The 144,179-nt window shown below is 40.4% G+C and overlaps 1 protein-coding gene, 1 non-coding gene and 2 pseudogenes across 11 annotated transcripts; 2 read left to right on the plus strand and 2 right to left on the minus strand.

Moving 5' to 3' along the window:
* Positions 1-9,698: 9,698 nt before the first annotated feature.
* LOC118011701 lies at positions 9,699-13,328 on the minus strand (annotated as a pseudogene).
* A 5,530-nt stretch (positions 13,329-18,858) lies between these two features.
* LOC118011702 lies at positions 18,859-23,398 on the plus strand (annotated as a pseudogene).
* An 8,412-nt stretch (positions 23,399-31,810) lies between these two features.
* Positions 31,811-116,833, minus strand: SAP130 (Sin3A associated protein 130). Of its 10 annotated transcripts, none has more exons than XM_035008291.1 (21): positions 116,699-116,833; positions 114,935-115,052; positions 105,708-105,943; positions 104,833-104,991; positions 103,543-103,654; positions 102,350-102,474; positions 100,583-100,707; positions 90,767-90,914; positions 90,266-90,356; positions 89,966-90,070; positions 86,087-86,228; positions 82,850-82,971; positions 76,705-77,007; positions 75,846-76,023; positions 68,227-68,331; positions 53,258-53,616; positions 50,501-50,749; positions 50,191-50,316; positions 34,463-34,566; positions 33,232-33,345; positions 31,811-32,750 (listed from the first exon to the last, which is right to left on the minus strand). In XM_035008291.1, exons 2-21 carry the CDS (start codon positions 115,044-115,046, stop codon positions 32,592-32,594), a joined length of 3,174 nt encoding a protein of 1,057 aa, XP_034864182.1. In that variant the 5' UTR covers positions 115,047-115,052; positions 116,699-116,833; the 3' UTR covers positions 31,811-32,591. The 10 variants fall into 10 exon arrangements, with proteins under 10 accessions (XP_034864182.1, XP_034864181.1, XP_034864179.1 ...); XM_035008290.1 differs by lacking the exon at positions 116,699-116,833 and adding an exon at positions 115,855-116,016 and having other exon boundaries at positions 104,833-104,916; XM_035008288.1 differs by lacking the exon at positions 116,699-116,833 and adding an exon at positions 115,855-116,016 and having other exon boundaries at positions 75,846-76,020.
* On the plus strand, positions 61,096-61,247 carry LOC118012749. Its single transcript, XR_004679811.1, has one exon. It is a non-coding gene; the product is annotated as a small nucleolar RNA SNORA62/SNORA6 family (small nucleolar RNA).
* Positions 116,834-144,179: the final 27,346 nt, after the last annotated feature.

Raw genomic sequence — 144,179 nt, forward strand, 5'->3', positions numbered from 1 at the left:
ACACATCTTCTTTGAACAAATGTTTATTCAGATCCTTCACCCATTTAAAAAAATTGGGTTGTCTTATTATTGAGTTGTAAGAGTTCTTTAAGTATTCTAGATACAAGTCCTAAGCAGATACAAGATTTATAAATATATTCTCCCATTCTGTGGACTGCCTTTTCATTTTTTTAGTGATGTCATTTGAAGTACAAAAGCTTTACATTTTGATAAAGTCCAACTTATTTTTTTCTATTGTCACTTACGCATGGTTTTTTAAAAAAATTTTTATTCTTATGTTAATCCCCATACATTACATCATTAGTTTTAGATGTAGTGTTTCATGATTCATTGTTTGTGCATAACACCCAGTGCTCCATGCAGAATGTGCCCTCCTCAATACCCATCACCAGGCTAACCCATCCTCCCACCCTCCTCCCCTCTAGAACCCTCAGTTTGTTACTTATGCATGGTTTTATAGCTAAGGAATTATTGCCTAACTAAATATGCTGTTTTCTTCTCAGAGTTCTATGATTTTAGCTCTTACATATAGGTTTTTTGGCCATTTGGATCCAATTTTCACATATAGTATGAGGTAAGGATCCAAAACCATCCTTTTGCATGTGGATATCCAATTGCCCTAGTATCATATGTTGAAGACTATTCTTTCCCCATGGAATTGTCTTTGAATGGAGGCTTGCTATTTACGCTGAGATGTCTGAAAAAATGTTTATCCTTACAGTTCAGAAACGTAACCAAGAGTTGCATGCTCTACCAACTGAGCCAGCCAGGCACCCCAAGTAAGGTCTTTATGGTAATTGTTCTATATCACTTTTTCTTTGTGCCTGTCTCTGTGATGTGCGATTTAAGTATGTTCATTTCAGGGAAAACCATACTATATAGGTATACCGTGGAAATATTGCAGGCTTGGTTCCAGACCACTGCAATAAAGTAAATATTGCAATAAAGAGGGCCAATGAATTTTTTGGTTTCCCAGTGCATATAAAAGTTATGTTTACACTATACTGTAGACTACTAAGTGCGAAATAGCATTATGTCTAAAAAACTATGTACATAATTTAAAAAACAGTTGATTGCTAAAAAATGCAAACCATTATTTGAGCTTTCAGTGAGTCATAATCTTTTTGCTCGTGGAGGGTTTTGTCTCAATGTTTATGGCTGCTGACCAGGGTGGTGGTTGCTGAAAGAGGGGGTTGCTGTGGTCATTTGTTAAAGTAAGACAACAATGAAATCTGTGCCATCAATGGATTCTTCCTTTCATGAATGATTTCTCTGATGATATGCGATGTTGTTTAAAAATATTTTACCCACAGTAGAACTTCTTTTAAATTGGAATCAGGGCGCCTGGGTGGCTCAGTCGTTAAGCATCTGCCTTCGGCTCAGGTCATGATCTCAGGGTCCTGGGATCGAGCCCCGCATCGGGCTCCCTGCTCGGCAAGAAGCCTGCTTCTCCCTCTCCCATTCCCTCTGCTTGTGTTCCTGCTCTCGCTATCTCTCTCTCTGTCAAATAAATAAATAAAATCTTTTAAAAAAATAAATAAATAAATTGGAATCAATCTTCTCAAACCCGGCCACTGCTTTATTGACTAAGTTTATGTGATATTCTAAATCCTTTGTTGTTATGTCAACAATCTTCACAGCATCTTCACCTGGAGCAGATTCCATCTCAGGAAACCACTTTCTTTGCTCATCCATAAGAAGCCACTCCTCATCTGTTCAAGTTTTATCATGAGATTACAGCAATTCAGTCCCATCTTCAGGCTCCATTTATTTTTTTTTAAAGATTTTATTTATTTATTTGAGAGAGAGACAGAGAGATAGCATGAAAAGGGGGAGGGGGGAGGAGCAAAGGGACAAGCAGACACTCCACTGAGTGCAGAGCCCTACGTGGGGCTCAATCCCAGGACCCCAACATCATGACCCGAGCTGAGGTCAGACACTTAACCGACTGAGCCACCCAAGTGCCCCTTCAGGCTCCACTTCTGATTCTACTTCTCTTGCTAGTTCTACCACATCTGCAGTCCCTTCTTCCACTGACGTCTGGAACCCCTCAAAGTCATCCATGAGGGTTGGAATCACCTTCTTCCAAACTCCAGTTAATGTTGATATTTTAAGCTCTTCCCATGAATCATAGATGTTTTTGATGGCATCTGGAATGGTGAATCCTTTCCAGAAGGTTTTCAATGAACTTTTCCCAGGTCCATCAGAGGAATCACTATGGCAGTTATATCCACGAAATGAAATAATAAGACTTTAAAATTAAAATTACTCCTTGATCCATGGGCTGCAAAACTGTATGTTGTGTTAGCAGACATGAAAACAACATTAATCTCATTGCACATACCCATCAGAGCTCTTGGGTGACCAGGTGCATTGTCAATGAACAGTAATACTTTTTTTAAAAGATTTTATTTATTTATTTGAGAGAGAGAGAGAGAAAGAAAACCAGTGGGGGGGGGAGGGGCAAAGGGAGAGGGAGAAACAGACTCCCCACTGAGCAGGGAGCCCGATGCAGGGCTTGATCCCAGGACCCTGAGATCATGACATGAGCTGAAGGTGCCACCTAGGTGTCTCTGAGCAGTAGTATTTTGAAAGAGATATTAATTTCTGAGCAATAGGTCTCAACAATGGGCTTAAAATAGTAAACCATGTTATAAATAGATGTACTGTCATCCAGGCTTTGTTTTTCCCTTTATAGAGCACAGGCAGATTACACTTAAACATAATTCTTAAGGGCTCTAGGATTTTCAGAATGGTTGTGAGCATTGGGGTCAACTTAAAGTCACCAGCTGCATTAGCTCCTACTAAGAGAGTCAGCCTGTCCTTTGAAGCTTTGAAGCCAGGCATTGACATCTTCTCTCCAGCTGTGGAAGTCCAGGATGGCATCCTCTTCCAATAGAAGGTTGTTTTGTCTACACTGATAATCTGTTGTTTAGTTTAGCAGCCTGCACTAATGATCTTAGGTGGATCTTTTAGAGACTTGGTGCAGCTTCTACATCAGCACGTGTTGCTTCACCTTGCAGTTTGATACTATAGATATGGCTTTTTTTCTTAAACCTCGTGAACCAACCTCTGCTAGCTTCAGACTTTTTCCCTACAGCTTCCTCACCTCTCTCACCCTTCATAGAATTGAAGAGAATTAAGGTCTTGCTTTAGACTAGGCTATGGTTAATGAAATGTTGTAGCAAGTTAGATCTATCCAGACCACTCAAACTTTCTCCATATCAGCAATAAGGCTGTTTCATTTTCTTATCATTCATGTGTTCTCTGGAGTAGCTCTTTTAATTTCCTCTAAGAACTTTTTCTTTGCACTCACATCTTGGCTGACTGTTTGGTGTAAGAGGCTTAGCTTTTGGCCTGTATTGGCTCCTGACATATCTTCCTCACTAAGCTTAATCATTTCTAGTTTCTTATTTAAAGTGAGAGATGTGCGACTCTTCCTTTCACTTGACCACTTAGACACCATTGTAGGGTTATTGTCCTAATTTCAGCATTGTTGCATCTCAGGGAATAGGGAAGCCTGAGCAGAGGGAGGGAGACAGGGGGATGGCTGGTCAGTGGGGCAGTCAGAACACACACATTTATCCATTAAGTTAATCATCTTACATGGATGTGGTTTGTGGCACTCAAAAACAATGACAATAGTAACATCAAAGATCACTGATCACAGATTGCTGTAACAAATATAATAATAATGAAAAAGTTTGAGATACTGCAAGAATTAGCAAAATGTGACACAGAGACACGAAGTGAGCAGATGCTATTGGGAAAATAATGCCAAGAGACTTGCCCAATGCAGGGTTGCAACAAATCTTCAATCTCTAAAAAATGCAGTATCCGTGAAGCACAATAAAGCTAAGGGCAATAAAACGAGGTTGGCTTGTATACTAGAAGAGTGTAGGGGAGGAAAACTTCTCCTTCTTCCCTTCCAGTTTCTTTGGCTGTCTTAATAATTAAATTGACATAGGACAGATTAACAAGAGAAAAACAAATTTAATTATACATGTACAGGAGGCTCATGTGAATATGAGGTACATAGGCAGTCAGGCAATTAAGACATACACTGTCCTGAGCAGAAGAGAAGGGGTAGGGGCCTGGGACTTCAAAGGTGGGGAAGAAGAAAATGTATGGGAAAACAGGAAGAGCAGATGTTTGGTAAACATGTTTGGCATGCTTTGTGAAGACAGTGGGACACAGAGGAATTTGATCTCCAGTGTCCCTCCCCCAGTTTACCATGCCTACTCCATATTCTTTGTAGATATTTCTGGTGATAGTTTAAATAGACCAGACCTTCTACCTAAATTCTTTCAGGCAGTTAAAGGGGAGGTAAAAAGCTTTTCCTGAGTCTTCTGGATCTTGATTGACCTCAGCTCATAATAATCCACATGCCAAAGTGGTAGATTAGCATATTCTGCTCCCCTTCAAGGGGGAGTTTCAAAAAAGAATTAACATCTCTTGTACCAAAACTCAGTAATTCCCTCTATTTCGTTTTAGTTTTTTGGTCTTTAAATTTAAGCAAAACAAAATTTAATGCTGTCATATGCAACAATATGGATAAATCTTGAGGACATTATACTAAGTGAAATAAGCCAGTCACAGAAGAAAAAATACTGTGAGTCTACTTGTATGAGGTATCTAAAATGGTCAAACTCATAGAAGCATAGAGCAGAAGAGTGGTTGCCAGGAGCAGGTGGGTAGGGGAAATGGGGAGTTGCTAATCAACAGGTATAAAGTTTTAGTAATACAAGATGAAAAAGTTCTAGAAATCTGCTGTACAACATTGTGCCTATAGTTAACACTATTGCTTCGTACAATTGAAAATCTATAAAAAGGGTAGATCTTATGTTAAGACTTACCAAATAAAATTAAAATTAAAAAGAAAAAAGTATAAGTCATGACTTCAAAAATTTACCATCTTAAATTTTTCAAACACCTTTCAAAGCAATTTCATTCCTTAATATCACTGCAATGTTGCACTTTATTTTTTTTTAAGATTTTTATTTATTTGTTTTACAGAAAGAGAGATAGCAAGAGCAGGAACACAAGCAGGGGGAGTGGGAGAGGGAGAAGCAGGCTTCCCGCGGAGCAGGGAGCCCGATGCGGGGCTCGATCCCAGGACCCTGGGATCATGTCCTGAGCAGACGCTTAATGACTGAGCCACCCAGGCGCCCCTATCACTGCAATGTTGCTCTTTAATCATCTTTTCCCCCTAGCTTTATAGAGATATGACTGAAATATAAAATTGTGTTAGTTTTGTGAATACAATGTAATGGTTTGATATATGTCTATACTGCAAAATCATGAGCACAAAAACTCTAGTTAAATCCATCATTTCACAGTTATAATTTTTTTCCTTGTGATGAGTACTTTTAAGATCTCTCTTAGCAACTTTCACATTTCAAAAAATTCAAATAATGTTGTTAACTGCAGTCACTTTGCTGCACATTACATCTCCAGGACTTTTTTTTTTCTTTTTTAAAAATTTATTTATTTGACAGAGAGATAGCACAAGTAGGCAGAGCGGCAGGCAGAGGGAGAGGGAGAAGCAGGCTCTCTGCTGAGCAGGGAGCCCGATGCGGGGCTTGATCCCAGGAGCCTGGGATCATGACCTGAGCTGAAGGCAGACGCTTAACCGACTGAGCCACCCAGGCGCCCCATCCAGGACTTATTTATCTTATAACTGGAAGTTTGTACCTTTTGGCCACCCTCACCCATTCCTCTCTCCCCACTTCAACACTTTACTCATTTCTAGAGATCCCTCACTTCTGATATTCATCACTGTCTGAATGCCGGCTCCATGGTGCTGTCTTAAAAAAGGCTTCACACAGAATATTCCATTCAACCATCTCATCAACACCTCAGAAATAGGAGCTATTATTACCCCAGTTTAACAGATGTGGCAACTGAGGCTTCGGGATATTCATGAGCTCACCCCAGGGGACTTGAATAAGTGCGGCGGAGGTGGGGGCGGGTGGTGGAATCCTAGTTGGTGCCTTTAGTGTCCTCCACTTCCTCTCCAAGCCCCTTATAGTATTCTCAGGACTCTCAAGGTTATGTCACAGTTATGTAGCAAGACATACAAGGCCCCAAGACTTGGTCTCTGACACATGTTTGTCATGATCTCTCTCTTTCGTTCTTCCTCTCACACCTTGCCTTGTCATTTCTTTTTTTTTTTTAAGATTTCATTTATTTATTTGAGAGAATGAGAGAGAGAGAGAGAGAGAGAGAGCATGAGAGGGGGGAGGGTCAGAGGGAGAAGCAGGCTCCCCGCTGAGCAGGGAACCCTACACGGGACTCGATCCCGGCACTCCAGGATCATGACCTGAGCCGAAAGCAGTCTCTCAACCAACTGAGCCACCCAGGCGCCCTGCCTTGTCATTTCTTGTCTTTCCCTTCTTCTGCAAAGATATATATATATATTTTTTAAGATTTATTTATTTGTCCGAGAGAGAGCGCACAAGCAGGGGGAGCGGCAGGCAAAGGGAGAAGCAGGCTTCCCACTGAGCAAGGAGCCCGATGCCGGACTCAATCCCAGGACCCTGGGATCATGACCTGACCTAAAGGCAGATGCTTAACTGACTGAGCCACCCAGGTGTCCCTGCAAAGATATTTTAAACCTCAGTTACCTGGCAGACTCCTATTTATCCTTTAAAATTTATGGGATTTCTCTCTTCTGTATTCTTTCTTCAATGCACCAACATTTTCCCCCAAAGATTTATTTATTTATTTGAGAGAGAGAGCACATGCATGGGTGGGGGAGGGGCAGAGGGAGAGAGAATCTCAAGCAGACTTCCTGCTGAGAATGGAGCCCCACAAGGGGCTCAATCTCATGACCCTGAGATCACAACCTGAGCCGAAATCAAGAGTAGGACACTTAACCGAGCCTCCCAGGCAACCCAGTGCACCAACTTTTTAATCTGCCCACATTTGTTTGGCTCAGGGTTGTTTCTCCCACCAGACCATACATTCCTGGAAGGCAGAGACGGTTTGATTCATCTTTCTGGCCCCATAGTGTCACATAGGGCTTAATAAATGTTTGTTCAATTCCATGATCAATTTCAAGATCCAGTTCATTTGCTAACCCCCTCTGTCACTCCTCTCTGTAATCATTTCCTTCTCTAAACCTGAAAGCACTTTTATTTTATACTTCTGGTTTACTGCTTAACACATCTGCTGTCTATTGCCACCTTTCCGTTTTATGTACACAGTCTACAATAAAACAGCCAGGAAAGTACAAACCATGCTTTGCTTGTCTGTCCTCAGACTTAGCCCTAGGCCTTGTTCACATCAGAAATTCAAGGCATGATGATGATGAAGTCAGAAGAGAAAGTGGCATGTTTTCCAATATATAATTATGTTACACACTTAAAAACAACTGCTCTTGGGGCACCTGGGTGACTCAGTCAGTTGAGTGTCTGACTCTTGATTTTGGCTCAGGTCATGACCTTGGGGATGGGAGATCGAGCCCCGTATCGGGCTCCACACTTAGTAGGGAGTCTGCTTGAGATTCTCTCTCTCCCTCTCCCCCTCATTGCCCCCTGCCACTCCCTCTCTTTCTCTCTCTCTAAAATAAGTAAATAAGTATTTTTTAAAAACCTGCTCTTAAATCCACCTATAGTAGGCAGAAGTCTAAGATGACCCTCAAGATTCCTGCCCTTGGTGTACATGGTCTCTATAATCTACACTCTGAGTGTGGGTGGGAATGTGGATACGATAGGATTTCACTTCCATGATTTGGTTTCATCATATGGCAAAGCTGAAGGGATTTTGCAGATGTGATTAAGGTCTATAATGGGTCAGCTTTAAGTTAATTAAAAGAGAGATCAGCCTGGGTGGTCCTGACCTAATCAGGCGAGCCCTTTAAAAGAGGCCTTCCCAGAAATGAGAAATGTGAAGCCAGAAAAGCACTCCTTTGGGCCTTGAAAAGGCAAACCATTAATTCAACAGGAAATGAATTCTGCCAAAAATGCGTAAGCCTAGAAGAGGACTCAGATGAGCTTCCAGCCCTGGCTGATAGCATCATTGCAGCCTTGTGAGACCCTGATCAAGGTCCCAGTGCTGACCTCCTGAATCATGGAAACAGTGTAGTAGGGTTCTCCAGAGAAATAGAACCAACAGGAGATATATTTGTATCTATTTACATTTATATTATTTATATCCCATATATATGTCTGCAATAGGATATCAATATCTATCTATCTATCTATCTATCTATCTATCTATCTATCTATCTATCATCTATCTATCTGAGATTTATTATACGACTTTGCTCATGTGGTGATGGAGGCTAAGAAGTCCCACACACTGCTGTCTGTAAGCTACAGAACCAGGAAAGCTGATGGTATAATTTGGTCTAAGCTGAAGGCCTGGGAACCAAGGGGCTGCTGATGTAAGTCCAGAGTGTGAAGGCCCAATAACCAGGCCAATGTCCAAGGGCAGGAAAAAACGGCCCAGCCCAAGCAGAGAGAATGAATTCACTCTTCTTTTGCTTTTTGTTCCATTTGGGCCCTCAATGGATTAGGTGGTATTTGACCATATTGGTGAGGGTGGATCTCTACTGAATCAAATGGTAATCTCTTCCAGAAACACTCTTATAGACACAATCAGGAATAATGTTTACCAACTTTTGGGGCATTCTTTAGCCCAGTCAAGTTGACACATAAATTAACCATAACAAGTCTACCCCTTGTCAACTATATACATCTCCTTAAGTCATACTTAATCTCCAAAGTAACACAGTAACAAGATCATAATTTCTCTTAACATGATAACTACTATCCTGCATACAACCCAAAACCCACTAACCCCTTTCCCAGAAGAGAATGTAAAGTCCTTGAATGATGTTTCCTCTTTACTTTGATATTTCATAGATCAAATACAATGATGTAAAATTAACAGTACCTAGCACCATGATATAAAGTCAGCATGTCTATGTTACATGATAAAAGGATAAGAGAGGAGAGGAAACAGGGACGCCTGGGTGGCTCAGTCGGTTAAGCGGCTGCCTTCAGCTCAGGTCATGATCCCAGGGTCCTGGGATCGAGTCCTGCATCAGGCTCCTTGCTCAGCAGGGAGCCTGCTTCTCCCTCTGCCTGCAGCTCCCCCTGCTTGTACTCTCGCTCACTCTCTCTCGCCTATGCTCTCTCTAGCAAATGAATAAATAAAATCTAAAAAAAAAAAAAAAAAAAGAGAGGAGAGGAAACAAAGATATTTTCTTAATATATATTATATATTTTTATATGTGTTTATATATAAACACAAGTGTATTCAATACAAAATAAGGAGGAAATACTCATAGCAATTACAGTCCTCATTTCTGTAACTGGCCATGTGGTCGCAGCTGGTATTTATAACCACCTTCTTTTTTTTCTTTTTGTTTTTAAAGATTTTATTTATTTATTTGAGACAGAGAGAATGAGAGAGAGAGAACACCTGAGAGGGGATAGGGTCAGAGGACGAAGCAGACTCCCTCCCGAGCAGGAAGCCCGATGCAGGACTCAATCCAGGGACTCCAGGATCATGACCTGAGCCGAAGGCAGTCGCTTAACCAACTGAGCCACCCAGGCACCCCTATAACCACCTTCTTCTACTAACCATTTTGTATTCACTTTGCCTTCAGTTGGTACCTCAGCTGGTCGTGGTTCTTTACCTGGTGGGGTGACTCAAACCTTCATTTCTGAAGGGTCTGGGTCATTACTAGTCCTGCCTAGATTACATTAGACTGCTTCCATCATGGAAGGGACAGTGTTTTGTTCTTACTGGAATAGACACTCTGGATATGGATTTGCCTTCCATGCATGCAATGCTTTTGCCAAAGCTACCATCCATAGAATTACAGAATGCCTATTCCACCATCATGGTATCAACATTAATAACAGGACATGGAAATACTAAGAGACAGCTTAAGGGTGTCCTGAATTCCAGATATGCTCTTCTTTTCCTCCATCATGGAGTACTTCAATTTCCCCTTGGTAGTCAGGACCAATCACCCCAGTAACCTCCTTCCTTGCCTGTTGATATTGAGGCATGAGGAGCCCAAAGTAGCTGGGTGGCAGTCTTCACTTCCATTTCAATGGAATCTTTGTTGTGTCTCCTGGTAGAAGCATCCCTTCCTTTGGAACTAAGATTTCTAGGCCAGGAAGAGTATAAAGTCATAGGAATAGGAAGCAAACATTTTGCTTGTGGATAACAGTGAGTGGTGTCACTCCCATTTCTACCCCTGAATCCTGGCTTGGGGAGGAATAGCTCCATATATTAGTTGCTGTTTTACAGCATATATAGCCTTTTGGAGAACCTTGCCCCAGTCCTGCAAGGTACTGCCACCAAGCTGGAGCTGTAACTGAGTTTCCAAAGCCAGCTACTTCAGGATGGTGGGGACATGGTAAGAGTGAATTCCACGAGCATGAGCCCATTGCTTCACTTCTTTTGCCGTGAAGTGAATTTCTTAAACTGTGGCAATGCTGTGCGGAATACCATGATGGAGGATAAGGCATTCTGTAGTTCTACGGGTGGTATTTTTGGCAAAAGCATTGCATGCATGGAAGGCATATCCATATCCAGAGTGTCTATTCCAGTAAGAACAAAACACTGTCCCTTCCCTGATGGAAGCTGTCTAATGTAATCAACTTGCCACCAGGTAGCTGGCTGATCACCCTGGGGAATGGTGCCATATTGGGGGCTCAGGGTCGGTCCCTGCTGCTGGCAGTTTGGGCACTCAGCAGTGGTCACAGCCAGGTCAGCCTTGATGTTGCTGAGCCCATACATAACCTCCATTTCTGCCATCATGGCCTCTTCGTTTATGAGCCAGTTAGGCGACACCAGGGGTGCCTGGGGAAAGGCTGACTGATACCCATAAAATGGGTCATCCTATCCACTTGATTATTAACATCCTCTTCTGCTAAGGTCATTCTTTGGTGAGCATTCACATACGACACAAATATATTCACGTTTTTTTTACCCAGAGATGTTCTTTTCACATACCTGTTCCCCAAATTTCTTTGTCGCCAATTTTCCAATCATATTCCAGGTCTTTGATCATTGAACCAAATCATTGGCTCAGACATGAATCAGTGTATAATGCACATCTTGCCACTTCTTCCAAGAAAAGTGAACAAGCTGGTGTACTATCTGAAGTTCTTCCCACTAGGAGGATTTCCCTTCACCACTGTTTTTGAAGGATGTCTCAGAAAGGGGCTGCAGGGCTATAACTGCCCACTTCCGGGTGGTGCTTGTATATCATGCAGAACCATGTGTAAACCCAGGCCTGAGTCTTTTCTTCCTCTGTTAGTTTATCATAGATAACTCCCCATGAGGCAACAGGTGCAGGATGGAGGCAAGAAGGCCATGTAGTAGGAGTGAGGAGCATGGGCATTGGGCCACTTCCTCATGTAATTTACTTGCATCTCAGGGCCTGCCTGGGTTTGATCACATATATACCGCTTTCATTTGATGCTGGAGTGTTGCTGTGCATGCCCAACTTTACGGCTTGGTGGGTCAAGTAACACTCAGTTCATGACGGGCAGCTGAAGTCACACATAATTTGGTGGCCCATAGTCAAGCCTTCAGTCTCTTCTAGGGCCCAGAAGCAGGCCAAGAGCTATTTCTTGAAAGGGAGTAGCTATCTGTAGAGGATGGCAGGGCCTTATTCCAAAATCCTAAAGACGTGCAATGCAATAAACCTATAGGGGCCTGGGGCGCCCGGGTGGCTCAGTTGTTAAGCGTCTGCCTTCATCTTGGGTCATGATCCCAGGGTCCTGGGATCGAGTCCCGCATCGGGCTCCCTGCTCTGCGGGGAGCCTCCTTCTCCCTCTCCCACTCCCCCTGCTTGTGTTCCTTCTCTCGCTGTGTGTCTCTGTCAAATAAATAAAATCTTAAAACAAGAACAAAAACCTGTAGGGGCCTGTGAAAGGCTCCAGGTAGCGTCCCTATCTGTTGCTGCCACTTCAAGCACCACTGGACCTGGCGGTCATATGGCCCACGTGGCAGAGCAGCTTTGCACAGCAACCTGGACTGTTGCAGAACCTTCTCTTGTTCTGGGCCCCAGGAAAAACTTGCAGCATTTTGGGTCACTTGGTAAATGGGCCAGAGTAACACACCCAAATGAGGAGTATGTTGCTTCCAAAATCCAAAGAGGTTGGAGAGTTGATATCCTCCTAAGATAGGACAGTGCAGGTGTATTGCTGGTCTTGCCAGCTGAAGGCTGGCTCTGGTGGGCTTTATGGGCAGGTATGGAGAAAAAATCATTTGCCTGATCAACAGCTGCATACCAGGCACCAGGGGATGTTAATTTGTACAATGATGAAGCCACAGCTGGTACAGGAGCTTCACCCGGAGTTACTACCTGGTTTAGCTTGTGATCATCTGATGTTATTTCCTAAGACCCATCCATCTTCTGCATAGCAGAGCACAATGGGTCCCTCCAGGAATGCCGAATGCTTTTGATATGCTATTTTCCTAGGTTTGTACAGTTATAATGGTTTCCACTTGGCCTTTCCCACCGTAATAGACCTCACTGCACAGGTTGGAGAACAAATATGGGGATTCTGTCGGCTGCAAGTTATGTCTACTCCAATTATGCATTCTGGAACTGGGGAAATAACCACAAGATGGGCTTGGGGGACCCACTGGGCTCACAAATGAGGTGGACCAGAGTTAAAACTCCATTGATCACCTGGCTCCCTTGAGCCCCTACTCTGATGAGAGGGCCACCATGACATTTTGGATCTCCTGGAGTCAATGCCTATTCACAGCCAGTGTCCAGTAGTCCCTGAGAAGTCTGATCATTTCCTTCTCCCCACTGCAGTTATCCTGGTAAATGGCAGTAGGTCCTTTTGGGGAAGGCCGGGAGAAAGATTAAGAGTATAAATTTTGGTAGAATACTGGGGTCCTTCCTCAAAGGGACCCATTTCCCCTGTTCATTCCAGGGGTTTCTGATCTGTGAACTGGCTCAAGTCTGGGAATTGATTGAGGGGCTGTGACTCTCTATTTTATGATTTCAATTAGACTTTTGTTCCCTTGACCTAGAACTTTTCTGCTTATATAGATCAAGTAAGAATTTGGTAGGCTTCTTATTGATTTCATTTCTAGGAGCACCATCATTAACCAGCTAGTGCCATAGGTCCGTGCCAGTCAGACTATTCTGCTTGCTTTGATCTGCTGTCCTTTGTGGTAACTACACCCACCTTCCCTTTGATGCTGTAAGGCCAGAAAAGCACTCCTTGGGCCTTGAAAAGGCAAGTAACCTTGCATTCAATAGGAAATGAATCCTGCCAAAAACCTGTGAGCCTGAGGGAGGACTCAGATGAGCTCCCAGCCCTGGCTGATACCATGAGTGCAACCTTGTGAGACCCTGATTAAGGCTGTAGCTATGTTATACTGGACTCCCGAAGCATGGAAACTGGAATGATAAATGTTTTAACCTAAGTTTTTTTTTTTTTTTTTTTAAGATTTATTTATTTATTTTAGAGAGGAGAGAGAGAAAAAGAGGGAAAGACAACGTACGTGAGTGGGGGGAGGGGCAAAGGGAGAGGGAGAGAATCTCAAACAGACTCCCTGCTGAGCATGGGTTCGATCCCATGACCCTGAGATCATGACCTGAGCAGAAATCAAGAGTCAGATGCTTAACCGAATGAGCCACTCAGGCACCCCTTAACCTGCTAAGTTTCTGGTAATTTGTTACACAGCTTGGAAAACGAACAATGAAAATATGGATAGATGTAATGAGAAGAAAAAGCAGGAATGATTCACATCCCAAATGCAATAATTGCAGCAACCTGCTACCCAAAAATCTGTGAGTGCTTTAAAAATACCAATCCCGTGGGCGCCTGGGTGGCTCAGTTGGTTAAGCGACTGCCTTCGGCTCAGGTCATGATCCTGGAGTCCCTGGATCGAGTCCTGCATCGGGCTCCCTGCTCAGCAGCGAGTCTGCTTCTCCCTCTGACCCTAACCCTTCTCATGTGCTCTCTCTCATTCTGTCTCTCAAATAAATAAATAAAATCTTAAAAAAAAAAAATACCAATCCCGTGCTACTGAAATGATAAAAGTTAATATATGTGAGACTTTTAAAACACTTGTGTGCCAGTTTGAATGAAAAACATATATATACAATTTTTGGGTAAAGTATCTATTTTGTTTCTTGTAAAATAAAAAGGTAAACTATATGTGAATCAAGAATTTTATTAAAGTCAGTCAAGCTGAGAGTCAACTATGAAAGGTGTGGGCAGACCATTAGTGATACACTAGAACAAAAATAATGTATCACTGAGGCCTTCTTGAGAAATCTACCAGAGAGCAAGTTCCAGACAACAAAATGACTGAGGCACTGACATAAGCACTGGTGGTGAGCATTAAATACACAGTTTTTTTCTAGAAATTAACACTAATTGAAGGTTAACAGGGAGAGTATGCTACCTACTGTCAATATGCTCTGGTATTGTAGGTATAGCACAACTATTTAAAAAATGGGGGGGCCCTTGAAGGAGGTGGAGCTTAATTCCCCACCCCCTGAATGTGAGCCATATTTTGTGATTATAGAAAGGAGGGAGGGAGGGGTGACTTTACAGTGGATAAACCTGGTATGTCTGTGTATCTATCTACTAGAGTCCTAGCAACAATTACAAACCAAAAAGCAATGACCATGCCCCACTGCCTAGATTGTGCTATTAAAATACTACTTCCCCATAAATAAAACCAGGGATTGTTGGAGAAATGACCAAAGAGCAGGAAACATATAAGATGTGTCTAGAATATTCTTGCCATACCGGATAGCAAAATCATATCAAAAAGAATCAAGAGCCAGCCTAAGGATGCTCCTACAAAAAGATACAATCAACCAATAAGTAACTCCTAATGAAAGAACACGATACCATAAGTAGTCTTCCAAAATAAAAAGTCAAATATGAGCTGACCAAGACTCTGAATCCAGAGGACAGAGAATCATGTTTGAACTATAGTATTAAGTACAATCAGCAAAAAATCAGACTGCAGGAAACTTCAAGTTAAAGGATTGAGTGTCTTTACAAATAAGTTGTAAGAAAAAAACAAGGGCCACCTACAGACGAAAGATTTTTTTTTATTTTTTATTTTTATTTATTTATTTTTATTTTTTTAAGATCTTATTTATTTGACAGAGAGAGACACAGCAAGAGAGGGAACACAAGCAGGGGGAGTGGGAGAGGGAGAAGCAGGCTTCCTGCAGAGTAGGGAGCCCGATGTGGGGCTCGATCCCAGGACCCTGGGATCATGACCTGAGCTGAAGGCGGATGCTTAATGACTGAGCCACCCAGGCGCCCCTAAAGAATTTTTTTTTAAAGATTTTTTATTATTTATTTGAGAGAGAGAGAGAGAGCATGAGAGGGGGGAGGGTCAGAGGGAGAAGCAGACTCCCTGTTGAGCAGGGAGCCCGATGTGGGACTTGATCCCGGGACTCCAGGATCATGACCTGAGCTGAAGGCAGTCACTTAACCAACTGAGCCACCCAGGTGCCCTAGACTAAAGATTTAAAAGGTGTATCAAAGACAATAAGAAAACAGGCAAGATAAATTGTAATGTTAAGAGAAATACACTTGGTTCTTAAAACTATAGAGAAATTTTAAAATGTGATTACTATAAATGTCAGGATAGGGACTTCCATTAATGGCAGAGTAGATTTACTAAGATAAATCACATTCTGGGCCATAAAATACATCTTAACAAATTTAATACTAAAGAAATTAGTAACAGAAAGATAGCTGGAAAATCCCCAAATACTTGGAGATTAAACCACACACTTTTAAATAGCATATGGGTCAAAGAAGAAGTCTTAAGAGAAGGTAACCATTTTGAACTAAATGAAAATGAAATACAAAGTTCCAAATTTGTGGAATTCAGTGAAAGCAATGTTTAGAAGGGAATTCATGGCCCTAAACATATATAGTAGAAAAAAAAAAGATCTAAGAATAAAATAAAGTAAGCTTCCACTTTAGGAAACCAGAGAAAGAATAGCAATTTCAGCCTAGAGCGAGGAGTAGAAATAATTAAAATCACAATGGAAATAAATGAAATTGACAATAGGAAATCAATGGAGAAAATCAATAAAACCAAAAGTTGATTCTTCTTTTTTTTAACAGTGCAGTTTTTTTTTTTTTTTTTAAGATTTTATTTATTTATTGGAGAGAGAGAGAGAGAGACAGCACAGTCTGGGGGAAGGACAGAGGGAAAGGGAGAGGCGGACTCCCCACTGAGCAGGGAGCCTGATGCAAAGCTAGATCCCAGAACCCCAAGATTATGACCTGAGCTGAAGGCAGATGCTTAACCAACTGAGCCACGAAGGTGCCCCCAAAAGTTGGTTCTTTATTTTTTAAAGATTTATTTATTTATTTCAGAGAGAGAGAGAGGGAGAGAAAAGGTGGGGGGGTAGAGGGAAAGAGAGAGAGAATCTCAAGCAGACTCCCTGCTGAGTGCAGAGCCTGACAATGCGCAGCTCAATCTCACAACCCTAAGATCATGACCTGATCAAACCAAGAGTCAGATGCTTAACCAACTGAGCCACCCAGGCACCCCAAAAGTTAGTTCTTTAAAAATATCAATCAAGAGGCGCCTGGGTGGCTCAGTTTTTAAGCGTCTGCCTTCAGCTCAGGTCATGATCCCAGGGTCCTGGGATTGAACCCCACATCGGGCTCCCTGCTCCACGGGAAGCCTGCTTCTCCCTCTCCCACTCCCCCTGCTTGTGTTCCCTCTCTTGCTGTCTCTCTCTCTGTCAAATAAATAAATAAAATCTTAAAAAGAAAAAATCAATCAGGTGTGCCTGGGTGGCTCCGTTGGTTAAGCAACTGCCTTCGGCTCAGGTCATGATCCTGGAGTCCTGGGATGGAGTCCCTCATTGGGTTCCTGGCTCAATGGGGAGCCTGCTTCTCCTCTGACCCTCTCCCCTCTCATTCTGTTTCTCAATCTCTCTCTCAAATAAATAAATAAATAAATAAATAAATAAATAAATAAATAAATGGATAATATCTTTAAAAAATAAAAGTATCAATCAGATTGGTAAAACTATAACTAGGCTAACAAAGGAAAAAATAGAAATCACAAATTACTATTATCAGAAATTAAAGAGGGGACATTAAACTATCAACACTACAGAACTAAAAAAGAATCATAAGGGAATACTAGAAACAACTTTAAGCTAAAAAATTAGATAACATAGATGAAATGGATGAATTCTTAGAAAGACACAAACCATCAACACTGACTCAAGAAGAAACAGATCTGAATAGATCTATAGTAATTAAACAGATTGAGATAGCAATAAAAAAAAGTTCCCACAAAGAAAATCCCAGGATCATATGACTTCACTGATGAATTCTGAGGCATTACCCTGATACCAAAATGGAGAAAGATACCACACACACACACACACACACACACACACACACACACACACGTACAGAGCAGTATCTTTCATGGCTATATACAAAAACAAACAAATAAACAAAAAAACCTAAAAACAAAAATTAGCAAATGAAATCCATTTATAAATAAAAAGGAGTATACATGATCATCAATGGGATATATCCAAAGGAATGCAATGCTGATTTAACATCTGAAAATCAATTAATATATCACATTAATAGGATAAAGAACAAAATCCACATGGTCATCTCAATAGATGAAGAAAAAGCATTTGACAAAATGCAATATCCTTACATGATAAAAACACTCAACAAAAGAGAAGGAAACTTACTGGATTCATAAAGATATCTATGAAAAACCCACATCTAACACCACACTTAATGGTGAAATACTAAAGGTCTTTCCCCTAAGTTCAGGAAAAAGACAAGGATGTCCTCAATACTTTTATTCAATATTTACTAAAAGTTATAGCTAGGATAATTAGACAAGAAAATGAAATAAAATGTGTCCAGACTGGAAAAGAAAAAGCAAAACTCTCTCTTTGTAGATGACATGGTCTTATATATAGAAAAATCCTAAGGAATCCATTAAAAAAACATTAGAATTCATAAACAAGTTTTGCAAGTTTACAGGACCCAAGATGAATATACAAAAATCCACTGTAGTGACATCAGGGAAGATGGCTAAGTAGGAAGATTGGCAGGAAATTGCCTGAAAAATTAGACACTGGTAACTCTGGAGTATGTGAAACATTTGCAGCATCCAGCAGAGAGTTGGTTGAGGAGGCTGGTAAATTTTCTCAATTGCAACTTTGGTGAGAAAGGGGATACCATTTCCCATCCTCCAGCCCTGGAGCAGGCAGCGATAGGGTCAGCAGCCCATGGTCCTGGTGTGGCTTGTTGGAGCTAGAGTGGGCAAGAACAAGTTTGTTCTCCAAAAGTCAGGGTTGTGCATTCTGATTCTGTTTTTGATCAGGGTGTGGCAGGCATGGAAGTTGGTGGTTGTTTCAACTCCCATGAGCTGAAGTGCCTCCCAGCCATGAAAGAATTTAAAGACAGGATGTATTTTTCTCTCTCTCTCGGGAGCCACATTTAAGGAAATCTTTGTCAGGTCACTGGATGACTATAGAGACAACAGAAGGGAAACGTCAATGAACACGTACAACAAAAAATACACACTTTGCAATACCATATGGAAAAGCCACAAAGGATCGTTTCAGCCATCAACAAGCAAAACCCAGCAATCCCTGATAAATGGGAGAATTAGATTTCCAGAATTACCACAACATGATGCTCAGAATGTCCACTTCTCAACAGAAAATTACAACACATACAAAGAAATAGAAAAGTATGTTCCATCCACAGAAAATAGAGTTTGACAGAAAGGATCCCTGGAGAAGCCCAGGAATTAGAATTATTAGTCGAAGATGTTACATCAACAGTCTTAAATGTGTTTGATGAGCTCAAGGAAACCATGGGTAAAGAACTAAAGGAAATCAGTAAGATGATGTCTGAACAAAATGAGAATATCAGTAAAGAAAGAGAAATTATAAAGAGCAACCAAAAACAAAAATTCTGGAGCTGAACATCACAATAACTGAAACGAAAAACTCACTAGTTGGATTCAATAGTAGATTTGAGCAAGTAGAATAAAGGATCACTGAACTTGAAGATTAGACATTAATTATCCAGAAGAGCAGAAAGAAAAACAAAATGAAGAAAGTGAATAGTCTAAGGAGCTGAGAGACACCACCAAGCATACTGACATATCCATTATAGGAATCCCAAGAGAAGGGAAAGAGAAAGGGGCAGAAAAAATATTTGAAAATATAATGGTTCCAAACCTCCCATGTCTGATGAAAGACACATCCAAGAAGCTCAACAAACTCCAAATAAGATAAATTTACAGGGATCCACACTGAGATACATGACAGTCAAGTTGCTGAAACTCAAAGACAAAGGGAGAATCTTGAAAGCAGCTAGAGAAATAACTCCTCAGGTACAGGGGCTCCTCAACAAGGTTAACAGCAGATTTCACATTAGAAGCCATGAAGGCCAGAAGGCAGTGGGATGACATTCTTTTTTTTTATTCTTATGTTAATCCCCATACATTACATCATTAGTTTTAGATGTAGTGTTCCATGATTCATTGTTTGTGCATAACACCCAGTGCTTCATGCAGAATGTGCCCTCTTCAATACCCACCACCAGGCTAACCCATCCTCCCACCCCCCTCCCCTCTAGGACTCTCAGTTTGTTTTTCAGAGTCCATCGTCTCTCATGATTCATCTAGTGGGATGACATTCTTTTTTTTTTTTTTTTTTTAAAGATTTTATTTATTTATTTGACAGAGAGAGACACAGCGAGAGAGGGAATACAAGCAGGGGGAGTGGGAGAGGGAGAAGCAGGCTTCCCGCAGAGCAGGGAGCCCGATGCGGGACTCGATCCCAGGACCCCGGGAGCATGACCTGAGCCGAAGGCAGTCGCTTAACCAACTGAGCCACCCAGGCGCCCGTGGGATGACATTCTTAAAGTGCTAACATGAAACATGCCACCCAAAAATTCTATATCTAGCAAAACTTCAAGAATGATGGAGAAATTAAGACACTTCCAGATAAACAAATGCTGAGGGAGTTCATTATAGTGTAGCAGCCCTATAAGAAATGCTAAAATGAATTCTTCAGGCTGAGATTATAGGACACTAGAAAGCAACTCAAAAACATCAGAAAATATTGAAGAACACTAGTAAAGGTAATTTCATAGGTAAATATAAAAGCCAGTTATTATTGTACTTTTGGCTTGGTTTATGTCTCCCTTTTTCCTGTATGATTTAAAAGGAAAATGCATGAAACAGTTAAAAATCTATGATAATGGTATACAATGTATAAGATGTAATCAGTGACAGTAATAGCATAAAGAGGGAAGGATGGAGATGTACAGGAGCAGAATGTTTATATACTAATGGAACTACATTGATATTATCGAAAGCATATTTTCATAAATTTAGGCTGTGAATTGTAATACCTAAGGTTACTCCTAAGAAAATAACCTAATATATACAGAAACTGAAAGAAGGTGGGAATCAAAATGGTACACTACAAAAAATCAACTAAGTACAAAAAAGGGCAGTAACCAAGCAACTAAAGAAACACAAACCATAGAACACACACAAATAAAATAGCTAACTAACAGAAGTAAATCCTTCCTTAACAGTAATCACATTAAATATAAGTGGATTAAACTCTCCTATTAAAAGATAGTGCTTGGAAAAAAAAAAAAGATAGTGCTTGGCAGATTGGATTAAAAGACAGAATCCATCTGTATGCTATCTATAAGACACTTACTTTAGATATAAAGAAACACAGGTTGAAAGTAAAAGGATAGAAAAAGATATTCCATAAAAATAGCCAGCAAGGGGTGCCTGGGTGGCTCAGTTGGTTAAGCGACTGCCTTGGGCTCAGGTCATGATCCTGGAGTCCCAGGATCGAGTCCTGCATCGGGCTCCCTGCTCAGCAGGGAGTCTGCTTCTCCCTCTGACCCTCCTCCCTCTCGTGCTCTCTCTCATTCTCTCTCTCGCAAAAAAAAAAAAAAAAAAAGCCAGCAAGAAAGCTTGGGGGGGGGGTGCTATATTATAGTCAGACAAAAATAGACTGTAAATGAAAAAGGATGAAAAGAGACAAAGGAGGAACATTTCATATTGATAAAACTTTCAATACAGCAATAAGACATAACAATTACAAATATATCCATACCTAAGGAACTCCAAAATATATGAAGCAAAAATAGACAGAATTGAAGAGGAAAATAGACAGTTCAACAATAACAGTTGGAGACTTCAATACCCACTCTCAACAATGGATAGAAACAACCAGACAGATGAATAAGAAAATAGAGAATGTGAACATCATAAACTGATTAGATCTAATAGACAGAGAACATTTAGCAACAGAATACACATTCTTCTCCAGTACATATGGAACATTCTCCAGAATAGTCCATATGTTAGATCACAAAACAAGTCTCAATATATTTAAGTAGATTGAAACCACAAACAGTATCTTTTTCTTTTCTTTTCTTTGTAAAGATTTATTCATTTTAGAGAGAGAGAGCACATAAGAGAGTGAGCACGAGTGTGGGGGAGGGGGATAGAGGCAGAGGGAGAGGGAGAATCTCAAGCACACTCCCTGCTGACTACAGACCTGAGATTATGACCTAAGCTGAAATCAAGAGTTGGATACTTAACTGATTGAGCCACCCAGGTGCCTCCACAGTATCTTTTTCAATCACAATATAATGAAACTTGAAATGAAAACAGAAAGAACACCAGACATTTTACAAATAGGTGGGAATTAAAGAAACACTCTTAACCAACCAAAAGAAGAAATAACAAGGGAAATTCAAAAGTACTTTGAGACAAATGAAAACATAACATAGCAGAACTTAAGGAATGCAGCAAAAGCAGGGCTCAGCGGGAAATTTATAGCTGTAAATGTATATGTTGAAAAAAGGAATATCTCAAATCAGTAACTTTCATTGTACATCTTAAGGAGCTAGAAAAAGAAAAGCAAACTAAACCCAAAGCTAGCAGAAAGAAGTAATAGAACAGAGATAAATAAAATAGAAAATAGTAACTCAATGAAATTAAAAGCTGGTTCTTTGAAAAGATCAACAAAATTGACAAACCTTTATCTAGATTGACTCAGAATAAAAGAAGATTCAAATTACTAAAATCAGAAATTAATGTAGGGACATTACTATCAATTTTACAGAAATAAAAAGATATTCTACCAAAAGTAATGCAAGAAGAAATGGAGATATGCAAGGGTTGCCATGAGAGCGAGAAGGTAGTGTTGAGGCCTGCTGGGGGAGAAGGCACCCTACACAATTCTATGGCTAGGTATAGACACTCCTATCCTTTTAAGGTAAAAACTTCAGTGGGAACCTTTGTCTGTAAAGATGGAAACAGTGTGGCCCTCTGAACAGACACTAAAAATAGCTCTCATCTCAAAGAACCCAGCACTTGTGTAACAATATGAGAACTTAGATGCTGGGGAACAGCATTTAGTGAATGAATCCTTCCAGCCAGAGAGAGTTCTCTCTTTGGACTCATCACCTTGCATTTGTAATCAGATTGGATCACCTCCCATCATGATGCCCCTGACAAGAGTTCTTCAATGAACCTTATAGTAAGACACCTTCCCCAAAGAAATGCAGTATCCATATACAGTCCATTGGTATATACTGGATCTTCAGGGAACACTACCATTACTAGTGAAGAATATATTAAATGGCTCAAGGGTCACTATGGAGCATTTTTCTATAGCTTCACAGTAAAACTCCTAGAACCACCTCCCGTTTCTGCAACTAGGTGTTCCTTTAGAGTCAATGATAATGTGCAAAATCCACAAATGTATGCGAGGCACATCCTGAAGGTTTAAGCAAAAAGAAACCTGAAGATGTATTCTGTTGCGGGGATAACGACAATTGATCTTTTTCTTTGGACAGGCCTCTTTGATAGATGGTGTGGAAATATTCAGCTTTACAGGTTTCACAGTGATTTTTTTATAGCTCATGATATGAAGAACAAACAAGCTCCAGAAAACATCTTCCAGTGACCATCCAATTTCTGATAACTATTCTATCCCTAAAATGACTAGTATTTTGCTGCTTCAATCTTACAAGACTTTAGCCAATGAGAATGAACACATATTAAGACTGCAACACTGCCAGGAGCTTATATGGCTAATGTGAGGCTCCAACTACTTAGAAAAAGCCAACTACTGCCTTCTAAATCTTTGCCCCATCAATTTACCCAAGTTGCAGTGCGCTGGCTTCAACATATTGTAGAAAGATGCAAAGTGCTGGTGAGGTGGATTGATGGTGAATCTACTCACATGCCTGGGTTCACTCCAAAACATAGTCATGAGGATAATGTGAATTTGCCAAAACTTGTGGAAACCTTTAAGGGATGGAAAGAGTAGGTAATAAAATGCCTTGTAGTCCTCCAAAACTAAGGACCTTCAAGTAGGAGTAATTAACCAAATACTTGCACATAAATAGAAACTCTGAATAGACTTATGCTATAGACTTGATGTTTCTGTCCCCTCAAAATTCATATGTTAAAATCCTAGCCCTTAATGTGATGATAATAGGAGGTGGGGCCTTTGGGAGGTGATTAGGTCATTAGGGTGAACCTCCTGAACAAGATTAGTGTCCTTACAAGATGAGACACCAGAGAGCTTATGTCCTCTCTCTCTCTGTTCTCCCCCATGTGAGGATACAACAAGAAGACCGTCATCTGCAAACAAGAAAGAGTGGTCTCACCAGACATCGGATATGCTAGCACCTTGATTGTACTTCTCAGCCTCCAGAACTGTGAGAAATAAATGTTTATTCTGTGGTATTCTTGTACAGCAGCCTGAACTAAGATACCTGTAAGTGGTGAGATTGAAGTGGTGATGAAAAATCTCACAACAAAGAAAATCCTAGAACCAGGTGGCTTCACTGGTGAATTCTGCTGAATGTTGACATAAGAATCATTACCACTTATTTGCAAACTCTTTCAACAAACTAAAGAGGAGGGAATACTTCCAAACTTACTCTATGAGGCCAGCATTACCCCGATACCAAAACTCTACAAAGGCACTACAAGAAACTAGACAAAAATTCTCTATGAATATAGATGCAAATATTCAAGAAGATACTAGCAAATCAAATTCAGCAGCACACAAAAAGGCCATCCCATGACCAAGTGGGATTTGTTCCTAAAATGCAAGGATGGTGTGACATATTAAAAAATAATCAATGCGGGCGCCTGGGTGGCTCAGTTGGTTAAGCGACTGCCTTCGGCTCAGGTCATGATCCTGGAGTCCCCGGGATCGAGTCCCGCATCGGGCTCCCTGCTCGGCAGGGAGTCTGCTTCTCCCTCTGACCCTCCCCCCCTCATGTGCTTGCTCTCTCTCATTCTCTCTCTCTCAAATAAATAAATAAATAAATCTTTAAAAAAAAAAATCAATGCAGTAAATCACATTAATGAATGGAATAAAAGCAACAATCTTCTTGATGCAGAAAAAGCATTTGATAAAATATATAAAAACACTCAATAATCCTGGCATAGTAGGGAAATTCTTCAACATGACAAAAGCCCTGAATGAAAACCCAGCAGTTAACATCATACTCACTGATGAAAGACTGAAAGCTTTCCCTCCAAGGTCAGGAATAAAGCAAGTGCCAGCTTTCACCACTCTTATTCAACGTAGGTCTGGAAGTTCAAAACCAGAGCAATAAAGTAAGAGAAATAGAAGGCATCCAAATTGGAAAGGAAGACGTAAAGTTATCTCTGTACATAGATGACATAGCTTTACATGTAGAAAAACCTCATGATTCCACAAAAAACTGTTGGAGCTAATAAATGAATTCAGCAAACCTGCAGCATACAAAATCAAAACACAAACATCACTTGTATTTCTGTGCCCTTGCAATGAACAAGTCAAATGCAAATTTAGAAAACAACTCCAGGGTGCCTGGGTGACTCAGTCAGTTGAGTGTCTGACTCTTGATTTGGGCTCAGGTTATGATCTCAGGGTCATAGGCTCTGTGCTCAGCAGGGAATCTCTTTGAGAGTCTCTCCTTCTCCAGACTCTGCCCCTTCCTCCACTCGCATGAGCATGCACTTTCTCTCTCTAAAATAACTTAATAAATCTTAAAAAAACCCCAAAATTCCATTTACAATAGCATCAAAAGAATAAAATACCTAGCAATGTAAAATGGTATAGTTGCTATGGAAAATAGTTTGGTTGTTCTCAGAAAGCTAAACACAGAATTATCATATGATTCAGAAAGCCCACTCCTAATATATATCCAAAATGAAGTAAGGTACTTGAACAGATACTGGTATGCCAATGTTCATTAAAACATTATTTGCAATCCAAAAGGTGGAAACAATCCAAGTATCCATCAGCAGGTAAGTGGATAAAATGTGATATATACATATAACAGAATATTACTCAGACATAAAAAGAAATGAAGTTTTGATGCATGTTACAACCTCACTGAACCCTGAAAAGCTTATGCTAAGTGAAATAATCCACACACAAAGGACAAATATTGTATGAATCCATTTACATGAGGTACCTAAAATAGGCAAATCCATAGAGAGAAATAGTTTAGAGACCACCAGGGGTTGGGGCAGGGGGAATGAGGAGTTATTGCTTAATGGTTACAAAGGGGTAATGAAAACATTTTGGAAACAGATGGTGGTGTTTATATACTGTTAATGTAATTAATGCCACTGAACTGTATATTCAAAAGGGTTAAAGTGGCAACTTTTATGTTTATATATTTACTGTAATTAAGAGATAATGTAACATATAAAAAACCACTGAATTGTATACTTTAAATGGGTCAAACTTATGGTATGTGAACTATACTTCAGTCAAGCTGTTTCAAAATAAATAAAAACCATATTTAGGGTGCCTGGGTGGCTCAGTCAGTTAAGCGTCTACCTTCAGCTCAGGTCATGATCCTGGGGTCCCGGGATCCAGCCCCACTTCGGGCTCCCTGCTCATTGGGAGTCTGCTTCTCCCTTTGCCCCTCCCCACTGCTCATGCTCTCTCTCAAATAAATAAAATCTTAAAAAAAAAAAAAAGTATCTGAGTTTAACAAATGAAAAACTTTGAATACTATAGAACACTGTTGAAATAAATTAAATTAGAACTAAATAAATGGAGGGGCGCCTGGGTGGCTTAGTCATTAAGTGTCTGCTTTCGGCTCAGGTCATGATCCCAGCGTCCTGGGATCGAGCCCCGCATTGGGCTCCCTGCTCCGCGGGAAGCCTGCTTCTCCCTCTCCCACTCCCCCTGCTTGTGTTCCCTCTCTTGCTATGTCTCTCTCTGTCAAATAAATAAATAAAATCTTAAAAAAAAAAAAAGAACTAAATAAATGGAAAGACGTCCATATTCACAGATCAGAAAATTTATTTTTTTCAGAAAATTTAATATTAAGGTGGCAAAATTTCTCAAAATTATATAGATTCAACATAATACCTATCAAAATCCCAGATGACTTATTTGCAGAAACTGACAGGCATCTTAACATTGACCTGGAAATTCAAAGGACCCAGGACAGCCGGAACAATCTTGAAAAAGAACAACAAAAGAGAACTCACACTTTCCAAATTCAAAACTTACTAAAAAGTTTAGGTAAGATAAGACAGTGTGGCCTAAGTTTAGACATATAGATCAATGGAATAGAATTGAGAATTCAGGGGCTCCTGGCTGGCTGAGTCAGTAAAGCATGTAACTCTTGATCTCGGGGTTATAAGTTCAAGTCCCACATTGGGTGTAGAGATAAGTTAAAAATAAAAACATATATATATATTTTAAATTTTATTTATTTGACAGAGAGAGGGAACACAAGCAGGGGGAGTGAGAGAGGGAGAAGAAGGCTTCCGGAAGAGCAGGGAGCCTGATGTGGGGCTCGATCCCAGGACCCTGGGATCATGACCCGAGCCGAAGGCATAAGCTCAATGACTGAGCCACCCAGGTGCCCCCAAAATAAAAATCTTACAAAAAAATTAGAGTTTAGAAGTAATTCTTCACATAGTTATATATCAGATATATATATACACCTTTGACAAATTTCCAGGACAATTCCATAGTGAAATAATAGTCTTTTTAACACTTTTTAACACATCACAGCATATAAGGTTAATAGTATATAAATTTTGCCTGCTTTCCTATATACTACCAGTGAACAATTGGAATTTGAAATTAAAAACACAGTACTATTTATTTTATTTATTTATTTTTAAAAGATTTTATTTGTCAGAGAGAGAGAGAGAACACACAAGCAGGGGGAGGGGCAGACAGAGGGTGAAGCAGTCTCCCTGCTGATCGGGAGCCGGATGCGGGACTCAATCCCAGGACCCTGAGATCATGACCTGAGCCGAAGGCAGACGCTTAACCGACTGAGCCACCCAGGTGTCCCACACGGTACCATTAACAATAGCATACACACAAAATGAAATACTTAGGTATAAATCTAATGAAATATGTACAAGATGTATATGAGGAAAATTACAAAACTCTTTTGAAAAAATAAAACACCTAAATAAATGGAGGTATCCATATCTATGGACTAGAACACTCAATATCATTAAGTCAATTCTTTCCCAATTTATTATAGATTCTATGTAATCCTAATCCAAATTCCAGGAGGGTTTTTCATAGCTATTAACAGATTCTAAAATTTATACGAAGAGTATAGCTAACACAACAGTGAAGAACAAAGTTGGAGAACCTATACTGCTCAACTTCAAGACTTCCTATAAAGCTAGTGATTGAAACGGATTGGTAGTGGTGAAAGAATAAACAAGTGTATCAACAGAACAGAATAGAGAGCCCAGACATAGTGCCACACAAATACAGTTAACTCATCTTTGACAAATGATGCAAAGGTAACTTAATGGAGATAGTCTTTTCAACAAATGGTGCTGGAATAATTGGAAATACACACACACACACAAACATGTACACAGACCTTACCACTGTCACAAAAATTACCTCAAAACCAATCACAGACCTAAATGTAAAACACAAAAGACTTCTATAACAAAACAGGAGAAAATTTAGATGATGTTGGGGTTGGCGATGAGTCTTTAGATATAATCCAAAAGCACAATCCACACACAAAAAGATATTGATGTTGTACTTTATTAAAATTGAAAACTTCTGCTCTTCAAAAGGCACTATTAAGTAAATGGAAAGATATGCCGCAGACAGCAAGAAAGCATTTGCAAAACGCTTATCTTTCTGAAAAAGGACTGGTATTCTAAATATACCAAGAACTCTTAAGCTCAGTCAGAAGGGTGCCTGGGTGGCTCAGTCGGTTAAGCATCTGGCTTTGGCTAGGGTTGTGATCCAAGGGTCCTGGGATCGAGTCCATATTGGACTCCCTGCTTCTCCTCCTCCCTCTGCCCCTCCCCCTGCTCGGGCTCTCTCTTAAATAAAATCTTAAAAAAAAAAACCCTCAATCAGAAAACAACCTAATTAACATATGAGCAAAGATCTGAATAGACACCTTACCAAAAATGATATAAAGATGTCATAGGAGCATACAAAAAGTGCTCAGCATCATGTCATTAGGGAACTGCAAATAAAAGCGAGATACCACTACCTACCTATTAGGATGGCTAAAATCCAGAATGTGAACTAAACTTTGGAGAGCATGTGGAGCAACAAGAACTGTCATTCATTGTTGGTGGGAATGTAAAATGGTACAGCCACTTTGGAAGACAGTTTGGAAGTTTTTTTGGTAGTGTTTTGTTTTTAAAGATTTTATTTATTTGACAGAGAGAGAAGACAAACAGGGGGAGCCTAAACAAAGGGAGAGGGAGAAATACTGCTGAGCAGGGAGACTGATGCAGGACTGGATCCCAGGACCCTGGGACCATGACCTGAGCCGAAGGCAGTTGCTTAACCGACTGAGCCACCCAGGGGCCCCAGTTTGGAAGTTTCTTACAAAACTAAACATAATTTTACCTTATGAGCCAGCAATCACATTCCTTGGTTTTTATACAACAGATTTGAAAATTTATTTCCACATAAAATCTGCATGCAAATGTTTATAGCAGCTTTATTCACAATGGTCAAAAACCAGAAGCAAGCAAGATGTCCTTCAATAGGGAAATGAATAATCTTGCCATTCACACAGTAGACTACCACTCAGCAGTAAAAGGGAACAATTTGATACATACAACAAATGGATGAATCTCAAATTAAGACACAAATAAGTATGTACTCTATGATTCCATTTATATGAAGTTCAAGAACAGACAAAACTAATCTGTGACAATGGACAGATCAATGTTTACCCTGGTAGGGGGCGGAGGGGTGTTGACTACAAAGGAGCACTCTTTCTAGGGTTATGGTAATGTTACATATGTCTTTATTTGGATGTCAGCTAAGGGTGTATGTATTTGTCAAAAAGTATAAAGCTATTAAGATTTGGGTATTTTGCTCCACATAATTGTATCACAATAAAACTGGTTATTTGAAAGAGAAAGTCAAGATAGTGGCTATTTTGGGGAAGGTAGAGTTGTGATTGGGATGCGGCAGTTGTGGGGCTTCTGAAGTGATTGTTTAACAAAGTTCTATTTTTCACCCTGGGTGGTAATTTCAAAGTTGTTCTTTTAAAAAGTTATGAAGCAGGCACCTGGGTGGCTCAGTTGGTTAAGCGACTGCCTTCGGCTCAGGTCATGATCCTGGAGTCCCAGGATCGAGTCCTGCATCGGGCTCCCTGCTCAGCAGGGAGTCTGCTTCTCCCTCTGACCCTCCCCCCTCTCATGTGCTCTCTCTCATTCTCTCTCTCTCAAATAAGTAAATAAAATCTTAAAAAAAAAAAAAGTTATGAAGCTATACATTTTTTCCATGTAGTTTTCTGTATCTGTGCTGTAATTTACAATAAAAGAGTACAAAAAGAATACATCCTTTCAAAGGTGTCCATTTTTTCAGATTGAACTGTATAATCTTTAACTTTTAATCTCTAAAATTGTGTGATTCTATATTATTACTGTGATAAAATCACTGAAAATGCAAATACTATAAGGTATTTCCCTATTTAATGAAGTTTTGAAATATCCAGGTTTTAAAATATATATATATGAAAGATTTTCTAGACAAAGCAGATGGGTTAAAACTGTTTTTCTTCCAGATTTATGTTTCTTTGATTTTCCACTGTAGAGAAAAGAAGCCAAATCCAAGTCTTACCTCAAATATATTTCCAATTCTTTCTAATCTTTAAGTTTATGAATGATACTTTTCTGGACCAAAAGTCAGTTGGTCTCTGGACTATCTCCTGTCTATAAATCACTGGAAAGCACAATGTAATATCAGCAATTAAAAAGTTATGTACAAATACATGTCCATATAAAGAACATAAATGTACAAAAGAGTTGTATCTGTAATAACCAAACCTACTAACAGCCTGAATGTCTTTCTACAGGTGAACGGATGAACAACTTGTGGAACATCCATGCAGTGGAGAGCTTGGTACTCAGCAACAAAAAGCAATTAACTCTAGAAACGGATAAATCTCAGGATAAATTTCCATTATGCTGAGTAAAAGAAAGCACATTCCCTTTCTCAAAGAATACATTATATGACTTCACTAAAATACAATTCCAAAAAATGCAAACTCATCTAGTGACAGAAAGCAGACCAATGTTTGTCTGAAGGTGGGGGGCAGGTAGGGGCGAGAAGGAAGAAATCAGAAGCACCAGGAGAAACTTGGTTCTGATGGCGATGTTCACTTTGACCACAGTGATGGTGAAATGGCCATGCATGTACGTCAAATCTTATCAAATTGTGTATTTTGAGATGTTTAGTTTATTGTAGGTTAGTCCTCAATAAAGCTGTTTTTAAACAACATAGTATACACAGACAAGACTCTCCCAACTTCTGACTGTATATATAAGGCAAAGAAATACTGAAAACGCTATTGTTCCAACCTGCACTGACAAGCTTCCTTTGATGAGTTGTCTAAGTTTTGTTCAAATTGTGGTGACAATACTTTTGGAGAGAACAGGTCTGTAATGTAGGATCCCAAGTACCTGAATCATAGCTAGCACACCACGAGATCACTGGGGCAGTATGTGCACGGGAGAAACTGAGGCAAAGGAACGTTCTAGCACAGTCTAGCAGACTATACTGGTGTCTAGCAAACAACCAATAATACCTTTTAAAGTTGGTTCCATGAAGCAGCGGCGATTATTCTGAGGAATTCTTAGCCTAGGCTACACAGGCCTATGTGGCCTAAGCAGAAGCCCGCTTTGCCTCTTCTCCAGTGCTATTCCAGATGAGAGCTTACCATTTCAACTGGAGGAAGCCTGCTGCAGGTGAGCCAGAGCGTTGGTCCCAAAGACCTGGTCAGAACTGGCACAGACTCCCTGTCTTAAATCTGTTCAGGTCAGGGCAAAGAGGAGAGCTCCAGGCCCACGCTGGCACTGCAGGTCCTCAGGAAAGAGAACATCCAGCTAGAAGGGACAGAGATGCTTGCTTGTATTCAAAGGAAGCAAGCCTAGCTACTATACCATTCAGGCGGCTCAGAGGAAGCAACAGTAACCTTGTGAAGAAAATCCGCCCTCCATGCCAGTTCCATCCCAACTCCTAATTATTCTAGAATTTGACAAATTTATACCTGCAATGGGACAAAATATAGTCTTGTATTTAAGATAACCAAGATCCAACAGACTTTACCATGGTGACATCTTCAAAATACCAGAATAGGTGGAACCCATTTATGTGGAGTAACAAAACTTTAGCAGAGTAGACTCTCAACATTGTGTAAGAAATTACAGTGGGACACACACTCACGTGGTGATCAGCATGGCACGGACTTACTTTATAAAAAGATGCAAACTGCTCATGTACAAAAACCTCTTTGAGTCCTTTATTAACATTTGGAGATGTGCGGTACGTACAATTAACAGCATCACACCAGCTACAGAAGTACAAATAACCGAGAACGTACTTCAGAACAAGGATCTCAGAGCAATTTCAGATGTTGCCTGCTCTGAACCTCCACAAAAACCCAACTCTGACACACGCGGGACAGACACTATAACAATTTCACTTTGAAATGGTTCTTTAAAAAAAGGACAATTAATAGTTCAAACCCTTTAGAGTGTGAGATGTGGCAAGTCTCTTGGTGCCATGGCACTGCTGTAAAAGGCCGGCTCAGGCATCTGAAGGTCAGACAGAGTAAGACCCGGCTGGGATGAGGGGAAGAGGTTTGATTTTCAGTGTAGAGCGATAACAGATGGTCCAAGTGGATACTTTCAGTCCAGGCTCAGTATGGGTCCTGCAGGAGTCCACCAGATAAATAGAGTTTATAAACCAGAAGGCTGAAAACTGGCAGCCATTCATTTGTGTCACTGATTCTAACTGGCAGACACTGATGCATCAGGAGTCATTTATGACACAGCGAGTTTAAGAGGGATACGCCTGAAAGAGAGAATGGAGTTCACTGCGTCAGAATAGCTCTGATCCATTTGTGCCACTGGGTACCATGGGTCCCTCTGCTTTCTTGTGTGAATTAAGGAACACTTCCTTTATTTCAATGTTCCACTTTGAAAATAACCAAAACCCTCCCCCCACCCCACCATCATTCTTCATAAATTCTGTTTCCAAAGTCCTGATTCTTCTGGGTCTAGACTTTTTCCTTTCGCTTCAATTTTGACACCTTCTTGACAGTCCCGTTCTTGTTTAGAAGCTTCAGGACGCGGTCTTTATGATCTAAAACCTTAAGCATGGAGTCTCTGGCCTCACTGATCTGGTCCATCACAAGTTTACACCGCTGCATATTTCCCTGCAACAGAAGACATCATCAACAATCAGTAATCGGGAAACCACCAGGCTTTCAAATAACTTTTCACCTATGGACAGGCCATTTTGAGGCTTCCACATAGAAAAAATGTTTTAGTCTTTCTTGGTAATGCACGCTAAAGTAAATAGGTTTTTCTTTTTTTAAGATTTATTAATGTATTTGAAAGAGAGCGTGTGCAAGCGGGGGTGGGGTGGGGGGCTAGGAGGAGCAGAGGGGGAGGGAGTCTTAAGCAGACTTCCTCCCGAGCACGGAGCCCAGCGTGGGGATTGATCCCATGACCCGTGAGATTGTGACCTGAACTGAAACCAAGAATTGGACGCTCAACCAATGAGCCACCCATGCGCCCCAAAGAGTAGGTTTTTACTAAAAATATTAGTGAAAGAGGGAGGGAAATGGGAGAAGTAAGACCGTCTAGTGACAACCCCATAAACTGGATGATCAGAGGGAAAGGGCTATGTCAAACCTGTATCAGTTCATTTATTCGGTGTAGATCATCATCAGTTGCTGCTTTTTTCTTTGGGATAATCCCTTCCTGTAGGTTGGTGAGTCTTTCATAAACATCATGTTCTAGATTTGTCTGCAACACACAAGAGGATGGGCATCATGGCCTCAGAGATACTTTTCCTTGGTAACCTCAGGCAAATGCACCCACCTTGAATCACTTCTGTAAACTGGGATGAGAGCTGTTTGGGTGATAGAATCCTTTCTCCCGAGGACTAGGGCACTAATGTACAGCAAGGGAAATTGATCAACAACGATTAATAGGACAACCTGTCATAATTTAGGGCCCATCTTCAAGGATAACTTTTAAATACTGCCCTGAATTCACAACTGCTCTAAAAAAAGTCTAAAGGTTTCATAGAAACATGCTTTTCTAAATAACAAAAAGTAGCCATGGAACTACTTTTTTTTAAAGATACTCATAAAAGACATTGTTCTTCAGATCACAGCTACTCCAAAGATGGGAAAACTTCATGAGGTTGTCGTTTTGATTGCCCCCCGCCCCTTCACCTCCTTGGTGAAGGAAGGATTCCCGCCCTAGGGTTATGGAGACGGACAAGTAACACCCGCCAACACTGGACACAGGAGATCAATAGCAGTTTACTAGTCAATATACTCACAGCCCAGGGGAGGAGGACACCACACACCACGCAGGGCCACGCAGGGGCTGCACTCAGGAACAGAGTGAACAAGCAGGGGCTGTAGGAGGCAGGCTTTGTAGTATCGAGAGGGAGAGGTGTTCCCTGGTTACCATGGGGATTGTGACAGCTTATTTGAACAATATTGCAAACTGGCAGGGAACTAAAGCCCACTGATCAGGAAGAAGTGGGAGTTGAGCCTGGTCCCTCTGATAAGGAGCATTGTGGGGAGCAAGGACTTACAGTTAGGCCATTTGAAGCTGTTTCAGATTCACAGCAACACAAAATATGGAACCTTAACTGTAGGTCTTATACACAGTTGTTCAGTGTATTTTGGTTCTTGGTACCAGACTAAGATATGTTCGAATTATATCTATGGGATAAATATAGTAATTACAATATTATATCATATATTATACATAAAAATTCTGCATGATCCATGCTAATTGGGAATGCTTCAGAATTACTTAAAAGGAAACACTCTATGAACTCAGATGCCTCCAGCATCTGTTCCTCTCTTCAGCAGGACGTAACAACTACTAGAACTCTACCCACCAGCTGTAGCAACTGAGCAGCACAGAGGTGAACTTTCCAGCCTTGAGCACGACAGGATACCCCTTTCTGGTTAGCTATTTCCTGCAGCATAGCTTTCTTCTCTTCTGGAACCATAAAAAAATAAAAATAAAAAGTATATTTCAATTTTTATAAAGTTCAAATAATTCGGGTTCAAGCTACCGATGCACTACTATTTTATCAAGAATTTCTTTACTTAAATATCTTTAAATAATTACGAACAGAGGTCACAACATGAATAAAAGTTTCTCCTTTTGTTCACCCCAAAAGAATGCTGTAAAGATGTACTCTGCTAATCTAGTGAGTTTGAAAGAGAGCGAATTAATATTCTAATCTCTTAAAGGAAGGGAAATAGTCTCTGGTGGTCTGGAGCCTTGCTCATGTGTGATGTTTGCAAGCATGTGGAGAATTGGGCATGAAGTTTTAGAAGCTTTTTGGTGTTACCTAGATCTTGGAGAAATGAAAGGAATCAAATTTGAATAGCATTTCACATTTGGATAGAAAAGTCCAGCAACCAGAACTGTAGTAAAATAAATATGAAACGTATCATTTGGATTGGGGAGAGGGAAAGCAGGATTGAAGGGTACTTGTCAAAGGTGAGTTGAGCTGTGTATCTGAAGTTTTAACTACTCTTTAACTACAACTTAAAATGTATTTATAGGGGCACCTGGGTGGCTCAGTCAGTTAAACGTCTCCCTTTGGCTAAGGTCATGATCCCAGGGTCCGGGGATTGAACCCTGCGTCGGGCTCCTTGCTCCTCGGGAAGTCTGCTGCTCCCTCTGCTTGTGTTCTCTAATAAATAAATAAAATCTTAAAAAGTGTATTTATACATTAATTAAAAATTTAGATAATAAAAATTTAAAAATATTTTTAAAATTTTACTTTATTTAAAAATTTATTCTTGAAAAGACTATATATTTGTCAAAACGCACAGAATGTAGAACACCAAGACTGAGCACTAATGTAAGTGATGAACTTTGGGTGATAATGATGTGTTGGTGTAGGTTCATCAAATGTACCAAATGTACCACTGTGGTGGGGTGTTGATAGCTGTGCATGTGTGGGGACTGGGGGTACATGCGAAATCCCTGTACCTTCTTTTCAATTTTGTTGTGGAACTAAAACTGCTCTAAGAAGTTCATCAATTAAAAAAAACTCAACCTCTTCTAGTAGGCAAATATTAGCGTGCATATGATTTAAAGATAACTTCTGAGGTAATTGGAAATTCACATACAGTTAGTTGTAGGAAAGAACACAGAGATCCTAAGTACCCCCCCCCTTTTTTAAAGATTTTATTTATTTATTTGAGACAGAGAGAATGAGAGAGAGCATGAGAGGGAGGAGGGTCAGAGGGAGAAGCAGACCCCCTGCTGAGCAGGGAGCCCGATGCGGGACTCGATCCAGGGACTCCAGGATCATGACCTGAGCTGAAGGCAGTTGCTTAACCAACTGAGCCACCCAGGCGCCCGAGCCCCCCCCCCTTTTTAAAAAAGATTTTATTTATTCGTTTGAGACACAGAGATACAGAGAGAGAGCACGAGCAGGGGGAGAGGCAGAAGGAGAAGCAGGCTCCCTGCTGAGTCAGAAGCCGGATGTGGGGCTCAATCCCAGGACCCTGGGATCATGACCTGAGCAAGGCAGATGCTTAACCATCTGAGCCACCCAGGTGCCCCAATCCTAAGTACTCTTTACCTGACTTCCGCCAATGGCAGCATCTTGTAAAACTACAGTACAATACCACAACCATGATGATGATGCAGTCTGACTATTCAGATTTCACCAGTTTCAGATGTACTTGAGCATTTCATTTTAAACATTTGAAAAAACGTTTTAGTTTGACATAATGAGATTCAGAAGATGCTGCAAAGATGGTATAAGGATATACCTGGTAAGAGACTAACAAATCAAAAATTCCTATAGCTCAATAATAAAAAGAAACCAATTAAAAAGGGCAAAGGATCTGAACAGGTATTTCTCCAAAAAAGATATAAAAATGGCCAATAAGTATGTTCCAGTTTCTGCCTATTCCAAAAGAAGTTTCTATGAACAGCTGTGTACAGATTTTTGTGGGGACACACAGGTTTTGATTTTTCTGGGATAAATGCCCAGGAGTATAACTGTTAGGTCATATGGTAAGTGTATGTTCTAGTTTTTATGAAACTGCCAAACTGTTTTCCAGAGCAGCTAGCTCAGCAAAGTACAAGAGACAACGGACCTGTGGCATGACAGCGCTCCTGCTAACCTGCTCTCCAGTGAAACTGGTGAAAATTTTAAAAATAACTATTTAGACCTATGGATAGGCTCCTAAGCGGAAACAGAAAATCTATTCATGCAATATCTATTCAAGCAAATCTGTGGTAAGAACAGTGAGTTCAGGGCGCCTGGGTGGCTCAGTCGTTAAGCGTCTGCCTTCGGCTCAGGTCATGATCCCAGGGTCCTGGGATCGAGCCCCGCATTGGGCTCCCTGCTCAGGGGGAAGCCTGCTTCTCCCCTTCCCACTCTCCCTGCTTGTGTTCCCTCTCTCGCTGTCTCTCTCTGTTAAAAAATAAATAAAATCTTTAAAAAACAAAACAGTGAGTCCATCGTATCTGAATCAAGACCACTCCCTCTTTTCCTCTCCCAGCTCAGTGAGGTGGATCTCCACGCAGACTGCTGCAGCCCAGAACATGGGGTTCCCTCTCCTCCAGCTGCCAAGTGGAAGGCTATCTTCCCAGGAGGAGCAGGTCATCAGCATTTCCCATCCTGCTCCCCGCTACTCAGGCTAAGTCCTAGGTGAGTACAACTGAGATGAAGGGGCTCTCTTCTGTTCGATCCCTAGTCTAGAATGGAGACTGTACCTTAGGGCAAGGTGTGCAGAGAACACTGTGAAACTTTGTGAAGTGGTGGTTTTATGCTAGGAGAGGCAAGCCAAGAGGACCCCATGCTGCTCACTCCTCTTCCCCTCCACTTGATGCTCACCTCCTAGAGTAGGGTGTTACTTAGAGAGAAGGCTGCCATTGTCCTCACCCCACCTCCAGAGGCCTAGCTCAGAGATTCTGCCTGGGGGAGAAACAGCCCATATAACAGGCAGCTTCTAATCTTTTCCTAAAGGAACTGACTCCATTTGCCACAGACTATGAAGCTGAAACCTAAAGGTGCTCCTAAGGAAGAGTGGAGGTTGTAGTGAAAGGCAATTAGGAGATTTGTAGATCAAATGAAGATACAGCCAGGCGCCTGGGTGGCTCAGTTGGTTAAGCGACTGCCTTGGGCTCAGGTCATGATCCTGGAGTTCCCGGATCAAGTCCCGCATCGGGCTCCCTGCTCAGCGGGGAGTCTGCTTCTCCCTCTGACCCTCCCCCCTCTCATGTGCTCTTTCTCTCTCATTCTCTCTCAAATAAATAAATAAAATCTTAAAAAAAATAAAAAAGAAGATACAGTCTAGACTGTGGGCTGACTAGTTTGTAGGAGAGAACAAAGAGTATGATGGCTGAGAGGAGTCCTCTTGGGGGCAGAACAAATATCAGACAATGACTTCAGTAACTACTCTGAAAGGAGCTATGATTTGACTGGAATAGTTTGCAGAGGAATGTAATTTGTGTTCCAGAGCACATTCCGGTAGTGTTCTGGTAGAGCAAACAGCACGTAATTAGCGGGGCTAATTAGCTGGGTGTGGTCAGGAAAAGAGCGGGTGAGAGCTCTCCCAGTGCCACAGTCATCCCAGGATGACTGCCGGCATACCTGAAGCTATGCCTCCCTAAGGAACAACATCAAAGGCTCAACACTCCTGGTGGTGGAGGTGATGAGACTTCACTAAAATAATCTAACCAGTCACTACACAAATAAACAAGCAAATAACAATAATAAGCCTGGAGTGGGGTGGGGAAAGACTAGTATCCAGAGTTATCTAGAATGTCTAGTTTCCAACAAAAAATTATGAGGCATGCAAAGAAATAAAGAAGTGTGACCCATACATGGGGGGAAGAAAGCAGGCAACAGAAAGAGCGACCAGATGTCAAATTTACCAGAAAAAGATTTCAAAGCAGCCATTATAAAGAAATACACTGAATGGAAGGGACGTAGGAGTGAAGAAGGAAGGTATGATGATCATGTCAAGTTAAGTAGAGAAATCAATAAAGAGACAGAAATTATAAAAAGAAAGGAACCAAACGGAAATTCTGGAGTTAAAAAGTAAAATAAAATACTTAAAAAAAATTCACTTAGAGGAACACAACAGTAGGCGGGAACTGGTACAAAAGAGAATTAGTCAAGTTGAAGACAGACTGATAGAGATTATGCAGGCTGAAGAACAGAGTAAAAAGAATAAGAAAAATAAGTAGGGCCTCAGAGAAATGTGAGACACTATTAAAAGCCTCAACACACAGGTAATGGGAGTACCAGAAGAAGAGAGAAAGAAATATTCAAAGAAAAAACATGGCTATGTCCCCAATTTACTGAAAAACAATAACCCAAATATCCAAGGAAGTCCAGGAACTCCAAGTATGAGAAATGCAACCATCTCAGAGAATCGACAGTTGACTTTTAAGGAGAAATGAGGGAGGCCAGAAGGCACTGTGACTACAGGTTCAAAGTGCTTAAAGGAATGTACAAGAAATCTAGTTTCTCTGCATCCTCACCAGCATTTAGCATTATCAGTATTTTTGTTTCAGCTGTTTTGATAGGTGTGTAGTGACACCTCAATTTCAATTTCTTTAATGGCTCGTGATGTTGAACATTTTCTAAAAAATAAATTTTATGGTCCAGGACCCAACGAAAATAAATACAGTACATTTTACTTGTTATGTCTCCTTCGACAACTCTTGGCTTGATGGTTTCTCAGATGGTCCTTGCTTCTGATGACCTTGACAGTTTTGAAGACTACTGGTCAAGTAATTTTGCAGGCTGCCATTCTATTTGGATTTGCCTAATGTTTCTCTCAGGATTAGAGTGTAGTTATGAGAGGGGACATAGAGGGAAAGTGGCAAAGTGGGTATATACTATTTTTAAAAAAAACTCCAGTGTACATATTAGTTTCAGGTGTATGATATAGTGATTCAACAACTCTATACATTACTCAGTGCTCATCATAACAAGTGCACTCTTAATCTTGTTCACCTATTTCACCTCTGGCCCCCACCCACCTCCCCTCTGGTAACTATCAGTTTCATCAGTTCGTTCTCTAACTATAGTTAAGAGTCTATTTCTTGGTTTGTCCCTCTTTTTTCCTTGTTTTTATAACTCCACGAGTGAAATCATATGGTATTTGTCTTTCTCTGACTTATTTCACTTAGTGTTATACCCTCTAGATCCATCCAGGTTGTTGCAAATGGCAAGATTTTCATTCATTTTTATGGCTGAGTAATATTCCCTTGTGTATATATATCACATCTTCTTTATCCATTCACCTGCCAATAGACCCTTGGGTTGCTTCCATAGTTTGGCTATTGTAAATAACACTGAAATAAACAAAGGGGTGCATATAGCTTCTCAAATTAGTGTTTTCAAATTCTTTGGGTAAATACGCAGTCGTGGAATTACGAGATCATATGGTCATTCCATTTTTAATTTTTTAAGGAGCCTCCATACTGTTTTTCACAATGGCTGCACCAGTTTGCATTTCTATCAATAGTGTGTGAGGGTTCTTTTTTCTTCACATCCTTGCCAACACCTGTCGTTTCTTGTGTTTTTGATTTCAGCCATTCTGACAGGTGTGAGGTGCTATCTCATTGTGGTTTTGATTTGCATTTCCCTGATGAGCGATGCTGAGGATTTTTTCATGTGTCTGTTGACCATCTGGATGTCTTCTTTTGAGAAATGCCTCTTCATGTCTTCTGCCCATTTTTAAATTGGATTATTTGGGGTTTTCTGGTGTTGAGTTTGAGAAGTTCTTTTTTTTTTAAGATTTTATTTATTTATTTGACAGAAAGAGAGAGAGCACAAGTAGGCAGAGCAGGAGGGAGAGGGAGAAGCAGGCTCCCTGCTGAGCAGGGAGCCCGATGCGGGGCTTGATCCCAGGAACCTGGGATCATGACCTAGCCGAAGGCAGATGCTTAACTGACTGAGCCACCCAGGCGCCCAAGTTATGGAAGTTCTTTATGTATTTTGGATACTAACCCTTTATCAGACAGGTCATTTGCAAATATCTCCTACCGTTCAGTAGGCTTTTAGTTTTATTGATTGTTTCCTTTGCTGTGCAGAAATTTTTATACTGATGAAGTCCCAATAGATTATTTTTGCTTTTGTATCCCTCACCTTAGGAGACATAAATAGAAAAAATGTGGCTGCAGCTGATGTCGGAGAAATTACTGCCTGTTCTCCTCTGGGATTTTTATGGTCTCAGGTCTCATATTTAGGTCCTTAATTCATTTTGAGTTTACTTTTGTGTATGGTCTAAGAATGTGGTCCAGTTTCATTCTTTTGCATGTTGCTGTCCAGTTTTCCCAATACCATTTGTTGAAGGGACTTTTTCCCAATGCATATTCTTGCCTCCTTTTGTCAAAGATTAAGTGACCATATAATCGTGTTTATGTATGGGCTCTCTATTCTGTTCCAATGATCTGTGTCTGTTTTTTTGACAGTACCATACCGTTTTGCTTACTGGTTTTGTACTGTATCTTGAAATTTGGAATTGTGACATTGTGACACCTCTAGTTTTTCTTTTTCAAGATTGCATTGGCTATTCAGGGTTATTTGTGGTTCCGAACAAATTTTAGGATTATTCATTCTAGTTGTGTGAAAAATGCTGTTGGCATTTTGAAAGGGATTACATGAAATCTGTAGATTGCCCTGGGTAGTAATGACATTTTAACAATATTTGTTCTTCCAATCCATGAGCATGTAGTATCTTTCCATTTGTGTCATATTCAATTTCTTTCATCAGTATTTTATGGTTTTCAGAGTATAGGTCTTTCATCTCCTTGGTTAAGTTTATTCCTAGGTATCTTACTATTTTTGGTGTACTTGTAAAAGGGACTGTTTTCTTAATTTCTCTTTCTGCTATTTCATTAATAAGTATATAGAAACAAACAGATTTCTGTATATTGATTTTGTATCCTGCAACCTCACTGAATTGCATTATCAGTTCTAGTAGTTTTTAGTGGACTCTTTCAGGTTTTCTATGTATAATATCATATCATCTACAAATAGTGAAAGTTTTCCTTCTTCCTTCTCAATTTGGATGCCTTTTATTTCTTTTTCATGTCTGACTGCTGTGGCTAGGACTTCCAGTATTATGTTGAATAAAAGTGGTGAAAGTGGACATCCTTGTCTTATTCCTGATCTTTGCAGAAAAGCTCCCAGTTTTTTACCATTGAGTATGATATTAGCTGTGGGTTTTTCAGATATGGCCTTTATTATGCTGAGGTATGTTTCCTCCAAACCTATATTGTTTATCATGAATGGATGTTGTACTTTGTCAAATGTTTTTTCTGCACCTACTGAAATGATTGTATGGCTTTTTTCCTTTCTCTTGTTGATGTGATGTATTATGTTGATTGATTTGTGAATATTGAACCACCCTTGCATCCCAGGAATAAATCCCATTTGATTGTGGCAAATGATTTTTTTAAACATATTGTTGGATTCAGTTTGTTAATATTTCGTCAAGGATTTTTACCTGTATGTTCATCAGAGATATTGGCCTGTAGTTCTTTTTTTGTGGCGTCTTTATCTTGTTTTAGTATCAGCGTAATGCTGGCCTCAGAATGAATTTGGAAGCTTTCCTTCCTCTTCTATTTTTGGAATAGTTTGAGAAGAATAGGTATGAACTCTTCTTTAAATTCACCTGTGGAGCTGTCTGGTCCTGGACTTTTGTTTGACGGGAGTTTTCTGATTACTGATTCAATTTCATTGCTGGTAATTGGTCTGCTCAAATTTTCTCTTTCTTCCCGATTCAGTATTGGCAAGTTATGTTTCTAGGAATTTATCCATTTCTTCTAGGTTGTCCAATTTGTTGGCATATTTTTCATAATATTCTCTTGTATTCCTTTGTATTTCTGTGGCGTCAGTTGTTCTTTCTCCTGTTTCATTTCTGTTTGAGTCTTCTCTTTTTCTTTTGAGGAGTCTGGTTAAAGGTTTATGAATTTTGTTGATGTTTTCAAAGAACAAGCTCCTCGTTTCATCAATTTGCTCTATTAAGTTTCTATCTCATTTCTTTTTTTTTTTTAAAGATTTTTTATTTATTCATTTGAGAGAGAGAGAGAGAGAGCAGGCAAGAGCATGAGCAGGGGGGAGGGGCAGAGGGAGAAGCAGGTTCCGATGCGGGACTCGATCCTAGGACCCTGGGATCATGACCTGAGCCGAAGGCAGACACGTAACCAACTGAGCCACCCAGGCACCCCTCTATCTCATTTATTTCTGCTCTAATCTTTATTTCCTTCCTTGTACTGGTTTGGGGTTTGTGTTAGGTTGTTTACTTCAGATTTTTCTTGCTTCTTGAGATTGGCCTGTATTGTTACAAGCTTCCCTCTTGGAATACCTTTTGATGCATCCCAAAGATTTTGGGTCACTGTGTTTTTTCAGTTGTCTCTATGTATTTTTTGATTTCCTCTTTGATTTCTTGGTTGACCCATTCATTGTTTACTAGCATGTTGTTGAATGTCCATGTATTTGTGTTTTTTCCAGATTTTTTCATGTGGTTGATTTCTAGTTTCACAGCACTGTAGTCAGAAAAGATGCATGGCTGTTTTCCCGTAGCCAATTGAGCAGTGCTATTAATGACAAGACTAGTTATAAGGACAAAGTTTCCATGTTTCTTTTTTTTATAAAATTGGAACCATCAGCTGGTAGCCTCTTAGGGAGCAAAACCAGGATATCTAGCTATTATGTAATGTGTCTAGAAGGTGACATGAACAAAAATGAGAAGCACAGCCACTTGCATTTTATGAACCATTCATATGACAAATATTATATTTTGCTATAACCTTTGACTAAATTGAAGAAAAGATGGATTTAATGAAACAAATGAAGTTATTTCACATACACATTAGAACATTATATGCTGTTATGCTTTGGTGCTTATTCTCTAGCACTTGGTCCTCATAGTAGATTCAGGTATATTTTTAGAAGTCTGTAACCTTTTCCTAACAATGGTCTTAATAAATATTGTTCTTGATAAAAAAAAAAAATAAGAAAAGATGCATGGTATGACTTCAATCTTTTTTAATTTATTAAGACTTGTTTTGTGACCTAACAGGTGATCTATTCTGGAGAATGTTCTAAATGCACTTGAAAAGAATGTGAATTCTGCTGTTTTGGGATAGAATGTTCTGAATATATCCGTTAGATACGTTTGGTCCACTGTGTCATTCAAAGCCACTGTTTCCTTGATTTTCTGTTTGGATGATTTATCCATTGATGTAAGTGGGGTGTTAAAGTCCTCTACTATTATTGTATTACTATTGACTATTTCTTTTGTTTGTTATTAGCTGCTTTATGTATTTGCATGCTCCCATGTAGGGTGCATAAATATTTACAATTGTTACATCTTCTTGTTGGATTGCTCCCTTTATGATTATATAGTGTCCTTCTTTGTCTCTTTGTTACAGTCTTAGTTTTAAAGTCTATTTTGCCTGATATAAATATTGCTACTCTGCCTTTCTTTTCACTTCCATTTGCATGATAAATGCCTTTCCATCCCTTCACCTTCCATCTACATGTGTCTTTAGGTTTGAAATGAGTCTCTTGTAGGCAGCATACAGATAGGTCTTGCTTTTTTTTTTTTTTTATAAAGATTTTGTTTATTTATTTGTCAGAGAGAGAGCGCGCACAGCAGGGGGAGCAGCAGAGGGAGGGGGAGAAGCAGGCTTCTGGCTGAGCAAGGAGCCTGATGTGGGACTTGATCCCAGGGTCCTGGGATCATGACCTGAGCCAAAGGCAGATGCTTAACTGACTGAGCCACCCAGGCATCCCTAGGTTTTGCTTTTTTATCCATTCTGTTATCCTCTGTCTTTTGGTTGGAATGTTTAGTCCATTTACATTCAAAGTAATTACTGATAGGTATCAATTTGCCATTTTGTTAGCTTATTTTTTTTCCCAGAGAGCGAAAGCATGCACATGAGGAGGGTGGTGGGAAAGGAGGGGCAGAGGAAGAAGAATCGCACGAAGGCTTGATCTCATGACCCTGAGATCATGACCTGAGCCAAAATCAAGAGTTTCATGCTCAGCCGACTTAGCCACCCAGGTACCCGCTGTTACTTGTTTTATGGTTGTTTTTGTGGTTTTTCTCTGTTGCTTTCTTCTCTTGCTCTCTTCTCTCATGGTTTGCTGGCTTTCTTTAGTGATATACTTGGATTACTTTCTCTTTATTTATTGCGTATCTATTACCAGTTCTTGATTTGTAGTTATTAGCAGGTTTATATATAAAACACCTTACACACATAGCAGTGTATACTGACAGTTGCTTAAGTTTGAACAGAAGGGTATACTATTAAACATGATCTTTCACTATTCATATTGACCTTGAGCACCTGGCTGAGGTGGTGTTTTGTCAGGTATATACATTATAAAGTTACTCCTTCACCCATCAAATTAAACTCTGTAAGAAAGTCTATGTGCAGACCACACTTAAGGCCTGGAAATTTCTATTCCCTTGAACATCTTCTTGTGCATGTCATCCAAGTTATCCTCTTTGGTGAAATGTCTCTTCATGCCTTTTTGTCCCTTTTCTAATTGGATTATGGTTTTTATTTACTGTTAAGTACTGAAAGTTCCTAATACATATATTCTAGATATGAGCCCTTTATGAGATATGTGGTTTGGTAATACTTTCTCCCAGTCTATAGTTTGTCTTTCCATCTTCCTAACAGGATCTTTCAGAGATAAAAAGTTTTTATTAAGTCCAGTTTATTTTCCTTTCCTTTTGTGGACAGTGTTTTTGGTGTCATGTCTAGGAAATGTTCACCATGCCCTAGGTTGTGAAGACTTTATCTTGGGTTTTCTTCTAAAAGTTTAGTAGTTTCACATTTCATATTTAAATCTATTATCCGTTTTAAAGATTTTATTTATTTATTTGACAGAGAGAGATAGCGAGAGCAGGAACACAAGCAGGGGGAGTGGGAGAGAGAGAAGCAGGCTTCCCGCCAAGCAGGGAACCCAATGTGGGGCTCGATCCCGGGACCCTGGGATCATGACCTGAGCTGAAGGCAGACGCTTAACGACTGAGCCACCCAGGCACCCCTCTATTATCCATTTTAAGTTATCTTCTGTATAAGGTGTGAGGATTAAGTTAGGGTCTTTGGCTCTCTCTTTTTTTTTAAACTTATGGATTTCCAGCACCATCTGTTGAAAATAAGACTCTCCTTCCTCCACTGAATTTTTTTTTCATTGGGTCAAAAATCAGTTAAGCATATTTGTCTGGGTCTATTTCTGCATTTTCCATTCCACTCCATTTATATGTATATCCTTCTGCAAATACCACCCTGTTTAAACTACTGTAGATAAACTATGCTTTAATATCAGAAAAAATGATTTCTCTTGTTTTTCAAGGTTATTTTAACTATTCTACTTTCTATATAAAGTTTAAAATAAGATTTACTGTGTCTACAAAAACCTTTCTGTGAGTCTGGTAGAACTGTATTAAACCTATTGATCAGTCTAGGGAAAACTTACATCTTTATGTTGAGTTTCAAATCCTTGAACATTGCATGTCTTTTCATTTATTCAGATCTCTTTTATCAGCATTTTGTAGTTTATAGCAAACACATCCTATAATGTTTTGCTAGATTTATACCTAAATAGGTCATTTCTGGAGGATCAACTGCAAATGCCATTATGTTTTCAATATCAGTTTGCACAAGTTCATTCCAAATATCTAAAATTAAAATTGATTTTTGTGTGCTGACATCGTATCCTGTGACCTTGCTGAACTCGTTTACTAGTTCCAGGAGTTTTTTTTTTTTTTTTTTTTGTGGAATCCTGGAGATCTGTATGTAGACAGTGATGTCATTTGCAAATAGAGACAGTTTTATTTATTCCTTCCCAACCCATATAGTCCTTTATCTCTTTCTTGACTTAACGTGGTGTCTAGAACTTCCAGTACTAACGCTGAGTAAGAGTAGTGAGAGAGAGATCAGAGGACAGCCTAGTCTTTTGGCTAATCTCAGGTAGAAAGCATTCGGTCTTCCACTGTTAAATATAATGTTAGTTGTAGGTGTGTTGCAGACTTTTTATCAAGTTAAGGAAGTCTTCTTTCCCTGTTTTTGAGAGATTATGAAAAAGTATTGAATTTTTTTTTTTTTTAAAGATTTTATTTATTTATTCATGAGAGACAGAGAGAGAGAGAGGCAGAGGGAGAAGCAGGCTCCCAAGGAGCAGGGAGCCCGATGCGGGACTCGATCCCAGGACCCTGGGATCATGACCTGAGCCGAAGGCAGACGCTTAACCATCTGAGCCACCCAGGCGCCCGAAAAAGTACTGAATTTTGTCAAATAATTTTTCTGCATCAGTTGATATGATTATGTTTATTTTTCTTCTTTAGCTTTTGCTATGGGTTGAACTGTGTCCCCTCAAAAGACATGTTGAAGTCCTAACCCTTGTACCTATAGAGGTGACCTTATTTGGGAAAAGGGCCTTTGCAGATGTAATCGAGTCAAGAAGAAGTCTTACTGAATTAGAGGAGGCCCTAAATCAATGACAGATGTCCTTGTAAAGAGACAAAGAAAGAGATGAGACACAGAAAAGAACGCTATGTGAAAATAGAGGCAGAAACTGGAATGATGTAGTGACAAGCCAAATAATACTAAGGATTGCTGGCAACCAGCAGAAGCTAAAATGAGGCAAGGAAGGATTCTCTTCTACAGCCCTCAGAGAGAGCATGATTCTGCTGACACCTTGATTTTGGATGTCTAGCCTCCAGAACTCTGAGAGAATAAATGTGTAATTTTAGACCATTGAGTTTGTGGTACTCTGTTATAGCAGCCCTAGGAAATTAATACAGCTTGTTAATAATGGTGAATCACTGATTTTCAAATGATGACCCAGCGTTGCATAACTGGTACAACCCCACTCAATCAAGGTATAAAATGCTATTTATATGTTGCTGTATTTAATTTACTAACATTTTGTTAAAGATTTTTGCATCTATATTCATGAAGAATACTGATAATTAGTTTTCTATATTTGTACTCTCCTTGTCTGATTTTTGTGTCAGGAAAATACTGGCTTCATAAAATTAATAAGGAAATGCTTCCTCCTATATTTTAGAAGAGATTATAGAAACTGGTGTTGATTCCTCTTTAAAAGTTTAGTGGAGGGCGCCTGGGTGGCTCAGTTGGTTAAGCGACTGCCTTTGGCTCAGGTCATGATCCTGGAGTCCCAGGATCGAGTCCCGCATCGGGCTCCCTGCTCGGCGGGGAGCCTGCTTCTCCCTCTGATCCTCCTCCCTCTCATGTGCTCTCTCTCATTCTCTCTCTCTCTCTCTCAAATAAATAAATAAAATCTTAAAAAAAAAAAAAAAAGTTTAGTGGAATTTCCCAGTTAAAGTATCTGAAAATAGAGATTTCTGTTTGGAAGCTTCAAAACTATGGGTACAACTTATTGATTGGTTATGACTAACCAGAATGTCTATTTGCTTCTGGCTGAGTTTTGGCAGTTTGTGTGTTCAAGGAATTTTCTGTTATCTTTCTCTTACTGGTTTTTAGTTTGATTCCATTCTGGTCAATGAAGATACCCTGTATGATTTCAATTCTTTTAAATTTGTTGAAGTTTATATTTTATGATCCAGGATATGATTTATCTATGTTTTGTAGGCACCTGATACAACATGCATTCTGCTGCTGTTGGAAGTGTATTAAAGGTCTGTTAGATGTGGTGGTGTGTAGTCCTTGCTGATTTTTTGTCAAGTAGTTTTACTAGTTGCTGAGAGCAGGGTGTTGAAGTTCTAACTACCACTGCTCATTTGCCTACTTCTCCTTTTAGCTGTCCTATTCTTGCTTCATATATTCTGAAGCTCTTCATTTCTGTTCAGTACTTTATTAGTATGTCCTTCTTTGTCTCTAGTAATTTTCTCTCCTCTGAAGTCTACCTGATTTGACATTAACACAGCCACTCTTGCTTTATTTTTGCATTCTATGTATTATTTCCATCCTGTTACTGTCAATCCACTTGTCACTGAATCTGAAGTGAGTTTCTTAAAGACAGAATGGAGTTGGATCATTTTGTGGATCCACTCTGCCAACTGGCGTTTTAATTGGTATGTTCAGACTATTTAAGGTAATTACTGATATGTAAAGCTAAGTTTGCCATATTATTATTTGCTTTCTGTTTACTTCCTGCATTTTTTGTTCTTCCGTTTCTCTTTTCTTTCCTTCTTATGAAATTACCTGACCAATTTTTACTATTCCATCTTGATTTATATGAACATGATTTTAAAGCTTGGGCAAAGCAGATCAATAAAGTTTAATAGTCGGGGCACCTGGGTGGCTCAGTCGTTAAACGTCTGCCTTCAGCTCAGGTCATGATCCCAGGGTCCCGGGATCGAGCCCCACATTGGGTTCCCTGCTTGGCGGGAAGCCTGCTTCTCCCTCTCCCTCCCCCTGCTTGTGTTCCCTCTCTCTCGCTGTGTCTCCCTCTGTCAAATAAATAAAATCTTTAACACACAAAAAATAAAGTCTAATAATCAAGAGCCTATTTGTATCAATACTTTCAGCTGTCATATTACCTTTCTTGAGATAGTTTTTGAAGAATGAGTCCCAGAAGGCCGTAACAATCTTTCAGAATGGCTTAAAATGTTACCAGGCAATACTTTAAAACACTTTCCTGGTATGATATGGAATTCTTGTGAATTCTTCTAAAGAGACGTTTAGTAGCCCATGTCCTTCTTCCATTAAAGGCCACCACTCCCTGACCTTTGGAAATCTAGCTTGTTTTCAGAGCTCAAGGTATTTTATGAGGAAGAACCACTGCAAGGGCAGCCACCTTGGTACTTCCATTCAGAGACTAAATTGTCAGAACCCTCACCCCCGCTTGCAGACATTAGACAATACCATCCAACTCTGAGTCATCTTGAGGCTTCAAGGAAACCCTCAGAGAAATTTCCAAGTAGAATTTATGCGAGGGAGTGGGGAATGTGACCAATTCTCTGAAAACTTACACTTCTCTGTGCAATTACATTTGAGATTAATGATGCTTAAAGCCTATCAGTAGAAATATTTGTAGATATTTGCAAAGTACGATCAGCTATTTTTACTATATGTGGGTTTATTAAAATGTAATTCTCTGGGGCGCCTGGGCTGCTCAGTCGTTAAGCGTCTGCCTTCGGCTCAGGTCATGATCCCAAGGTCCTGGGATCGAGCTCCGCATCAGGATCCCTGCTCCGCGGGAAGCCTGCTTCTCCCTCTCCCACTCCCCTTGCTTGTGTTCCCTCTCTTGCTGTGTCTCTCTGTCAAATAAATAAATAAAATCTTAAAAAAAAAAAAAAAAGTAATCCTCAAGCACAACAACAAAACCATTTACTGAGTGTTTGCCCTGGACTATTTCAAGAGCTTCACATATGTTAAACAAAAGGTCTTTTCGAAAATAAACTTCCTGGGGCTTACAACGTATGTATATCTGACAGCCTCGGGACCAGTGTGGACTATGTCAAATAACAATCTAGTACAGCTCTTCCGCAACTACCCTGGGTGCTATAGAGGTCATCCTGTCACCACTTGGGTTTTTGGAAACTAGAAAATTATAATTCTAGCTTCCTATTCTACTGTGATTATAGTCAAATGAAAGACCAATTTCATGCAACTAACCTTTAACCCGGACATCACTGTACCGCTGAAAGTGGTGGTAAGCAGCCTTCCAGGGGTTCCGATAGTGACGGAGCAAAGTAATGGGAGGTCTTGGACGCACTGGGACATACCTCACACCTTCTTCATCTATTCAGAAGAAAAGAAAAGGAAGATACTAAATAACTTATTATATATTGTCAAGAATTCTCCCAGTATAACTCCAAGAAGTGATCCCTAAGTGAAACCCAATTATGTAAACAGCCTCAGCGATAGACTCCTGACTTAAGTGGGAAAGCCTCACACGATAATAGCTAGCCCAAGTGACCATTACCAATATACTCCTTGGGTGGAGACTTGCGTTTCTCAGCCTTGACCAAAAGACTCTTGGCCGTGGACTTCTCATCATCAGTGCTGTTTGTCTCCATCATATCCCCTTCTTCTGTTGAAATCACGTGCTGTTGCTTTCGAGGCTTCTTCCTTGGGGAGGCACCAGGTGGTAGGTCACTTGTAGGCATGGACAGGTTGTTAGCCAGCAACGCAAGAGATGGAGACACAGTGCTGGTAGCCAGGGGAGGAACTGCTGTCATAGGAAAAAGAGTACATACATGTATAAGAATCCCAAAATAATGGAAAGCTTCACTTGATTTCCAACCAATGAGAATGGTTAAGAAGACAGAAAAGATAACTACCACTTACTGAGTCTTCCTATGTGCCTGGCACTGTGCTAAGCACTCTACTTAGGGCAGAGGGTGCCAACTGCTTTCTAAGATACCACAACTTCACCATCCTTAGAATGAGGACCCTCACATTTGGAGATGGACACACTGCCATTCAGCTGAAAGACTCTATTTACTTGCCTCCTTTACAGATAGGTGCGGCCATATGAAAACAGAAGTGTGTTGCAGCACTTTTAGTAAGTTACCTTAAAAGAAGGTGTGACCTTCTGTTCCTTGTCTTGTCACCCTGGAACTCAGATATGATAGCTAGAGTTCTAGCAGCTATCCTGAATCAAAAGCATGAGGGTCAAACTAGGGGTGGTAGGAGCCTGGATCCCTAATGATTTTATGAAGTCCACATCCCTGGACTGTCTACCTGAACTGTCTTTGCTATTCTGAGCATACTAGGCATGCTCCTGAGGCCTGGAATGTTCTTGTTCCAAATATCCTAATGACTAGCACTTCATCTTTTTTAATGTCTCTGTTCAAAAATCACTTCCTCAGTGAGGCCCTCCCTTTAAAGCTCTTCCTAAAATCACAGCCCCAGCCCTAACTTTCCCTTACAGAGTCATACCTCACTTGATTGTGCTTCGCTTCACTGCACCTCGCAGATATTGCATTTTTCAAAAACTGGAGGTTCGTAGCCACCCTGTGTTAAACAAGTCTATCAGCACCATTTTCCCAATAGCATTTTCTCATTTCATGTCTCTGTATCACATTTTGGTAATTCTCTATTTCACACTTTTTCATTATTATTATATTTGTTATGGTGGTTGTGATCACTGATTATGACTCACTGAAAGCTCAGATGATGGTTAGCAATTTTTAGCAATAAACTTTTTTCAGTGAAGTATGTACATTGTTTTTAAAGACATAATGCTATTGTACACTTAATGGACTGTAGTATTGTGTAAACATAACTTTTTTATGTACTGGGACATCAACAAATTCATTTGACTTGCTTTATTGTGATATTCACTTTATTGCAATACTTGCTTTATTGTGGTGATCTGGAAATGAACCCACAATCTCCCTGAGGTATACCTGTATTTTGTCACTGCTTTACTTGGCAGTTTCTCTCCCTTGGTAAAATGTAAGCTGCAAGATGATGGAGATGTACTTGTTTTGTATAAGGCTGTATCATCAGTACCTGGTGTAGAGCCCTACAGTTTAAGGTGTGATTACTAACAACTTCCTAGCACAGAGAGGTTAAGAGGCTATTGAAATCAAGAGAGAAGAACAGTAAAATTGAAAACATTTCATTTCCCCTCCTGGGTTATCCGTGGTGTCTTTCAACGAAGTGCTGAGGCTAAATATGGGTAACATAGAAGAATATTTCAGGGCATAATGAATGAAAACAAACAGCAGGTTTAACAACTGCAGACACAGCACCACCACACCTCTTACTGAACAAACAGTACGGGGTATGGTAAGAGGGCAGTGCCGGCTAAAATGACTTGCCTTCCACTTTGGCCTTATCTGTATTTCATAAATTTTGTTCATTAAATGCTATTTTTGTAGTCAGGGGAAGGAACATTTCTCAATAAATTACTAACATATAAACAAACAAAAAGAAAACCTCCAAAGCGACCTGCATTTTACACACTGGACGTTTAGAGTTGAGGAGAGGAGGGAAAGAAAGCAGTGAGGAGTTTTATGATTTTACTAATCACATGTAAGTTTATCAAGTTTCAACAACATAAATCTTGCTTCACTGTGTAACAGGGCAACAAAACTTGGCAGGGAATAAATCGTAAATAATCAGCACTTAGCTATGATCTTATTTTGACCCTTTTTTCTATTTTTAATTTCTTTTATACTCTAAATGCTTATAATAAATAACGGAAAAAAGTTCAAATAAACAACTTAACATTATACCACAAAGAACTAGAAAAAAAAGAAACTTAAATGAAATTTAGTAGAGGAAGGAAATAATGAAAAATCAGAAAGAGAGACCAGAATAAACAATAACGTAGCACTGAAAGTAATAACCAGTTTTTCCAAAACGAAGCAAAACAGGGAATACTTTAACTACATTAACTAAGAAAAAAAGAAGACTCAAAACCAAAATGAGAAATAGAAAACAATACAACCACAGAAGCTTTATTTAAGGATATTCTTGGGGAAATGTTAATCTTTTTTATGATTTTGGTAAGAAATAAAATTGATACTAAAAGGGCAGCAAAAATGGTTTTAGTTTCCAAAGGAGCCTACCAGTCTCCTTCTTAAAATGAATGACATGCAAATTTACAACGGGCACTAAAGGGTCAGGCTTCACAACTGAGGGTCACGCAAGAGTCTGGCCCTCGAGGAGAGTCAGGTAAAGAGGAAGTAGCACATGCCAATGAAGAGAACTCCATGAATGAACCTACCAGAGACCGGCCTCATGATGTCCATTGGTTCCACTTCCTCTTTAACTTTTATCTCAGGTACCGGAGTGCCCAACACAGAAGAGAGACTGCCAGCTACAGCAGCTGATGGCGGAGGGGCAGCCGCAATGGTAGTGACGGGGGGAGTGACGGGGACCGCTCCCGGAATGGTTGAGAGGGCGACAGCTGGCTGTGATGGGGGGCTTGCGGCTGCGATCATGGTTGGGATGGTCGGTGGAGGCTGCTGAGCCGTGGGAGGGACTGCAATGGTGGGCTGATCATTATTTTGACTGGACACAGTTTCCATGGACACAGTAACTGGAGTGGCCATCGATACGTGGATCTCTGACTTAGGCTTGGCACTGAAACACAAAAGCAAAGATAATGCAGCAAACATCTCAGAGGGAGGGTGTTTGTCCAGGTCTTTTTGTACAATGTGTAGCACAACTTAGACTCTACTACTTGATTCTAGAAGTTGAACTTTAAGGTAAGCTTTAAAGGAAATTTAAGTTTTAAAAATATCCCTTCCTTGTACCACCCCCACCAAATTTTATAAGCAGTAATAAAATTAACTTAGAAAATAACATTTTAACAAAATCACTCAAAGTCACGTCATCAAAAGGCAACCAATTTTCACTGTGATAGTGTCTTTTTTTCTCCCAGAATTCCTTAATGCATATGTTGTCTTAGGAAATTTCTTGTTTTTTAAAATCACAATTGTATTTACACTCTGTAGTTTCTCGTAAACCCATTTCTTATAGAAGAGGAAACTCATATACATGGCAAAGACCAAAAGAAAATAAACTGAAAATAATTTTTCTCCACTTTACACACCCAGCCCCCTACCCAGAGGCATCGGTCTTACAACCTTCCAGTGTATTTTACCAGAATACTCTAGGTATCTAAAGTAGCTACAAATTTAATTTTAAAACTGTGTATCTGGGGTGCCTGGGTGGCTCAGTCGGTTAAGCGGCTGCCCTCGGCTCAGGTCATGATCCTAGACTCCTGGGATCGAGCCCCATGTTGGGCTCCCTGCTCAGTGGAGAGCCTGCTTCTCCCTCTCCCTCTGCCTGCCTCTCTGCCTAGTTGTGCTCTCTCGCTCTGTCAAATAAATAAATAAAATCTTAAAAAAAAAAAAAACAATAAAAAACTGCATATCTTTTTTTTTTTTAGTTTTATTGGAAGTATTCACTCATGTCATTATAAATTATTCTTAAACCTTTTTTTCAGTAAAACATATATATGTATATATATGTATATATTTTTAAAGGTTTTATTTTTGTGGCACGTGGGTGGTTCAGTCAGTTAAGTGTCAGACTCTTGGTTCCGGCTCAAGTCATGATCTCATGGGTTGTGAGATTGAGCCCTGGTTCAGGAATCTGTGCTCAGTGGGGAGTCTGCTTTAAGATTCTCTCCCTCTGCCCCTCCCCCAACCTGCACACCGCACCCCCATGCGTGTGCATGCACTTTCTCTAATAAATCTTTTTTTTTAATAAAGATTTTATTTATTTGAGAGAGAGACAGTGTGCGCAAGAGCATGAGTGGGGGATGGGCCAGAGGGAGAAGCAGACTCCCACTGAGCAGGGAGCCTGCTGTGGGGTTCCATCCCAGGACCCTGAGATCATGACCTGAGCCAAAGGCAGCCGCCCAACTGACTGAGCCACCCAGGCGCAGCCTCAAATAAATAAATCTTAAAAAAATTTTTTATTTTTAAGTAGTTTCTATACCCAATGTGGGGGTTGAACTCATGACCCTGAGATCAAGAATCACATGCTCTACTGCCAGCCAGGCACCCCAGTAAAATATTTCACTTAATAGCTGTAAAGGCTTACCTACTTATAGCACGGATTAGTAATCCTAAAAATTCAGGATAGGAAAAGCAATACAAAACAGTACCCCTCAAGTTCAAGTCCAAGAACAACTGGATTTCCATAGGCAAAAAATTCAACATCAAACCAAACCTCACACCACACACAAAAATGAATTCAACACAGGTCATAAATCTGAGTGTAAAATGTAGAACTATAAAAGTTTTATAAAAAATACAAAAAACCCATAGGACTATGTAAAGAGATCTTAGACATGATACCAAAAGCACAATCTAAAAGAAAAAAAATGATAAATTGGGTTTTATCAAATTAAAAACTTTTGCTTTGCTAAAGACAATTTCAAGAGGTTGAAAAGACAAGGTGCAGATTGAAAAAAAGTATTTGTGAACACATTGTTAGTTCCATTTATATGAGGTACCCAGAGTAGCCAAATTCATTGAAAAAGAAAGTAGAATAGTAGCTCCCAGGGGCTGGGGGTAGGGAAAATGGGAGTGGTTGAATAATGGGTAGAGCTGCAGTTCTGCAAGATCAAAAAGATCTGGAGATGGTTGCACAGTAGTGAGAATATGCTTAACGCCAATGAAATGTACACTTAAAAATGTTTAAGACAAACATACAAACCAAAATATATATGTATGATAAAAGAATTATATTCACAATATATAAACAACTCTGTAAACTCAATACTAGAAAACATACAATCTCGTCAGAAAATGAGCAAGAAACATGAACAATGAACAGACACTTCAATAAAGAAATATCCAGGAGACAAACAGGCACATGAAAAAGATATTCAAGGGGGTGCCTGGGTGGCTCAGTCGTTAAGCATCTGCCTTCGGCTCAGGTCATGATCCCAAGGTCCTGGGATCGAGCCCCGCATCGGGCTCCCTGCTCCATGGGAAGCCTGCTTCCCCCTCTCCCACTCCCCCTCCTTCTGTTCCCTCTCTCGCTGTGTCTCTCTGTCAAATAAATAAATAAAATCTTAAAAAAAAAAAAAAAAAAAGAAAAGATATTCAATACCAGTAGCCATTAGAGACATGCAAATTAAAGCCTCAATGATTTGCCACCATATCCCTAACAGAATAGTGAAAAGAAAATTTAAAAACTTCTTAACAAGAAGCATAGGAAAGGATGTGGAGGAACTTGATCTACAAAAAACTCCTAGCACTAATAAACGAGTTTAGCAAGGTTTTAGAATAAAAGGATCGCACATGCTGCAGGTGGGAATTTAAAATGGTACAGCCACTTCTGCAAAAACGGTTTGGAAGTTTCTTACAAAATGAAAAATATATGTAACTTAGCAACTGCACTCTTGGGATTTTTATCCCAGAGAAATGAAAATGTATGTCTATCAAGAAAGTTGTACATGACTGTTCGTAGCAGCTTTATTTGTAATAACCTCAAACCAGAAATAACCCCCATGAACTTCAATAAACAAATGGATAAGCAATTCTGGTACATCCATATGATGTATCATTACCCACTCTAAAAAGAACAAACTCCTGATACACGCTATAATTTGGATGGATCTCAAAAGTACTATGTTGGGTGAAAATAAGCCAGCATCATTAGGTCACTGTATAAGAAATATGTATTTATATAATTACAAATACATAATTAAATAAATAAGTAACTCATGAGATTCCATTTACACAAAAGTCTCAAAATGACAAAATTCTAGTGGTGGCACAGCTAAATGACAAGGTGTTAGGTTTGGGGAAAGGGTATTTTTTTCTTTTTAAAGATTTTATTTATTTATTTGACAGAGAGAGACACAGCGAGAGAGGGAACAAAAGCCGGGGGAGTGGGAGAGGGAGAAGCAGGCTTCCCGCTGAGCAGAGAGCCCGATGTGGGGCTCCACCCCAGGACTCTGGGACCATGACCTGAGCCCAAGGCAGAAGCTTAACGACTGAGCCACTCAGGTGCCCCTGGGGGAAGGGTATGGTTGTAAATAAGGGAATGTCTTTGTGGTAACAAAACAGATTCACATTCTGATTATGATAATGGTTACATAAATCTATTCATGGGTGAAATTTCAAAGTAGTGTACACGAAAGGAAAAAAAACTGGTGACATTTTAATAAGATTTATAGTTAGTCAATAGCACTGTATTAATGCCAATCTTTTCTTTTTAATAATTTTAGTTATTTGAGGGAGTGCGCACGTATGTGCGCATACACACACACACACACACACACACAAGCAGGGGGAGGGGCAAAGGGAGAGGGAGAAGCAGATTCCCCGCTGTGCAGGGAGCCCACATGGGGCTCCTTCCCAGGACCCTCGATCCAAGGACCCTGAGATCACAAATTGAGCTGAAGGCAGATGCTTAACCAACTGAGCCACCCAGGCGCCCCGCCAATTTTTTCATTTTGAAAAAGTACAAGGGTTATGTAAGATGTAATCATTGGGGGGAAGCTGGGTAAAGGGTACATGGGAACTTTCTGTATTACTTTTATAACTTCTGCGAGTCTTAAATTATTTCAAAATAAGTAAATAGGGGTTGGGTATAGGTTAGGATTATTCTGGAATTAAAGAGAATTAAACAATAAAACAACCAGAAATATCAGCAAAAATGTGGCAGTAACAATCTCTGAAAATTCTCTTTCATAAAAGCAAAACTGACAAAAATGCCAGATGCAATGTTTTCAGAACTCTGGAAATTAATAATCTGGCAAAATTAATCAAGAAAATTAGCTGAACCTCAGTAAGACCAGTAAGCTCTGAGGGTTATAACTTGCCCTATTTCTGTTCCTTCATCTCTACCACCATGATAGGCTTGCAAACCAAGAGTCCATGCTCACAGTGAAAACCAGCAGCCTGGCAGCTACGAGAGGGATTAGAGCCCCTGCAAACCCTCTTTACCAGAGAACTATCATTATATAACCTGTCTGGTTGTTCCCATTTGCAAGACTGTCTTATTTGACCTGGCCTGTCCAGTGTAAACAGCTTTTTCCTTACAGTTTGCTGGTATGTAACTGATCAGTTAGTTTCCCAACTGACTGATAGGATGGTAATAGGTAGGGCAAATAATAAGCTACCCAAAAAGCTTTAAAAGAAAAATTGGAGAATAAAATGTCCACAGGTGCTTTGAAAAGCTCCAATGTATTTCTGGCAATTTAGGAAGCAACATATACTTGTAGGACTATGTGTATACCCTGGACTGGACTGTACTTATGCCCAGGAAAGAACTGAGAGGGACCCAAGTTCTTACCTCTGGCTGAGTGTGAGGCTCTGTGCAAGCAGGAAGAAAAAAAGTTAAGACAGAGATGTAAAACTGCCTGCCTCAGTGTTAATGGGCCATCCCAAGACACACACAGAGGCCCTTGGCAAACATGGGAGACTTGGGGCGCCTGGGTGGCTCAGTAATTAAGCGTCTGCCTTCAGCTCAGGTCATGATCTCAGGGTCCTGGAATTGAGCCCCGCATCGGGCTCCCTGCTCAGTGGGAGCCTGCTTCTCCCTCTCCCACTCCCCTGCTTGCGTTCTCTCTCTCACTGTGTCTCTGTCAAATAAATAAATAAAACCTTTAAAGAAACAAAACAAAAACATGGGGAGACTTATTGGTTCCAGACATTCAAGGAAATCTGTTCAATCATTAGCTGACTACAAAGCTAACAGAGAATTCGGTGGTCATGCTAGACAAAGATAACGATTTTAAAGAATTATTTTATAAAAGTCCCTAAACAAACAACCACAACTACAAGCAGCAACAAAAAACCTGGGGGTGGGGGTGGGGGTGGGAATCTGATTTTCAGAGCTGCTACATTATACTGTTCAAAATGCCCAGTTTTCAACAATAATTCCTAGGTATGTAAAGAAACAAGAATGCACTGTTCAAACACGGGGGAAAAAAGCAAGCAATAAAACTGTCACCGAGGATGCAGAGATGTCAGACTTACTAGTCGAAGAATTTAAGTCAGCTATTATAAATATGTTTAAAGAACTAAAGGAGATCATGGCTAAAGAACAGCATAAAAATGATGTCTCAGCAAATAGATTAATAAAGAGACAGAAATTATAAAAAAAAAAAAGACCAAAAAGAATTCTGCATTTGAAAAGTTAAGAGCAGAAAGGAAAAAAAAACTGGACTCAAAAGTATATTTCAGGAGCGCGTGGCTGCCTTCCTTAGTCGGTAGAGCACCCAACTCTTGATCTTGGGGTACTCTGAGCCCCATATTGGGTATAGAGATTACTTAAAAAAAATATGGCAGTTTAAAAAAAAATGTGTATTCCAGCAATCATTAGAAGGAATCAATAAACTCAAAGATAGGTCAATTGAGATTATTCAGTCTGAGAAACTAAAAAAAGGAGGGGGCGAGGTGTACAGGAAGAAAAATAAACAGAGCCTCAGAGATCTATGCGATAGCAGTAAGTGTACCACATATACATAATGGGAGTCTCAGAAGCAAAGGAGAGAGAGGGGCAGGAAGAATATCTGAAGAAATATTGGCCAAAAACTCCCTAAATCTGATTAAAAACGTCAGTCTGTTTATCTAAAAGTTCAACCAACTCAAGTAGGAAAAATTGGAAGAACCTACACCTAGAATATACATCATAATTAAATTGTCAAAATGCACAAGAAAGTATTTAAACGTAAAATTCTCTAACTTAATTACACCAAAAAAGGTAATATATGGCAAAATATTAAAAATTAAATCTAGTTGAATACTGTTTCCTCTATTTTGCTATACATTTACAGGTTTTCATATTAAGAACTTCAGAAGAGAATGCTCTAAGATAAAGTTGAAGATATCACCTACAAAAAAAAAGAGATTTTTAAAAATTAAGAGAGAGCGTGAGTGAGTGAGCATGAGCAGGGCAGGGGTAGAGGGAGAGGAAGAGAGAGAGAATCTCAAGCAGACTCTGCACTGAGCCCAAAGTGGGGCTCAATCTCACGACCCTGAAATCCTGACCTGAGCTGAAATCAAGAGTTACACCTTTAATGGACTGAGCCCACCCAGGCACCCTGAAAAAGAGATTTTCAATTTCAACTTCTCCCAGCCATTGTATTATTTGTGTAGGTAGGAATTTTGTTTATGGAAAGATGGCACAGACCTACTTTTTCCTGTTCTTTCTGCTAAGTATAGCTGAAAATCATGAGTATTATATATAAAACAAACAAAACAGCTGTTGAATGATGAAGACAGACTGGCTAGGGACCTCAGGACCAAAGGAATGACACAGCAGGGAATTCGTTGGGTTTCCTTTTTGCCTCATGTGTTCCAGACTGGGTCCTGGAGAACCACAATACAGAAATGTCAAAGGGCACAGACAAAAGTCCTAAGAAAAGTCTGCTCAAAGAACCAAGACAGGAGCAGCTCAGCAAGATGGAAAACTTTTAAACTGTAACTGCTCTGCCCCGGAGAAACACCACAGAAGCAATCATGGTCTCATCTCCATTCTCTCTTGCAAATGCTGTGGAGACCCCAGGCTTCCGCACTTGCCAGGCTATAATGGGGCACCTCAATCTTCTCTCTACCATCTCACCACTGAAGTGGTGTCAAAAGAGGCCAAGCAGGGAACCTGGACTTCAGTCCCCCACTTGGCAGTAAGGAGGCAATACTTTCTCTTCCTTAACTGGGTCGTCTGTGAGGAGAACTGCTAAAACATTAGGCTATAAATAAATTCCAGGGTCTTCTAAGACCATAAATGTTCAGGTCCAAACAGAAAACCACTCATCTAATCAAGAGTCAGGAAAATCACAACTTGAATAGGAGATGAATAATGAAGGTATTATCAGATAAGGACACAGATATCATAAAAGTGCTTCAACAAGCAATGACAGATTCACTTGAAATAGATGAAAAAATAGAAAAATCTGAGCAAAGAAATCAAAGTTTATTATAAAAAGAACCAAATGTAAGTTATAGAACTGAAAAATACAATTGACCAAATAAACTCACTGGATATTGTCAGTAGTAGAGTGGAGACAGAATCAGTAGGGTCGAGGACAGATCAATATAATTTACCCAATCTCAGCAACAGAGAGAGAGTGGACTTAAGAGTGAATGCACTCCACAGTGGAGTTGAGGTTGGAGTTGAGGCCACTGATCGATGAACTCACAAGTGTAGGTAGTGTGCTACCTGAGGGGCAAGTCTTTCACTAACACCGCAAGGGTCTCTGGCTCAATGAGTGGAGTTTGATAGTAATTCTTGCTACAAGTAAAGAGCGAGGGCAGAATAAAGCCATTATCTGATATGCAAAAAAACCCTGACATCTTATGTACTCCTTCTCTGCCACAAAAGACATGCTCTAACAAATCAGAGAGTAAACCAAGGAAAAGGAAGTATACAGGCACCAGGGATGAGTTGAAGGGAATTCAGAGAATGATGGACAAAGGAAACACCAGGGATAATAGCTGGGCACCAAGTCTAGAGAGTAACCAGTGCAGACTGGAGTAGGTAGAAGCAAGGCTTCAAGGAGGGAGGGATATAATCAAGAAAAAAATGGAACCGAGAGATCTGACAGATCTGCCTGTATTTGGAGGATTTCTTTAAGTTTGGTGGGGAGTATGAGGATGAATTAGTGACTGACAGAAAACACCTAAGCATACATAATAGCCTTCTAGTATTATGTGACTTCTTTTAAAATTCAATTTTTAAATTTATTTGAACAGTTTTTGTATTTACTTCCTAAATCTATCTTCTGTTTTATAATATTTTAATTTTCCTTATTCTTTTGGCTTTGAATTAGTAATATATTCATGTTTCAAAAGATGTACTGAGAAGTCTCCCGCCCTCCCTTTACCACCACCCTACTATCTCCAAACACCACCACTCGACTTCAGTATTTCACTGAATCTAAGCTGCCAGTAATTATACACCAAATTTTGTGTACCACTTAAAAATACATTAATGATAATATTAATGTGTCCTCAATTTTAAATCACATATTGGTTTCTGAGATGCTGACATGTGTATGTTAGATCTTACTTGTATCATAGTATGTTCTACATGGTTTTTGCTTCTTTTTAAAATTTTGCTCACTTTTTTCATTTCTATCCTCTATGTCTACACTGTTTTCTATTTTAATTTTACCTTCATTTTGTGGTCTCTTCTAGGTCTTTAATGAGTTCTGTCCCTTCACGTGTCACCCCTTTATGTTTTGTCATTTAGTCTTGGGAGTTTGCATTTCATCTTTGTGTGTTTTCCTTCACTGAGGTGGTGCTGACTTCATTAAGTAATTTGAATTCACAGTCAGATTTTTAAAATAAGTTTCATCTGTCCTGCTTTTCTGGTAAGTGTTCTTACTGAACAATTGAGTATATTTTGTTGCTCTTTTTCTATTTTTTAATTTTAGTTGTCTTCCCATGAATATCCTTTTATTACTCATCAGTGAATGAGTTGGGCTATTCCTAAAAACAGCAATTTACATGAGATTCCTTTCACTTGGGCGTGGGAGTGTGGGGAGACTGCTCTGATTTCAGCTAGTTATTTATCACAGTCCAAATGCTCTCTTCTTTCAGGTGCCACAGAAACAGACTGCCAACTGCAAGTAAGGCCAGCTGGGTGCCTGCCTGTGCAAGGCCCTACCTCCACAACCTACCTTGGAACCATACCCAGTCCAGGGAAGACTCTGCAAATAGCCCCTCCTCACCCACGTTTCTGCACATATTGCTGCTTACAAGGAATATACTTTTGTACTTCACAGAGTGCTCCTCACCTTCAGGAACCCTGTTTTTTCCTAGCACCTTAAAAGTAACTCTAGTACTACTTAAAAACAAAACAAAACAAAAAACAACACTTAGCAATGAAAGGTAATGTATTAAATTTGTAAAATTTATTATCTAATGTTGGCAACAATGTGGAGAAATTGGGAACACATTTCATGAGGATATAAACAGGTACAGTGATTGGATATCAGAATTTAAACTCTACATGTAATTTGACCCAGTAACGCTACTTCCAGAAACATATTCCAGAGAAATGTTTGCAAAGGGGCTCAATGATAAAAAGATCCACTGCATTACTTATTATAGTGATAAATGGAAATGCCTTAAGTGTTCACTAATGGAGGACTAATTATGGCACCAACACATCTGGGAACATCACATAGTATAGGAATACAGTCTCCTTTTCTAGTTTTTCATTTTCCTGATCTCCTAAAATGACATATCCTAAGGCATGGTCTTTGTACCACTTCTACTATTTATACTATCAGTGGACTTTCTTCCACTCTCATGGTGTTAAAAAAACATATATCTGCTTGTAATTCCCAAAACTTAATCCCCAGCATAACAGACTTCTATCTTCAATTCTAGAAATGGACCTACTCTGGAATTTTTTAGGCAGCTATACACTTGACATCTCCACTTGGCTGTATTATCTGATAATACCTTCATTATTCATCTCCTATTCAAGTTGTGATTTTCCTGACTCTTGATTAGATAAGTGGTTTTCTGTTTGGACCTGAACATTTATGGTCTTAGAAGACCCTGGAATTTATTTATAGCCTAATGTTTTAGCAGTTCTCCTCACAGACGACCCAGTTAAGGAAGAGAAAGCATTGCCTCCTTACTGCCAAGTGGGGGACTGAAGTCCAGGTTCCCTGCTTGGCCTCTTTCGACACCACTTCAGTGGTGAGATGGTAGAGAGAAGATTGAGGTGCCCCATTATAGCCTGGCAAGTGCGGAAGCCTGGGGTCTCCACAGCATTTGCAAGAGAGAATGGAGATGAGACCATGATTGGAGATCCCAAAAGTAAAATATTTAAAACTAAACTCTTAGATTTTTTTTCCCCTTGTTATTCCCATAGGCTTCCTTACTTCAGAAAGGATAATTTCTATCTACAGTTGCTCATGCAAAACCTCTCAGCTATCACTGGCTTCCTTCCCTTCTGTCAGAAAATTCTGTCAGCTGTACCTTCAATACATATCCAGAATCTGAACTCTTTTTATGACTTTTACTACCTCCATTCTGGTCCAAGCCTCTACGATAGTCTAAGGTTCCATCATCTCTCACTTGGTCTCCCTGCTTCCACTTTTGCTTTCTTGCAGTTTATTCCTAGCATGGTAGCCAGAGTAATCCTTTTAAAAATAAGTCAAATCATGTCACTCCTATGGCTGAACCCTCTGACAGCATTCAGTCTCACCCAGAATAAAATCCAAAGGATTCTGGATGGCCCACAAAGCCCTACATCATCTGGCCCTCAGTTATAGCTCTGCACCATGTTGTGCAACTCTCCCCTTGTTCTAGGTTGGTTTCTCTTGCTGTTCCTTCCTTGTGTGTTCCTAACATATAGGCAGTCCTGACTTTGTAGATCCTGATATGTGTGAATTCTACTATAGTGTATAACTGTATTACACTAGTCCCCCACCAACTCTGTTCAAATTTCAGTTACCACTGTATATTAACTGAGTAGTTACATAAACTTTATGCAACTTTATGCAAACTTTGCTGCTAGCTTCTCAGTCCACAAATCACTATGTAACTAACAGCTATGCATCATGATCTATGACCAATCACATCATTTCCTTTGAAGTATGTCCGTGAGTGGTCAATGCATATCTGTTATTCAGTTTATGCAGACGGCAAACTGTGGAGCTGTACTGTCTCTTGTTTCTCAACTGATAAACCCAGGTGAAATTTTACAATAATGGATGAAAGAGTGAGAACTGGCCAACAAAAATGAGAATGCAGGAAAAAACAGTAATTCTGGAAGTAAAATTGGATGTAATTAAAAGACTTGGAACAAGCAACAGCAAAGACAGGATGAGCCCTAGGCTTGTGTGAAGATATGGAATGGACCATGTAGAGAGAATCCAATGAATATTTAAAAAGATGGTAAAGTCATCTCATATCATCTTTTAGTTGAGACTGCACTAGGAACAGAAAGCCACTATGGTGAAATGTATTTACTTCTCCTTTGGATTGATGACTATTGAATGAATGAATGAATCCCAGTCATTCAGGCCAAAGTGTTAAAGCTAGCTGCCACACTGAAAGGAAATGGCCACTTACAAGGAGAATGAAAAACAACAACAACAAATCCTTTTCTGGCCAATAAAGACTGGTTTATTTCAAAAGTTAATAAATTAACTTTGATAAATGAATGTTAAGCTATCTGGTGAAGCTACTAGCACAGTTAAAAGATGCTGCGTGAAAGGGGTACGTGTACCCCAATGTTTACAGCAGCAATGTCCACAATAGCCAAACTTTGGAAAGAGCCAAGATGTCCATCGACAGATGAATGGATAAAGAAGATGTGGTATAGATATACAATGGAATATTATGCAGCCATCAAAAGGAATGAAATCTTGCCATTTGCAATGACGTGGATGGAACTGGAAGGTATTATGCTGAGCGAAGTAAGTCAATCAGAAAAAGACATGTATCATATGACCTCACTGATATGAGGAATTCTTTTTTTTTTTTTTTTAAATAATTGTTTTTTTTTTTTTTTTTTAATTTATTTATTTGAGAGAGAGAGAATGAGAGACAGAGAGCATGAGAGGGAGGAGGGTCAGAGGGAGAAGCAGACTCCCCGCCGAGCAGGGAGCCCGATGCGGGACTCGATCCCGGGACTTCAGGATCATGACCTGAGCCGAAGGCAGTCGCTTAACCAACTGAGCCACCCAGGCGCCCGATATGAGGAATTCTTAATCTCAGGAAACAAACTGAGGATTGCTGGAGTGGTGGGGGGTGGGAGGGATGGGGTGGCTGGGTGATAGACATTGGGGAGGGTATGTGCTATGGTGAGTGCTGTGAATTGTGTGAGACTGTTGAATCACAGATCTGTACCTTTGAAACAAATAATACATTGTATGTTCAAAAAAAAAAAAAAAGAAGATAGCAGGAAAGGAAAAATGAAAGGGGGTAAATCGGAGGGGGAGACGAACCATGAGAGACTATGGACTCTGAGAAACAAACTGAGGGTTCTTGAGGGGAGGGGGTTAGGGGGATGGGTTAGCCTGGTGATGGGTATTAAAGTGGGCACGTACTGAATGGAGCACTGGGTGTTATATGCAAACAATGAATCATGGAACGCTACATCAAAAACTAATGATGTAATGTATGGTAATTCACACAATAAAAAAATTTGAAAAAAAAAAAAAAAAGACTGTCTGGATAAACAGGTTATGTAGACCTACCTACTTTCAGAGATGTTTTTCTTTTCCTTAACTTTTGTTTAATAGGTCCAAATATTTTACCTAGAATTATAAAGACTTGTTCGCACAACCCAGCATATTCTTTCTATGCTGGTAACCAATCAAAAATGAAAACAGTGAGATGTTACCTACCATATAGACAAAACATCTGGAAGAATGGTCACATTATTTTTATCCAAAAAGCCTGAATCAAGCAAAATATGCACTGTGACACTTAGTTTTAGTGTATTATTTTCAGCTTGGATAGAAACATTTTTCGAACAGAGCAGATTCCTTCAGATTGAAAATGCAATTAAGTTTCCACTTGGAATGATGTAATGTATGGTGATTAACATAACAACAACAAAAAGATGCTGCGTGAAATGTGCACCCGGATTCCACGCATTAGTTAGGGCAGAGGGTTTTGATGAAAAGGATGAAGATGTCCTTAGAAGTGATGCTGGCAAAAAGTTTCACATTAAAGGAACTCTTGGAGACAATTTGCCACCATTGAAAAGACAAAGGATAAAATGTCAGAAGCAGATCCAAACTTAGAAAGGAGCATGACAATTCACCAATGCATGGAAGGACTACTGTGCTTTTCATCACTGAGTTATACAATGTGAAGGCAGCGAGCACTGTTCCAACTCCTCTTGATTAGTTTTTAGAAAGAAATAAAACTTTCTCAGTGTTTCTCATGTTTAAATTACAGTGTACCAAATAAATATTAATTTTACTACTTTTTTCACTTCTCTATATATGGTAACTGACGATAAGAGAGTTTTGAGTATTTTCATAATGTTTTAAAGGTCAGAGAATAAGCACAACCCCCACCCCCTAAAATTAATATTTTTCACAGCTTCCCCTTGCATGGTTATTTTTACTTTTCTGCACTAATGTGCAAAGTAACGACTGCATGTCCTCCTACATCAAATTCTTGGTCCCTGCTCTTTCCTCAGCCCGATGCAGTTGGACGTCAGGAAGCATGTGGCTGTTCCTTTGTGCTCTTAAACCTCTGCTCAGAGAAGGCTTTCTAGACAGCATCATCTCTTCCTCCTATTGCCTTACATTCCTTTCACACTGCCTTCTTTTTCTTCACATATTGATTTCTCTACATCTACTAGAAAATAAGCTTAAGGAGAATGGACACTTCGTCTTAGTCACTCTCCTATATTCCCAGATTCTAAAACATTACCTAGCCCACACAGGGCAATCGTAATTTTTCCTTGAATGAAGTTTTATCTTGGAGTTGATAAATACATCACACCATGGCAAGCTATTACCGATATAAGTAAAAACTGCAAGATGTAGAACAATCTAATCAGCAAGATCCTGTTTTTAAGACAATCTACATAGAGAAAGACGTGTGGAAAGATACTTAACAAAACTGTTACCAATCAATATGATTCTGGCTAGGGAGACTGGCAAGGTGGATAGAGAACAGGATAAAGATTTTCACTTTACACTTTATTTTTATATTGTCTCTCTCTTTCCCAAAATAATATTATTGTGGAATTAAAAAGAATAAAGAAAACAACATATATTACCTACTGTCATGATGCCATTTTTTTTTTTTAAAGATTTTATTTGAGAGAGAGAGCATGAGCAGGGGGAGGAGGAGAGGGGGAAAGAATCTCAAGGAGACTCCGTGCTCAGTGCAGAGTCCAATGCAGGGCTCGATCTCACGACTCTGAGGTCATGACTTGAGCCGAAACCAAGAGTCGGTCACTTAACCGACCAACTGAGCCAGCAAGGTGCCCCATGATGCCACTTTTGATAGCAATAATAACTGGGGATTATTGTGAGGCAGGCTCTGTCCTCTTTAAATGCATCATTTCATTTAAATACATAAGAATTCTATGAAGCAGATATTATAAGTATGGCTATTTCATAAATAATAATCAGAGAGGCTGAGCAATGTCCAGGTCACACAGCTAGAAAGTGGATGTAAAAAGATGCACATAGGCAAATTATCTAAGATTTGTCACATGTGTTAGGCTTTTTCCTCCCCAATAACGTGCAGTTGGAAGCAAGAGTGATAACATTTATGTGCTCACCCTGCAGGCCTAGGTGACCCGGACGTACTTCGCATAGAGCTCTCCACTCGAGGGCTAGCCACTTCAGGAGGCTGAGGAGGAATGAGGGTTTTCCGAACTGCCATTCTGAAAGAGACCAGACAAACCCAGAAAACAACAGTCCGAGGGCATTAAAGGATAGGAAGTACACAGTTGCTAGGCATACCTATGGCAAAATAAAAGCACTACATTGGCTAAGCCATTTTTTAAGTGGATTTCAAATTTTATCAAAGTAATATAGATACATTACTGAAAATGCCAAATCGCACTAAAAAGCTTTTAACAAAATACAGCAGGTCCCCACCCCAGCCCTCCCCATTTCCTGCCCATCTCTCTCCAGGAAGCAACCGCTATGACTCTTTTAGCTGATGCTTCTAGTATGCCACATCTCCTTTCTACTCATTATCAAACCTGAAATCCATATTACGTGTTCATGATTATTATTATGTCTATATATGTATGTATGTATTTAAAGATTTTATTTATTTGACAGAGAAAGAGACAGAGAGAGAGGGAACACAAGCAGGGGGAGTGGGAGAGGGAGAAGCAGGCTTCCTGCTGAGCAGGGAGCCCGATGTGGGGCTTGATCCCAGGACCCTGGGATCATGACCTGAGCCGAAGCCAGATGCTCAACGACTGAGCCACCCAGGCGCCCCTATGTCTATGTATTTATATTGACCTGAGGCAGTTCCTGGAAGTCAAATGAGAAAAGTTGATCAAGTTAGTTAGTGTCAACTGTGCCATGCAGTAGAGGCCACATACAGCTCAGACTGAGAACCACTGGGCTCAGCAATGTGGAAGCGGTGAGTAATCGTGACATGTTTAGTTTTGGCAGAGTGGTGGGAGCAAATGCTAGACAAGAGTGGGTTGAGAGAAAATGGCTAGAATCAGAATATACCATTTTGCAAAGCCTAATTAATGGATCTAGATAGTAATCATCAAGTCTGCTAGCATCTCAAAAAGGGTGACCACCAAACATCATTTTAATTTATAAAGTGCTCTTGCCCAAAAAAAAAAAAAAAGATATACGAATCTAATCAAGCTTTAGATTCAAGTAACAACTTAAAAAAATGTGTGGAGGAGACAAGAACAGCAAAACTTCACTACAGGGGTAGTGGGCTGAATTGTGGTCCCTAAAAAGATATACAAGTCCTAATCCCTGTATCTGTGAATGTAAAAAAAAATAGGGTCTTTGTGAAAGTAACTTAAGTTAGAGATCTCAAAGTAAGATCCTTCTAGCTTTGGTAGGCCTTAAATCCAATGACTGGTATCCTTATCACAGAAAGGAGAGGGAGATTTGAGACACAGAGACACAGAAGAACATGTGAATATGGAAGCAGAGATTGGAGTGATGTGTCCACAAGCCAAAGGTCTGTCAAGAGCCACTGGATGCTAGGAAAGAGGCATGGAATGGATTCTCGCTGGGTGCATTCAGAAGGAACCAACTCTGTTGACATCTTGATTTCAGAACTTCAAGCCATCAGAACTGAGAATAAATTTTTTTTTTTTAAAGATTTTATCTTTAAGCAATTTCTATACCCAACATGGGGCTCGGCAGAGTCACAATCCCGAGATCAAGAGTCATACGCTCTGCCGACTAAGTCAGCCAGGCACCTCTGTGAGAATAAATTTGTTGTTTTATGGCACCAGATTTGTGGTAATCTGTTATGGCAGCTCTAGGAAACTAATACAATGTGGATGCAGTTGAAAAAAATCCAGGGAGGGAGAGGGAAAAGTCTACAGGACAAAAGACCAAGTTTCTTCAACAAATAAATCTCAAGGAAAAAAAGAGATGAAGGAAACCTACAGAAGAGTCTTAGGAGACATATCAACTGATCACAATGTGGGCACCTTATCAGAATACTGATTCAAATCAACAAAAATTTTGTGACATTTGAGGCCACTGGAAATTTGAACAATGACTAGATATTTGATATTACAAGGTTATTATATTTTTTAGTGAGTACCTCAATAGACACATACTCACATACTGAAATATATACAAATGAAATGATGTGCTTTCTGGAATTTGCTTCAAAATAATATGGAGAAGGGGGTGGGTAGGCATGTAGATTAAACAAAACTGGCCATGAGCTGATAAACTGATAAATGAAATTGAATGATGGGTATTCATATGTTCAAAATTTTATTGTTTCAAGTTTTCCATAATAAAAAGTAAAAAATAAGACCAACTCCACTAACCCCCCAGAAAACAAAGAAAATAAACCTAATGAGATACACCACTACACAGCCACAGAATAACCAAACTTAAAGAATGTCAATAACAAGTGTTAGTGATTATGAATGCAATGATGATCCCCACCTGCTACTTAGAGTGTACAAGGGTATGAACACTGGAAACACTGTTGCCAGTGTCTACCAGAGCTGAACATATGTATAGCCTACAACTCAGCAAATCCCCTCCTAGGTATGCATTTACCTATGTATTAAAGGTCATACACGAAAACATTCAGAATAACATTATGGCCCCAAACTGGAAACAACCCAAAGATCTATGGATAAACTATGCTATCCTTATACAATAGTGTTTCATATAGCAATAAAAAAATTAAAATCACATGCAATAAAGTGGGTGCATTACATCAAATCAAGGGAGGGAAGGTGGACTCACACAAAAACGTGTAATATATGATTCAGCAGAAGTTCAAAAAGAGGAAAAGCAAATCGACAGGGTCAAAAAAACTGGTTAGCTGCCTTTGGGAGAAGGTGTTGGTAATGTTCTTTCTCTTGACGTAGATAACGGTTGCATGCTGTGTTCACTTGTGCTAATTATACCAAACATGCATTACCTTTGCAGTTTTCCATATCTTTGAAAATGCTGAGAGAGAAAGAAACTGGAAGAAAAACTGGAGTTAGCAAAAACATGTAACTCCTTTATTTTCTTTGAAAATAGGAGCAAAAAAATGGGGTAGGTAGTGGAGCAAGGTGATTTAACAGAAGAGTTTTTTTTTTTTTTTTAAAGATTTAATTTATTTATTTGAGAGAGAGAAAATGAGAGACAGAGAGCATGAGAGGGAGGAGGGTCAGAGGGAGAAGCAGACTCCCTGCCGAGCAGGGAGCCCGATGCGGGACTCCAGGATCATGACCTGAGCCGAAGGCAGTCGCTTAACCAACTGAGCCACCCAGGCGCCCCTTAACAGAAGAGTTTTAAGATGGAAGAAATAACAGCATGTTTATACCTGCTATGTGAATGATACACTAGCGAGAAAACGCTGATTAAGTAGGAGAGAGGGAGAAGCACTACAGCACTGTTCTCAGCAGGTTAGAAAGGCTGAGGTCAGCGAAGCACCGAGAGTCCATCCATAGGAACAGATGAGATGAGTAGAGCACGGGATACAGATGCTGGCAGGTAAGGAGATGTGAGAGCTAGAGTTGATGGAAGTTCCATTTTTCTCAAAAAATAGGGAACAAAAATTCATTAGCTGGTGGCGAACACAGATGAGGAAGTGTGGAAGTTTTGAGAGGAGCAGAGGTTAAAAGCTATCCAGGAGAGAGGCTTAGGAAGCATTCTGTGTTGGTCCTCTGTGAGATCCTAGTGGAGGTTTGTGAGGTTAAGCAAGGTCAGTCAACAAGGTTGTTTATCCCACCACAGTCTGCTGCACAAATTCAGTGGAAAGTTGGATTTGACTATTTCTGACAAAGTGAAGGGGGGGGGGCAAGGAAGTGGGGGCTGTATGCAAGGAAGTGATTGTAATGGACCACAGAAACTAAGTCAGGAAGAACAGAGAAAGGCCATGAAAAGCAGTGAGGAATAACGCAAAGGTGGTAGCATCAATGGATCGAAGGTTCCCCCCGAGTGGGTCCGTTGCAATACCACTGCCCGTGAGGTAGGAAGACAGAGGTAGGCTGTGGGACAATGGAGGACAGAAGAGGTCAGGGAAAGCTTGCGCTTATGGGTGTGTGCTGCCGATAGAGGGGGGAGGACAGGGAAGCATTTAAGCAACTGAGAAGCCAGAGAGCTGGGAAATCATTTTGGACAGAATAAGCGCCAGACGTTATGGACCTTCTGAAGGATGTACAAACATATGCGCAAATCAACTGGAATCTGATCAAGCCTCTTGAGCTGCCCTGACCAACAAGGTAGCCTCTAGCCCTATGGGGCTACAAAGCACTTGACTGGTGGACTAGGAGCAAAATTTTTAATGGTAGTTCATTTAAATAATTTGAATTTAAAACTGTTATCTGATTCAGTTATTAAAAAACGTTGCAGTGTGCCTGGAATAACTTGGATATGTGAAAGTACTTTTTCAACTGCAAATTTTATGAAATCTGAATATAGACTGAGTGCTTTCCAAGAGAAATGGCATGAAAGTGGCAGTGAGGCACAAAGAAGACATCAACCCCACCACCAGGCCCAGTGACAGAAGGATGGGGAGGAAAGACAGCCACTACTTTGGAGAGAGTGCGGGAGCCAAGACCCCATGGGAGAACCAGATTCTAGTTAAAGAAGGCAGGCACACAGGGGTTAGAGTCTGTGGCAAATGAGAGCAGTGTGCCCCACGGAGGAGGCAGCAGCCAGACTCTACCTCGGTGACTTCAAGCCCTCCAAGTCCACACAAAAATGAGCACCATCCAGTGGCAAATAGGCAGATTCTCTACAAGGCTCTTCCCGGAAGAAGAAATGTGAATGTGTTCCTATAGCAATGCAGACTACAGAGAGAAATCACAACCAGGACTGGGGTTGAGGGAAATGCAGGAACTTGTACATGTGATGGGGGTGTTAATTCATGGTTTGTTTTGGATACAGCACTTCAGCAGTATCTGTCAAAACTAAAAATGCACACACCCCTTGATCCAGAGTTCCCTCTTCTTGAAATTATCCTAAAAGCTACCACGAGTCCACAAGGACCATTGGAGGATAATGTCCATCTCAGCAACGTGTGTAAGAGTGAAAAATGGAAAACTATCCAAATGGTTTATCAGTAAGGCAGTGATTACGTACACATATGATGGTCTACCTTTGTATTTAAATATTATGCATTCTTTAAAAAGAATAATGCAGATCTATGGTAGTGATATGAAAAGATGTCTACTTTGTATGAAGAAAAAAACTGTAAAATCACGTGTAATATTCCATTTTTCTAGAAAATGTGTATAAATACATTAAAAGAACTATGTATCACCTAAATACATTATGTATCACCAAAAAAAAAAAAAAAAAAAAAAAGGGAAAGCAGGTACACTCAAAGAAGAAGGATACAGGAAATTCTGATGATGACAGTCAGTTACAGGGGCACAGCAGAAGGGTTGTAGGGAGGTGATGAAGTGTAGGAGAAGGGGGAAGATCTTTTTACCTCCAGGGTTGTGAAATTTCAAGACGTTTATCTTGGTGTCGATTTATCTGTGTCCACAGCGTCTATTGTGCTGGGCATTTCGCAGTTCTTTAAATCAGGAAACTCATCCCCTTCAGGTTTGGAAATTTTCTATTAATTATTTTTAAGTCACCTCCTTCCTTTTCTCTGATCTCTTGCTGAAACTCCTTTACTTGCAGGTGGGCCCTCCTGAACTGATTCTTTTAATTTTCTTGTCTTTTCTGTTTATCTTTTTGTTCTTTTTAACTCTACTTTTGAAAGATTTCCTCAACTGTATTTTCCTACTCTTCTACTGAGTTCGATTTCTACTCCTGTAGTTTAAATTTCAGGACACACTCTTTTGTCCTCCAAATGTTCCTTTTGCGTAGTGCTGCCTTCCTGTTTCATGGATACATCTTTTTTTGTCCTTTGAAGACAGCATTCACAGTTTTGGTCTTTATTTGCTTTTGCTTTTTGTTTTTAGTTTTACTCTCATTGCTTAGCTTCTGTATCTTCCAGGCTGCGTTTTTCAGTACGTCTCATGGTTTGTATCTTGCACTGTTAGAAGGCCCCTCAGATACCTGGTTATCCCTGGTTGCGTGTTCATGATGAGGACTGGGGGACTAACGCTGGTTAGAACCTCTGAACTTGAAGAACTTGCCTATTTTTTTTTTAAGAGTGGCAGTGAAAAAGAGAGAGAGGAGCGGGGGAGGGGCAGAGGGGGAAGGGGAGAGAGTAAGACTCCACACCCAGCATGGAACCTGATGCAGGGTTCAATCTCACAACCCTGAGATCATGGCCTTAGCCAAAATCAAGAGTCGGATGCTTAACTGACTGAGCCACCCAGGCGCCCCAGACATTGCCTACTTTAAGTTTCACTGTAGGGTGATCTGGTTCCTGACCTTACGAAATCCCTAGTGTTGGTATCTTTGCATCTTTCCTCCTGGGCTGGATGATCCTTGAAAGAAAGTGGAGTCCTCATCTCACTTTTTGTCTACAGCATTCAACTGCCAGGGTCCTGCCAGCTAAAAGGGAGAAGTGGACTGGTTGTCTCAGCACTCCGCAAATCTGTGTCTGGTAAAATACTCCTGGCCCCCTTTATGCTGACTGATCCCAGTGGACCAGCTGCAGAATTTAGCCCTCTGGGTACATGCTGGGGTTGGGAGGAGCAGTGTACGACAAACTGTGGGTAGCGAAGGGGATGCAGGGCTCTAACCTTCTCAAACACATTTCAGCCCAGCTTCCTTCCACCCCTTGTTCTTCCTGTTCCTGTTCCTTCTGAAGCTTCAGCAATTTAAATGAGCATGCTTCTACAGACTTAAAATTCAGCTTTCTCACAGTTAAGTGAGTGATCACTCACCTACCTGCTTTCCAGCTTCAAAGTTTGGTTGCTGTTGTCTTCTCCTATTCTCCCCATCCTTGTGTGTTTACATCTTTTTAAAAAGCCTCTTTGCTAAAAGTTCTATAGGGTTTTGAGGGGAAAAGAAATTTAGAAGTGTGTGTTCAGCCTGCCATGTTAAGCATGAGCTTTGTCTTGCATTTTCATTGATAAGGTTCCTTTACCACAGACTGACTTATCTTTAAAAGAGGCTCTGATTGAGGCAAAGTCCTACACATCTGGAAACCCCGTACGGGCCCAGCAGCTTATGTTCTCGCTATGCTTTAACCTTTATGATCTTCTGCTGTTGAAGCACATGAGCTCAGTGGAGCCAAAGAAATGCTGCTCGCTGAAGTGTGACTGCCCATCTTCCACCTCCCAAGTTTTCAAGTGAAGTTTCAGGGCACAGCACATACCTTCCTGCCCATGACCCACACCAACTCAGAGGTCCTATGACGACACAGTACACTTGTGCTACTAAATATGACCCTTACTTAATACACCCGGGATATTATTTGCCCTGAGCAACAATTCATGCTGGCCAATAAGGAAAAAAAATACATAGTACACATTAATGTGCCTACCCAAACAAGCCTGAAGGGTCTATTAGAAGCTACTCAGAGAGTCTAGAATTAAACTCCCATAAACTAGAGAGAACTCCTAAAACAGTATGCAACGGCTGCTTCTAAAACTGACCCCCCCGCCACGACTCATGGATTCTTACTGTCCTAGAGTCTTTGCTTGCCAAGGCTCTACCGAATGAGCCTGTGGTCAAGTTATTTTGAAAGATTAAAAAATGCTACAGAAGATGAGAGCTTAAAGTCTGCTACCAGCACTGGATGAGCGCCTACTGTTTCTACTAATTATATCCAGAATTAGATGTGTCGTGTGGCACTACTGGGTCTACCTACCCATCCGTGGCAGGTTTCTTCCGGAGGATACTTGGCCGGGGGGATGAGCCCTGGGCTGGAGCGTTGGTGCCAGCACTCTGGCTGTGGGTCTGCACCACTGTTGTTGCTGCGGGAGCAGCGCTGAATGGATTGCTAATAGGGTTGGCCACAATTGTGGCTCCGTCTGCCAACACCACTGCTGGAGGACAGGGAGGGGGCAGGAGAGAACAACGAAGAAAATGAAACAAAAGAAACATTACTAAAATATCACGTAAGACAAAAAACAATTAGACCTCCAGAATTAGAGTACCCATGCTCTGACTGTCCAATTTCAAGAAAGTAAGGAATGAGCACAATGTTCATCTGTCTCAAAGCAGATGGCAAAGTGGAAGAGGTTACTGAGCCTACTGATGCACATTTTTCTTTGCTGTATAATCATAACTACTAATAAATCACATAACATAAAGTGTGTAGCATACTTCAAGAAATAATCTCCTACAATTTTTGTGAAATACCATTGCCTCTCAATCCCTAAAAATGATACCAACAATCCCTAAATATGATACATTAATTTTACAGCTTTACATACAAGTCGGAAGAAAATCTTAAACAGAATCAGAACACTATAATAAAGGTGAATTTGCTCTCTCAACTTTACAGAGTGCTTCTTACCACATGCAAATGCACATTAGGCTGTTGATGTACATAATTTTTAATGTTTACAATGACTCTGACAGATAAATTCTATGCAACTCATGTTAAAAGAAGAAACTAAGAGAAATTACTCAAGACCACTAAGCCTGTAAGTGACAGAACCAGGATTTAAACCTAGTATATCTCTATCCTCTACACCAACTTCAATGCAAAAAACTCAAATTACCTGAAGTCTTTCCTTCAGGCTGAGGCTGCTGAGTACCCATTGGTGCAGGCTGAAGTCCCTGTGTGCTGACTGGGGTTGCTGAGTGGATTCCCTGTGTGCCCATTGGTGCTGGCTGTATTCCTGGAGTCCCAATGGGGGCTGGCTGTATCCCCTGTGTACTGATGGGTGCTGGCTGGATCCCTTGGATATGTCGAGCATGAGAAGTATCCACGGTCATCAACTGCATGGGGTTTAGGTGGACTGTGGAAGCCACCCCAACGCCAGTTTGAGCTGTGATGGCAGAATTTGGAGCCTGAGCAGAAACTGAAAATGATGCAGAAAGTGACTACAAGAATGTTAGCTCTGATTAGACATAGTCCACGTAAAGAGAAAAACACTAAAACGAAAAGAGAATATTCCACTGTAAAAGACCTAAACCCTCAGTTTTTATGGGTGGTTTTTTTTTTTTTTGAGAGGGAAAGAGAGAATCCCAAGCAGACTCCACACCCAGCTAGGAGTCCGACATAGGGCCTGATCCCACGACCCTAAGATCATGACCTGAGCTGGAATCAAGAGTTGGATGCTCAGCTGACTGAGCCACCCAGGCACCCCAGTTTTGTTTTTTTTTTTTTTTAAGATTTACTTATTGGGGTGCCTGGGTGGCTCAGTCATTAAACGTCTGCCTTCAGCTCAGGTCATGATCCCAGGGTCCTAGGATTGAGCCCCACATCAGGCTCCCTGCTCAGCAGGAAGCCTGCTTCTCCCTCTGCCCCTGCTTGTGTTCCTTCTCTCGCTGTCTCTCTGTCAAATCAATAAATAAAATCTTAAAAAAATAATAATAAATATTTACTTATTTATCTAAGAGAGTGAGCGCATGAGCACAAGTGGGAGGGGCAGAGGGAGAGGGAGAAAGAATCTCAAGCAGACTCTGTGCAGAGCACAGAGCCTGATGTGGGGCTTTATTCCACAACCCCAAGATCATGACCTGAGCCGAAACCAAGAGTTTGATGCCGAACAGACTACGCCACCCAGGAGCCCCGTAAAACCTTTTTTTTTTTTTTTAAACAAAGCACTACATAAAGCTCTATATATATTGGGAGTTTTTTCCCTCACTTCCTATCAGTGTGATATGATCTTGCTGCAGATTACTAGAAAAGCATTAAAACAAGAAAAAGGAAATCATCTATTAAATTCCAAATGTGAGCCAGGCAACTGTCCTAAATAATTAAAATAAAACTTCTGAGATCCATCCATGGCTCCCAGGTCAAGAATCTTTGCTCTAATTGATGGAACCACCATCACAGGCATTTTTGATATACAGTAGTTACGAATTTTAAATTCCATATATGCGCTAAAGAGAGAGAACAAGCAAGTTTCCTTTTTTGCTGTGTATAGTAAAAAAAACTAACAACAACAAAACTGAAAACAGCAGCATTCCCAGGAAGCAAAAGAGAAGGAATTTCTATTTGTGGAAAGAAGAATACAAATCATGTTTCTTCTCAGTCATCCAAACAATCCAGAAAAAGATATACGCACCCCATATGCACTGAAATGTTATTTACAATAACAAAGATATGGAAACAACCCTAAGGGTCCACTGATGGATAAAGGGATAGAGAAAATGTGACATTTATCTCTATACACACACACACAAACACACACACACACGGGAGAGTATTACTTAGCCTTAAAAAAGAATTAAATCTTGCCACCTGCGACAACATGGATGGACCCTGAGGGTATTATGCTAAGTGAAATAAGCCAGACAAGGACAGAAAAAAACCCATATGATCTCACTTATATGTAGAATTTAAAAACAAACATAAACAAACCAAGTTCATAGATACAAAGAACAGACTGGTGGTTGCCAGAAATAGGGAATGGGGGATGTGAGACATGGGTGAAGGGGGTCAAAGGTACACACTGTCAGTTATAAAATAAACAAGACTTGGGGATGTACTGTACAGCATGGTGACCATGGTTAATAATACTATACTGGATATCTCAAAGGCTAAGAAGACAAATCTCTAAGTTTTCATCAGAAGATAAAACAATTTGTAACTTATCTGTGGTGACGGATGTTAACTAGACTTATTATGGTGATCATTTCATGATATACACAAATACCGAATCATTACGTTGTCCACCTAAAACTAATATGTCATGTTAATGATATCTCAATTAAAAAAAGGGGAAACAATGATGTAATTTAAGTTTTATAAACCATATAGTGGTTTAAAAAGGTAAATTATTATTATCAATGAGAAAAATACAGCAAAATATTAGTACATGTAAATTCATAGTTACTGCTACACTGCAATTCTTCCCTTGTAAAAGAAAGAGAAAAAGAAAAAAAAGAATCAACCCGACAAAGCTATTAGCTTCTTCCTGAGAAGTGGACGAACCTTTGTTTCTGTTCAGTAACAGTTGTGGGCACCTGACTGAACATGCAGTCTAGTCACCACCCCAAACCTCTCAAGATCCAATCTCATTCCATGTGCTGCATCCTCACTCACACTACATTCCTGTCAAAACCAAACCACTCTGTTCTGAGCGCATATTCTGTGTTAATACTTTATTCACACAGAGAAAAGTGCTTTCCCCCAATGCCGCCCTGTGTTTCTGTCCTGGGCATTCTAAGAGGCTTTCCAAATGTCATTTCCTTTAGGAAATCACTCCTGACCTCCAATCCTACCCTCTCAAGTAGAAATAACCTCTTTTAGCTCAGAAGTAGGCTGACTTTGTTCAAGTTTCTTTTATTGGAACGTGGCACTTTCTCTCTAGTAAGAGCTCTTCATGTCTTATCTCCCTATGAGGCTCTAAGTTTGTTCAAAGTGAACTGTTTTAAGAGTCAACTTTACAGGGGCGCCTGGGTGGCTCAGTTGATTAAGCGACTGCCTTCGGCTCGGTTCATGATCCTGGAGTCCCGGGATCGAGTCCTGCGTCGGGCTCCCCGCTTGGCGGGGAGTCTGCTTCTCCCTCTGACCCTCCCCCCTCTCATGCTCTCTGTCTCATTCTCTCTCTCAAATAAATAAATAACATCTTTAAAAAAAAAAAAAAAGAGTCAACTTTACAAATAGAGCCTAACGGGGCGCCTGGGTGGCTCAGTCGGTTAAGTGGCTGCCTTTGGCTCAGGTCATGATCCCAGGGGTCCTGGGATCGAGCCCCATGTCCAGCTCCCTGCTTGGCGGAGAGCCTGCTTCTCCCTCTCCCTCTGCCTGCTGCTCTATCTCTGTCAAATAAATAAAATCTTTAAAAAAACCCCAAAAAACAAAACAAAACAAAAAACAAATAGAGCCTAACATAGGACCTTACATACAATAACAGAGTTTCAATAAATATGAAATTAATAAATGCATGAATGAGGGCACCTGGGTGGCTCAGTCGTTAAGCATCTGCCTTGGGCTCAGGTCATGATCCCAGGGTCCTGGGATCGAGCCTCACATTGTGTGTCGGCTCTCAGCAGAGAGTCTGAGTCTGCCTCTCCCTCTGCCCTTCCCCCTGCTCGTGCTCTCTCTCTTTCAAATAAATAAAATCTTAAAAAAAAAAATGCATGAATAAATAAATGAAGTGGAAAACATCTCTGGAGCAAGTGAAATTTCAGGAGCAATCTGAGAGGGATCAATTACTTGCGAACTATAAAAATTACGTATATATATTCATAATTACATGTTTATATCTGTATCTAATACCTAATGAACCAACAAGATTCCATCTTTATAAGTAACCAGAGCCCATGAACAATTGGTCTAATCTATCATAAACTATGTATTACAGTAATCTCACATTTGGCCCATTATATACAAATTTTCCTGTCCTCTTCCTGATTTGAAAACATCTGCTTTAATATCATTTAAAAGGAGCCACTTGAAAACAGGACATTGTAAGCTGATTAATAAATCATTCCTTCAGTTGTGTCCATCCATGCATGTCTGAGAAATAACACATTACCCGTCATCTGCACCAAAAAGGGACAGTATTGGTATTGGAAGAAATAAATTGCTGTTAACTGGACTATTCATTTTTCTGTGTTTCTATCCATCAGGACTACTGCAGTGGTGAAAGAAGACACTTGGAAAAATAATAATGTAGAGAAACAGATGGTTGGCAGGATCCCCAATACTCTGACAGTGCTCTTACAATGCATTTTTACAAATAAATGTTTATCTAAAATGATAGTGTCTGCATAGATTGTTCTAGCTCAAGAGAGCCTCTGAAGGTCCTTTTCAGTTGGATAGTATTGAGAGAAATACATATTGGTCATGAGTTACCTACCCCAGAAAGGCAACATGACTGCATTGTTATAGAAGTATCAACTGGCGTAGGTAGATGAAGGAACCTGAAGGAAGTGCTGTTACTAAGAGACTTAAGAATTTTCAGCAATTAGTGTAACAAACACACGAAATTTACTTAATTGTCAACATGGTTCTACCATACTTTTTGCATCCTCTACTTCTGACCATAATTAAACATGGTTTTATCTTCATAGGATTGTTAATAAAGAACAGTTATAAGTTTCCTTTAAAAAGATGTTATTACTTTGATGTACAGCAAAACAGGACAAAAAACTCAGAACAATTCATCAGCTACTTCCCCACATTAAAATAAACCTTGGAGAGGGGCGCCCGGGTCGCATAGTTGGTTAGGCATCTGACTCTTGGTTTCGGCTCAGGTCATGATCTCAGGGTTGTGAGAAACCCCGTGTCTGGCTCCATGCTCAGTGCGGAGTCTGCTTGAGACTCTCTCTCTCCCCACCGCCCCTACCCCTTGCGTGCTCTCTCTCAAGTAAGTAAATAAATCTTCAAAAAAAAAAAAAAAAAAAAGAATACATAAACCTTGGGGAAAGTTTTATGGGAAAAAAAAACCCAATGCAGTGATTGAGGAACCTGTTTCCAAAGCTATTTAAATACCTTAGAATTTGGACATTTTAGACCAACACTGTCCAATGGAAATATAAGTCATACATGCAATTGTAAATTTTCCAGTAGCCATATTAATAAAGTAAAAAGCGGGGCGCCTGGGTGGCTCAGTTGTTAAGCGTCTGCCTTCGGCTCAGGTCATGACCCAGGGTCCTGGGATCGAGCCCCACATCAGGCTCCCTGCTACGCAGGAAGCCTGCTTCTCCCTCTCCCACTCCCCCTGCTTGTGTTCCCTCCTCACTGTCTCTCTCTCTGTCAAATAAATAAATAAAATCTTTAAAAAAATAAAAAAATAAAAAAAATAAAGTAAAAAGCATGCCAAATTAATTTTAATGATATACTTTGTTTAACCCAATATATCCTAAACATTAAAATTTCAAAATACAATCATTATAAAAATGAATAGTAAGATACTTTACATTCTCTTTTCCATACTGTTATTTTCAAAATTCAGGGTATATTTTACTAATAAAACATGTTTCAAATCAGATACTGAGTTCAGTTTTTATCAGATAAATTTTTATCAGAAATATTTTATTTGTATTTTGACTCAATATAATCTACAATTTTGAAACAGTAGTTGCATATCACTAAGTTGTTCCAAACATACTAAAAATTTCTCTTATTTTAATTAAGTAAAACAAAAAAAAAATCAGTTATTCATTTGCGTCAGGTCCCCTTTCAAGTGCTCAATGGCTCCACGGAGCCCTGGCTGCAGTCCCGTTTCGCACAGAAGGGCAACGCCCAAAGTCTGGACAATTTGGCTCTCTTTTGCCTCAAGTGAGCTGAGGGTCTCATAGGAAAAGAAAACACAAACCCTGAGGATTAAGGATTTTTTTTTCTGGATTGGCAAAAAGAACATTATTTACAAGTCAGGATGGTAAGTGTTGAGCATAACTGGACTAATACTAAAAACACAACAGATATCCACAAAACAACAGAAGCCCCATAAAAGTATGGATTTTACCATTTTAACTGTACTGCCATTTTAAGGTATAACAAATTGTTAACATAATTATTTTCAGGGTGGGATAAAATCATACAAATATACTAATAAGTAGCAACCTTTTTATAGATCACAGAGATGTGATCTAAAACCTTAAAGCTTCAGATTTTAGCCTTATGTGAACCTGAAGTTTGAAGGTGGAATAATTAAATCCACACTACAAATACTCACTGGTCAATTCTGATCTCATTGCTTGCAAAAACTGGAATGTTAAAAGTCCTCTTAACAGCAAGGCTCATACCTGGATACTGTCGGATGGTGGACACGGAGCTGGTGATTGGGGTGTATGTGTGTGCAGCCAGTGGATATGCAGAAGGTGGGTATGTTGGCAAAAAGTACTGGAACTGAACAGGAACAGACGGTCTACAGATAGAAGACAGATAATATGAACCAAAATGGGTCTACTTTCTTCTTCACTTTCAAATGATCCTATCCCCCAGATCGTCTTCATACCCTTATATGCTATACCAACATTTCCCCAATTGTGTCCCAAATAAACTGTTAGATCAAAGGACACACACCTAGAGAGAGTAATATTTGTAAAAATAAATGGGTACTATCAATACATCCATAAACATAAAAATATGTAGTAACAATTACTAAAACCAATGTAAAAAACCTCAGTAATCAAAGGTTTTCTCTGCTCAATTCCACTTGAAAGACTTTAAGTTTACACTGGCAAATCTTATCAAATACAAGTAAAATAGGTAATCCCAAACTTATACAAACTGATTCAGAAACCAAAAAAAGAAGAAACAAGACCAAACTTAACACAGCCTTGACACCAAAACTAGATAGGGAGAATAGGAGAAAAGATTATAAACAAATCTCATTCTCTGCATCAACACAAAAATTACTAAATAAAATGGAATTAAATACTGTATAAAACAAAATATATTATGATCAAATAAGGTTTACCACAGGAAGAATGATTCAATATCAAAATTTCTATGAATGTTTTAGATTCTTTAAAAAATTAAGAGAACAATCATTTAAAATATCACAAAAGATATACAAAAATATTTAATAGAGACATAATACTATAGGTTAGCTATATTAGGATTAAAAAAAAATTACTTCCCCCTCCAAATTTTTATAGCATTCAATACTTACTCATGATATAAATAACTGAAAAAGAGGAATGGAAAAAATCTTTGTTCCTCAATCTGAAAACAGCATCTACCAAAATCTATTCTGAAATTTCCCAAGAATTCCCATTTAGGTCAGGAATAAGATAAGACTGTTCACTATCTCTCCTCTATTCAACATCATATTGGAAGCTCCAGGTAACAAGAGAAACACAGGTATGAAAAATGGAAATGAAAAAAATCCCTCATCCTTCAAAAAACTGTCCTATTTGTAGACAAAATAAAAACCTACATAGGAAATCCAAGAGAATCTACAAACTTTTAGGGCTAACAGGTGTGTTCAGCAAGGTGAATGGACAGAAAGACCAATATATTAAAACCCATAAGCATTCCTACACACCATAATACTCAAACAAGAACATTTATTTATTTATTTATTTGAGACAGAGAGAATGAGAGAGAGAGCACATGAGAGGGGGGAGGGTCAGAGGGAGAAGCAGGCTCCCCGCCGAGCAGGGAGCCCGATGCGGCACTCGATCCCGGGACTCCAGGATCATGACCTGAGCCGAAGGCAGTCGCTTAACCAAGTGAGCCACCCAGGCGCCCTCAAACAAGAACATTTAAAAATGATCCAACTCTGAAACTACTTCATATGCACTGTACCAGATTCTCACTGGGAGAGAAGAGATACAAATATGGAATGGGGGAGGTAATGGGGTTGAACTAGAAGGATCAGCATGTACTAAAGAGTTGTTGTTTTTTTAAAGATTTACTTTACAAAAGAGTGAGAGCGCGAACTGGGGTAGGGGCAAAGGGAGAGGAAGAGAATCTCAAGCAGGCACCCCACTCAGCATGTAGTTTGATCGGCAGGGGCTCAATCCCACAACCCTGAGATGAAACCAACAGTCAGACGCTTCACTGACTGAGCCAACCCTGCGCCCCTGAAGAGTTTTTATGACATCACATGCTTCCTATTTCTGTCAGCTAAAAGAGCCTGGAAGAAATGACAATCAAGTAGCAATAAACAGAGCTAATGTTCTGGTTTCTAAATGATGAAAAAGAACCAGGGCTCCCTGGAGAAATGGTAGCTTCCAGGGCTCAAACAATATTCAGGAGAAACCTGGAATATTTTGTTGTGGTGGGAAGTAAGGAAGGGGTAGACTGTATGGGACATGGAAAACCCACAGGAACTGGTCTGAAAAAGCTTCCAGAGACGATCTGAGCATCAAAACAGAAGACAATCATGAATTATAATAATGAATAAACTAAATCCATGAGTCCATGCTCATTTAAAAAAATAAAATATACAACAAAATAAATGGGGATAGGTAAAATTTATTTACATAAACATGTCAACTGATAAACGTGGAAGAAATGGTAGAAAAAGTCATTATCTTGCAACCATCATACTGCAACCATCAACTGATACAGCCAAGAATCCTCAACAGATGCTAATGCCACTGAGTGAAAGTTTATTGACGAACAGGGTATTTATAGGCTCCAAGTATTTTCACACAGATTAGTGGTTTACAAAGGAGAAAAATAGGGGCACCTGGGTGGCTCAGTCAGTTAAGCGTCTGCCTTTGGCTCGGGTCATGATTCCAGGGTCCTGGGATCGAGCCCCACATTGGGCTCCCTGTTCAGTGGGGAGCCTGCTTCTCATTCTCCCTCTTCCCCTTCCCCCTGCTCATTCTCTCTCTCAAATAAAATCTTTAAAATTTAAAAAAAAAGGAAAAAAATATACCTTTATAGAAAAATCTGGCAAACATCACCTTTACTAGGTAATTAGTGCTGACAGGGCTAACAATGAGACATAGGGGCGGCATGAGCTCTCTGATGTAGTAACTGTGAGAAGATTGCATCACCTAAGTGGTATTTGCTCTAAAAATGCATAACCTGAATCTGACTTTGAGGAAACAATCTAACAAGCCTAAGCTGAAGAGTATTCTACAAAAACAACTGGCCTAGCTATACTCTTCAAAAATGTCACTGTATGAAAGGGAACGGAAGGCTAAAGAATCATTTTGGATAACTGCACTGTGGTTACGAGAAGGTCTTTGTTCTTTCGGGATGAAAATGAAAGTACTTAGGGATAAAGGGTCATGACGCTGCAACCACACTCTCAAACCAGCTCAAAATAAATCAAACACAGAAACACACCAAATGAAAAAGTAGATACCAGGAGAACATCCATCAAAAAAAGAATGGCTAAATAAACATAGCACATTTTCATAAAATGAAAAATAAATTATACACGGTATTATTTTCAGGAGGAAATCTGAAAATAAGAGTAACTATATATACTATATTTCTCGGACATTTTGTGTTATTGAAAAATCAAAACAATTAATGACACAACGGGGCAGTGTAACTGGCACATTCCCTCCTACCTATTATCACTTCGGGTTTCCATGGCCACAGGATTTGGAGAGGCCCGATGACCTGAAATGGGAATCAGGCTACTCCTCTCTGCAGGGTAATCAGGCTGGATCCGAGGAGAAGTGTGTGTGATCTGCTGAGGCACCACCTTAGCTACAAATGCAAAATCCAATCATATTACCTCTCATATGCTTTTATTGGCATGCCAAAACATTTTTGGCCAGCAACAATCTTAAGAACGCAAATAGTATTAAGAAGCCTGGATCTTTAGTTTTAATCAAAATAAAAAAAGAAAGATCAGTACATAAGATTCAACTGAATTATTTCAAGCCAATAATCTACTGATACATTCATATGTTCGTACTGTTATTTGCCAAAGCAGGGTTCACCATCAATACTTTAACAAAAATACCAGCAATCAGGCCCTTTCTCCCTGACCTGTCTTCCTGGAGACCTTTTTTAGAAGGAGAAAAAATTTTAACAACAATAAAAAAAATCAACAAAATTTTGAATACCAACATGGCAAAGACCTTAGCTTCTACTGCAGCATCCATAGCTAATTAGTAATGAATCAATCATTTTAATCTCCAAGTCTCAGTTTCCTCATCTGGGAAGGCCTTCTTTAAATAATCACTTTATTTCCAAGATCCTTTGAATGTCTTGTGATTTTGCACAATACTTTATAGCAAAATCAAAATGACAATAGAGTTTTCAAATCTAATCTGAGGTTCAAAGTTTGCTCTCCTTTAGCATTTGCAATCAAGTTTTGTTTAGAAGGTACAGCTGAACTGGTACATACTTTAGTGTTCTTACAGACCTCTCTGCTAACTCTAGGAGGGAGTATTTGGAAAGAAAAGCTGCAACCTACATTAGATATATAGAAGGACAGCTACCATCTGTGTAAGATCCCAGTTACACCAGTGACAGGCACATAAACACTGGAGACTAGGATGACACCACCACATTACCCAAAGTGCAGTGCACTGAACACCAAAGGTAAGCAGCACAAGCCCACCATGATTCCCAGCTATTTCGTGAGGGAGGCAGCTGGAGAAGTTTCTGCAGGATGATAGCTGGGATGCCCAATTCGACCACTGATGGTGACTTGGCAGAGAGAAGCTGCCATGAAACATTTTCCGTCAGTACTAAGTAGAGGGGGAGCCGAGTGGGAAGCAACTAAGCCTTATTTTTTCACTGTGCCCAATAAAAGGTAGGAGAAAAGAATGCTCCCAATAGGAATGCAGCTGTCAATTGGCAAAGTGGCTAACTACTTGTTGATAAACCATACACACGCCCATGAATTTATATCTGTACTTTTTTCTAATTAAAAAAGCCACACATTGTCAATTATCAAAAAAAAAGACTTAAGGAAAAACATAATGCAAAAATTGTTAAGTTGAACATAATGCCACCTCCAAAGATGATCCCTGTTTTCTGAATGCTGTGATCATCTGATTCTGCTTTTTAGAATTCTGACACCACTGTCATATGTGGGCCAGAGCATGGAGAAAATAAAGACGGTATTCTAATGGAAATGAGCATTCATTAAAGGCAAAAACTCTATGCTTATGGTTAATCAGGCTTTTTCCCCGACTAAAAAATGGTTGAACTCAATATTTAACCTCACTTGGAGAAATCAAGTGTCACCTGGAAAAAGCTGCTTAGGTGATTTTAATATATCCACTAAATCCCCACTTGAAAATCAGTGCTCTAGGGTTAATATCAGGTATTCTTTCTCAACTGAGGTACGTTTGTACCGGGATCCTATAGTGACGTAACAAAGAAATACTTGGCTTACTATGAAAGAAGAAGAGAAAACCAGTGCATAAGCCTGATGGAACTTAGATAAAATCTATCACATTTAGTGGCGGATGTTAAATCTGTTTGGACACTTCTGTCAAATGATTTTCACACCTAGAATTTAGCAAATGGTTAAAAATCAAAGATAAAAGAGCTGGGAGATATGGAATATAATACTGTAACTTAAGACTGGTAAAAAGTTGATAGTCTTAGCCAAATGAATGCACATACTTCTGTCTCCTGGTACTCTGAGTTTACTTCCACAGTGTAATCTCCCAGCAAGACACAGTGACATAAATAAGAACTAATCTCTAAATAATTCTTTACAGAGGTGATTCAAGATGAAACCAGAGAGCCCCTATAGGGTACACTGTCCTCCTTTATAGGTCTAATTTTCTCTCTAGCTATAGTGAGACTCTCCACTATAAAAATGGCAAGAATAAGCCTGGTTCTGTTGTTACAGTGCTCAGGATAACTGATGACACTGTTAGATATAGTTAGAAAATGTTGTGAAGTGACAGGGAACAAGCAACAATCTTTTTCAACAGAAGTTCATCAATGCTAAAATCACACACTCCCACCCTCCGCCCCACTCTTCTTTTCACAGGAGGGAATGAACCACCTTCACCTTCACCAAGGGGGTAAGAAAGAAGTGTGCTCTCTCTGATGCCAAGCTGCCACGAGCAGTAGCCTGAGAAAGAGCCAGCAGCAGTGTTTTCACTGCTAGAAGCCTACCATGGGGCTTAGTACCAATTTAAGGATGGGCATGGCTGAGTTATCTAAGGGAGGAGGAAGGGTTTCCTGGACTCCACCCTCATTCCAGAAAAGTGTCCTCCAAGTTTGCGCAGAGGGATGTGAAGCTGTCTTACTTGGGAAGGAAGGAACTACCGCAGTGCTGGAACATAGCAGGTGGGGAAGTCATACTTCTATGTCTGGTCACCAGATTTCTGACAGTTAAGTATGTCAGTGTGTCATCTTACAAAAACACTCTTCTAAAAGTTTATGAAAAATATGGCAGCTGTCCCATGTGTCTGGAAGTAAACAGTAAGATGGCATGCTTATTGTCATACAACCAAGGCAAAGCTAATACCAGAAACTAAACCTGGGGCTTGTGAACTAAAGAAAGCAGCACTCTGCCTCAGAAGCCAGTCTCTGCTTTGGAAGCTGTGACAATGAGACACAGCCCCTAGGACAGGTGTCAGCAAACTGTGGGCAAATCCTGCCCGATGCCTGTTTCTGTACGGCCCATGAGCTACATGTGGATTCATACTTTGGAATGGCCAGGGGGGAAAAAATCAAAAGAACATTTCACGACACATGAAAATGATATGAAATCCAAATTTCTGTGTCCATAAAAAGTTCTACTGAAATGTAGCCACACTCATTTGTTTACATATTATCCACAGCTCAGCAGTTGTGACATGGACCTATGACACCTGCAAAGCCTAAAATATTTATTATCTGGCCCTACAGAGAAAGGTTGTCAATCCCTGCTCTTTATGACTCTTTGGCCGCCAGAAACTTTTCAAAGATTTTTAAAAAATACTCAAGGCATATATTTAAAAGGGGAATAAACAAAGCCTAGAAGAAATTTTAGGATGTTCGTGAAGTATCTTGGGGTAGCAGTCAGATGAGAACTGAGGGTAATCAACCCGAGGGTTATCACCCTTCCTGCTGTGCACTGCCCAGAGAGTTTTCCTGAACAATCCATCAATGTACAAGTTCTCCTCATTCCAGATCCTTGCTTCTTTCTTGCTTTTTCTGTGGATCTCATCTAACTATGTCAGTGAAGTTAACTTCTCTTTAAAAGGCACACACAGGAGAGGTAAAATCTGATAAATGAGGAGTCAAAGTTGTGTTAAAATAACATTTACTTTCAGCTCTCAAGGATTATTACCCTCTTTTCCCCACTACGGTCAACACCAAATCTGTATGACAAATATACAAAAATCGAATTCAGTGTTGCTTTGAAAATCAACAATAATTAAAAAAAAACCAAAACACCCAATACTAGCCCTCGATATGAAGACCTCGTCAGAGGGGCTGAAAAATCCCTTTTAAGCTCTGTGTGAAGGCTGCAGGACACTTACCAACTGGGATGTTTGAGGTGGTCACAGCGGTAGCATGGGATGAATGTGAGGGCATTGTCATGGTAACAATTGTACTCGTGGGAGCTTGTGTGTGTGACACAGATCCTGAAATTGGAGAAAAAAAGTCTTCAACAGTGGCCTCTCTACCCACACTACAGATTCTCAAATACCCGAGGAAAGCTCCTGGGAAAAGAGAATTCACCCTATTCTTTTTCTCTGACTGAAGCTGAGAAATGAGAAATTAACTTACCACTCATTCTTCACACCTCCTTAGAAGGAAAAGCAGGGCTGCCAACTTACCGGCCGTGGTAGCTGAAGGAATGGTGTTGGTTGCCAGAATAGGTGCTACTGTTGCTGCAGCCACTGGTGTGCCAGTGCTGAAGATCGTTTTCTGGGGGGGGAGAGGAGGGGGGAGAGGGGGGAGGGGGGATATCCCACGACACAGTTATAAACAAGAACATCTCCCCCTCCATCCAGTCTATTTTATATATTTATTTATTTTAAAGATTTTATTTATTTATTTGACAGAGAGAGAGCGAGAGAGGGAACACAAGCAGGGGGAGTGGGAGGGGGAGAAGCAGACTCCCTGCCGAGCAGGGGGCCTGATGCGGTGCTTGATCCCAGGACCCTGGGATCATGACCTGAGCCGAAGGCAGCCACTTAACAACTGAGCCACCCAGGCGCCCCTCCATCCAGTTTAAAAGCAATCACTGCCTTCAATATTACTAGGTTCTCGGAAAGTTTTGCACAAATCTGGTTTTAACCCACAGCCTCCAAAGATGGGTTGACCTCTGGTTTTACCTGAGCCATGGTATGAAGCTGTTGCTTTGGCGTCCCCAGCGCAGGATGAGATGGCAGTGTGATTCTTGTGGTTACATCCCGTGACTGTGCAGGACGCTGAATACTAATTGCTGCAGACGGTGGATGCTGGATAGACAAAGTTGGCCGGCTGAAATAGATAGAAAAGACATGATTTCTCACTTGTCTCTAAACACAATGCAGGCAGTCCAGGCCATTTACTATCTTGTACTAGATCATCATCATACGGCTGTAGTTTTAGGTCTGTGACATCCATAGGTGAACCAATGAAGTAAATGGCCTGTCAAGTTTCTCTTCTGTAAGTTCCATAAACCTATTTCCAAAGGTATCAATATGCGCCATGAACTGAATCAATTAATCCTTAGTCAATTTCAGCACTCTCAGTATAGTTAACCAACACTCTAGGACAATCTTGAGTAAGCATTATTATAATCAATACACTTCACTCTGTGGACAAAGCTGGAGATACACACTCAGATTTTCACATTACAAGGCAGGATTACAGACAACCCTGATTAACAGTAGCCCACCCCATTGCCCCCAAAGCACTAACCTGCTCTCAATTTCCTATCATTCCTTACCGTATGATTCCTTCAAAAGTTAGCTATGATTGTCTAATGATTGAAAGAGATATCAACACAGAAACCATGTCAAATTAACTGGCAGCAAGCTACTGGAATTGCAGCAGTGGCAAGAAAACTTGACATTATAACAAAGTTGGCTTCTCAAGTCAGAGGGGGAAGAATGGACTATTTAATAAATGATGCTGGGAAGACTATGTAGCCCTTTGAAAAAAATAAAATTGGATCCATGCTTCATGCATTACTATGCCAGGATAAATAAGAGGAGGATCGAAGATTTTACAGCAAATTAAAAAGTACATGAAAAAAATACAGAAGAATTCTTTTATAACCTCAGAATGGATGAGAGCTTTTTAACTACTGAAAGCTTTCAAAATCCAAAAACTACAGAAGATCAAAAAATTTACTCTGTGAACAAATAAGCAAACCTACATAGCAAAACACACAAACACACTATAAGCATGGTCAAAAGACTCAAACTAAAGTGTAATCCTCTTAATATACTAGGAGCTCCTTGCAGTCAATGAGAAAAATAATAGCTCAATAAAAAGCAAAGGATATACATAGCCAGTTCACTAAAGAGAAAACACAAGTGTCTCTTTAACAAAGAAATGATGCTCACTCCCACACACAGGAAGAGAAATACAATTTAAAATACACGGAGATATCACTGTTCACCTATCAGATTGGCAACCCCCCCCCAAATGGACAGCATAATGTTGTTCAAGCTGCAAGGAAATAGGCACTTCTAAACATTCTGGAAGGAGTGCGAACTGGTATAAACCCTGAGGAAGGTAATTAGTAGGTATTGAAATTATAACTGCATATACCTTCTGATTACTTTTGGGAATTTATCCTACAGGTATTCTTGCACACATAGATAATGACTGAAGTATAAGGTTATTCACTGCAATATTACTTATGATAGTCAAGTACGAGAAACCACCTCAAACCCATTCACACATACAATGGATCACTGTGCTGGTACTAAGAGAACAATGAGGCTGTCTAAGTAATGAAATAGGAAACTTTCAATACATGTTGTTATATTTAAAGAAAGTAAAGAGAATGTATGAGTTAATTTTGGGTAGAAAGGATAAAAATAAGAACTGTATTTAAATCTGACTATATTAACTCTGGAACGACATCCAGTTAGTTATTATCAGGTAACTTAGAAAAGGTAAAAGGGAAGGAACCAGGATCCTGGTGGATGGGGGACAGAGGAGAGAATGACACTCCCTACACATCTTTTTATGCTTTTATATTTTGAAACCACGTGAATACAAATTAAAAAGAAGTGAATAAGCTGAGCTTGTAAGGGTCTAAACTTCGAGACCGCATGTTTCTAAACTAAGCAATGGTTTCATCATGAACATGCTCTTTCAAATGCTTTAAAAACAGACAGGACAGGGTATCTGTGAATAAAATGTTCAAATTGAATGAAGGATGGTTTTCTCTCTGAAGAAAGAGAGCTAAATGCTTTATCATTTGAGTTCAAAGGAAAGCTGAAAAATTGGCCACGGATACAACTATGGAACTTGGTGGAACTCACTGAGGAGAAAGCCTACTACTGGAGACTGAATCTTTATGCTTTCCAGGATGAGCCATTTCCCCAGGCCCATTCCCTATGTTCACCCAAAATGTAAAGGACCTCAAAAGATTTCCTTAAGTGACTCTCATGTTCTCAAGCCAGAAAAAACCTAGAAACCTAAAAACCTGAATAACCTAAAAAGTCCTTGGGTCATTCTTTTTAAGCCTTTCTATTATGCCTCTTCCACTAGTCATTTTTAAAAGGCTGGGAACGAGGAATGGATGTTCTCTGGTAATTTAAATGACCACTCTGAGATTTTGTTTAGGTTTCATTCTCTCTCCACATTATGGCAAAATCCACTTTTTACTATGAATAACACAGCCCAACAGTTACATCCAGAAACACAAAGAAGAAAAATACAAGTTCTGTGGCTATTCCACAGTTAGCCTTCTCAGTCACCGCCAGGGCAGCAGCACACTGGTGAGATGCCTGGACCAGGTGAGCCGGTACGTGGTAGGCCAATTCTGACCAGGACCTCCACTATCACACTGAGAGTTCAAGTACCTCTGTGGCTCCTGAAATTACTGAAGATGACCACTACACCAGCTGTCGTGGGAGTTCAAATGCATGGTGCAGCGTCAGGTGTTGGGTACAATCCCTGCGGAATCAGCCTGAGGATATTACTCCTGATGGGGCAAGTGGAGATGCAGACCTTGCTCAAAGTAACAGGATTCTGAACACCACTGGTCCAGTCAGTGAATAATAATTAGGACTTTGTTTTGCAGCCTGGCTTCTTCCCTGTATGGCTTTCACACCCTCCTGAAAGGTGACTTTAGAATAACATGAGAAGAATGATATTTGCCGACACAGACCACCTGCATAAACTCGTCACTGCAACTATCAGGATGTCTCTGCAGCTTTAACAGATAAAAACCCATTTTGGAGACTGGAGTTTTAATAGTTGACAATGTACTACGCTAAGCACAGTGCCATGTAAGACACCTGCTCCCAGCATTTATGATGAAAACCATTCAGGGAGATATATGTATATATAATTAAAATAATGACAAAATTTAGGACAGATGAACTTAATTATAAAAATAATTTTGAAGAATCTCATAACGAAGAATAATGTCAACATTCAAATCACCAGGAAAGGGTCTCCTCAATTCACCTTAAACATACTCATATTTAAAAGGTCTGGGTCATAAAAAAAATAGCCAGAAAAGAATATTTATATTAAGTATTTAAATACGTTTTTAAGTGCTTTTGAAAGCACAGACTATAGTACATGGTAGTCTTTGACTTTCATTTACTTTTTTTTTTAAAGATTTTATTTATTTATGTATTAGCGCGCGAGAGAGAAACAGCATGAGAGGGGAGAAGATCAGAGGGAGAAGCAGGCTCACCACGGAGCTGGGAGCCCAATGTGGGACTCGATCCCAGGACTCCAGGATCATGACCTGAGCCGAAGGCAGTCGCTTAACCAACTGAGCCACCCAAGCACCCGCTTTCATTTACTCTTAATGGAAAAAAAAAACCACGAACATGTCTATAAGGTACATTACATGTTAGGCATATTTTAATTCCTGTACATATATTAATATAAGCACTCCTTATAATGACCTGTGAGGTAGGTAGTATTATTGCCATTTTCTTTCCCCCCCCCAGATTTATTTGAGAGAGAAAGAGAGAGAAAACACGTGCATGAGCCGGGGAGGAGCAGAGGGAGTGGGAGTATCCTCAAGCAGACTCCCTGTTGAGTGTGGAGCCCGACATAAGGCTTGATCCCAGGACTGTGAGATCATGACCTGAGCCAAAATCAAGAGTTGGACACTCAACTGACTGAGCCACCCAAGCACCCCGATTATTGCCATTTCTAGGTGACGAAACTGAGGCATTTACTCTTTGGCCTAGCACTCCCACTTCCACAGATCTTGAAAATACACCATCACAAATACGCAACAGCACATGCTGAAATGTCCATCAGTACATCCATAAGCTGGGGTACAACACAGCTAAAAATAAAGAGAATAAATATCTCTATGTACTGATCTGGATCATCACCAGAATATATTAAGAGAAAAATACAATATGCTGTATTTTCTTTGAAAGTTACTTTTTTTTTTTAAGATTTTTATTTATTTGAGAGAGCGAGCCAGAGAGCAAGCACAAGCAGGGGGAGAAGGAGAGGGTGAGGGAGAAGCAGGCTCCCTGCTGAGCAGGGAGCCCACCATGGGACTGGATCCCAGGACCCTGGGATCACAACCTGAGCTGAAGGCAGACACTTAACCGACTGAGCCACCCAGGCGTGCCCCAGCATGCTATATCTGAGGGACAGAGAGGAGAGTGATATTCCTCACTGTATACCTTTCTGTATATTTTTATTTTGGAAATATGTGAATGTAAATTAAATAACAGAAAATGTTACTACATATCCCACAGAGAAAACAATCACTTCAAGTGACCTCTGAATATATTCTCACTCCGTTTTGTGGGATCTAGTTTGAACACAAAAGAACGGGGAGGAAGTCTCAAACTTCACACTCAGTCTTATTGTTAGTTTAATCTACAGAAAATAAGAGGTTGATTTAAGACATGTGAACTTGGGACTCGGAATTGTTACTTTGAAACTATTTTTTTTTAATTATGGACCAAAAAACCAAGTAGTTATGTTAATGTCTTGACAGAAGATTTGCAGTGTAAGAGAAAAGATGTATAAATATAAAACTGAAGAAAGAAAAAAACCTGTAATGTTAAATTTCATTTGGAAATATCAGTATGAAGACATGACTGTTTACTGTATTGATTACCTCTGTCCACAGAAAGAGCCCAAAAGCAATGATAACCCGGGAGCAATGTATACCCTTAGCACCCAGATCTTGTGTTCTAATTACCATTCTCCACTAAAAAGAACCAAGAATCGTTGGAGAAATGGCTGATTTCAAGACCAGAGAGGCAGAAAAATAAAAAAGGGCCTAATTTATCATGTACCAAAAAGTAGAAAGTACTCAAAGTCCAAGAGGAGTTATCAAAATGACACTCAAACCAGTTTGAAGGGGTTCTCACTAGCTGAATCTGGGGCAACTGGGAAAAAAAAAGGATTTTCATTAAAATACACTGAGTAAATAAAATACCCCTGAGTCCATAGTGGCAACTCACCCCTACACAAAAAAGATCAGAGATTAAGCAGAGTCACTCAGCTAGAAAGTGCTCCCACATCTGTTGTCTTAATCAATATACCCCTTCTCCTAGTGATGAGATTTTCTTTAATGGTCTCAAAGGCTGCTCTAGGGACAGAGACCCAATTTAGAAACTTGACACAGAAAATATGGGGTTAATTTGCAATGAGTGAACCCATGACCATCCTCCAGTGTTGAGCTGGATCTTTGTTTGACTTCTTTAAAGTGAGGACAAGAAGTACTGCAGGCAGAGACTACAGGTTTGGGATTTTCTCCTCCTCTCAGAGAATAGTAACAAAACAAAGAGGAATGCAGTCTCCATCTTTGGCAACATTAAGAGACACCTGAAACCTCAAACCACAGAAGAGGTAGCAGAACTGCCAAGGGCAGTGATACCCAAACAGCGACACAGGAGTCAATGCACACAGGATCTCTGCAGCTATAAGTTAAGGGACAAATCCAGTCAAGTATAATTCTCCAAAGTGAGGAGTGCACTCTGACACAGAAAACCAAAAACTTGTGTTTGTAACAGCAGGAGCTGTCAGTGAAGCAGGACCTGGACACGGATCAGTTCCAGTATCCAATAATCAACGACAAAGGGCTGAACTAAGAACCACACATATGGATAAGCGCCATGTGAAAAACAGCATGTGGTGAGGGGTGCCTGGCAGGCTCAGCGGGTAGAGCATGTGATTCTCGATCTCAGGGTCATGAGTTCAAGCCCCATGTTGGGCGTAGAGCTTACTTTAAACAAACAAACAAATAAACCACACACACACACACAAAAAAGACCCCGGCATGTGGTGAGACCCAAAGAAAAGAGAAACTGCCATCTGGGGCAGTCTATCTTCACTGGCAGGAGAGAAGTACAACCAAGAAAACACGAACAGAGTATCCTGAGTCATTAGGAAAATTTCCCCTAAGCCAGTACACAGCCCAGCCCACAAGAACCAATTACAAATAGCTGATGCAGAATAAGTTCAACTCCACTCAAAGATGAGTACTCAGAAAGCAACCAGCATAAGATCTATTTCATGATGCTACAAGAAAAATGGTGGACAGAAAAAGGGGCATTTTACTAGAAAGGCTTTCACTAAGTAGATGAAAATTGTACCATGAATGAAGAAACGTAATGAAATAACTCCTTCCACAAAATGAAAACACAAAGCAAAGATGTAAGAGCTCACTGGACAAAAGGATAAGACAACAGGAGACAGGCATGGCTCAATAAATAGGCACAGCTCAAGACAGAAACAGAAGAAAATATCCAGCTGCGTCAGGAATGAAGGCAAAACTAAAAGTAGAGCATGACAGACAATGCTGGAAACTCAGTAAGAAACAGAGAAGACTGTGAGAAAATTAAGCAGAATCAAAAGGGAAAAAATTAATAAAGCTTAGATAAGGAAGTTGTGCAAAAAAGATTCAACAAATACGTAACTGGGTGCCCCCCTCACTAAAATGGAACAGAATGAACATACAAAGATACAATTCAATAAAACTGTTCATAAATAGTTTCATGTTGCAGATTAAAAAGGTACACCATGTTTCAGAACAAAACGATACATAATGGTCACTACAAAACACATCCCAGGAAAGTCACTGAAATTCAAAGATAAAGAATCTTAGGCAATCAGGCAAAAATATCAAGATCCTTTTAAGGGATTAAAAAAAAATCAGGCTGGCCTCAGACTTCTGTACATTATCCAGTTCTAGAAGGCAGAGGAAAAATAGTGATAAAATACAGAAAAAAATACAGAAACCAAAAGAATTATCACCTAAACTACTGCTTAAGTATAATGTTACCTGCAAAATGATTTTGAATATGTGAAAACGCAAAATACTGGTCCTCTAAGTCCTTCTTGAAGAAAGTAGCAGAGAATAAATTTCATTCAACCAAGCAATGAACAACAAGAAATGATAAAAAAAAAAAAAAACCTGGCACACAGGATTACTCTATTTAACATAAAGAGTAAGACCACTTTTTTTTTTTTTGTAACCTTCCTTCATTTCTATGCCTTGAACCAATTTAATTAATATTGGTTTCTCTGGTCTTTGAGAGTTTGGTAGAATTCAATGAAACTGTCTGGGCCTGGTGCTTTTCGGAAGATACTACTTTGAAATTTTTTTCTATTTCTCCAGTGGACATTGGTCTATTTAAACTTTCTGGCTCCAGAATTCAAAGGAGCTAGATATTAGAAATTTATCACTGTTGATAGATTTAACTAGAAAAATCATCTGGTCATTAGGGTTTCTGTCTGTTTAATTCACTAGTGCATTTCTAGTGCCCAGAGCAGTGACTGCCACAACGCTGAAAAGACATCTGACAAAATTCAACTGTTTTTACTAAAAACTCAATACACTGGAAAAGACAGATAACTTTGATAACATGGTTTAAAAAAAATTAACTCATTTTCACTGTATACACATTCATAACTTTTGAATTTCTTCATACCATCTGAATATACAGGTAATATAAAATTAAAACAAACAACACAGTCTACTTTATTTTGGGCAATTGTGTCTCTTTGTACCTCAGGCAATATTTTCAATTACCAGAAAGTGTCCTTATTTTACTGAAGAGGAGACTAAGGAGCAGGAAAGTTGAGAAACTTGCCTAATGTCACACAGCTAGTGAATGATAGAGCTAATGGTTAAATATAAGTCCTAGGTACACTTCTGCATATAAAAGTTGACTTTCTTCAGAGTTCCGTTCCAGGCCCTCTTTTTATTCATTCCCCCTGGAGAGACTCAGATTACCTCAAAGCTTTAACTGTAGCCCACAGGTTGATGACTTCCAAACCCATTCTTTATCTCTGGCACCAACATCTCTTCAATCACCTGCTGACAACTGCCACTTGACTGTTCCATGGATAAACTCAGTATCCTGAAAGTCAACACTCTTTCTAAAACTCACTTTCTTTCCCTTGTTTCCTTTTTATTTACTTGGTCAAACAAGGAAGAAACCAGGGAGGCATCTAGACTTACCACTCTGCCCTGCCTCCAACTGGCAATTGAGAGTTATGGATGGTCTCTGGTCTGACAGCTTTAGTCTCCACGCCTGCTACCCCTTCTTCTGTTCAGTGAATGTCTTCTTGTTTATATTGCCAAAGGCACCACATAATTAAACACATGAATCAAAAAAGACCTCCTGGTGAGACTCACATCCCACTGTCTCCCCCCAACTTTCACAGCCTTACCACAATATGGCTTGGGATCAGGACAAACATGTCTTCACCCAATTGTGTCATTTCTAGGAAGCATCACAGATCACTCCTTCATCAGCCAGACTATCCCTGTATGGCTCTATAGTTCTCTCCCTTTTCAGCTACCCAACCCTTCTGTTGCAGCCTCTGAACTTACAGTCCGTTTAGCAAAATCCCCTACATCCTCAATCTCTTCCCTGAATATATCCTTTACCTCCCTTCCCTAATGAATCTGGGTTCTCCCCTGAGAACACTGCTTCCCCCTCCAGCCCTCTCATCCAGGAGACATTTTTTCTCTCATAAACCTCTTCCCCATCTATACAGTCTTCCTAAATAATCTCCTTCATAACTCTCCCCTGGACTCCAAACTCATCTATTAACCAATCTCATCATCTCTACTTGCGTGCTCAGAAGTCAGCACAACCTTCCAATGCCCAAAACTAGTTTGGAATTCCTCCCCAAAACCTACTCTTCCCACTGTCCCTCATATCAAGTTACTTGATATGAGGATTTCAGAAGAATTACGTAGGGGCAGTGAGAGAACAACCTGACTCCTCTTGTTCTCCCACTGCCCCTATGTAATTCCTCTGAAATTCTCAGCCAACTTCAAAACTCTATTCTGAATCTAACCATGTCTTGCCACCTCCAGCAATGATCTCTTCTGGATTCCTACATACCTTTCTAAACTATCTCTCCATTTCCAACTTTGCCTCTCCAAAGTAGCCAGGCTTCAGACCATCACGCTGCTCTGCTCAAAATTCTGCTAAGCCTTCCCGTTGCACCCCAGCAAAGTCTAAACCTGTAGAGGGCTTCTGAAGGCCCGAATCTGGAGACCCTGTTACCTCCTAAAATAATCTCTTGCCACTCTCCTACCATTAGTCTCTTGCTTCTCCTTACTATGGCAAACACACTCCTGTCTTGGGCCTTTACACTTATTGTTCCCACTGCTTAGAATGCTCTTATCCCATACAGCCACATGGCTCACTTCAATACATCTTTCAATTTTCTGCTCCAATCTATTCTTAAGAACAGTGCTCCCAGATCACCGTACAGGAAATAGTAAGCCTGTACGCCTAACCTGTCACTCCAAATCCCACCCTATCTAATTTTTCCCCAAAGCACTTTTCACCATCTAAAAAACTTCATTTTTCATTTGTATATCTCCAGCAACAGGCTCTATCTCCAGCATCTAGGACACTACACAGCTCATAAAAAGCGCTCAATAAGGATTTACTGAATTAAATGAAAGGAAAGGAAAAAGGGAAAGGAGGAGGGCCTGATCTCCAAACCCTCAAATATACCTAAGTGCTGAATCAGTAGCATGTGCTGCAGTTGTAGTAATAACTGGAGACTGAGCTCTGGTGGCTGAGACAGTTGCTACCACAGCAGGAGGGATGGTATTAGAGGTGGTCACAGGTGGACGAGACTACCAAGAGAAGAGAAAAAATATTTCATTTAAAACAAGAAGCAAAATAAAATACATTAAGCCAAACAATGAAAGTATAATTTGAAACTTGGGCCTTCAAATAAGCATGTTTGTGTCCAAATGAAAGCAAATTCTCACCATTCTGATTAAGGAATTCTCTTTTCAGATAGGTAATTTTAACACCCAAGAGACAGAATTACCAAAAATTATCCTATTTTGGCTGGATGGACTATATAAATTCCTCCTTTCCAAGTAGGACTGGATGAAACATTTTGTCCTATTAATAGGAGTTGGGATCCAACCCTTCAGATCTAGAGTACCCAAAGATTTGTTGGTCCTGCTGTAGACATTTTACACTACCACACAACCAAGTGCTTTCCACAGGGGGATCTAAGCCGTCGGATGGAACTGCTGGCTCTCAGTCCCTCTAAGCCAGCAAACACATGAAAACAGCACTTGCCTGCGGAAGATTCAGGGTGCCCAGATGTTCTCTGGCTGTTTTCACATGGAAGTACTTCCCATACCTTCCCCTATACTACATCTGTGTGTAAAATCTTCACCAAACGAGTTCTCCACCCTGGGCTTCACCTGCTTGTCCACCATCGATTCTTTCCATCATCTGAGCTCTCCTGAGTAGTCCCTTTCTTGACCCTGATACACACAGTTAAATTTGCAAATGCTGCCCATTCTGGATCTACCTCTCACTTCCAGACCTTTTACCTGTTGTGCCTGCTGTTACAGCTTGTTGTCGCACAGTAGGATCGTCACACTATCTTCAGTGAACTCCTTGTCCTGGTTCTTTCTCTAATCTCTTCTGTATACCATTTACACTCCAGGGGCCTAATGAGTCTCCAAATGTGTTTTATTAGCCAGCAAGGTCTCTTATTTTGTTTTAAATTGAAAACTCTATGCTGGACATGTACTACCCTGTGTCCTACTCAGCACCCTTCCTTATTGTCTTAAATCCTGCTGTTCCACATACATTACCAGTCTGGCCCCCAAAAGTATCTGAATTTTCATCTCCTGTCTGTGATTCAGCTCATTAATCTTTCAAGGGTATTTCTTTGATCATACGTTACTGTGTTCAAAAAACTTAGTGGCTCTCTGTTGTGTACAAAATCAAATTTATACTCTGTATCTTAGAGCTCTGAATTTAGAGACATTACAATGTCACATCATAACACACTATATCTCAGTAGTACTGAGCTCACAGATTTCCTTGAAAAAAAGTTGAAAGGCACAGACCGTCTTCCTTGAAAAGCATGCGCACGTGCATAACGTGCACAGAATACGCAGGGGCTCATAAATCCTGGTCTGAACGAAAAACTCTCAGTTCTGGCTCGCCTCTACTAAACCCTGTACGTAACCACCACCATTCACAGTACTGCTCCCTTTCACTGCCTCTCCACTTCTCTGAATCCCTGTTACCACACCCATCCCAGCAAGAGCTTCCCTTACCACAGCTCCTCTAAATCCCGACGGCTGATCACATCACAATGTATAGAACTCAACTTTCCCGGCCGCCTCTTGGCAACTACATCAAAAGCCACTTGAGGTCAGAGGACTCTCCCAGGCTCTAGCAGAGTCAAGAACTGAGTAGGCACCTAGTACTTGCGAGCTGACTACCCACAACCTGACGTGCCTGGATTGGTTGGTGAATGATGTGCTGTACTGCTGGCTGAGCCGTAGCAGCGTTTGGCAACTGGGAAGTCGGCCTCAGGACTGTGGTTACTTTAGAACTGGACATCACAGCAGCAGCAGCTGCTCCTGGAAAAAAATTGTTTGCATTAGTATGGCGTAGCGGCTCACAGTTTACACGGTTCCAGTTATATGCCCTAGGAAAATAGTGTGAATCGTTTCTAAACCTCGGTAAGTCAGTAATTTAGCAGAGATGCTGTATGTGTATTTCCCTTCCCTCACGCAGAAAATTAGAAAAATGTGCACTCAGTTGTGATTTGATAAGATTAATAACCGGTCTTGCTTTTTCAAGGACATTCTTAAATGAAACCGGCTGTTTTTTTTCACTACAAGTATGTAGAAGAGAAGCACACACTGAATAGCAGAGCGTGGTGCCACCACCTTCATTTGGGCCAAGGCTCCAGCAGCGTAACCACCAGGGAGGGTTCATTTGAACCACCACTGCCTTTGTATTATCAGCACGAACATCAACACGGTACGAGAGGCAAATGAAATCTTAGTATTTTCATGAAAGTAGTTTTGACCTAACACAGACCCCCTTGCAGTCTATGAACTTCACTCTGAGAACGACTGAATTATGTTACGACCAAGTAAACCTGGTTTTGTACTTGTGAGCCTGATTTTGCCAACAATGATTTAACACTCGCCAATAGAAGGCTACAATTTCTGATCAAGTAGTTGAGAAAACTCATTAAATTTAATACGTGACAACCTATTAGAACTTAATTGTAAGAATAAATTCATCTTATGGCTATGTTACTCGAGTAACCATCATCACTAAACTTTAAGAATAGTCAGTATTTGTATTTCTGACTTTCTCATTAACAACAAAGACCATTATGGACTATCACAGCTTTGAGGAGTTCCTCATTACAAAGGACAATCTTTAGACTGTACTAAAAATTTGAATTGCTTTAAGTTTACACACACATCATACACACGCTTGTTGAAATGCAACTATAATTCGCATATACTAGATCACACTTAAAATGTGTATTGTTCTAAGTTTATTTCTGTTGTCCTGTAACTTTAGTAAGATGATTCCAGACACATTTTGTTAACGGTAACAGAAATCTCTTACCAAATACGTATCTGCCACAGCACTTTGAGAATTTGAACAGAATGTGCAATTTTTACCTCGAGGTAAATGAGAAGCTCCGATGTGAAGAGGGGGCCCAGGAGCGTTGCTGCGGATAATAGACATCTGTACATTTGTGGTCATGATGTGATGCAGGTTACTGGGATGTCCCTGCAAGAAACAGGATGTAATATTATTTTCATGTGCTTGGTTTTAGCCATTGATGCTTAGCCACTGCTTCTAGGAGGTCAGTTGCCTCCAAATGTGGGTCAGGGTATTCCTTTTAGACAGTGAGTATCCCCAGGGAAAGGACATTTCGCTTTTTTTTTTTACACAACATACTGCATGATGACCTGTGCCAGCAGGCATGTGGTGACTGTGAGGACCCTTCAATGCCTCAAGCCTAGCTAGGTGCTAGATCTTTAATAGATGGACACATCTGACTGTCCACTTTGGGACACTCTCATCTTCAGTATTAGTTTTTCACACTTGTTTTCTCTGCCTTGGCCAAAAGCTTATTTTTTCCTATCCTATTTTCTTTACATGCCACTGCATTCCTTTACGCTATGCAGGACTTCTAAGTAAATGTCAATTAGTACCCAGCAGGTACTCCCCTACAAGTTCTTCAGCTCCCCGCTTAGCTGTCCCTTCCTCACATGCTCCCAGCCCTGACGCCAGTGTTTCCCAGGTGGGGGTTCCAGTACTGCTGGGAGTACTCAGCAGTACGATAGAAGAAAGAAAACATAGCGTGTCTTCTTGGAATACCAATTTTTTCTTGAAAACTTGAAGGGAAAGGTTTTAGATTCAGGTTTTTTCACTCTCAGTAATTCAAAATATTTAAGTAAATCACATACACGTTACGGAGTAGGAGTAGAATTTCAGGAAAAAATTTAAGTTAAAACATGAGACTATGAATAAGTGTTCACGACTGGTGAGCTGCTTGAGGGAACCTCCTAGGCGCCCAAGAGATACACATTCATTCTCCTCAGAGAAAATCCTAGAAATGCACTACTGTCATGAGGCTATTCTCAATCCCACACAACTGGACTCTGAGCACCTCAAGGATACAGAATGTCTTATCTAGATTTGTATCTCACACTGAGGGTGGTGCCTCACACACAGCAGATGCTCGATACATACTGGCCAAATGACAAACACCACTGTGCATGTTGGTTTTACTTCCTGCAGATATCCTTCTCTCTCAAACCTACTATCTTCCCCTTCCAGATATCAGTGACCATTTAATTTTTTATTTAGTACAGTGCCTAATGTACTGCTGGCATTCAATAAATAATGATCAACAGTTTGGCATCTCAGTTTGAAAATCAGCAAATTAAGAGGAAAAAAACCTGTTGTCCACTGATTGTTGCCACAGGAATGGCTGAAGCTTGAGGGATGCTACTCTCCATGGTAACGGTAACCTGCCCTGGAACCTTGGGGGGAAGTGACAAGGTAGAAGGTGGAGCAGGAGCAATGGGACGGCTAGGCATGGTGGGCTTCGGGGGCGGCTGCAAACAGAAAACCACACGAAACATATCAATAGCTTTTTACGAGTGATGCATTTCATTCTATAGTTAAGAGTACACAAATCAAACCTGGAGAGTGCCAGGAAAGATCCAGAAGCCTTATATATTTTATCTCTTAGCATCACAGCTTTTCCACTGAAGTACCAGCATTTCCATTTTACAGATGAGGAAACATACAAAGCAAGGCTATGTCACCTGCTCAAAGCCATGCAGACAGTAAAAACTGGAACTGGGACAGAGGCCCAGATCTGCATGGCTCACAGCCCACATTCTTTCTTCTATACAATGCTGCATCCCACATTTGGGCGGAAGTAAACAAAACTCCCAGTAACTGAACCATAACCACGAGGTAATATACAAGGCGATATTCTCAGATATCCCCAAATTAGCAAGCTTTAAAACAAAACCTTGGAGAAGAGTGCCACTCCAAGATAAAATTGAGTTAGCATGCCCATAACTTGAATAAAATCAACGTCAAGACAGATACTAGAAAAGATCCTGTGATGCCAACTGCCCAGCGGCACAAGACTAGGCACTGCAGAACAGCAGAGCTCTAAGTGACAGAGAAGAGCTGAACTGATGGGTCAAAAAGAAAACACTAAGATCCTGGATACAGCCTAAGACTTTGTGAAAATTGTCAGGAAGATTAGCCAGTCTTTAGCTGTGGTTTAATGTGAAATTTTAAACCTCTCCATTACCTTCATAAGTCCCTCGGAAAAGGAGAGTGGCACTGCTGGCGTCAGATGTGCTGGTGGGGCTGTCACTGTGACGGGTGTGCCCGATGCAACAGCATGGTGTGTAGACAACATCTGCACCTGTGGATAGGGCCTTACCACAACAGGCTCTTGCTTCTCTTCGCGGGACTGTAGGGAGCTGCTGGAACCCATGTGCTCCCTGGCAGTGACTTCAGCCTCTCGACTAGATTCATCGTTGACTAGTAAGGATATTAAGGGAGAAACAGCATGTCATACGCTTCCAATATTAATATTAATGAAAGGCACAGGACACACAAGAGTGGCACTTGCAACTAAGTTTCAGGGTTGATAAAGTGACCCTTTCCTTGTGAGATTTTCTTCAGGAGAATCTGGGCATGAGGTTCCCCTAACAGATATCAAACCCAAGAGCCACACCTATAGAACACAGGACTGACTTTGGCTACTGCGACTTTTCCACTCCTGTGAACAAAGGGCCTGATAACTACCTAAAATGAACTCAAGGGGCACCTGGATGGCTCAGTTGGTTAAGGGTCTGCCTTCGGCTCAGGTCACGATCTTGGGGTCCCAGGATCAAGCCCCACGTTGTGGTCCTGCTCAGCGGGGAGCCTGCTTCTCTCTCCTCCTCTGCTCTTCCCTTTGCTTGTGCTCTCTCTCAAATAAATCAATAATCTTTAAAAAAAAAAAATGAATTCAGAAGAGCAAAACTAGATATGATGCTTTCATTTAAGGTATTTATTTAAAAACTTATAAAAACCTAACATTAAAACAATAATTTAAATACAATTCTTTTTTTTTTTTAATTTTACTTATTTACTTGAGAGAGAGAGAAAGAGCGCACGCATGTGCACGACTAGGGGTAGGGGCATAGGGATAGGGAGAAGCAGATTCCCCACTGAGTGTGGAGCCTGATGTGGGGGGCTTGACCCAAGGACCCCAAGCCAAAGTCAGACAGTTAACCAGCCTAGTCACCTAGATGCGCCCAAATACAATTCTTAAGTCTAAGAATTACCCATTTTACTGTTAATAGGTTTTCAAAACAAATTTCCTACAAAGCAAACATGGAAATCTCCATCATTATTACAATGCACACAGCCTTTGAAACTCAACAATTCCACTTATAGGTATGTATCCTATAGATATATGGCGTATGTATAAAATGACTTGTGTACAAGATTGTTTGTTTCCCCATTTTTATTCCAGTAAAGGAAGTTTTAAAACCTACATGTCTATCAACAGGGGACTCACTATATAAATTATGGTATACTCCCACAAGAGACTACCATGCAACTATAAGAATAAAACAAGGAAGCTTTTTAGGTACTCTCATGAAAAAACTGATAGTGAGCATTATGCAAAAATATCTAAGAATATATAGATGAAAAAAGCAAGGTACAGAACAGTGAAAAAGTAATGAAATATACACAAACATATATGTGTTTATTTTCCTATGTAGAAACATAACTCCCAAAGCATCTTCATTTCTTGACAGGAAATAAAGTGGATTCTGGGGTAACAGGGATAAGAGAAATACTTTTCACTGTATACTTTGGGAATTCTGAACCATGAAACATGTAACCTATTTAAAAACTAACTTAAAAAATCAAGGACCTAATCTAGTAAAAGAGAGTCTGTGAAAATATTATCTCATACGTGTCTATTGTTTCCCCAAAATAATATTAGAAAATAGAGATTACACTTACGTAAAAAATTTTAAGTATCTGTAAAACTACGAAGAAAATAAAGATGCTCCCAAAGTCTAACCAAGAGTTAATACGTTGGTAAAACCTTGAGACATTTCTTACCTCTTTAATTTTGGGTGGGTTTTTATTTATGCAACTTTTCAGTGAACTATAACCTTCATGAAGTGCACAAATGTTAATTGTATAGCTCAACGAACTTACACAAACTGAATACACCTGAGTAACCAGCACCCAGCTCAAGATGCAAAACATTCCCCAGAAGCCCTCTGTTCAGCTGGATTCCTCAATATCCCTTCTAAGGATACTCACTATCCTAACCCCTAGCACCACAGATTACTGTTATCTATTTTTGAACTTTATATAAATAGACTCATTGCAAATGTACCCTGTTGTATCTTGCTTCTTTCACTTACAAGTATGAGATCCATGAATGTCATTGCATGTAGCTGCACATCTTTCATTGTCAGTATAGTAGGTCATTGTGGGAATCAACTACAAATTACCCATTTTACTGTTAATAGGCATTTAGATAGTTTTCAGCTTTTTGCTATTATGAGTAGTAGTGCTAGTAATACTCCCACATATCTTTTGGTGAACTATTTACCATTTCTCTTGGATATATACCCAGAAGTGAAATTGCTGAGTATTATTGAATATATACTACCTCATTAAAAAAATGCTAAATGAAATTCCATTGCATAGATATACTATAGCTTTTTGTTTTTTTTTTTAAGTAGGTCCCACGCCCAGCATTGAGGCCAGCGTGGGGCTTGAACTCACGACCCAGAGATTAAGACCTGAGCTGAGATCAAGAGACGGACGCTTAACCAACTAAGCCACCCAGGCACCCCAACTATAGCTTTTTTTAACCATTATATCACCAGTGGGCTTTTAGGTTATTTCTAAATTTTTTGCTATTATCAACAACTCAGATAAAAACCTGTACGTACTTTGAGTCCTTGTTCAATGATTTCCTCAGGAAAAAAAATTTTTGAAAATACATGTGCTGGGTGAAAAGACTGATCTATATTTTACATTTTGTTATATATTGATTATTCTCCCTGATCATTCAGATTTTTTTAAAATTTTTAAAACCACTTTATGGGTGATGGGTATTAAGGAGGGCAGTTGTGATGAGCACTAGCTGTTACATTTAAGTGATGAATCCCTAAAATGTACACCTGAAACGAACATTACCCGATATATTAACTAGAATTTTTTTTAAAACTTGAAATCAAAACAAATAAAACCACTTTATTGATGTACAATTTACATACAATAAAATGGCTATTCTAAGAGTGGAGAGTTCAACAAGAGTTTTTTTTACATTCTTACCAACAACTTAGGAGCAGAATGGCTGGGTCAAATGGTAAGTAAATATTTAACTTCATGAGACTGCTGGAATACCTTCCAAAATGGTTGTACCCATGTTATGTTCCTGTCAGCCAGTGTATTAGAGTTCTGGCAGCTCCTCATCCTCCAATTCTTTTTTTTTTTTTTTTTTTTAAAGATTTTATTTATTTTTTAGAGAGCGAGCGAGAGAGAAACAGCATGAGAGGGGTGAGGGTCAGAGGGAGAAGCAGGCTCCCTGCTGAGCCGGGAGCCCAATGTGGGACTCGATCCCAGGACCCTGGGATCATGACCTGAGCCGAAGGCAGACGCTTAACCACCTGAGCCACCCAGGCGCCCGCATCCTCCAATTCCTGATACATAGATATTCTAGTGGGTGTACAGTGGGTCTCTCATTGTGGTTTTAATTAGAATTTCCATGACTAGTGATGTTGGAAATCTTTTATGTGACCACAGGCCATTCATATATATCTTCCTTTGTGAAGTGTATGTGTCTATCTTTTGTCCGTTTTTTAGTCAATCAGCTTTACTGAGATACAATAAAAACCCCACTAATTCTTTATATAAAATTAGATAAAAGTTTACAAAAGTAGACAGTACTACAGGGCTCCTGTGTGGCTCAGTTAAGCATCTGACTCTTGATTTCAGCTCAGGTCATGATCTAAGGGTTGTGAGATCGAGCCCTGCATTGACATTATCTCCCTCTGCCCCACCCTCTAAAAAAAAAAAAGTATACAGTACTGTAACTACAATAAAATCACGATACAAAACATTTTCCACTATTCTCACTGGTTCATACATGCCCCTTGGCAGGCAATTCCCTCCCTCCCACCCTCCTATCCCTCAGAAACCACTAATCTGCTTTCTAACACTACAGCTTTGTGTTTTCTGGAATTTCATGCAAACAATCATACGATATGTGGTTCTTTTTTTTTTTTTAACGATTTTTTTATTTGAGAGAGAGAGCACGTGTGTCAGTGCGTGGGGGTGGGGAGAGAGAGAAGGCAGAGGGAGAGAATCCCAAGCAGACTCCCCACTGAGCCCAAGGCAGGGCTTAATCCCAAGACCCTGAGACCACGACCTAAGCCGAAACCAACAGTTGGGACGCTCAACCAACTGAGCCACCCAGGCGCCCCAGTACAATATGTGGTCCTTTGTGTCAGTCTGCTTCCCTCTCTTAGTACAGTTGACCCTTGAGCGACATGGGTTTGAATTGCATGGCTTCACTTATATGTGGATTTTTTTTTTTTTTTAGATTTTATTTATTTGCGGGGGAGAGAGAGAGTATAAGCGGGGTCAAGGGACAGAGGGACAGAAGAAGCAGACTCCCTGCTAAACAGGGAGCCTGATGGGGGGGCTCAATCCCAGGACCCTGGGTTCATGACCTGAGCGGAAGGCAGATACTTAACCAATTGAGCCACCCAGGTGCCCCTATGTTGATTTTGGTTTTTTTTGGATAAATACAGTACAATGCTATAAATGATTTTCTCTTTCTTATGCTTTTCTTAATACATTTTCTTTTCTCTAACTTACTTTATTATAAACGTACAGTATATAATATAAAATATAAATATTTATTGATTGTTTATATTATCAGTAAGGCTTCAACAGTAGGCTATTAGTAGTTAAGTTTTTGCAGAGTCAAAGTTACACTCAAATTCCTGACTGCATAGTGGGTCAGTGACCCTAACCCCCAGGTTGTTCAAGGGTTAAGTGTATATGTTTTTGAGGTTCTTCTATGTTGTTCTATATACCAGCTGTTCGTTCCTTTTTAATGTTGAGTAGTATTCCATTGTACATATAAACCAAACTTTATCTAGTCACCAGCTAATAAATTCTGGATTGTTTCCAGTTTTTGGCTATTATGAATACTGCTTCTATAAACACTGAAGTATTGGTCTTTCGACATACATTTTCATTTATCTGGGTAATACCTAGGAATGGGACTGCTAGGTTGTATGGTAAGTTTATATTTAACTTTATAAGATACTGCCAAACCATTTTCCAAAGTGGTTAGATTATTTTGCATTCCCACAAATAATGTATGACTTCTACTTGTTCCACAAACACATCAAACTTGGTATTTTTAGTCATTCTAGTGGATGCCTACTATTTTCTGTGGTTTTAATTTGCATTGCCCTGAGGATTAATACTATTGAGTATCTTTTATGTGCTTATTGGACATTCAGATAGCATCTTTGGTGATGTGTCTATTCAAATATTTTGCCCATTTTAAAAAAATCAGGCTGTCTCATATAGCAAAAGCTACTGAGTTACAAGGGTTCTTTGTATATTCAGGATATAAGCCCTTTGCAGATATATTTATTGCAACCATCTTCTCAATTTGTGGCTTGCCTTTTTATTTTGTTAACGTCTTTTGAAGAGTAGACATTTTTAATTTTAATAAAGTATAATATGCCAGTTGCTGTTGTAATTAGTGTTTTTTGCAACCTAAACAATTTTTGCTCACCCCAGGGTCATAAGCAGTTCCCATGTTTTCTTTTAGAAATTTTAAGTTTTACATTTTTTTTATTTTTATTTTTTTTAAAGGTTTTATTTATTTGAGAGAGCGAGAATGAGATAGAGAGAGTATGAGAGGGGGGAGGATCAGAGGGAGAAACAGACTCCCCGCTGAGCAGGGAGCCCGATGCGGGACTCGATCCCGGGACTCCAGGATCATGACCTGAGCCGAAGGCAGTTGCTCAACCAACTGAGCCACGCAGGCGCCCCAAGTTTTACATTTAGATCCACGATACATGTGAGTTAATTTTTGTGTATGGCGAAAGTAAAGGTCAAGGTTCATTTTTTCCATATGGATATTCTGGTGTTCAAGCACTATTTTGTTTAAAAGACTATCATTTCCCTATTGAATTATCTATGTACATTTGTCAAAAATCAATTGACCATTATGTGTGGGTCTATTTCTGGATCCTCCACTTTTCAGTGATCTATTTCTATCTTTATGCCAATATCACACTGTCTTGATTACTGTAGCTTTACAGCAAGTCTTGAAGTAAGGTAGTAGAGTCCGCCAACTTTCTTCATTTTTTTTTTTTTTTTTAGGGGTCAAACTTGCTTCGGCTGTTGTAGGTCCTTTGGCTTCCATATAAATACAGATTCAGCCTGACAATTTTTACAAAAGGACATAATAGGATTTTGATTAGAATTTTTTTTTTTTTAATTTACAGATCCCTTTGGGTAGAATTATTATCTTAAAAATACTGAGTGTTTCAATAGATGAGCATGATTGATCATTTCATTTATCTAGGTCTTTAATTGTTCTCAGTCACGTTTTTCATAGTTTTCTAACCCCAAGTCTTACATACATTTTGTTAATTTACCCTTAAGTGCTTTGTGGGGTTTTTTTTGATGCTATTGTAAATGACATTTAAAAAACTTCATTGTTCATTGCTAGTACTAAAAATAACTGGTTTTTATACACTGAACTTTTATCCTGCAACCTTTACTAATTTCATTTATTAGCTCTAATGGCTTTTTCAATATATGATCTTTATAGATGATCACGTCGTGAACCTTCCCTGTTGTCCAAACAGATTTTTCCTGATTAAATTTTTAAGGGAAATGGACAATTTTGTTAACTTTCCCCCAAACCTATTTGTTCAGGAACATTTTGATTTTTGACAATTTCATTATAATATAATGTACTGACTATTCCCTGTTAAGCTCTTTTTAGAATCATTTAGAACCAAAAGAAAGAATAGTTAAGAAAACTTGTTGTAATCCATACTTCTGACCTTTGAACATGTATTTGAAATTCTGATATGCTTAGGATCCCGAATTAGTTCTTCTAATAAAAGCAATTGGAAATATAGAGTAATATTTAACTCCTTACGGAAAAACTTTTATTTTCTTTCTCAGAGTCACTGAAGGAAAAAACATACACACTATTCAGAAGTAAAATTACAAACAATTTTGGTCTAAGTCAATGATTTCTTTCTCAACAAAATCTGAGGGCAATTATTGCTAATTGACACCCTTTTTTGTTTTGTTTTTAAAGATTTTATTTATTTATTTGACTGGCGGGGCGGGAAGCAAGCACAAGCAGGGGGAGCAGCAGGCAGAGGAAGAGGGAAAAGCAGGCTCCCCATGGAGCAGGGAGCCCAACTCAGGGCTCGACCCCAGGACTCCGGGATCATGACCTGAGCCAAAGGCAGATGGTTAACCGACTTAGCTACCCAGGCACCCCTGACACCGTTTTTAATAAGCAATATAATTCTTTGTAAATAGACATTCAAGAATATTCTCTTTAAGCTACACTTCTTTAAATTATTCTATGAATTTATATCAAAGACAATTTGTCAAAAATATCTGTTTAGTAGCAAAGAACTTTAAGTAGCTCTATAAGGACTTGTTGGCCACTATTTTTGTGCCCTACAATGTAGCAAGTATAGCACATACAAAGGTACACAAGGTTCCAGGTTCCAGAACATGATTCCAGCCTTCAGGTACTACCCCTGACTCCTGTGGCCTAGTCACAAAGACCTCCTAGAGAAAGTGACATCGGAGATGAAACTCAAGGAAGGACAGGAATTAACCAGATAAGTAAGTGTGTAAAGGAAGAAGGAAGATTGTGTATAAAGACTCAAGGTCAAGAATATTGGGAACTTTTTGTCATTCGTTTAGAAAACAAGTAGTTACTATTAAGCAGGAGACAAGAAGTAGCTTAAAATTACTTCAAGTCTAAAGAGAACTCAGATAAATTTGTAATAAAAAGTAAGTTGGCTGGAGGGAAGCAAAGGGACAATGAGGCTGAAACATCAGACAAAGGTCCACAGCTCACATATAACAGCCAGAGACAGAGCAGTTAAAGATGATGCCAGTGTTCCTGGTTTGAGCAATGAGCAGACAGTGATACCATTTACCATAATAAGGAACTTAGGAAGCAGCCGGTGAAGAAAAAGGAATAGAAAAAGGAATACTTTACTTTGCAATGTCATCTTTTTACTTGATATATATATAGAGAGAGAGAGAGAGAGAGAGAAAGACTACTTGAAGGAGTACCTCAACTTTAGCACTGTTGACTGGACCAGATACTTTGTTGTGGAGGGCTGTCCTACCCATTTTGGATGTTTAGCAGCATCCCTGGCCTTTAAATATCAGATGCCAACAGCACCCCCTACTTGTGACAACCAAAAATGTATCCAGACAATGCCAAATATTCCCTGGACTGCAAAATCATCCCCGCTGAAGACCACTGATCTACAGCACTCAAAGGGCATACCACTAAAAACTAAGTGCATATATGTGTATATATTCAGTTGACCCTTGAACAATGCAGGGGTTAGGGGTGATGACCACACCTGCAGTTGAAAATCTGCATATAACTTTTGACTCCCCAAAAGCTTAACTACTAATAACCTACTGTTGACTAGAAATGTTGCCTGTAACAGTCAATTAATATGTATTTTGTATGTTACATATATTATATATTCTTACAATAAAGCTACAGAGAAAATGTTATTAAGAAAATCATAAGGAAGACAAAATACATTTACAGTACTGTACTATGTTTATCAGAAAAAACTCACATGTAATGGACTTGTACAGTTCAAACCTGTGTTTTACAAGGGTTGACTGTACTTTTTCTTTTAAACCTTCTTTCCTAGCTCATAGGCTCCTAAAAGGCAAGAACTATGCCTTAAACACCTTTGGACTCCCCCATGGCACTCTTATACCTCTGGGCCTTAAAGGAGAACACATTAATGTATTTAAAATATAGTTCTCATAGGCATGCTTCGCTGTAAGTTTCACGTATACTCTAGTATACGTGAAAGGATTAAAAAAGGAATTAAAAAAAAAAACCCTTGTTTATTTATAAAGGGAGGAGGGGCAGAAGGAGAGGGAGAGAGACACTCTTAAGCAGGCTCCATGCCCTGCGCAGAGCCTGACGTGGGGCTCAATCTCACAACCCTGAGATCATGACTTGAGCTGAAATCAAGAGTCAGATGCTTAACCAACTGAGCCACCCAGGCACCCTCAACAAACCTTGTTTAAATTAGAACTGTAATATATCCTTTCTCCAAATTCAATAACCTAGTACTTACTAAAATCCCACAAGAAATTTGCTAATTTTTAAACGAAAAAAAACTGGCAATATTCTTAAAGCAAGAAGCGATAGAGAAGACTGTCACATCTCACCTGCGGCAGCTGGGTTTATCAATCCTGCAGAACCACTGTTTGCAATCTGTGAAGGAGCTTGGCTTAGCCCAGTGGAAGGGGTTCCTAACCGAGGAAACTGCTGAGAACTCATTTCCACCTGCAGTGCATACAGTCACATGGTTATTACTAAATTCTCACATTAGAATCAATAATGAGAAATTAAAGCATCTCCAGTACCTATACTTTCCCTTAGAAAAGCAAATGCAGCTTCATGCACCTAAAACGATTACTTGTGATCAACATACGGTGCAGAAATGGTCTAAATTCTGTAAGTTTTTAAGGGACATGGATTCAAGTAATAGTAAAACCGTTTGCGTGGTGTTGGGGTATACTATCACACTCTGGAAATACAGATTACCACTCTAAAAAATCAACACTGAATTCTGTACAACAGCCATATAATGGGTATTAACCCAATACATAGGTATCTGTATAAAGTTCTATGGAAAACAGCATATTCCTTTGAAAGACTGAAGCTCACACCAAGGTGAACACAACTGTCATCAGTATGTCATAGCAGGAACCCGGGGGGAGATGCCCTGCTCTAAGAAATCGGAAAGCTTACATCAAGACCTAATCCAAAAGGAACTCTCAAATGGTTTTCTGCACAGGCCTCCATTTACCGATTTCCTCCCCCTTTTCTCATAGACCCCCTACTGAGCCAGAGGGACCAGAGACCTTCGCCACTTTCTCTACAATCGACCCCCCCTTTTCCCTCAGGAGCCAAGCTCTACCGATGTTCCCAATTCGCACGCAACCCCACCCCCACCCCGAACCCCACCGCTGATACCGCAGAACACAGGTTTCCAGAGACATTTCGGGTGTCTGAGACTTAGTCTTGGAGGGTGGGGGAGGACGGCGTTCTGGGGAGCCCCAGGACAAGCGGTGTGCCTCTTTACCTGCAGCCGCCGCCCGCCGCCCGCACCTCCGGCTTCCATCTCGCCGGGCTGGGGGTGCCGCGGAGGGCCCATCTCGGTGGCAGCGCTGGGCTCCTGGGTCGTGGAGAGGGCTCCTGCCGGAGCGCGCCTCGGGCCCGCGGCTGTCCAGCCCCGCCGGCCCCGCTCACCCCCGCCACCCGGCCGCGGCTCCTCTCGTCTTCTTCCCCCGAACCTGCCCCTACCTCCCCCGCCCGCCCATTGGACCCACGCCGGCCGCGTCACTCGAGGGTCCGCACCAATCCGCGGAGGCCTGCGCGCTCTGATCCCGCCCCACCCTCCCGCCGACTCCCAGCCAATCAGGCGCGAGCCTCGCAGGGGCAGCCCAAACCCCTCGAGGCTGAGCCAATGGCAGAAGAAGACAAGCGCTCCCGGCGAGGGGGGCGGGGAGGTAGGAGGCCCCGCCTCGGTTGGGGTCTGAAAGCGGCGGGCGCAGGGCCCGGATGTGGAGAGTCACTTTAAACTGCTCCAGGAGCCAAACTCCCTGGGCCGCCCGCCCGCCGGCGCTTCCCCGGCCGCTCCACTTCCCCGCCAGGGCCCACGCCCGCCACGCCCCCAAGCCCGAAACAGCCCACCCCTCCTGGAGCCTCTCCCTTCCTTGCCGCAGGACACCCGGTCCCTGCCGCCGGCCCAACCGCCGTGCCCAGCTCGTGAAAAAGCCTAGGTCTGAGCCGCAGCAGACGAGACACCGCTGCCCTTCCCCAGGGACGCACAGCGGGACGGACGCTGCAGCCCGGCTCGGCCGCCCCGCCCCCTCGTCTCCTCCCCTCTCCTCCCCTCCCCTCCCGGGAGCCCGTCCCGCCATTACCTGGGTGCTGCGCCGAGGGGCCGCCGCGCCGCCTCGAGCTCGCTCCCGTGCGCTCTCCGCCTGTGGGGCCGACGTCCTCGGGCTCCGGACCCGCCGCCGCCGCCGGGGCGCTAGCACTCTGCCCCCCACCCCTCAGCCCAGCGCCGCTGCTTCCGCCGCCGTAACGAGCCTCTCACCTATTGGCTGGGGTAGGCCCCGCCCTCCTCTGGGGAAGCCAGTCACCGCTCAGTATGAGCGGGAGAGCGGACGGGCCTGCCCCTTGGGGCCGCGGAGGCCTCTGGGAAATGTAGTCTCCTGTGTCAAGAGGGCGGGCCTGGGCGGGACCTCCAGGCGACCCGACCGGTGCAACACACCCCTTTGCTGCCTAGAGTGGGTTCTGCCTTTTTCTTTGCTTAGTGAGGAGGTAGTGGATTCCCACCCTTCTGCCTCAGCTGATGGCACCAGGTTTCATTTTACTAAGGGAGGTGCGGCACGGGAAAAGGGTAATGGAGGCCGACTGTAGTGGGACGAAGAGGCCGCAGGCAGGGCCGAGGGTTTTCCTGACTGTGTTCACTTCCCCGCCCCGCGTTGTGGGACTTGATGTCACCACCGAAGGCGACGGCCGGCAAAGCTTAAGCATCGCTGGAGAATCGGGTGCGCTGAACTGGAGCGATTCTGTCGGGTTTGCGCCGAGCGCGCCGCCTCGAGAGCTGCGCACCGGCCTTGGCAGTCTCAGAGCCGGGCTCCCTCTGGTTAAAGCAGACTGACTCAGAGAGGGGCTCTAGGCACAGGACTCGGGCGCTGTGCACTTATTCAGTTTTTCCAGATTACAAAGAAGAGAAGGGGGATGGTGTTGCTTTGTTGTTGTTTTGTTTGGGGTGGAGGATCGGAGTTTGTACACCTGTGGAAGTCTTAGCCAAAATTGGTGAAGCAAAATTTGGATCTGTTAATAGATTACGTCCCCCTTCTCCTTTCCAGATGGTAATTTAGGCCTGGAGTTTTGTAACTAGTTAGAAATAAGGGGGAGGGGGGAGGAGGTCAAATCCCTCCTTCCTATCCTGCACAGCTGTGTAAGATAACTGCTGCTAGGAAGACAGTAGCTCATAGCAACAAGGATGAGTCTCAAGTACCCCTCTCCTTCCTCAAGCCACTTTCCTTTCTCACTTTCTTCCCTTCTCAAATTTCTTCTAAAAGTAACTGATGTGACACACTGTAGCCTCTTCTCTCCTTAAGCAGTCTATAACCCTTGTTGGATTCTGCTCCTGCCACCCTTCTCAAACTGCTCCCCAAAAGTTGCCAGTGACCTACTTCACCCAGTGGTCCTTGCTTAGCCCTCCTCATGTCTAGCTTACTAACAGTAATTCCTCCTTAAAACGTTCTTCCCTTTTCCTCTATAACCACACTCTCTCCTGGTTCTACTCCTATCCATATCAAGCTCCATTATACCCTTTTTTCCTCGCAAATACAGCATTCTCCAAGGCTCCTACCATCTTATAATGCTATACTATCTTCCTAACTGGTTTAAGCACTCTCACATTTTCAACTATCATACTTGATAATGACTCAAAATCTTATCTACACAATGACTTCTCTCTGAGTTGTACACCTACAGTTCCACGAATATGTCTTACAACCCCTGGATGGTAACAGATTGAACACCTTTATTGATTTGCCTCACCTGTGAGCTCCTTCTGATTTCTGGATTTGATGAATGACATCACCATCCTTTCCAGAGGCCTTTGGTTTTATTGTTGTTTTCCACTTTTCCATCTTCCAGTGTCACCATATGTACCTCTGTCCCCCCTTTCCAATGGCTTCCATCGCCTTGGCTCAAGCTTTCACGATTTCTTGTCTGGATTATAGTAGTGCTGTAATTGAGTGCCCCCACCTGAATCTCTTCCTACTCCCAATCTGTCCTCCACAGAGTTCTTTTTCTAAAACATTAATCTGAGTCCATTCTTCCCATCCACGATGTTCCAATAACTTCAGAATAAATCTTTAAATCCAGTATTCAAGGTCTGAATACTTCAGTCCCTCCTACTCAAACATAGAGTACTCTGTCAACAGTAGTTTCCACTAATTCTCCACACAGTTTGACTTCCAGGACTTGGCTCAAGGCTGATGTGCCTTCTATACGGCCCCAACGTTCAGCGATCATCTGGTAGAGTTCTGCCGATTCTACACTACCTACCTGAAAAGAAAATTATTTCTCTTCTCCTGCAAGCTTTCCTTGAATTCCTCTCCTCCCCTCTCCCCCCACAGGATACTTCCTAGAACTTCTTCAGTACTTCTAATATAGCACTAATCTGTCTACTCTGTATTATTCCTGGAGTAGGCAGAGAGAGAAATTACTCATCTTTAGATCTCCAGTCAACAGGAAGGATTCAATAAATGTTTGCTGAGTATAGTCACAGACACATCATAATACATGGATGAAATCTGAGTTTTCCTTAGTTATTAGGGACAGTCTCTGCTGCTTTATTCTTATGTCTCCTGTCCTTCATATCATGGATACTTGAAGGAAAATCCATGGTTATATTGCTAGGTTTTAGAATCCCCATCCACTGAGCTTGGTGTGCTGAAGACACACCAAGACACTCCTTGTGCCCCATCTGGGCTGAATCTTCCATACATCTCAGGTGTTTAAGCCTCCTGTCAGTTTCAGGGGCTTATTAGTATCTTGGGTCTTGATAATGATGTTGCTCACATAAGATAGTTTGGATGGATTGAGCAAAGACACCAACAGGTACCACAGCTACTGGGTGGTTATCTAAAGTTAGGCAAGTAACTACTGCCCTTTTCCAACAAAGAGGACAGGTTCTCAATGCAAGTGTCCTGTGGTGGTCAGTCAAGTGTCAGTGGCCAGCCTCTAAGTGTTGGTGAATCTGTAGCAGGCCTTTGGACCTCAGTGGCTCTCAGTCTGTAAGAGCCTGGGTGGTCTAATGATACTCTTTGTGGTTCCTCTAAGTCCAGATACTCCCCTTGGCCCAACTCTTCAGCCAGAGAGGAATAGTTCCTTCCAGTTCACTCACCTGTAAAGTGAGAATATCATTACTTATCTCCATCCTGTATAGATTAAATGAGCTATAGATATAGAGGGTGTAATGCTTTTGAACTTTGTCATATCCATTTTTTAATTTTTTATTTTTTAATTAACATATAATGTATTATTTGTTTAAGGGTACAGGTCTGTGATTCATCAGTCTTACACAACACCCAGCGCTCACCACAGCACATACCCTTCCCAATGTCCGTCACCAGCCATCCCATCTCCTCTCCCCTCCAGCAACCTTTAGTTTGTTTCCTATGATTAAGAGTCTCTTATGGTTTGTCTCCCTCTCTGGTTTCATCTTGTTTCATTTTTTCCTCTCTTCCCCTGTGATCCTATGTCTTGTTTCTTAAATTCTGCATATCAGTGCAATCATATGATAATTGTCTTTCTCTGATTGACTTATTTCGCTTAGCATAATACCCTCTAGTTCCATCCACGTCATTGCAAATATCAAGATTTCATTTTTTGATGGCTGCATAATATTCCATTACACACACACACACAATATTCCATCACACACACACACACATAATATTCCATTACACACACACACACACACACATATACCACATCTTCTTTATCCATTCATCTGTCGATGGACATCTGGACTCTTTCCATAGTTTGGCTATTGTGGACATTGCTGCTAGAAACATTGGGGTGCATGTACCCCTTCGGATCACTACATTTGTATCTTTGGGGTATATACCCAGTAGTGCAATTGCTGGGTCATAGGGTAGCTCTATTTTCAACTTTTTGAGGAACTTCCATACTGTTTTCCAGAGTAGCTGTACCAGTTTGCATTCCCATTCATTGTTTTTATAACCTTCATTTCAGTTTATTACTCAGGCAGTCTCAGCATCTATTTCCTCCTGGTACCACATTCTGTGCCACTGTCCCTACCCCAAATGCACCTATTCCAGGTGTGGTGGATAGACCCTAGGATGACCCCTTGTGATCCTCCTCCTGGTGTTTCTTCCCTTGTGTAATTCCTTTCCCTTGAATGTGAGCAGGACCTGTGATTTGTTCTAACTAACAGAAAATGGCAAAGGTGATGAGATGTCACTTCCTTGACCATTTTATGTTCTTTGAGACTGTCTTGCTGTCAGACTTGCTCTAGAGGCTCCCACCTGGCCTGATGAAGCAACCATGTGACATGGCAAGGAACTATAGGTGGTCTGTAGGAACTGCAAGCAACTTCTGGGATTTGTGGCTTCCAGAAAACATCTGCAAGAGTTTGGACCTTCAGTCCTACACACCAAGGAAATGAATTCTACCAACAACTGGGTGAGCTTGGAATTTGATTCTTCCTTAGTAAAGCTTCCAGATGAGAACCTAGACCAGTTGATACCTTGATTGTCACCTTATGAGACTCCAAGCAGGAGACCAAGCTAAGATACACCTGGACTCCTGACCCACAGAAACTATGAGATAATAAATGTGTGTTGTTTCAACCTGCTAATTTTGTGGTAATTTGTTAACATGCCGCAATAGCTAACTAATACCCCCAGAGTAGGGTGGCATCTGACCCCAGGGCATCCATTCTATATAGGCTGTCTTAAAGGAATGTTCTGTCCAAACTAGAAGGAATGTAATTACCCAACCTTTTCAATTCTCTCCAGAATTTGAAAGTAGAATTTGAAATATAGAGAAGAAGAGAAGGAGCAGAAGCTGAAAAGGCTGAGCTTCATGGAAGCCATGAGAAAAGCAAGCCAGAAATTGGCTGAAACCATAGACAGAAAAGAGCAGCATGGAGTTCCTGAGAACCACGGGTAGTCAGGGGAAACCCACAGAAGTAGAAACACATAGGGGCCAATTTAACAGGCAGTGGGTGGGAGATGGACAAACACCTCTTAGAAAGCCAGAGCAACCAGCTAAGTCTCTGGAATTGACCAGGAGCCTTGTGGGTCTTCATCTGCAGCCCACTCTTTATGAACCAGAGTGAACCCATCTTCTTCACAGCCATTCACAACTTGTTGATAAATGCATGTTAACTTGAGTGAGTCTCACTATGGCTGCCAAAAGCTGTCAAGGTGAAGTGTGAAGTCTGAAGGTAGGCAGTGCAGAGTGGATACAGTGGTTGCACCATCTATAAAGATCCAGATTACTGTCTCCTGCTCTGCCACATTTCATCTGCTGCCTCATGATCCAGGTTGGCAGCACTGGCACTAGCCATCTACTACTCTCTTTCCACTCCAACTGGTCTAATGTTAAGTGGACATTAGATACAAGTGAATTGTGACACTAACCACCCAGTTAAGTGCAAGCCTCACAGGTTGAGGGCAGAGTCCACCACAGGCTGTCCTCACTTCTGATGCCAGCCACAAGTCTCAGGGGCCCCCCAGGCCACCTGAACTTCTGACTGACTGGCTAGAAATTCAGGGGTTCCCATTAATTTGTTTAATAATTCACTAGGATGACTCACAAAACTCAGGAAAGCACTATAGGTACAGCTACTGTTTCATTATAAAGGATACACAGAGGGGGAGATCTGAGAGGAAGGGCAGATCTTCCATGTCCTCTCCTCGTAGAATTGGGGTGCATCACCCTCCCAGCACATCAATGTGTTCACCAACCAGGAAGCTCCTCTGAACTTCAATGTGCAGAATCTTTTTTTTTTTTTATTAAAGATTTTATTTATTTATTTGACAGAGAGAGAGACAGCGAGAGAGGGAACACAAGCAGGGGGAGTGGGAGAGGGAGAAGCAGGCTTCCCACGGGGCAGGGAGCCCGATGTGGGACTCGATCCCAGGACCCTGGGATCATGACTTGAGCCAAAGGCAGACGCTTAACGACTGAGCCACCCAGGCGCCCCATTCAATGTGCAGAATCTTTATCATTGTTTCATTACATAAGCATGATCAATTAAATCATTGCCTACATGATTGAACTCAATCTCCAGCCATCCCCAGAGCTGAAAGTCCCTGCCCTCTGCCCCCATCCTTAAAGCTATCTAAAGGCCCACCAGGAGTCACCTTATTAACATAACAAAATCACCCTCATCATCCAGGAAATCCCAAGTGTTTTTGAACTTGATGCCAAAAACCCAGCAGAAAGACCACAGAAATTATTTATTATACCACAGCATTACATCTGTATTTTAGCCAGAAGTAAGGAGCAAAGAGGGCCCCATCCTTTCCACTTGAAGACACTTACTGGAAGCTGCACAGGACTATTCCACTAATAACTAGTGGATGGAACACAGACCCCATGTTGCAAGGGATTCTGGGGACTGCAGGCATTTTCCTTAACAGTAATGTGAATAGCTAAAAATTGAAGATACTATTTTTAGGAAAGAAGGGAAGATTGGTGTTTCAGTAGGCAATAGGTGGTATATGCACATAACTCATGCAAAGGATGGAGAGAAACACAAAAGGCAGAAAGAAAGTTTTTTCATTTCAGCCTCTGTGGGAAGTTGAGATGTCAAGGAGCCACTAACACAGCTGTTAACAGTTTCCATGGTAACAGATGCCAGTGTCCTGGCCCCCAACCCTGAGATCTGGCAGTGGCTGCCAGGAGCAGAGCTGTGAGTGTGCCCACATGAAAGGCTAGGTTACTGTCTATGGTGTCAAGAAGGACAAGAGAGATCACAGCAGCAGCCAGAGGCGAAGAAAATGGCACACATCCCATGGAACAGACAGGAAGAATGGACCACTCATTCCACCAATAGACTGAGTGACGGGCACTCCGCAGAGGCTGGTTATGCAGAGCCCAATGAAATATATCCATCACCACCCTCGGAGAGCATGTATAAATACAATAAAACTTCCCTGCAGAGGGTTAGAGGCAGAATCACAGAACTAATAAGTGGTGACCATTATTATGACAATATCTTTACTCCCAGGCTTGTGTAGCCATAGAAATCCCAGTGAAGAACCATTGTTCAAATACTTTTCATAGAAGAATGTGAATGAACACTGCAATGAGCAACTGGTGTTTTGGCTGATCCATAGTCCTTTCTTTTAGGAAAGACTCATCTCCACAACCCCACGTTTAGTGATGACCATCACATGGCCCTGTCCCCTGACCTCTAGGATGGGTGTGGGCCCTGCTGGAAGAGAGAATTCTCTCCCTCAAACTGGAAACTTGTGTGGAAACATGCAGAGATTGAATGAGAATGGAGCCCAGGCACCTCATGGCAGCCCTTCAAGGTTCTGGTACACAGGATGCCAGAGATGCCTGGGCTCCCACCCTTTCTGGAATCTACTCCTTGGACTCTTCTTTAAGCTATCTGAGCTTTTCAGTATGTATCTGAATTAGTTTTCTATTGCTGTTATAACAAGTTACCACAAACTGAAAGAACCCACATTTATTGTCTTAGTGTTCCACAGGTCATCTGTCCAATGGGAATCCCACCTGGTGTCAGGCAGGCTGCTTTCTCTTCTGGAGGCTCTAGTGAGAATCTACTTCCTTGCTCGTTTGGGTTGTTGGCAGAATTCAGTTCCCTGTGGTTGTAGGACCAAGGTCTTGTTTTCCTGCTGCTGTCAGCTGAGGGCCCACATTTCTTGGGCCTGGGCCCCTTCCTCCATCTTTAAATCCAGCAATACAAGTTGGGTCCCTCTCAGGTTTCGAATCTCCTCTCCTTCCATCTCATCTCTCTGAGCAAGCCAGGAGAGGTTCTCTGCTTTTAAAGACTCCTATGATTAAACTGGGCCCACCAGGATAATGCAGGATAATCTCCCCATCTCAGGGTTTCTACCTTTAATTACATCTGCAAATTCTCTTTTGCCATGTAAGTTTCTAGGGATTAGATAGATGGTGGGCATCTTTGGTAGGCTGTTATTCTATGTGCCATGCTACCTGTCTGATTAATTCCTGGGGGTCAGGGATCTGATTTGTATCCTGACTCTGCTTCTAGTCAGCTGTCTGACACTGGACCAGACACTTCTGTCTTTATGCTAGCAGGTCACACCAGGAGTTCCTGTCTCGGTAAGCCTTGTTGGCAGAGCTGCCATACAGGCTGTCGCAGGGCAAATGTAACAGGTCAGTTTCCTGGAGGAATCAGGGTAGATTATGAGGGTGAAAGCAGAGCTGCTCCTGAGGAAGAGAGCCATGGGGCCAACTGGAGAAGCCAGAGAGGAACAGAAGCATTGGAACTGGGGCTTCTCCATGAAGAAAGGAAGAGGCTGGGCTACCATGCCGAGTGGCAGCACAGCATGAATGGGAAGTCAGGCAGCAACAGGGCACAGCCAGGCCTACAGGGAGCAGAGCCAGATCTCATATCTACTCCCTGGCCCTAAGGCCTCTGCAGACTCCATGGGCCTTTTGAGATGCTCAGTCTGGCTCCTTTTGACTCTTGGTGGCCTTGTAGCCTCAGGCCCTCTGAACAGTTGGGAGGTGATCCCATTCCTGGACACATTCCCTACGTCCCTTTCCCCCTGCCACACAGAAGCCACGGGCCATATAAAAGTCCAGTGGGCACTCTCCCCAGGTGCTTGCTCCAGGTCTGCTCCCTGCCCCTTCTACAAAGCTTTGTTTGGCAAATCCCCTGGAGTTCCCCACTGCCTAGCTACTTCTACTGACCATACCTTTGGTCAGCTAAGCTATTAGTTGGAGTACAGCCCCTTCAGGAAGAAGGCAAGCCATGAGTAGACTTGGAGACACTGCAGCCCCTCTTGGATCTGGAATAGGGAAAAGCTCAGGTGGCTTGCCAGACCTGTCTGGGCCCTTTATTCCTTCTTGATCCACATATCTCAAAATCACCTGACTTTCTCTCATGCTAGGTTGAGCCATCCAGCTCAAAGATCACTGTTCTCGAGCCTCTTTTTTCCAGGAAGCTGGCCTTGAGAAAAACTCTGCTTTGGGAATAGGAAGTCCTTACCATAAAGGTCACCTTTGGAGGCTTGACTATCTGGGGTCCAGCATCCTTGTGAACAGTCCTTGGATGGCTCTAGAGCTGGCAGGCCTGCTTTCCAGTATTTGAGTGTATCTCACTATTTGCTTTTTTAATCACGGCATTTATAAACATTTTAATTCCAGTGTAGTTAACATACAGTCCTATATTGTTTCAGGAAACAATATAGTGATCCAACAACCCTATATATTATTCAATGTTTATCAAGATAGTGTACTCTTAATCCCCATCACCTATTTCACCCATCCCCCCACCCACCACCCTTCTGATAATGATCAGTTTGTCCTCTACAGATAAGAGTCTGTGTTTGGTTTCTCTCTTTTTCCCCCTTTGTTCATTTCTTCTGTTTCCTAAATTCCACATATGAGTGAAATCATATGATATTTGTCTTTCTCTTGTCTGGCTTATTTCACTTAGCGTAATACACTCTAGCACCATCCATGTCCTTGCAAATGGCAAGATTTCATTCTCTTTGATGGCTGAATCATATTCCATTGTATATATAAACCACATCTTCTTTATCCATTCATCTATTGATGGACACTTAGGTTGCTCCTAAATTATGCTGCAATAAACATAGGGGTGCATGTATCCCTTTGAATTAGTGTTCTCATATTCTTTGGACGAATATCCAGTAATTCGGTTACTGGATCATAGTAATTTTTGAGGAACCTCCATACTGTCTTCCACAGTGGCTGCACCAGTTTGCATTCCCACCAATAGTGCATGAGTGTTCCTATTTCTCCACATCCTCGCCAACACTTGTTGTTTCTTGTGTTTTTAATTTTAGCCATTTTAACAGATGTGAGGTGATATCTCATTGTGGTTTTGATGATATGTGTCTTTTCATGTGTCTGTTGGCCATCCGGATGTCTTTGGAGAAATGTCTCTTCATACCTTCCATTTTTTTTTTTTAAAGATTTTATTTATTTATTTGACAGAGACACAGTGAGAGAGAGAACTCAAGCAAAGGGAGTGGGAGAGGGAGAAGCAGGCTTCCCGTGGAGCAGGGAGCCTGATGCAGGGCTCGATCCCAGGACCCTGGGATCATGACCTGAGTCGAAGGTAGACACTTAATGACTGAGCCAACCAGGCTCTCCATGCCTTCCATTTTTAATCAGATTATTTGTTTTTTGGGTGATGAGTTGTATGTTTTTAGTATATTTTGGGTACTAACTCTTTATTGGATATGTCATTTGCAACTATCTTCTCCCATTTTGTAGGTTGCCTTTTAGTTTTGTTTGTTGTTTCCTTCACTGTGCAGAAGATTTTTATTTTCATGTAGTCCCAATAGTTTATTTTGCTTTTCTTTCCCTTGCTTCAGGAGACATATCTAGAAAGAAGTTGCTATGGCTGATGTCAAAGAGGTTACTGCCTGTGTTCTCCTCTAGGATTTTTATGTTTTCAGGTCTCACATTTAGGTCTTTAATCCATTTTGAGTTTACTTTTGTGTATGTTGTAAGAAACTGTCTCTTTGTTGAAGAGATGGTCTTTTTCCCATTGGATATTCTTTCCTGCTTTGTAGAAAATTAATTGACTGTATATTATGGGTTCATTTCTCAGCTTTCTGTTCTGTCCTATTGATCTGTGTGTCTATTTTTGTGCCAGTACCGTACAGGTTTGATTACTACAGCTTTGTAATTTAACTTGAAGTCTGGAATTGTGATACCTCTGGCTTTGCTTTTCTTTTTCAAGATTGCTTTGGCTAGATGGGGTCTTTTGTGGTTCCATACAATTTTAGGATTGTTTGTTCTAGTTCTGTGAAAAATGCTGTTTTTTGATAGGGATTGCTTTAAATGTGTAGATTGCTTTGGGTAGCATAGACATATTAACAATATTTATTCTTCCCATCCATGAGCATGGAGTATCTTTCCATTTCTTTGTGTCATCTTCGATTTCTTTCATCAGCATTTTATAGTTTCAGAGTACAGGTCTTTCACGTCCTTAGTTAGGTTTGTTCCTAGGTATCTTATTGGCTTTGGTGCAATTGTAAATGGGATTGATTCCTTAATTTCTCTTTCTGCTACTTCATTATCGGTGTATAGAAATGCGACAGATTTCTGTACATTGATTTTGTATCCTATGACTTTACTGAAATCACTGATCAATTCTAGCAGTTTTTTGGCGAGTTTTCCAAATTTTTTTAATATAGAGTATCATGTCATCTGCAAATAGTGAAAGTTTTACTTCTTCCTTCATGATTTGGATGCTTTTCATTTCTTTTTGTTGCCTGACTGCTGTCGCTCGGACCTCCAGTACTATGTTGAATGAGTGGTGAGAGTGGATATCCCTGTTTTGTTCCTGACTATAGAGGAAAAGCTCTCAGTTTTTCCCCACTTAGGATGATATTAGTTGTGAGTTTTTCATATACGGCCTTTATTATGTTGAGATATGTTCCCTCTAAACCTACTATGTTAAGGGTTTTTTATCATGAATTAATGTGCTTTGTCAAATGCTTTTTCTGCATATATTGAAATGATGATATGGTTCTTATTCTTTTATTAATGTGATGTATCATGTTGATTGCTTTGCAAATACTGAACCACCCTTGCAACCCAGGAATAAAGCCCACTTGATCATGATGAATGATTTTTTTTTTTTTTTTAGTGTATTGTTGGATTTAGTTTGCTAGGATTTTGTTGAGGATTTTTGCATCTATGTTCATCAGGGATATTGGCCTGTAGTTCTCTTTATTCGTGGTATCTATCTGGTTTTGGTATCAGGTCAATATTGGCCTCATAGAATGAATTTAGAAGTTTTCCCTCCTTTTCTATTTTTTTGGTATAGTTTGAGAATAACAGGTATTAATTCTTCTTTAATTGTTTGGTAGAATTCAGCTGTGAAGCCATCTGGCCCTGGACTTTTCTTTTTTGGGAATTTTTGGATGACTGATTCAATTTCTTTGCTGGTTATTGGTCTGTTCAAATTTTCTATTTCTTCCTGTTTCAGTTTTGGGAGGTTATATGCTTCTAGAAATTTATCCATTTCTTCTAGGTTGTCCAATTTGTTGGCATATGGTTTTTCATAGTATTCTCCTATAATTGTTTTTATTTCTGTGGTATTGATTGTTTTTTCTCCTCTTTCATTTGTGATTCTATTTATTTGGTCCTTTCTCTTTTCTTTTTGATAAGTTTGTCTAGAGGCTTATCAACTTTACTAATTTTTTCAAGAAACCAGCACCTGCTTTCATTGATTTGTTCTATTGTTTTTTTAGTTTCTATGTCATTTTTTCTGCTCTAGTTTTTTTTTTTAAAGATTTTATTTATTTATGAGAGAGAGTGTGAGAGAGAGAACACAAGCTAGGGGGGAGGCACAGTGGGAGAGGGAGAAGCAGACTCTCTGCTGGGCAGGGAGTCCGATGGGGGGCTCAGTCCCAGGACCCTGGGATCATGACCTGAGCCGAAGGCAAATCTTTAAATGACTGAGCCACCCAGGCACCCTCTGCTCTAATCTTTATTATTTCCTTCCTTCTGCTGGTTTTAGGCTTCATTTGTTCTTTTTTCTAGCTCCTTTAGGTATAAGGTTAGGTTATTTGAGATTTTTCTTCCTTCTTTAGGTAGGCCTATATTGCTATATACTGCCTCTTGGGGACATGCTCCAAGAAGAGTGAATAATCTCCCCGCTGTGTGCCCCAGGTGCTCTTCAGATCATGGTTTACATGCTGTAGGCCCCCAGTTTGTTTGCCTGCCTTCTCTCTAAGAGCAGCACTGTGCCCTCAGGGCTCTCTCCCATCTAAGCCCACTAACCTTTAGAACTCCAGGCTTTAAGCTCCACTGGTTGCAAGAACTCACAAAATTCAACCCCTCTTGCTTTCCAAGCCAACAGCTACAGGGAAACATTCTCCTTGTGAACTCCCCTATGTGCTCTTCACTCTCTCTTTCTCTCCCCAACCCCCTTGCCCTTCTCCACGACCACAGCTCCCTTCCCTCTTCAGCAGTCAGGATCTGTTTCTCCTCTACACTTCCTACCTTCTTCAGTCTGGCCTGTTCTCTCCCTTTAGTTCAGGAGTTTGTTCTGTCAGTCTTCAGGTTGATTTCTAGGGTGTTTAGGATGATTTCATAGTTGTCTAGTTATATTCATGGGATGAGGTAAGCCTAGGGTCCTCCTCCTCTGTTACCATCTTCCTTTCCAACTTGGCTTATAGGGAATTTTTTCTTAATTTCTCTTTCTACTACTTTGTTATTAGGTTATAGAAATCCAACTGATTTCTAGGGCGCCTGGGTGGCTCAGATGGTTGAGCATCTGCCTTTGGCTCAGGTCATGATCCCAGGGTCCTGGGGTCGAGTCCTGCATCAGGCTCCCTGCTAGGTGGGGAGCCTGCTTCTCCCTCTGCCTCTCTCTCTCTCTCTGACTCTCATGAATAAATAAACAAAACATTTTAAAATTAAAAAAAAGAAATTCAACTGATTTCTATAGGTTAATTTTGTATCCTACAACTTTACTGAATTCATTTATTAGTTCTAATAATTTTTTGATGGAGTCTTTAGGGTTTTCTACTTACACTAGCATGTCATATGCAAGTAGTGAGAGTTTTATTTCTTCCTTACCAATTTAGATGTATTATTTCTTTTTCTTGTCTGACTTCTATGGCTAGGACTTCCAGTACTCTGTTAAATAAAAGTGGTGAGAGTGGACATCCTTGTCTTGTCCTGACCTTTGAAGAAGGCTTCCAATTTTTCACTGATGTTAGCTGTGGGTTTGTCATATATGGCCTTTATTATGTTGAGGTATTTCCCCCTAAATGCACTTTGTTGAGAGTTTTTTTTTCATGAACAGATGTTGAATTTTGTCAAATGTTTTTTCTGCATCTATTGAGATGATTATATGATTTCTATCTTTGTAGAAATGTGGTGTATCATGTTGATTGATTTGCTGATACTGAACCATCCTTGCATCTCTGGAATAGTTCCCACTTTATTGTGGTGGATGATTTTTTAAAAATGTTTTGTTGAATTTGGTTTGCTAATATTTTGTTGAGGATTTTTGCCTCTAGGTTCATCAGGGATATTGGCTTGTAGGTTTTTTTGTTTTGTTTTTTGTAGCATCTTTGTCTCATCTTGGTATCAGAGTAATGCTGGCCTCCTAGAATGAATTTGGAAGTTTTCCTTCCTCTTCTATTTTTTGGAATAGTTTGAGAAGGATGGGTATTAACTATTCTTTAAATGTTTAGTAGAATTCAACTGTGAAGCCATCTGGTTCTGAACTTTTGTTTGCTGGGAGTTTTTTGATTGCTGATTCAATTTTGTCAGTAGTAATCCTTCGGTTCAGTTTTTCTATTTCTTCCTGATTCAGTCTTGGAAGTTTATGTGCCTAGGAAGTTATCCATTTCTTCTAGGTTGTCCAATTTGTTGGCATATAATTTTTCCTAGTAGTATCTAATAAAACTTTGTATTTCTGTGGTGTTAGTTGTAACTTCACGTCTTCCATTACTGATTTTATTCATTTCGGTTCTCTTTCTCTCTGATGAATCTTTCTAACAGCTTATCAATTTTGTTTGTATTTTCAAAGAACCATCTCTTAATTTTAGTGACCTTTCTTTCTTTTTTTTAGTCTCTGTTTAATTTATTTCCACTCTGATTTTCAATATTTTCTTCCTTCTGTTAACTTTAGGCTTCATTTGTTCTTCTTTTTCTAGTTCTAGTTTCTAGGTGTAAGTTTAGATTTTTGCTTGAGATTTTTCTTGTTTCTTGAAATAGGCTTATGTCACTAAAAATTTCCCCCTTAGAACTGCTTTTGATGCATCCCAAAGGTTTTGAACCATGTGTTTCCATTTTCATTTGTGTAGGTATTGTTTTATTTTCTCTTTGATTTCTTCATTGATCTATTGGTTGTTTAGTAGCATGTTGTTTAACCTCTATGTGTTTGTGGGCTTTTTCAAGTTTTCTTCTTGGAACTGATTTCTAGTTTGAATCTGTGTGGTTGCAAAGATGTTTGATATGATTTCAATCTTTTTAATGACTTGTTCTGTGGACTAACATGTGACCTATCCTGGAGAATGCTCCATGTGTGCTTGAAAATAATGTGTATTCTGCTGGTTTTTTTTTTTTTTTTTTTTTTGGATGGGATGTTCTATAGATATCTGTTAAATCAATCTGGTCTATTCAAACCATTCTTTCCTTATTGAATTTCAGTCTGGATGATATATCCTTGATATAAGTAAAGTGTTGAAGTCTCCAATTATTATTGTGTTACTGTCAAATTCTCCCTTTATGTCTGTTAATGGTTGCTTTATATATTTAGGTGCTCCTATGTGGGGTGCATCGAGATTTACAATTGTTATATCCTCTTATTGGATTGATTCCTTTATCATTATATAATGCCATTCTTTTTCTATTGTTAGCCTTTGTTTTAAAGTCTATTTTGTCAAATATAAGTTTAGCTACCCTAGCTTTTTGTCACTTCTCTTTGCATGGAATATCTTTTTCCATCCCTTCTCTTTCAATCTGTATGAGTCTTTAGGCCTGAAGTGAGTGTCCTGTAGACAGCATATAGATGGTCTTTTTTTTTTTTTTATCTATTCAGCCACCTTATATTTTTTTATTGGATCTTTGAGACCATTTATATTTGAAGTAATTATTTGAAGTAATTATTCTATTATTTTATTATTTTTTTAAGATTTTATTTATTTATTTGACAGAGAGAGAGAGCACAAGCAGGCAGAGCAGCAGGCAGAAGGGGAGGGAGAAGCAGGCCTCCCTGCTGAGCAGAGAGCCCAATGGGGGGCTCAATCCCAAGACCCTGGGACCATGACCCCAGCTGAAGGCAGACGCTTAACCGACTAAGTCACCCAGGCACCCCTGAAGTAATTATTAATAGGTATGTATTTATTGACATTTTGTTAACTGTTTTCTGGTTGTTTTGTAGTTCTTCACTGTTCCTTTCTTCTTCTCTTGCTCTCTTCCTTTGTGATCTGATGACATTTTTTAGTGCTGGGATTGGATTCCTTTCTTTTAATTTTTTTGTGTATCTATTATAAATTTTTGGTTTTTGGTTGCCAGGAGGCCCATATATAACTCCTATGTGTATATAGCAATCTCTATTAAGTTGATGGTTGTTTAAGTGTGAACACATCCTGAAAGCACTTATTATTACTCACTCCTCTCCACAAAAGTACAAGAGTGAGAGTTCCCTATTTCTAGTTGAAAAGCAATCTTATTTGGAAAATATTTTAAAGATGTGATTTGAGCAACAAAATTGGTGTATTTAATTAATATTTTTGGCATTCTTTTTTTTTTAAGATTTTATTTATTTATTTGACAGAGAGAGAGACACAGCGAGAGAGGGAACACAAGTAGGGGAATGGGAGAGGGAGAAGCAGGCTTCCCGCAGAGCAGGGAGCCCAATGTGGGACTCGATCCCAGGACCCTAGGATCATGACCTGAGCCGAAGGCAGATGCTTAATGACTGAGCCACCCAGGTGACCCTATTTTTGGCATTCTTAATAAACTAAATTTGAAACCACAGGAGAAGCATGATTTCAACACATACAAGATACTTAATGGTTCAAAAAACATTGTTAGAGAAAGTAAAAAAAAATAAAAAATGATTGCCCTAGCTACAATATGAAAAAATGTTACAATGAAGATAGTTTGAACAAACACAATTGGAGATATTGTTATATCTCACATTATGTGTCTCAAACTTTTGTTCATTATTTTCTACAAAAAATCGAAACATTAAGGGAATGTAGTTTGATAAAATATCCATTTGCTGATAATTTAATTAAATTTTGAGCTTCAAGAATGAGCTGGTTTCGTATTTATCTTGAAGGATGACTCTAAGATGTTAAGATGAAAAAATTTTATTTGTCAAGGAAAAAGAATGTATTGTTTTATTGTTTTTGTAGTCACTGTTCTATTAGTGTGAACTATAATTTTCAATGCTGACCTAATAAAAATCAAAAGATGGACTGACAGTCTATCAACCGTGCACATTGCATTGTCCCATGTATTTCAAGCCATATTAAGCCTACCAATTAGCACACTCACACATTGCAATATATTTTTCTTAATTTTGGAGGGATTTATTTGTTACATTTAAATATTAGTAAATAAGATCTTATGTAAGTGTGGTTATGATTTTACTTTACTATATGTTATAGGCTGAATTGTGTCCCCACAAATTCATATCTTGTTGTCTAAACTCCCAGTCCCTCAGAATGTGACTATATGGTTAGGGTGGTTTCCTAATACAGTCTGGTTGGTTTCCTTACAAGAAGAAGAAATTAGAATAGAGAGACACCAAGCGTTCAGGTGCACTGAGGAAAGTCATATGGGGATACAGTGAGAAGGCAGCCATCCTCAAACCAAGGGGAGAGCCCTCAGGAGAAACCAAATCTGCTGATACTTTGATCTTGGACTTTCAGCCCCCAGAACTGTGAGACAATAAATTTCTGCTGTTTAAGCCATGCAGTCAGTGATATTTTGTTTGGCAGCCTGAGCAAACTATATATGATATATAGACAATATGTTGGCAAGGGTATTGTTTTGTGAACTCTTAGTTTCAGTTGTGTGTATGGGTACTAAGTCTCAATGCAAGATGCATTTCTTTTTTTTTTTTTTAAGATTTTATTTATTTATTTGACAGAGAGAGAGAGAGACACACAGCGAGAGAGGGAACACAAGCAGGGGGAGCGGGAGAGGGAGAAACAGGCTTCCCGCTGAGCAGGGAGCCCGATGCGGGGCTCCATCCTAGGACCCTGGGATCATGACCTGAGCCAAAGGCAGACGCTTAATGACTGAGCCACCCAGGTGCCCCAAGATGCATTTCTTATTATGGGTTATAGGTCTAAATATTTGAAAAACATTGAATTAGAAGAAATGAAGGATTTTGCCTCCCAGCTCTGACACAAGCCAGTTGAACTAGATACTTGCATTAGGCAAATTTGGAGAAACACTGGCCCCATCTTTCATAGGGAGAGGCTAAGGAAAAGAAATGGCTTTGCCTAGGCTTTGTGCTCCTTGTGAAAATAACTCTAGAATAGTACTCTAGGGTAGAATTTGGGGCTAGAATGTACAAGGTCTGTTAACTTGGTTGGGGAAAATGTACGTATTTATTTTTACTAATGTATATCTGAAAATTAGCTTTTCTATTAACTATAAATGGAAGCAACAGATTTCAGTAATATTAGGAGTACCTGTAACTTTGTCACCAGTAGAAATCAGACATGTTTTCATATCATGTCATACAAACTGTACCTTAATAGAAAAATTACAACCATCATTATATCAAAAGTATATGAGCCAAGGTGTCCATCAATAGATGAATGGATAAAGAAGATGTGGTATTAAAAAAAAAAGAAGATGTGGTACATATATATACAATGGAATATTAAGTGGCCATCAAAAAAATGAAATCTTGCCATTTGCAATGATATGGATGGAACTAGAGGGTATTATGCTAAGCGAAATAAGTCAATCAGAGAAAGACATGTATCATATGACCTCACTGATATGAGGAATTCTTAATCTCAGGAAACAAACTGAGGGTTGCTGGAGTGGTGGGGGGTGGAAAGGATGGGGTGGCTGGGTGATTGACATTGGGGAGGGTATGTGCTATGGTGAGTACTGTGAATTGTGCAAGACTGTTGAATCACAGACCTGTACCTCTCAAGAAGAAGATAGCAGGAAGGGAAAATGAAGGGGTGGGGAATCGGAGGGGGAGATGAACCATGAGAGACTATGGACTCTGAGAAACAAACTGAGGGTTCTGGAGGGGAGGGGGTGGAGGGATGGGTTAGCCTGGTGATGGGTATTAAAGAGGGCACGTACTGCATGGAGCACTGGGTGTTATACTCAAACAATGAATCATGGAACACTACATCAAAAACTAATGATGTAATGTATGGTGATTAACATAACATAATAAAAAAAAAGTATATTGGTGGGGCGCCTGGGTGGCTTGGTTGGTTAAGCATCTGCCTTACCTGCGGGCTCCCTGCTCAGCGGGGAGCCTGCTTCTCCCTCTGCCCCTCCCCTTCCTCCTGCTCTCTCTTGCTCACTCTCTTTCCCTCTCTGTCAAATAAATAAGTAAAATATTTTTTAAAAAGTGTATCGGTTATTAGATTTACTAATAAAACTTGTTATTTAATATATTAATAAAGAAACACATATATTACTACTATGCACAGATTTTAAATATATATATATATATTTTTTGAGAGAGCAAGGAGAGAGAGAATCCTAAGCAGGCTCCATGCCCAGTGTGGAGCCCAACACAGGGCTGGATCTCACAACCCTGAGATCATGACCCGAAATCAAGAGTTGGATGCTTAACTGACTGAGCCACCTAGGCGCCCCCCCAAAATATTTTGATAATAACCATGTTTATACATAGTTTGATCCCTTTGGAGCCCTGTGTGTTTTGTCTTATGCATTTAAGAACATTTTTCTGGCAATGGCCTATAGGCTTCATGAGACTATCAAAGGGGATCTGTGGCAGATAAATGGTTAAGAAAACCCTCTCTACAGCTTTATCTTGATAACCTCACAGCTTCCCTCTGCTATGCTTCACCTGAGTCTTTTCTTACCTGTCTCTTTCAGCTTCTACCCTTTTGGTTATTACCAGGACTCTTCTTCTGACAAATTTCTTTTAACTGAGGACTTCTTTCGTTCTGACTTTGACTTGTCCTGTTCCCAAAGGCTGCCTCTTCATTTGCCACCTCTTGTAGTACTGCCCAAGGATAGTGTCCCGCCCTGGTAACAGGGCCAGGAAAGTGACCCCCAGGACCGTGACCTCAGGACTGCTGAGCACCCGCCAGAAGGAGGTGCCTTAGTCCCGTGGCCACAAGGCCACCCAAGGAGCTGACGACCATTTGAAAAACACTTTATATAGGGCGCCTGGGTGGCTCAGTCGTTAAGCGTCTGCCTTCGGCTCAGGTCATGATCCCAGGGTCCTGGGATCGAGCCCTGCATCAGGCTCCCTGCTTGGCGGGAAGCCTGCTTCTCCCTCTCCCGCTCCCCCTGCTTGTGTTCCTGCTCTTGCTATCTCTCTCTCTGTCAAATAAATAAATAAAATCTTTAAAAAGAAAAGAAAAGAAAAGAAAAGAAAAACACCTTATATAGTCAGCCGCACAAATGGGAACCCTTCTGTTCAGGGCCCATGGACCCGTTCCTGGCTCCTGAGGATGTTTGGCTTACATTTATGGTTTTCCCGATTCCATCATTTCATATTTAGACTCCCTAGCTCATGACCTGAATGTGTAGCATCAGGTCTAGCCCTCTAGACTCCAGATACCACATGTCCATGGCTCATTTGCACCATCAGTGGCCATATAGGGTGTGTCCACCTCCCAAAATGTGTCCTTACACAGCCTGTCTGCCAGTTCACAGTAATTTGGAGCCTCACTCACTGGGGTTTCCCCAGGCATATGGCATTCCCATTCTGGCTTACCCACCTGCTCAACACTGGGGGGAATCCCACACTGTACCAAGAACAGAGTGATACCTTCCAGTGGTACCAACCACCCCCTTTTTGTGGAAGAGATGATCCTAAAGAGAAGGAGGGGCAATTCAGCTCCTGCACCACCCATGGGTCAGTGGCAGACTTTGGCCTCTAGAGGGATCCTCATGAATGAGGAAGAGGAGATGAAGCAGTTCTGAGCCTTCTGGGAGCAGGAATCTGGAACCTTTAATCACTAGTTGTCCTGGAGAATGGGGTTCATGTCTCAGCCACATATCCTAAGTTCACTGCTGTCCTTTAGTGTTCTTTGGGCAGGAATGCCTTACTTGATGTATCCTGTCTAGTCTGTCCTCAAACCAGCCTCTGCCCACTGCAAACATTTATCTATGTGGGGGTCACGAGGCAAATACGTTCTTAACTGCATAGGATCAGCCTGGCCTAAGTATCCAAGTACTTAGTACGAAAGGACTCCCTCAATGGAGGCTCCATATGGTGGCCAACAGTTTGCAATGGGTGTATCTAGAAAGCAACCAGTCAGGGACAAATGCACATCTCTAACCTCACCTGGGCTTCTATCTAGGAATAAACAATGCTCTGTATCATGTTCAGTTTTGTTTTCCTTTTACACTGATCGTTAGAAAGGCTTCAATACATGATTTTTCTTTTCTCACCTTTTTATTCAGAAATATTTCAAACACATGGAAGAGTTGAATCGCATAATGAACAGCTATATTCCATCCACCTAAAGTTCACAATTTTTAACATTTTGCATGACAGTTCTTAACATTCTACTGTCTTTGCACCCTCACCCATCTCCTTGTTTGTGTGTGGGAGATTGTTTTTGTTCATATATGCCCACTTTCTTCCCCATTGACCACTGGAATCTAAGTTCAAACATCAAGATGCTTCCTAAAATACTTCAGTATGCATTTGCTAAAACTGTCTCCTACAAAACTTTCTAAACCATAAATTTGCTCTGATGAGCTCCATATCCCCAAAGAAAGAACCCAGGCCCTTTGTTATTCGGCTGGGAGACAGGTTTTCTCAGCAGGTGTGTCAGAATCAGTGGGCACCGGAGTCCAGGCTGTTGCCTCTGGCTGCTCCCTAGGGCCAGCCCTTGGGCCTGCCTTTTATTGTTCTCTGGGGCCTAGTCCTGATTCTGATTAAGAAGCCAGACACTCAGGGTATGGGCTTCCTAGGCACAAATCATCCACCCATTCTTCTATTTTATATTTTATTTTTTTAAAGATTTTATTTATTTATTTGACAGAGAGAGAGAGAGCACAAGCAGGGGGGGTGGAAGGCAGAGGGAGAGGGAGAAGCAGGCTTCCCGCCGAGCAGGGAGCCCGATGTGGGGCTCGATTCTAGGACCCTGGGATCATGGCCTGAGCCGAAGGCAGACGCCCAACCAACTGAGCCACCCAGGCGCCCCTATTTTATATTTTAAATGTTATTCTTTTGAGTAGGAAATACATTCACACGATGCAAAAGGGCGAATAATGCAAAGCTCCCTGCTCTCCCCCCACTCCTGTCTCATAGCCCCTCCATGCCCCTCCCTGGAGGAAACCCAACTTATTAGCTTCTTGCCAGCCATTCCTCAGCTTGCTTATATGTTTACAAGCAAATACATGTAATATCAATGGCTCCCTTTCACTACAGAAATGATAGCACATTATACACACTGCTCTGCACCTGGGTTTATCAATAACTTTAAAAATATGGGGCGCCTGGGTGGCTCAGTTGGTTAGTCATCTGCCTTCAGCTCAGGTCATGATCCCAGGGTCCTGGGATCGAGCCCCGCATCGGGCTCCCTGCTCCGCGGGGGTCTGCTTCTCCCTCCTCCTGCTCTTGTGTTCTCTCTCTCTCTCCCTCTCAAATAAATAAATAAAATCTTTAAAAAAATAACTTTAAAAATATATAACTAAAAGATAAGCACAATCCTATATTTGAAACTGGTACCTAAGTTCAAACTTCTCTGTTGTACTCAAGCTTCTCAACAGTTAAATACATATAAACACCACTTTCTGTGGGAGCCTCCATTCTTACAAAGTGGTTTCCCCAGAGACCCCTGCCAAGCACCATCAACAGAAATCCGAAATCCAAACTGCATCTAATATGAAAGACAATCCTATCTAGTACCAAACATAACCCTAACTAATACAGTCCTGAGACTGTATCTTCCTAGCATGACATATACCATATTTTTTTTTTCAAAGATTTTATTTGACAGAGAGAGAGAGACAGCGAGAGAGGGAACACAAGCAGGGGGAGTGGGAGAGTGAGAAGCAGGCTTCCCGCAGAGTAGGGAGCCCGATGTGGGGCTCGATCCCAGGACCCTGGGATCATGACCTGAGCCGAAGGCAGACGCTTAACGACTGAGCCACCCAGGTGCCCCGACATATACCATATTAAGTACCCCTTTCTAATATGTAACTTAACATATAGAAGTAGTAGACAGCTCCTACATTTTGGAGCCTGCTGAAATAATTTATATTTGCAAATCCTAAACCCTTATCCTGCCTACCCTGCCTTGCTCATTCCTTCCCCTGGAAACCACAATAATAGCTCTTGCCCAGGTTTTCCTCTTGTTCTCTTTGTCTCCTGACTGACCTGGTGCTTCCCACATGGCCCTGGATGGCATAACATGCCCATGCCTCTTAGAAACTATGAGTAACTACCTTTTCTTTCCTTTTTAAGTTCTTAGTTTATTAATCCTCTCATGAAAAATCTGCACAATCACCACAGATAAAGTCACTGTAGAAAATTACTCTTTCTGTGGAACTAGAGGGTATTATGCTAAGCGAAATAAGTCAATTAGAGAAAGACAAATATCATATGATCTCACTGATATGAGGAATTTGAGAAACAAGACAGAGGATCATAGGGGAAGGGAGGGAAAAATGAAGTAAGATGAAACCAGAGAGGGAGACAAACCATAAGAGACTCTTAATCTCAGGAAACAAACAGGGTTGCTGGACTGGAGGGGGATGGGAGGGATGGGGTTGCTGGGTATTAGACATTGGGGAGGGCATGTACTATGGTGAGCGCTGTGAATTGTGTAAGACTGATGAATCACAGACCTGTACCCCGAAACAAGTAATACATTATATGTTAATTAAATAAATAAATAAAAGAAAATTACTCCTTCTGTTGTCCAATCTCCAGCTCACTTCTTTTTGCCAGCACCAACATTGGCTTTGGTAGTCTCCCTGAATTTCTTCATTCTGTTCTTACGTTCCTTTAGTTATTTTCTCAACATCTTTTTCTTCTTATATAGGCCATGTCTTTCAAGTTTATGTTTGGGTTCGTTTTTCTTTGCATAATCCGAAGAATCATAAATCATGCCAAAGCTAGTAGTCTTGCCACCACCAAAATGGGTTCTGAATCCAAATACAAAGATGACATCTGGTGTGGTCTTGTACATTTTGGCTGTTTTTCCTGAATATCTGTCTTAGGTACTGTTGCCTTTCCAGGGTGAAGAATATCAATGACCATCTGTTTCTGCCGAAATAGTCTGTTGGTCATGAACTTCCTGGTCTGGATAGTTACTGATGATGGTAGTCAAGCTTCAAGCAGCCAGGGAGGTAAAAAAAAACTATCTTTTCAATGGCAACCATTTCCTGGTCTGTTGGCCTCACTATGCCTGAATAATATTTAAACCTGTATTTTAAAACAATCATGAAGTTTGTATAATTAAAGGAAGATATGGTAACATCTCAATTGAATGTTACTTAGAAGTTATATATCTGTGTAGGTGGAGTACAAGGGAGAATTACAATGGCCTGTCCAATACTAGATAAATTAAGTTAAATTATTCCCAGGACAAAATGGCAAAATGAGAGTCAAAGTCAATGAATTTGATTCATGCTGATTTAGCAGGTAAACTGATCATTTAAAATGGAAAAAGCAGAACTAACCATTTGATTTCTTTACCCATAAAAGGGAAATTTAACTGTTTTCTTAGTAGTCTTCAGATGTTCCTTCTGTTACAAGAAGTAAAGAGCATGGCATCTAGTTCTATCTAGAAAAAGGTGTAACTTACAGATTCAACACAATCTTTATCAAAATCCTGGCTAGCTTTTTTTTTAGAAATTGACAAGCCAAAATTTATATGGAAATACAAGGGATTCACAATATCCAAAGCCATCTTAAAAAGAACAAAGCTAGAGGACTTGCATTTCCCTATATCAAAACTTACCACAAAGCTATGGTAATCAAACAGTGTGGTACTGGCATAGGATAGGTGTATAGATCAATGGAATAGAACTGAGAATCTAAAAATAACCCCTTACATTGTAATCAGTTGATTTCCTAAATTGCCAAGATAATTCAGTGGGAGAAAGCATAGTCTTTTCAACAAACGGTGCTGGGACACTGGATACCCACATGCTAAAGAATGATGTTGGATCATTTGCTTACATCACACACAAAAATTAATTCCCAATGGATCATATAAAACTATAAAACTTGGGCGCCTGGGTGGCTCAGTTGGTTAAGCGACTGCCTTCAGCTCAGGTCATGATCCTGGAGTCCTGGAATCGAGTCCCGCATCGGGCTCCTTGCTCAGCAGGGTATCTGCTTCTCCCTCTGACCCTCCTCCCTCTTGTGCTCTCTCTCTCTCAATAAATAAATAAAAATCTTAAAAAAAAAAACTATAAAACTCTTAGATGTAGGGGTCTGAGAAACACAGAAGTATGTCTTCGTGACTTTAGGGTAGCCAAAGTCTTCTTAGGTGTCCATCAGAAAAGTGAAAAGACAGCGATGCCTAGCTGGCTCACTTGGTAAAGCCTGCAACTTGATCTCAGGGTTGTGAGTTTGAGCCTCATGTTGGGTGTAGAGCCTACTTTAAAAAAAAATAAATAAAAAAGTAGGGACGCCTGGGTGGCTCAGTCAGTTAAGCGTCTGCCTTCAGCTCGGGTTGTGATCCTGGGGTCCTGGGATGGAGTCCAGCTTGGGCTCCTTGCTCAGTGGGGAGCCTGCTTCTCCCTCTGCCTGCCACTCCCCCTGCTTGTGTATTCTCTCTCTCTCTGTCAAATAAATAAATAAAATCTTAAAAAAAAAAAAAAGATAATCCACAGAGTGGAACAAAATATTTTCAAATCACATATCCGATAAAGAACTTATATCCAAAAATATGTAGAGTCTTATATCTCAATAATAAAAAGACAACCCAATAAAAATTAGGTAAAGGATATGAACAGACATTTCTCTGAAGAAGACATGCATGTGAAAAGATATTCAGCACCATCAGTAATTAGGGAAATACAATTCAAAAGAGTCACATCCACTGTGATGGGTATAGTAAAAGGGAAAATAACTAATGTTGGTGAGGATATGGTGTACTTGGAAACCCTCATACACTGCTGGTGCAAATGTAAAGTGGTGAAGACATTTTAAAAAATAGATTGTCATCTTCTGAAACACAGAGTTATCATATGAACAGAAATTCCACTCTTATGTATATATCCTGGAGACATGAAATATGTGTCCACGGGAAAATTGTATGTGAACTTGCAGTGTTATTCATAAGAGTCCCAAAGTGGAAACAATTCAAATGTCCATTAGCTGATAAATGCGTAAATCCAATGTGGTATAGTGATACAATGGAATATTTTTTCAGTTATAAAAAGCAATGGAACACTACATTTAACGCAATGAAGTGCTACAAATGGAAGAACTTTAAAAACATTCTAAATGAAAGAAGCCAGTCACAAAAGGCCACATATTTTATGATTTCATTTATATGAAATGTCAAAAAGAGGCAAATCCATGGAGACAGAAAATAGATTAGTGGGGATGGGGTGGAGAGTTGATGGGAAATGGGAAGTGACTGCTAATGAGTACAGGGTTGCTTTTATGGTGATAAAATATTCTAAAATTGACTGTGGGTGATGGTTGCACAGCCCTGTGAATATACTAAAAACCACAAAATTGTACACTTAAGTGTGAATTGTGGTCTATGTGAATTATATTGCAATAAAGCTACTTTAAAAATGTATAACTTACTTATCTTAGATGCATGAATAAAATATTCATGCCAAAGGGCACCACACTTCCATTGTATGATGGAAAGAATGTTTTAAGTCCAGAGTAGCCCTTAACCTTTGATATCATTTAAGTTTTGCATTATATTTTATAACATCATAGATTATTACATGTAGCAATCTTTTACTTTATAATCCTAAAGTTAAGAAAATAAATATAATAGTTGCTTGAAAAAAGTTATTCCCAGTAGCCACTTTTTTTCCCCAGAGAAATTGAATCTTCTAGATCTTAGTGTCTACCTGGTCCAAATCGGTTAGCATGAGTCATGAATCAGACTTTGTTTTTGTTAATAAAATAAAGGGACCATTTCCTAAATCCCAGACAGGTCTCTTTACTTAGAATATTATGGGGGGGGGGTGCTTCCCCTGAATCATCACTGGTTTGGTGTTTTCCCTTTTTGACTGTGTTAATTGTCTTACCTACTCTCTTTATTATGGTCCTCCATGTAAATGTGAAACATCCATTAAAACCCTCTTCTGAGAGCTGTAGGAGGAGGAAGCTCTGGAGAAGGAAAGTCTGAGACAGGAATATTGGCTATTAGAATGTCCTTGAATTTCTCTACTTTTGCTGCAAACTTCTTCAAAGGAACTTGATAAACCTTTTTCAATTGTAATTTTGGTTGTTTATTTTTTCACTTTTCAGGGTTTGCCTTCAAGGAGTGGTGCTGTTGTTGCTTATTCTTTTTATGAAGCAAATATAGTAGTGAGTTTAAGTTATTGCACCTTGCACTAATAAGAGGCATAACATTTTGGTGGGCCACTTTGGATTGATTCTAGAGGAAACATATACATTTGAGCGTGTTGTCTGACCTGATTATTGAGTAACACATAATCTTTCAGTTTTGAGACAAAAATTCAGAGCAAGAGAAAGTACTGCAGTTGATTCAATTTTATTGCTAGCTGCTCTGCCACTTGAGCCTAACGACCCAGCAGATACAGTAGTTCCCAAAGTATTTCTGATATTTTGATGGATATGATGGAGCTTCTGGAAAATCCCAATAGAGGATCTCAGCTCAGACTTCTAAGATTTTGAAGCAAAGCAATGCCATCTTGTGAAGACAGATATTCCCTTTCTGAGAAACAGCTCCTGATTTACTTCTTAGCCTCGGTAGAGACCAAAGGGAAACTCAATTATCATCTGACCTCAGTTGCTTA

Source organism: Mirounga leonina, unplaced genomic scaffold, assembly GCF_011800145.1.
Source record: "Mirounga leonina isolate KUSES-001 unplaced genomic scaffold, KU_Mleo_1.0 Mir_151, whole genome shotgun sequence".
In the NCBI taxonomy this organism is placed as follows: domain Eukaryota; kingdom Metazoa; phylum Chordata; class Mammalia; order Carnivora; family Phocidae; genus Mirounga; species Mirounga leonina.

Bases quoted from the DNA above. Each gene is read 5' to 3' on its own strand.
- SAP130 (XM_035008287.1), bottom strand. From the start codon at position 115,926: ATGGGCCCTCCGCGGCACCCCCAGCCCGGCGAGATGGAAGCCGGAGGT. The intron at 68,332-75,845 runs GTAGGTAGACCC...GGTCTCTTTCAG, and splicing joins AAGAAACCTGCCACGGATGG to AATGGCAGTTCGGAAAACCC. The intron at 32,751-33,231 runs GTTTGACATAGC...CTTCTGTTGCAG, and splicing joins GAATAAATGAACTGATACAG to GGAAATATGCAGCGGTGTAA.